Source organism: Delphinapterus leucas, chromosome 13 (genome assembly GCF_059928025.1).
Source record: "Delphinapterus leucas isolate spDelLeu-1000000601 "Yukka" chromosome 13, BTC_Dleu_Yukka2, whole genome shotgun sequence".
NCBI lineage: Eukaryota > Metazoa > Chordata > Mammalia > Artiodactyla > Monodontidae > Delphinapterus > Delphinapterus leucas.
This window is the reverse complement of record NC_143141.1, coordinates 78,577,879-78,722,057: the sequence shown is the minus strand read 5'-3', so window position 1 is coordinate 78,722,057 and position 144,179 is coordinate 78,577,879. Positions and strand designations below refer to the sequence as shown.

The following is a 144,179-nucleotide window of genomic DNA, read 5'->3' as shown; positions in this document are numbered from 1 at the left end:
TAATTCCCTAGAGATGGCCACTTCCCTCTTCCCAGCTTACAATCCCTTTCCCACTAAGACAAAACTACATAAACACCCTTGTGGACGTGGCTTTCAAGAGGTGAGCTTATCTCACCTGACCATGTCTCCTCTTGCTCTGAAACACAGAGAGATGTCCACAGCGTATTGGCTCCAAATGAAATGACCAAAATCTGTATTAGCTTCCTTTTGCTGCTGTAACAAATCACCACAGTGTGGTGACTTAAAACAGCCCGTGTTGGTTATCTTACGGAGTCTGTAGAAGGACACTGGGCTAGAATTAAGGTGTTGGAGGGCTGTGTTCCATTCCTGAGGCTCTAGAGGTGAATGAATTCCCCTGTGTTTTCCACCTTCTAGAGGCAGTCCTTCTTAGCCTCATGGCTCCATCATTGCCTCTCTCTGACCTGCCCACAAGGAAGCGACATCCTATTGGAAGCAGACAGGTAAGCCAAGAAATGCAGTCCTATATGGTAAGTGAGGAGTGGGTTGGGCAGGGAGCAGGGTGGGAGCGTACAAGGTGGGGAGGCTCCCCAGGGGATGGTACCCAAGCCAGCGCTTGGCTTCACTCCTCTACTAAGCTGTGGAAAAACTCGAAGGCAGGACTGAACCTAACTCATCCTCTTCCTTCTTTCGAAGCTGAGTTCACTGCTTTGTGCCTGGTAGACACCCAATAAATACCACCTGCAGTGAACTGGTTCCACTCTTTCAGAGTCATTTTTCTCTTTGGGGCCACAGTTTCGGAACTGTGATGTGATGGGAAATCAGGGACTGAGCCAGCATCCTGGGGCAGAGCCCTGGCCGAGGGTTTGAAGGATTTTCTTCATTACTATACATTTTCCTCCCATTGGAGGTGATTGAAGCTGGAAGCTCCACATCCAGTTGTGGGGCCTCACCAGGAATCTCCCCAGACATCAGGGAACCGGATTTGAGACCCTGCCCTTGGTTTCAAGACTTTAGAATCACTGTGGGGGGAGGGGGTTGATCAGTGAGGGATGGCTCATCCTTTGAATTTCTTCATAAAGTCACATGCTAGGAGCGAGGGGGATGAAACTGAGCAAGAGAAATACTTGGCAGGGTGTCAAGAAGGACTTTCTGGGCAGATCTATTGGCTGTGCCCCAGAGGGAGGGGCTGCTGCCAGAGTCGGGGGATGCCTGGGAGATTCTGGTCTCCAGTCAAAAAGTTCCCCTTGCAGTGCCTGCCCGGTAAGGCCCCTAGGCTGTGAGCATCTTCTGCCCTCTGGCCTCAGATTGTTCTCCTTCATTCTTACCTTCTTCTTCTTCACTCAGAGCTTCAGAATGGGGACCCCACACAGTTCTAGGACCCACAGGCTGCAGGGGAAGGCTGATCACAGGGATGTCTGAAGCAAGAAATCCTGGCAGAGCAGGCTAAGGACAAGGCTGAACTCTCAGGGAGATTCACACAGACCAAGTGAGGCTGAATGGAGAATCAAGGTTGCCTTGGTACTTCCCCTGGGCCATCATCTCCCTCCTAGATTGGAGAAGCTCAGCATCCTTAGCCCCTCCTAAGCTCTTGCCAGGACCTGGAATGTACAGGGGTGGCAATGCATTAGACTTTATCCTGCATTCTTTCGAGGGCCATTCTCCAGGCCACGCTTCAAACCAGGCCTGGCAACCAATTAGTGAAATCAACATAGTGGATGGAGACCCACTAGCATTAAGAAAAAAAAAAACACGTAGAATCAAGCACAGTTGAAAACATCCTAGTATATCTCAGGAATAAACGTATTACTCTGTGAAAATGTGTTTCAGTTTTGTGTATGGTATATAGTATACTAAATGTGGGTTGCAAAGTGCAATGTATTTCTTAATGCGGGTCAAGTAAAAATAGAGCATCTCAGGAATCGCTGGGGGATCCAGTGACCCCTGGCGGGAGAAGCTGCAGGTCTGACCAGGCAACTTCATTAACTGTAAATAAATGATGCATAAACCATCCAAAATGTTCCTTCCCGGAGACCTTGGGTAGGGGTGGGGGTGGGGTCAGTGGAGGAGCATTGGCTGGGAGTAGGGAGGCTGGGGTTCTGAACCTGGATCTGTCGAGTACTCCCTGTGAGCCATGGGTGCGTTGCTAACCCCTCTTCCAACCTCAGTTTTCTCCCCTCTCAAATGGGGAGGTTCCATTGTGTCTGCGTGAACTGCTGCCCTCTGGTGGTGAACTCTAAGATTGCTGATTGGCGTGGAGCTGTCCATATTCTAGGTGAGCCTCACCGCGAGGTGGAGTGTATAGAACCCCACACATGTGTTGAGTTCTCCGCAAAGGCCCCAGCTGCTCAAATACTCTGCCAGTTGAAATACTCCCATGCGATAGTGTAGAGTACAGATCTTTCACTCAAAGATCCGTTTGTCCATGAATATTGAATAACGTTCCAAAGTGTGTGAAGTTCAGCTATGGGAGACTTCAGGCCGTGAGATTAAGATAGCAGCCTTCACCAGCCTGGTCAGCTGCTGGCTTTTCAGTGTGGGAATTCATTGTGGGGTTGAAGGTCAACATTTCTGGGGTGGCAGCGTGAGGACCCTGAGTCCTAAGCTGGTGATGTATCTTCTTGACCTTTGCCCACAGCTGGCCGCCTTCCCTGCAGGCATCTTTACCAAACATCAGCTGCCAGGGCCAAGGGCCGAGGCTTCCTCCCAGGGGAAATACCAGGTAGCCAAAGGTGCCAAGGGATCCACCTGCTTTGGATCTCTTTGGACCTCTGCTTAGCTGTATGCCAGGCATCCAGATGCGCCTACTAGGCCTGAACGTATTTCTTGAAGCTGCTGAGAGCGGGATCAAACATTTAGAACATGGAGTTTGTCTTGCCACTTTCTTCAACCTCTTCTTTTTTTGATGGTATCAGCACCTATTTGCATCTCCAGTTAAGGCTCTAATTAAATTCCCTTTAGTCTTTGACCCAAACTCTTGCAAGAAAAGTGATTTTCCAAAAAATTTCTTACTTAAACAGCATGCTGCATTGTTCTGAGATTTATGTCTAGTGAACTAAAAGAGGACTGAATGTTCCTGGCATTGTCTCTGGATTTAAAAAGGTCAATTGCTGGCATGAGTAAGGCATCTTCAAATCCCCCAAAGCAAATATCTTGGATCATTGCATTCAACAGGTGCTTAATACTTGTTTGTGAAAAGGTTGGAGGAAAGAATGGGTGGAATCGCAGCAATGGCACTTCAGATGAAGCTTCTGAGCGCTGAAGCCACAGTGCAAACCCCACTGTTACACAACAGGACAGTGACCTGGGGCCAAGTCAGGGTGCTTTATCCACGAGGTTGAAAGACCCAAGCAAACATTCGACAAAATGGAGTTAAACACTTTTCAAAACAACCGTTTAGAGTATTAGACCACTGTCTTATGGGGGGTCTGAAGGGCCTGAAGTAGGAGTGTTTTATTTTTAAACAATTCACTTCCCCTCTGACTTCAGGAATCCCCAGGATGGCTTGGTTTTGAGGACATTACCGGTCAGCCGCAGCCAAGAAGTGATTAGCAAGTGCCTGCTCCACAGACACGGTCTGACTTCTGGGCTGAGTTCAAAGCAGAGTTCTTAGTTTAATAATAATACAGGATTAGCTTTCCTTTACAACTTCCCATGCTGGATCTATTTTGAAAAAAACACTGCAATGTCCATGGAACTTTGGGGGCACAGTGAAGACTTGGAGAAAACATTTAGTGCATATTTGCATTCTTGTTCACATCCTCTCATAATGAATCATGGAGAAAATAACCCCCCCTTAATTCTCTTGGTGGGAAATGGTGGTTATTTCCAATGGGAAGAACAAAGCAGGTCTTGAACTCCTCCCATCACCAATGTGCTGAAAGGTGGTTCCAGAGCTCACGAGTGATACAGGCTTGCGTTCACTGATTGCCATGTCATTTAAAGGAATCTGATTAAAAGTTCAGAAGAAATGCTAGAATTCTACAGAATAATTGTCCAAAGCTGTGGACAAGTGCTGATGGTAGCATGTGAGAAGATTTTAGCCCAGATGTGGGTGAATATTTTCATTTCAATAGCATTTATTTATTTATTTATTTTTAAAATTTATTTATTTATTTATGGCTGGGTTGGGTCTTCGTTTCTGTGCGAGGGCTTTCTCTAGTTGCGGCGAGCAGGGGCCACTCTTCATCGCGGTGCACGTGCCTCTCACTGTCGCGGCCTCTCTTGTTGTGGAGCACAAGCTCCAGATGCGCAGGCTCAGTAATTGTGGCACACGGGCCTAGTTGCTCCGCGGCATGTGGGATCTTCCCAGACCAGGGCTCGAACCTGTGTCCCCTGCATTGGCAGGTGGACTCTCAACCACTGTGCCACCAGGGAAGCCCGGCATATATTTATTTTAACACATATTTAAAAGATATATAACGAGCACACCTGTGAGTTCTTGACTATTTTAGGAAAAGACTAAAGAAGCTATTTAAGTGAAAACCAAAAAAGAAAGGAAAGCGTGTTAATTTAAAGAAAACTAATAATAGTGAAAATTGTGAGGCTGGTGCCTAAACAATGAAGTTTGCTGAACAGATTCAAAGCAAGCATTAAATTTTTGTAGTGTTACTAGAAGCAGTACGCAGATGCTGGAGTCTTGTTTGGAACAAATATTCAGGACTTGGGGGAAGGCTCAGGGACTGTGGATGTGCTTGGAAGGAAGCCTTAAGGGCACAGCCAGTCTTTTTGATTGTGGGGAACACTTGGCTCCAGGATCTTTCTAGAACGAATCTCTGTGAGTCCATCAGTGAAGACCCCCAGCAGGCAGTGACGTCTGCTCAGGAGAGCAGACCTTCTCTCAGACTGAGCCTGGATCTCAGAGGGAAGCTGATAGCTCCAAAAGCCTTCCCCTTTGCCCACCTGCCGGGGATGTCATTGCCTGGCCCTTGGAGAACCTTCCACCAGGGCTATCACACCTCACAGTGCATCAGAGTGGAGCCCAAACTAACAGGTGTACGTTCTACTCACCACCTGGGCATGCAGGCTGGCATGTGAGTCCACTGCATCTCCTTCAGGATAAAGACAACAAGGGGAATGGGCTCTTGTCTTTAATCACTTTTCTGAGTCTTTGCTGATAGGGGGGTGTCCTGGGCAGGGTGCTTAAGAGGACAACTTAACTGTCGAGGCGTCTTTTCTGTGGAACCTCAGTCGTGACTGGAGAATCCACTCCTGAGCCTGGCCCTGCTCGGGACCCTTGTTTTCTCAGAGAAGGAACTCAAAAAGTGCCCAGAGCTGGTGCTGGGGATGCCATTTGGTGGTCTGGGAGTTGCTGATTGCTTTCTCTGTCACAAAGCCTTTGATTTCCACCGGCTCATGTGTACACATGTGGGTATTCTTGGTGGCCTGACCATTGAGCATAATTAAAAGAAATGATTGGCTTTCTCTTGATGCAAACATCTGGTTTTACTTGAAACAAGATGACTTAGCTGTTTCAGAAACATTCTTGTAACCCTGGATTCACATTTTCTTCTTAAAATATATATTTTCTCTGTTAGGGCAGCATGTTAATGTAAACACTCCGTGTAACTGACAACCGACAGTTTCAGAGTGTGTGGGGCTCCAAGCACTGGAGGAACCGCAAGAATGATTGCGTTTTTGATTTGATCACTGGAAATCTGTTTCAACAGTCACTCTGATTTAAACAATTACTCTGATTTATACTCCAAACGCTGTAATTTGCAGAAAACGTAACCATGTGAGGACATTTTTCTAGAGTATGTCTTGGCAACTTTGTTTTGTTGTGATGTCATTCCTTCAGCTTCAAGGAAGTGCTAGGGAATCCAAGAAAGAAAACAGGGCCTTTTCTTTCTGATGGGCTTTCTGGCCACCAGGGGGAATATTCTCAAGTCTTACCACTCCCGGCCCCTGAGGCCAACTCTGCCGGGCTAAGAATGCCATCCAGGACAGAAGGAGACCCCAGGTTTCCTGAAGGTCAAAGAGTTAAGGAGCAGGAGTAGGGTGATTGGTTGTGTAGCCACTCCCACCATCTACGGTTAAGGAGGGCAGGTGGGAAACCTCTTCTTGCACCAAGTTCATTCTTCAAAGCCCAGGTTGGCAGAGCTAGAAGACGGACAGGAGGTTTAATCCCTTCATTGCCCGGAAAGGAAGATACAGAGAGGGAAAGAACACCACCCAGGTTCTAGAGCAAGTGTCAGAGCCAAGGGAAGAACCAGGTCCTTGGGTTTCTGATTCATTGCAAGATTGAATTGTAGGCATGGAATGGCAAGTTGGTTCCATTTTATGTATGGAGAATGTGTCTCAGTAAAATGAGAATACAGTTGTCATAAATCAAAAAAATTAAGCTGTCCATGTTTTGTAGGGTACAGCTTCAGAGAGCTAGTACTCAAAGTATTAGCTCTGTTTATCCATCCCACCCCGCACCCCGCCCGCAATACCACAGCCAACTACCGCAGCTGGTCAGTGCTGCTGGAGAAAGAGCCATGGAGGGCAATTCCCTGTGGCCTTCCTCCGCCTGCTGGCTTGGCGACAGCTCAACCGCCATAGGCACTGAAGGTGCTTGTTATATGAGGTAGCATCATGCCTATGGGGATGGCACCAAGACCCTTGATGGTGGTGGGGTGCCCAGCCTCTCTAACTGCATCTTCCTAGACCATCTGCTATGGATTAAATATTTTGTCTCCTCCAAATTCATGTTTTGAATCCTCAGTGTAATAGTATTTGGAGGTGGGGCCTTTGGGAGGTAATTAGGTTCAGATGAGGTCATGAGAGTAGGGCCCCCACAATGGGATTAGTGCCCTTATAAGAAGTTGAAGAGACCCGATGCCTATCTCCCTCCTCCCTCCATGCCACCCCTTCTCTCCTCCACATGAGGATATAGGAAGAAGGCAGCTGCTTGCAAACCAGGACCTTCACCAGAACCTGACGAGGCTGGCACCCTGATCTCAGACTTCCTGTTTCCAGAACTGTAAGAAATAAATTTCTGTTGTTTAAGCCACCCAGTTTATGGTATTTTGTTATAGCAGCCTGAGCTAGGACACCATCTGTCTCCAACCTAGCCCTAGCCCAAGAAGTAGACGGTTCTCTTTAAAGTTCATCTCCTTGATAGCTATAGGCTTAGTTTTTCAGTAACTCCTTAAAATCACTTATGTGGCTCTTACCACTGAGGAGCTGTGGGATATGACAAGTTCCATCTCCACCTAGAATCTGCTGTGTGATCAAGAAGGGGTCTGATCCTTGGCCATGCCCCAGTGTCCTCTCAGTTAAATGAGGGATCAGACCACCAAGTGCTGAAGTCTCTTCCAGCTCCACTACTCTTTGGATCTGTGACTCTATCATTTTGTTTATATGTTTTTCTTATTTAAACAGTGATACAGGCTAATGGTGGACAGTTTTTCCCACTTGAACAACATACTCTTTGAGGTGTGAAGTTCATCATGTGTGTCACCCCTCCCACAGAGCCTGGAATGGGGACCTTCAGCCAAAGGCATGCTCACAGCCTGCCACTCCTCTTGGGACTGTCCTGATGACACTACCAAAGACTGTTGTGTGCTTCTGAACTATGTTGGTGTATGTAGTTCTTGCTCGATGAATGGGAGCCTACAAATACTCAGTTCCTAGTACAAGAGTCAGAGCACAGCTGGATCTCAAAGATGGTTTGCTAAACAGCCCTGGATTGGCTATTTGACCAATATGTCCTGCAGTAATAAGTTTATCCATGCTAACCACACTGATGAAAGAAATTGTTCTTTCTTTATTTTCCTAAAACTGATCTGATATTCCACATGAGCTCCCACACACAGGGTGGTGAAAGAAGAAATAAAACTAAATTTTGGTCCAATTGAATAATTTCAAACTGATTCCAGCTCTCTTGTCTTCTCCTTTCTCTTACTCCATATGGCATTTGGGTGTGGGAAGAGGGAATACTATGTTCTCATATCCCTCAGGCGTTGATGATCCTCCAATTTCTGAGGCAGTGTCCTTTGGTCTGGTCACTGCTTGCCTTGCTGTCTTTGATGGCTGAGGTCAGCAGCTGGTAAGACGTGTGACTTTACTTCTCTATCCTCAGTTGCCCCGCTTGGCTGACTCAGGGTCTGCTGCATCCTACATCTAACTCTGACCTGAGAGGTTTCTGCAGTGGGTCATTATTCCGCCTGCCATGGTGACCCATGCAGACACTCTGGCTCCCAACGCAGTGGCCGTACAAACCCCCCTTGGAGGGCCTGTGGGAATGTCTGGGTCCCAGACACGCCACAAGGAAACTGAAAATGGCTCAGAAAAGGTAACTTAAGCTTGGTCTTCCCTTGGCTCTAGTACGCTTCACAATTAACTTTACTTTGGTGTGGTTGCTGCCATGTTGGTACAAGAATAGACTTTGAAGAGAAATTAACCCAGAGTCCCAACTGGGAACCAGGACAGAAGACCCTTCTGGCTTTCCCTCCGATTATTCAACATATTGGAGCCTCTTATCTCACTCCCTGTCTCTTCTGCTTGTTTCCCCTTCTCCTCCTAATCCCTCAGGACTGGGAGAGGTGAACTCCTAGCTTTTCCTTCCTCTGTATATTATCCTCTTCCTGAATCTGACAGCAAGTCCCATGGCCTGTATACACTATAGAAAAAAATTCCATAGTCTGAATTTCTTCAATTGCTATGTGAGTCACTCTCAAATTTACACTTATATTCTGCCTGAATCTCTATCTATCTGTCTGCCTGAATTGTTTTCTCAATCTTTACACTTGGATATTTAATAAGAAGCGCAACCTTAGCATAATCAACACCGTAACTGTTTGGCTGCCCTGTCCCCGTATCTGTCCCCTATTCCAAGCATTTTTAATTTTGGTGAATAGAACTGCCATCTACTCAGTTGCCCAGACCACAGATTTTAGAGTCATTTTTGACTCTTCTTTCTCTCACATTCCCACATCTAATCCATCAGAAAATCCCATTGGCTCTAACTTCAAAATAGATCTTGGACCCAAAACATTTCTCATCATCTCCATGGTTACCATCAGCATCTAAGCTACCACTTCTCCCACTTGGGCCATGGCTGCAGTCTCCTAACTGGGATTCCTTCTTCTACTTGTGTCCCCATAGAGCAGAGGTTATCTGGGGGTGATTTTGTCCCCCTGGGGGGACACTTTGCCATGTTTAGAAATACTTTTGGCTGTCTCTACTGGAAGGTGGGAGGGTGCTACTGGCATCTAGTGGAGAGAAGCCAGGATGCTGCTAGCAGTTCTGTAAGATACAGGACAGCTCCCCACAACCAAGAATTACCTGGGGGCTTCCCTGGTGGCGCAGTGGTTAAGAATCCACCTGCCAATGCAGGGGACACTGGTTTGAGCCCTGGTCCGGGAAGATCCCATGTGCCGCGGAGCAACTAAGCCCGTGTGCCACAACTACTGAGCCTGCGCACTAGAGCCCACGAGCCACAACCACTGGAGCCCACGCACCTAGAACCCATGCTCCGCAACAAGAGAAGCCACTGCAATGAGAGCCCGTGCACCGCAACGAAGAGTAGCCCCCGCTTGCTGCAACTAGGGAGAGCCCGCACGCAGCAACAAAGACCCAACACAGCCAAAAATAAATAAATAAATAAATTTATTAAAAAAAAAAAAAAGAAGTACCTGGCCCAATATTTCAGCAGTGGCAAGGTTGAAAAACCCTGCCAGCCTCCCAACGTAGTAGTCAGGGTGGTCTTTCTTAAGTATAAATTAAATTGTGTCACTCCTGTGCTTAAAACAGTGTGGCTTGCTAGTGTAATAAGAACAAAATTTAAATTATTTATTCTAGTTTCCAAGGCCCCATAGGACCTACCCTCTGTAGACCTCCCCTATTTCCTATTTCTCCATTCTGCTCATTTACAATCCTCCAGCAGCAATGATCCTTTGTCTTTCTCTCCAATTTCCTGAACACATTCCTGTCTCAGGGCCTTTGCACTTGCTGTTACTTCTGTGTTCTCTAGATTTTGCTTGGTTGCTATGTCATCACTCAGGTCTCAGGTTAAATGTCACCTCCTCAGTCAGTCTTTCCTGACTTCCCTGGGGACCACAGGCCCTCTACCCACCCCTGCAAAACAGACAGACACATCACATTACCCAATGTTATCTTCTTCTTAGTATTGATCAGTATTTACTATTGTATTATGTTAGTTTATTTGTGGTCTGTCCCCCCTAAGTTTCTTGAGGATGAGGCTATTTTTCTAGAATGGAGAGAGAAGGGCTCAGTAGATATTGTTGACTGCATGCCTGACTGATTGATTGTCAGTATATTGAATAGAACCTAAAGAGATTTAGAACATCTTTTCTCTCTAGTCAGTGCCTAGCTTTCAGGCCTATTGTCTTACTGTGAAATCGTATTTCAATAATATGAGCTGAATATTAACTCTTTTTCTATGCATTCCTGCTATACCATTACTAGCCACCCCCATACCACTCCATCCAACTAATATATACCTTAGCTGGTTAAGGACTAGGTCATGCTCAGGGGAATACAAAAGAGAAAAAAAGATTACTCTTCCAAATATAAACAAAGTGTTCAATCTATTATTAAAAAAACCTCCACTTCTTCTAGGAGGCAAACCCCGTCCCCCTCTTTCCTCCCAGTGGGTAACAGGACGGGCCCCAGCTGGTTGCCTGTTTGCTCTGGTCTTGGTAACTGAACGTCTTTCAGTTGCTCCCTTCCCTACAGCACAAACCTAAGGCTTTACCTAAAGCTTTATCCAGCATTTCCTAAGGCTATTTCTACGTTGGTGAAGAGAATGCGTTCCCTTGCACAGTAGGAGAGGAGGCTAAAATGCAGAAGTGCTGGATTCTCAGGAGCCGTTTCAAATACTAGACTCCCTTTTGCCAGTGTAGAAGCTGCCGAGATTTCACAGACACAGGAGGTGAGGTTGTGGGAGTGTGCCTTTTGTGCATGAGTGTGTATCATGTGCACAGATCTGCATGCATGCATCAGGTGTATATCTGTGCTTGCGACATCCCAGAGGTCACAAGATCAAAAATGGGAAAGGATATTAAGAGTAGTGGGAAGAGTGTATTCATGTTATTAATCTAGTGTTAGCCACAGGAATTAGTAGCGTTTGGCTAGATGACAGCTATTCACAGTTTTTCGTCATTTATTTGCAAATGACCTGGGTTCAAATCCATTTAGTAGTTTGATTTGGAAAAGTTACTTAATGCTTCAGATCCTCAGTTTTTTGATCTGTAAATTGTAGCTGATAATTCATTTATGATGGTCCAGAAAGTACCAAAGCTCAGTCTCCACCATAATAAGACATCTCTCTCCTGCCCTCCCCTTGGTGGCTAACAAACACATCTGCTGTTCTTGCCTGAAAGTTATGGCGTCTTTATTACCCAGATTGGGGGATGTGGGTGAGGGGAAAACATGGGGGCTTATAGGATGTCCACTGCAAAGGGCAGGGTGCTGCTGAAGAACTGGGGCCCAGCCAGAAAGGGGAAGGGGGAGCAGGAGATGGAGCCTGTGCTTGCTTAGTTGGGAGCCATCGTTTTCTTGCTCATTAGGGATGAGGGAAGAGAGAGGATTGGGGACATCTGTCAAGCATGTGAAACAGGTGGTAAGAGAAGGAACTAGGGAAAGACGATCTTTGAGAAGATTCTCTGTGTTAGGATGGTGATGCCACTTTCGTATTTCCTTGAGGGACTACAGTGCTGATTGAGTCGGTTCTTCTATCCCTTTGATGGCTCCACAGAGTTTCCTTTGAGTGTGGCATCATGCTGAGACAATTCTTTCAAAAGCAGAACCAGAAAACCAGACTTTATTCAAGTTAGAACCAATTTGCACTGTTGTTGTGAGGATTAAATGTGATTTTTGTGTGTAAGTCTTCAGCACAGGGTCTGGTAAATATTAAGCACTAAATAAAATGTAGCTCTAATTAACATGCTAATCACAGTCTTATCTCTCAAAGACTAACTAACTTGACTCTCAAGAGTTCGCAATCTCTTTTACGTAGCCCTTAAGACCGTTTGCCACTGTTTTACCTGTTGTGGATTTTCCCTTGGCGACTCCTACCCCCGGTTCTGTTGGCTCAGAGCTGCTTAAGAATCTAAGACTAACTTCTGAAGGTCACTTTAACATCCAGAGAAATGGGGCTCAGCTTGAAGGATGCCACATTCTTTTCCTTAGTGATAACTGGGTTTAGATCCTTTGGAAGTATCTTTGGGCAGCAAGGGAGTGACAATTGTAATGGGGAGTTGACGGGTTGGTTGGGTTCCCAGTCATAGGGCCGCTATAGCTTTGAGGGGTCCCAAGAACGCCAGCCAAAACCCCTTCCCGCTGCCCACTCACCTCACTCCTCCCCAGTACTGAACTCTAATAAGGCCCAAGCTTGCTCTGTGGCTCTGGGAGCGTGATTTAGTTCTTCCCAATCCCACACGCTCGGGGTCAGCAAGGCATAAGGCAGGTGTGGCCAACTTTTAAAGAGAAATCATGATGGCCCCAGGACCTACACAGTGTCTGACCCAGTGGAAGCACGCTTTACCATGTTGTGACCGGGAGGTGGAGAGGCTTTCTGCAGCCGTTGGCTACCTTTCTCCCCACTGCAGTCCTCGCTCTCTGCAACCCGCCTTTCACTTCAAGCCCCCCTTCAGGCGCCTGCTGCCTTGTTCTCACCTTGTTCCTTATGTGCTGCTCTCAACTGTCCATTCATCACCAGGGCAGGACGTCCATCTCTTTTCATCGGAAGCAGTTTCACAGGGGGGTGAAGAGTACAGACACAAGTGCCAGATGCTTAGAGTAGAATTCCAGCTTCACAACTTACAAACTGGTGACCCTGAGCTAGTTAATCTTTTCGTGTCTCAACGTCCTTATCTGTGAAACGGGGATACTGATAATGTCTGTCCTCTAGAGTTAGCACAAGCTTAAATGAGATGATATGTATTAACTCTGCCTGGCATGCAGTGATCACTGTGTAAGTTTTGTGGGGGTGATGATGGTGGTGATGGTCACGGTTACGATGCTGCTGGTGGTGGTGATGGAGGTTGTAGTGATGACGGCGATGGTGGCGGTGATGATGGGTACATCTGCTCACTGAAGCATCAACATAAACTCTTCCTCTGCCATTACAAAGGGCAAGTGATTATTCCTAGGCTGGCCTCATACCTGGGCAAGGATGACAGTCAACCTCTCATGTGATGTCAGCGGGCACAGAGGGTCCTGCCCTCCTCTCTGCTGCCTGACAGCTCCTCCCCTATTCTAGGGAGAGTAGATGTTAGCGGGAAGATTTCTGGGCAAGATTCCAGTAACTTCTCCCCCATCTGTTTCTGGCTATGCTTTTGGGGTGAGATTGAGCACACTGGCTCCTGATGTTATGTGGACTCAAGAGTATGAGCTCCTTGAGTCCAGGGCAGAGACTTGATGCTGTTTATCTCTGTATCCCCAATCCCAGTGAGTCCCGGAGTGGTGCTCTATATAGACTGCATGGATGGATGGATGGATGGGTGGATATGTAATGAAAGATGAACAATTAGCAATTTTTCAGGGCATTTGTTGGCCGCCTGCAAGGTGAATGATGTTTGGCCCCTCTCCCTGATATCTGCCCCCTGAGGGATGTCTCTGGGGACAGGAAAGGTTGAAAAGAGAACAAAAGGAGAATCTGGGAGGGGGCCATAGGGCCATGCTGGGCAATGGTCAGTATTCCATGACTGATTGGGCAGTGAATAGATCTGAAGAAATGAAAGTCTTCTTGGAGAATTATGATGCTGCTGACAAGTGCCTCCACGGATGCCCAGGTCTGCCCCTTGTCCAAAGAGACTCAGATGAGCAGGGTATGGGACCTGCCCTCAGGGGTTGCCCATTTTGGGGAGGAGTCTCATCATGAACATGTGAAAGGTAAAGGTTCATTCTAAGCTTTTGGCTCAGTTGAGGGTTATTTGATCATAAGAAACAAAAAACAAAAACTACTCAAATGAACTTAAGCAAAACAGGAGGATAAACAGTAAGCAGAGAGAGGGGCTGAAAGTACTGCCAGGCTTCACGGAGTCTGGAGAGTCTCCAGGTGGTGCTTGTCAGACTCTCTGTGTCTCGCTCTCTGAGACGACATTGTCTCTGATTCTTTCGGCTCCAGGCTCCTTCCCTGGATCTTCCTCTACAAGGCCCTTCATTTCTGTTCCTTCAGAATCTCAGCTTGCCCACGGCTTTGGATTGCCCTGACACACCTACTCTGGTCCAAACTATGCATGACCTTGAGAGCCTCAAACATTTTTACTGCAGTTTCTGCCTCTCTTAGTTCAAATTCTGGAGAGAAAGAAAAAGAGAGAGAAAGGTTCAGCCTGGCTGCTTCTCTCTCCTCCACCCCAGTCACTAGGCTCACAGTAGGGCTGTAACAAAACTCAGAGGAAAGGGGCGTGTGCAGTGGGGACATTTCAGCAGAGACAGACGCAAGATGCCACAAATGTACGTGGAATGAATGAGAGGTAGTCTCTGGAGTTGTGGCTGACTGGTGACATGTGGGAAGGACTCCAAGGTGACAAACCCATCCAGTGCTTAAGACTCTGTGCTCTCACTGCCGAGGGCCCGGGTTCAATCCCTGGTCAGGAAACTAAGAGCCCACAGGCTGTGCAGTGTGGCCAAAAAAAAAAAAGAGAGACAGAGAGAAGAGAGTTGGGCGTTAAGTAGGTTTGGTGCTGAGTCGTGGGGGGGTGATGGGAAAGTTGAGTTCAGATCCCCTGAGCTTGACACTTTTGTCATAGGCAGGTCAGTCGAGCTTCTGGAGGCACGGAAGATGCACACAATGCTCCTCTCTGGGGGGAGCTGACATACAAGGGCGGGTTCTCTAGGACCCACATCTGGGACAGTCTCCTGGGCTGCAGAGATGAAGCCCCTTCAGAGACGATGGTCACTCACTGTGGGGAGGGAGGGAATCAGGTCGCACGGTTTTCTCCAATCCTGCCCCAGGAAACTTGTCCCAAGCTCATTCCGAGGAGAGACTTTTGAACCGAGTTGGTTTGCTTCGGGGCCCCCACAAGAGCTCCACTCATTGAAGTCACCTGCACTTCGGCTGGAAGCTGGGCTACTCGTTGGGAAAGCCCTGGTTTCAAGGCCAGTTTGGAGGTGAGAGAATAACCACGAGGACAAAGTCCAAGGAGCATATTGGAGGAAAGAGCAAGGCAAATTCTAGAACCATAAAGGAGAGTGTGAGAGCCCCTGGGCCCCAGGAGAGGAGGGAGAGAGTCTTAGGGGCTTAAACCCCAGTGACTTTGCAGGATGGAAAGACAGGGTCAGAGGTCACCAGGAGTGTGCTGGAAGGCCTGGGTAGTCCCCAGGGGACTCAGAGGGAAAATCGAACCTATACCCTTGCAGGGACCGTCCAGGAGGAGCTCTGTCCTGTACTAAAAGGATCCAGTTTAACTCAGAAAACATGTCCAGGGCTGAACTGATAGCCTGAAAGAGAAAAGACCATCTTTCTCCCTCAGAGACTTCCACAATGGCACATCAAGAAGCGGCCTGACCCACCTTTTTGCCATCTGATTCAGGTGACAGGAACGAGGAGGGCGGGACAGGGGGCGGCCGTGCCCCTGGTCTGGAAGTTCTTGGGCGGCCTGCTCAGAAGCACCTGCGCAAGCCCCGGTCCCAGCCCCTCCCTGGCTCGGGCCACTCACCGGGGCCTGCCGATGCGGAGGAAGCTGTAAAGAAGGGGTGGCTGGTAGTTCCTGCTGGTGGTAATGGATATATCTGGAGGGTGAACGTGAGTCACTAACCGAGATCCATGACAAATTTCTGCATGTTATTATTTTATATTTGTATTTAAAAGTCGTCGTCCTGGGCTGTGACAGAGGGGTATGTTCAATATAGAATTTCTGCTTTGCCTGGAAAACTAGCTTTTGGCTGTGAAAGTGGCACATTGTCAATTGTCTGTATTTTGGCCTTCACACTGCGTTTCCTTCCCTGCTGTGAGGCAGTAACCGGGCACATACCTTCTCTCCGCCTGCCCCAGGCTCCTCAGAAAGGCTTCTGTCTCTCGACCAGAGCTGTGACCATTCTGTTGAGGGTGAGCCCTAGCACTCAAGCCCCTCTGCTTTCCGGGCCAGCCAGAGGCCCCACCGGCAGAATGAGGCCCCCAAACTTCCTGGAAGGAGAACAAAGGGGAGTTCTGATTTGTTGAGGATCTTAGAATCTCTGTGGCCCAAATAAATGCTTGTTGTCATGGTGACAAGCTTCAGCTGGGACCCTCTGGGCATGAGGTAGACAGTCCATAGGCGTGGCCTCTAGCCTTTAAGCTGACACTTAAAGCAATTAAGCTAGCACACGGTAGCAATTAAGATCACAGTTTTTGGAGTTAGGTTTTGGTTCAAATCCCTGCTGCATGACTTACTAGCTGTGTGTCTTCGGGCAATTCGTTTAACCCCACTGAGCCTCAGTTCCCTCATTGGTAAAATGGGAAAATATTAATAGTAATAATAATATAATAATAAACAACTTCAGAGGGTTGCAGTGAGGATTAAAGGCGAAAACACAGGCAAAATGCTTCTATTAGTGACCACTGCCTAGTATTTATTTGAAAAGCATCAGCTTTATTGGTGCTATGATTGCGCTCTGCCTGAGTTTTAAAGTCTGGTGTAGGCAGTGTATCAGGGCAGGAAAAGCTCACTGCATGCTTTAAGTAGCATCTGGGAAGAATCTGTCACGTTTTGGAGATGCCAGCCAAAGAACATCGTATTTCCAGCCAAGCACCGTGTTTGTCCAGCTACAGGGTGTCGCATATTTATCTGAGACAAAGTCACCCCAGCCCCATTTTTCATATTTACTTCTCAAGAAGTACAGCCAGAAGAGGAAATTAAGTTGTGGCTTGGTTGCAGCCCAAGATGCAGACATTTTCCTTTTTGATAGGTGCATCTGCCCTTCCAGAGGCCCCGCGAAACATTCAGGAACTGAGAATCACTTACGGTCATTGGAGGAATTGATATCATTTGAAAGAGGGCTGGGAATAATGCAAATGTCACGTGGTATCTGCTATGCACAGAATAGAAGGAACAAACCAATTAACTGATGGAATGTGGGGCGTCTAGGGGAACCGCAGGGGCTCTGAAAGGCCAAAGAAGAAAAGCAGCAAAGCAGGCCCCAGGTGGACAGGAGTCAGCTGCTGGTGCTAAGTCTGGGCAGAACTAAAGCCAGTCTAGTGGTTTTGACTGGCACTGGGGCAATCTCCCAAATTCTCAGTATCCTTATTTTCTTTCTAGGGTGGGCACATCTCTCTTTGAACTGGTAAGTTCCTACATCAGAGCCCAAACATCAAGCCCCGGTTCTGCCCTTTCTGGAATCTCGAGTTTCCCCTCACTTGTGGCTTTGCTTTCCTGCCGCTTTCTGTGGCAAGTGTGTCTGGATCTGCCTCTTCTGCTGACTTGCCAGCTCAGGCTGAAGACACCAAGTCATGCCCAGATTTGAATCTCTGCAGCAGGAGTAGGTTTTTAGTGGGTGCCTAGTACACCAAGGGAAGGATCTTGGGAAAGTGTACAATCATTGATTAGCAATGTCTGCTGTGGACAAGGGCACACACAGCATAGGCTGATCAGGGACTAGTGCCCAGTACGTGATTTAGAAATGTTTGTACAGCGAGTAGCCAAATGAGGAATGAATAGAACGGACAGGGCAAGTGTCTTCCTAAAGCTCCTAGGCAAGTTGTTGTAGAGTGTGGACTAGAAAGCTGTCTTTTGATTGGCAGCTCTGAATTCTTCTGTGGATCATTTGCTCTTGCCTATGGCTCAGAGCTTGGGGGCTGTGAGAAATCACCAACAAAAGTGGGAGAGAGAATCTGGTAAAGGCCAAAGCACTCTCTCCAGCTCCTGTTTGTTCTGGTCAGAGACAGATACATCTTGAGTCAGCCTAGGGAAGAGACCTCAGCTGAACAGAGATAGACCACACCAGGGGATACGTGGCTTCTGTATCACTCAAGCAGAATTTGATGCGAGTTTCAACTGGGGATTGCTAATCGCATGTATTCTCCATCTAGAAATCATTTGTTAATCAATGAATGCGCTTTTTTTTTGTATGTTGAATCACATCTGGAAATGATCTATCCCCATAAATTGATGTTCAGGAAGATGATTAAAAAATTCTGATTGTGCTCAAATGAGTATGGAAATGTCTAATAAGGAGCTGGGGTCTGGGATCACTGTGAGGCACATTCTTGAATCCTCATGGCCTGGATTTCACTCAAGGCAAAGGGACCAAAGGTAGGGTTAGGGAGGTGCTGGTTTAGTTGGTTTGCCAGTCTAGGGTGGGTGAGCACTCCCCTGCTGCCCTGCTCGCCCTTCACCCTTCTGGAGCCCAAGTTCCCATTGCTTGATTCTCAAACACATCACCAGCCTTGTATCCTGGGGTGGAGGGAAGGCCGGGAAGAGTGTGGGGTTGTCACAGTGTTGGCATCTCACAGACAGACCATGAGAATTGGACATGGGGATTACCATCCGTTTTCACTCTCAAAGAGGCAGTGGTGGTCAAAAGTCTTTTTGAGCCTAAAATCCCATATGACTCTCTCAAGCATTAGAATGAGCTGCCTCAGGGCTGGCTGGCCGGCCCCCTGCCTGGTAGAAGCCTGCACTGAGTGCGCTGGACCATGTCAACCAGTGCCCCTTCCTAAGGAGCACAATGCCCGCGTGCAGCTTGGGTTGCTGCCCTGGGGACTCTGCTGCATGCAGTGACTCAGGAAGCCTGCCGTGCACCCCGGAGTTGGGAGAGAGGGCCCTGAGTGGACCCTCCAACCTCACATCTCCCTGTTATCTTCTGCGTGAGTCTGAGATCCCGACTGCTTGCTTGGTTCCCAGGGCCGAGGAGAAGGGTTCTGGCCTCACCTGTCAGCCAGCACAGTAGCCCCAGCAATTAGCCTCTAATTGGGCTCCAGCTGCCTCAGCATCTTCTTCCAGGGAGGCAGTTCTCCAGGCCCCTCAGGAATTTTCTGCCTCTTGGCCTCCGTCTGAAGAAACTAAGGAAACTGAAGACTAGAAGGAGTTTCCCAAGATTTCATGGGAAGTTGGGGGCAGAACTAGGACTGGAAATAGAACTCCTGCCCATTTCCCAGTTCCATTATTTTCTGATACCCTTCTATGTGCCAGACAGGCATTTTTCTTAAGCTCCCCAGACATCTGATGAATTTGGTGGTGCCGTGACTTTTTCATCCTCCCGAAAGTTATTGCCCAGACACTGAAAGGCATAATTGAATAAAAAGCTAGAAGCTGGCAGAACCTGATATACAGAGAGCCAAGGCCACAGAAAGAGCCAGAGCCTACAGCCTCAGAAGAGAAAGGAAGTGATGCTCACGGCTCTTAGGAAATTGTGGAGCCCGAGGCCCTCAGCCCAGGTTTGCCTTTCGTCCTGCAGATTTCCTACGGGTCCACGTTCTTACTGGCCCCATGATGCCTGTCTTCATGGCTAAGGCTTTCTTTGTGTGGCACGAACATAACATGCTGAGAGGCTTAAGAGACAAACAGACAAAAACCAAACCAAGCCAAACCGTAACAACGTGGCTCTTGTCACTCATTAGAGAATATGGAGCCAGCGACCACCTTGTTCTGGGCATTGAGATCATAGTACGAAGTTCAGGCCTCCATCTAGCTGTCATTTCAATGGGCGCACATGTTTTGCAAACTCTTGATGTTATTGAGTGGGCTGAAGTTTTTTATATGGGTTTTCTGGGGTTGGAAGGTCATCTAGGGAATGGGAAATATTATTACCAAGGTGAGTCAAAGCAACATTTTGTTCTTGTCTTTTCTATCCTTGTTCTGCTCCGGAAGCTTGCAGTGAGGCTTCCTCCTGCTGGTCGTGCCTGAGGCGCTCTCGGGCAAGGTTGGGTGGCGAGGCCAGGGTAGAAGACCCCCACTCTGGGGAGGATTTGGGGGGTCTGAGAGTAGTTCCAGGTCTGGTCCACTCTCGTCCTGCATCCAGTGAGGAATATGCACAGTCAGCTTAACACCCGTGGCCTGGGCGACTCTCTGTGCATCCTTATCCTGGGCTGAGCATTTATGGCACATTTTGAGCTTTAATTTTGAAGGTTGGCTTGGAGCCAACAGTGGGACTTACCCTGAACCTCGAGGCTGTGTGTGAAATATCAGTCTCCTTGGGTGAGGGACAGCCGGTGTGCTGATGTGACCTCCTCCGTCCAGAGGGGCACAAGTACACGGGGAGGATGGAGGCGAGCAGTGGGGATGATTCAAGCCAACTCCTTGGAGGCAGGAGCGGTGCAGAAAACTGGCTCCCTCCCCTGACCCCTTCAGCTGGTGTTGACCTGGAGCCAGATGGCACAAGAGGTGATGGTGGTGGGGGAGGACACATGGGCATCCAGGAAGGGCTTTGAAACAGAGACCTTGCTTTCGTTGAGCTGATTCTGCGGAAGGCAAACACAAGCAGTGTGTTTAGGGGGTCATTACTCTGTGTCTGGTCTTGTGCTGGTGGTAAAGATGCTATGGTTGTGCTCCTTGCATGCAGGGAGGGGTGCAGGGCTCTTCCAGGCTATAGGCTGGGGGGTGGTCCCAATGGAGAGTGGCTTGGTCCAGTGGCAGCAGCTCTGGTGAGCGACTCCTCAAGCACAGAAATTTGGCTGAAAGTCCCTCCAAACAGTCCTGTTGGTCTTGGCAGTCAGGCTGTGTGCGTTCTATTCATCAGTGTCACCTCTGAAATTCCCAGGGGCCCCTCTACATGGAGTGAAACAGAGACAGCACGTGTGCAGCTGGAAGTGCGTTTCCGCAGCAGTCAGGGCCCCAGGCAGCCCTTGGATGGAGTTCTTGAGGCAGGAGGGGGTTTACTTCTGGGACATCTTACTCAAATGAGAGACACTCCCCGGAGAAACACAAGCCTGGGGCCGGTGCTGGGAGGGAGCGCTTTCTCCAGCAGAGATGCCAGCCTGCTCAGACACTCCAGGCCTTTCCTTGGAAGCTCAGCTGCTCTCCTGGCCATGAGAGATTAGACGTCTCTGGGAGCTACCCTGATAAAAGTCCGAGCTGGGAGGTTCTGAGACCCAAACAACGCACAGAACAGAAAGGGAGTTTGTGGCCCCAAGAGAAAGAGTCAGAGGCCAACAAATGACATGTTACTGCAGGATAGGGGACAGCTTTGCAGGCAGAGCTACCCAGGCAGGGTGGAGAGATTTGCGTTTGTTTGCTCTCTCCTAGAAAAGCAGCAGGCACACAGCAGGTGCTCAGTAACTGTTGAATGAAAGAGCACAGCCCATCTCCACTTCTGTGCCCTTCTCCCCACCCTTCGATACTGGCTGGAGTAGGAGGCAGGGAGGTGAGGGGTCCCAGACTTGTGCTCAGGCAGGGGGTGTGGGCTGACCTGCACAGGAGCTCATTTGAGGGCAAAGTGCTGCGACGTACTCTGGGGATTTCTACAACAGCTCCAGGAGCTGTACCCCATGGGGAGTAACAGGCCAAGCGAGGAACTCCCATGCCCCTGCCCCGTGGCCGGTGCCCAGCTGGGGCTCACCCAGAGCTGGCTGTGGACTTACCGGGAGCTCGGCGGCTGTGGGCAATCAGGCAATCAAACCTGCCTGCCTGTGATTGGGCTGTTTCTCTCCTATTTGAGCTGGTGTCTAACAAGCAGAGCACTGGTGTGTGCCGGGGACGCCAGGCTGGGTTGACAGAGACCTTGCTCTCAGCCCCCTTTCTCAAGGACCAGCCATCTGACCATGGCTGTGGAGCCCCTCTCTGCTTCCAGGTACCAGATGGCATAGCCCTGGCTTTCAAGGGAGCAGCTGAACGTACCGTGGAACAGGAAAGGGAGAATTTCAGAAGCAGAGGTGGGCAGCAGACCTGGGATGGTACGTCTCTAGCAGCTACAGGGGGGCACCAAGAGGGAGGATGCACTGGGGGGTATGTAAGTATGGGGGTGCATCTGTTCATTTGTGTGTGTATGGGTACGTGTGTACGGGTACGTGTGTACGGTCATGCAGATGTGTGTAGCCACGTGTGTGCGTGCCTGGTGTCTATATACAGGTGTTAAAAGATAAATTGAGGCATACTAAACATTTTAAGAGTTTATGGCGCAAAGTCGATTTGAACTGGGCAGTGCAAGAGGAGATAGGGCAAGTCTTTTGTGGAGAAGGGGCAGAAGCAAAGCGAGGACATTACTTGATTGGCTACAGCTGAAGGGGTTGCCTTATTTGGGAGCGCCTATTACTTGATTGGCTACAGCTGAAGGGGTTGCCTTATTTGGGAGCGCTTATTATTTGATTGGCTACAGCTGAAGGGGTTGCCTTATTTGGGAGCGCCTATTATTTGATTGGCTACAGCTGAAGGGGTTGCCTTATTTGGGAGCGCCTATTACTTGATTGGCTACAGCTGAAGGGGTTGCCTTATTTGGGAGCGCCTAGTTGGCTGCTTGTGACTGGTGGTTCTTAGGTTTCAATTTTGGTTTGCTTACATAGGCTACTGAGGCATTAGAACCACCTCAGTATGTTTAATTTTTAACAGGTATTTCTGTTTCTGCGTTCCTGTGTCCCACGTGCACAAATGCATAAGGCCCTGGTCGATGTAACATGTGTGCTTACATGCCTGTGTGTGTGCTTAGGTTACTGTCACCAAGGGCCCACACTCAGACTAGCACGGGCACTGACCAATCAGAATGACACTGTCAGTAACAGGGCAGCGGCTGGAGTGGGGGTAGGGTGGTCCAGCGGGTCCCATAGGAGGGCCTAGGGTGACGGGGGGGTGGGGCAGGAGGCAGGCATGTGCAGAGGTACTGACTGGTTCAGATATATTTCAGTATTTTAATAGCTGGTATGGCCTTCCTAGTGCATCAGTTCTGATGTCACCAAAAATAAACTTGGGTGAGTAACTAGGAAAATATATTTCAGCTCTGTTAGGTTTTCAACAAAGGGAGCTATAGGATCGGATTTACATGTTAGAAAGGGTCTGTTAATCCTCCTGTAAAACTGGGATGACCATACCCATCTTTATGTAAGGATGAGGTAAAGATGAAACGAGATAAACCCATGCAGTGTGCATGGGCGGGAAAGTTGTTAAAATTATTGGTGTTATCATTTGTATTATACAAATGGCACAGTATATGCTTCCAGGTATGGTTTTGGACATCACACAGGTCTGAATTTTAAGGCCAGTTTTCTGTGTATAAGTTGTAAAATTGAGGCTACTCAACCTCTGTGAGCCTCAGTTTCCCTGTCTGTGAAATAAAGACCACAGTGTGCTGCGATGGGATTGTTGTAATACTGTGAATACTGTCTCACACATAGCAGGTAATCTATAGATGAGTCCATTAATATTAATTCTGATGATGATGGTAAAAGAAGAGACACAGTCTAGCAGAACCTGAAGGCCTTTAGACATTACCTGGTTCTGCTGTGGTCTGGAGAAATGTGACATGGAACTGACCTCCTGAGGGGCCCACTGAGGCAGGAGAAGGCCAATGGGCCTTCAGCTGGGATGGCTTTCTTCACTTTGCTGAGTCCTGGGACTTAGTGACCTTGTGACCTGTGTGACCGCAGCTGACCTTGGGACTTTGCAAGACGTTGGTGCCACACATGCCTTTCATTACTTTTGATCAGCTTGTCAATTGTTGCTCATTGCTGACAACTCAGTCCCATTCTTCGTATGTGTGTTGTGTCAGCAGCCTCCCTGGAACCTGGGCTCCTAGTAACTTTGGAGCAAGGGGAGGAGCGGGGAGGGCATCATGGAGCCTCTTCTCTGCTGGACACAGCAGGAGCCTGGCTGGCTTACCCAGGTCAGGGCTGCCCTGGCCCCGTCACCTGAGAAACATCCTCTCCATGTTGTGAGGTTTGTGTAGATGCTGCCTTTAAGTTAGAGGCAGAAACTGAGTCAAGACAAGGCCTCCTAGTTCCCCAGGCACCAAGGTTACAGGAACTTATTGCTCCTTTTGGGGCTGGTGAAGGAGGTGGAGGCTGATGGCGCACAAGGTGTTCAGGTGGTTCTCAGGGAATAGTGGGTTTCAGAAGTCAGATCATGAGATACTGAAGATAGCAAGTACTTCTATGGCCTTCACATTGTGTCAGTCACCACTCTAAGCAACTGACACGTGTTAATGCCTATAATTTTCCCAAGAACGCTCTGAGGTAGGTACTATTATAATCCCCATTTTACATTTGAGGAAATGCAGATACAGAATAGCCCAGAGATCTCAGAAGCCCACAGCCCGGGCACGCGAGGGAACTGGAATTAGATCCAGGTGGCCAGGCCCTGGAGTCTGCTCTGCGTCCTCTGTTGGAGGATCGGATCGAAGGACAAGGCCCCTTCCTTCCCCAGAGTGAGATCTGGGCCGCGTGTTGGGAAACTGAAAGCATGGGCATTTCTTCGGCACAGGAAGCCCTGGAGCTCCGCGCAGGGCTGGGCGGCTTGGGAAGCGGCTTACTCTGCATTCCACGGCGGCCACGCGCGGTTGCCTGGAGAGCCTCTGGGGAGCATCATTAATCACGGCGTGGCCCCTCGTGGGGACTGGCCCCACCCGCCCTGCCCCTCCTCTCTCACTTGCCGAATTCTCACTGAGAAAGGGAGAGTGGCTTTCCCTTGAAGGGTGGGCTCCTGGCCTCCCACGGGTGTGTAGTTGGAACCACCTCTGCCCTAAAGTTGATCTTTAAGGTTTTTCTGTGTCCCTGCCAGGGGCTTGGGTCCACGAGGCCCAGTCGTGGGCTATGGATGGGATGAGATGTATGAAACCCAGGCCTGGCCCAGGGCACGCACAGGCCACACGGCCAGGAGCCGAGAGGGCAGGCTCACAAGAGCATCAGGGGCCCTGAGGGTTGGGGCACTGGGTCAGAGAAGGCTTCCCAGAGGACGGGGAATCTGGGAGCTTTGTGGCAAAGGGGTGAGCAGACAGGTATGGCCTGCTACTGGGAAAAGGGTGGGAGTGACAGGGGCTGCTGGCAAAGCCCTTGGGGCCACGTTTGTTGAGCCCTTTTCCTCCTGGATCAGGAGGGCTGAGACCCCTCTTGGTGCTGGGCCACAGGGCCCCATCATGCAGGCTCCGGTATTCACCCCTGTGTACTGGCCTCACCCCTCTGTGCGCCCCATGGGGCAGGGCCCAGAGCACATGGGCAGCACTTAGAGGAACAAAGGAACTAAGGACAAGTAACCGGGTGATTCCCCACCAGACCTTGGCACCCCAGCAGAGCCTGCCGGCAGCAGAAGCCCGGGCCAAGCCTGGAGGACGTAAGCATGGTCTTCCTTCACCTTAGCTGTATGCCTCTCTGGCCCGCCTGAGCCCTGGATTCGTGTATGGGGCAGCTGACCCTGAGGGTGCTGCGTTCTCCTCCAGGGTCCCACCCTCAGCCCAGGCACCTGGCCGGGGGCCCTGGGGAGCCCTCAGCGCCCTTCCCCCTTACACCCTGTCACCAGGCAGGACTGGGGGAGATGCCGGGCAGTGTCAGCAGGGGGCCTCAGCCCTGATCAGCTCCCCTTACTCATTGGTTTTGGGGGGCGGGGAACACCCTTGGCCCTACCTTGGTTTAGACTGACCTCAAAGCAAACACAGTGGCGTTTCTTGGGAGCCAGGCCACGGAAGTAAGAAGGCTTCTCCCTCATCGCCAAGGGAACACCACGGAAAATTCAGGGCAGGCCTCTCGCCGTCCTCTCCACATCTCTAGCAGAGGGGTCATCAGGAATTACATACCCTGAAGACCTTTAAGTTTGATTTTCTGTCTGTGGGCAGCTGGGAAAGCCTGTGGAGAGTGTGCCCACGGGCGATAGGCTCCTTCCTCCCCGCCCTGAGTAGGTCTCAGTCAAGCCCAATGACCCCGCCCCTGCCAGGCTGGTGACATGGGGAGCGGTGGCTTGATTCTCAGGGGTCGGTGGGCCTTGAAACGTAACCTCTCCCGGGGCCGTTTTATATTCTCACCTCCAGCTTTATGTTTCGTTCAGAACTGTTCCCATTATACTTTAGCACTTAATTCAACAGCCACAGAAAATATGCTCTTTTTACTTTTTTCATCTTTTTGACCTAAGATCATGTTGGTGCCAATTTCCTTTAAAATAATTCATTACCTGTAGGCCGCTGGTGTGAAATCCCAGCGGTAGCACCCACTGACCCTCTCTCTGTAATTCCTTGGCCTCCCCTCACTCACCCTCTCCTCGGGGAGCCTTGGCCTCTGTGTTTAGACACTAATGTTTTTTCTCACACATTCATTGTGCGGCTTTCCTTAATTTGGTGTCCCGCAGGGCAGCAGCGGGAGGCCACTCAAACATTATGTCAGTGATCTCAAAACTGAACCCCAGGGCTTTCTTCTGCCAGCGGCCCGAGCAGATGTGTGGCACACTTTATTAACTCAAGTACCCACGAGTTGAAAATTTCATTAGTTTGAGGGGAGGGCTAAGTCCCATCCAGAGACCTGGTCTGGACAGATTCTTTGTGTCAACCTGACCCCTAGCAAAACGGATTATTGTTCTAAGTGAGACAAGTGACCTAATGTTCTGCCTGTTACGCACACATGGTCTGTAACCTTTTAAAATATGAGTGTGGGAAAACAGCGCATTCTGCCACATCCCTGACCGCAAATTCCTGACAGGTGGCAGCCGGGCTCTTAGCAACGCCACCAGGAGCCTGGAATTATCCAGGGGCCACGGTGCTTCCCTTAGGGCAGGTACAGGCCGGGTCCGGAGAAGGGAAGGGGGAACCTTGGCCTCCAGTGCTCCTGAGACAGACCAGGGTGCGGCCTTAGCCTGGGGCACAGGACGGACCCCTCCTAAGCTCCCTCACCCTGGGTCCTGCTTTCCAGAAGCACTGGGGGAGCTCTGCCAGGGAGCACGGGAGACTAGCAGGGGAGCGCCGGTTGGTTTGCTGTGTAAGAGAGGTTCCTAAGGCTCCGTGCTGGGCGCTGGGCGCAGCCACGTCCCTGCACAAACCCATCTGCTCACCTGGGTCTCCCGCCCCCATGTAAGTGACCTCATGTTCTACCTGTTAGGTGTCCATGGTCTGTATCCTTCCAAAACCCGAGTGTGGGGGGCACAGCACCTCCTGCCTCCTCTCTGCCCACAGATTCCTGCCCAGTGGCAGCCGGGCCCTGGGGGAGAAAGGGCATGGTGAGTTCAGCATCTCCTGAGGTTCCCTAGCAAGGCCATGAGCTGGGGCCCACATGGACGTGGTGACCCTGCTATGGCCTGGTGTGGTGGAGGCAACGGTCTGTCGGTCCGGAGGAGAGGATGGATGAACAACCAGTCGGGCAGTGGGTACGGTCTCCATTTCATGATGTGGCTGGAGGGGGGAGGCAGATCTGACCACGGGGCCTGCAGAGAAGGAATTGAGCAAGGCTTGTACAGGCAGAGGAGTGGGCGAGGCCGGGGCCTGGGAAGGAAGGCCACAAGGTGTTGGTCTTGGTTGGAGTTTCAGAGGTTCTAAGAGGTGGCTGTGATCATCTACAGTGTGCTTGCCCTGGACTGTGTTTCTGGCTCAGAGACAGGGCAGTTCCTGGGCAGAGAGAGATATCCACGTGGAGTCCTCGGCAACCTTTCTGGTGGCACTGAGTTCTCCATTGGGGCCTGTCGAGGGCGTCCACCTGTTGACAATTTCAGCTTTGGTGGCTGCATGCCTGGAGACCTAGGACGCAGCCCCTAGGCCTGGGCTTGTCCCTCCCCAGAGGCTCTGTGACCTGGCCTCCCAGGGAGCTGGGGAGAGGGCGGCCGTGGCCCCTACCTTCTGACAGACACAAAGCAGAGCTGGTTGTAAAAACTTAATTAAATGAAATATTTTAACAAGAAATTCCAAGAACAGAATGCCCTGCTCGTAAGCAAGCCCTCACAGAAATAAAAGATGACGGGAAGCGTGTGTTCTGTCCGACAAGAGAAAGTTTCTGCGGGAATCAAGATGGTGCAGAGAAGCAGCCTTGCTGGGCAGGCCGGTGAGCCAGGCCCGTTCCTGGGTCAGAGCCGGCAGGGGAGGGCTCAGCCCTCCGGGAAAGCCTGCACCATCCTTCACCTCATCAACACACGTTACTCAGCATCTCCTTGTGTGCCAGGCAGTGGGCAGGCTGAGTGTGCCATGCCTTCAGCGGGCACCGGTGTTTCCATGCTCCTGTGAGAGGGATTTTTGTAAGATGCAGAAATGGAGGCTCAGGGAGGTTACGTGACCTCCCAGACTTAGGTCAGAGGTGCAGGTGAGGATGAGCTGGGACCAGAACCCAGACCACTTGACCCCCAAGTCCAGGCTACTTTCCACCCGACCTGCCCTTTCCACCACAGAGAAATTGCTGGCTGGCCGGAAGCGGGGCCGCTTCCAGGGCTGGGGTGCGCCGTCATTCCTCCTCTTGGGGGAGTCCAACCAAGCTCTGTCCCCACAGTGAGCTGAGGGGAGTGGGGGACCTCGTCCGTACTCTGAGAAGAGGGCCCCAGGCCGGTACTGCTGAGGTGTCACAGCGAGAGCAGCCTGTGTCAGGCCCAGAGGACGCATCATACGATGGAGACAGTGGGGCTGCATTGTGGGCAGACAGGTAGTCAAGACTTAGGGAGCTCAGGAGAGGGGGCCGGCGGAGCCCGCGCTCTAGGTGAGAGAGGAGGCTGGATCCGCTGATGGGCTCCCCAGGGTAACCTTGCCCTCATGTATGTGCCGGTGATGATGACATGGCAGGAAACACCTCCTGCCTCCGTGTCAGACTGGGGCCTCTGTGAGGAAGATGCACCATATGTACAAACCAAGTGACCGGCCTGATTTCTCAATTGGATTTTTCCTAGAATAGAAGTATTTCTGTAACAGTAGAAACAAATCCTCCCTGATGTAACCTGGTATATTTACTGCACACTGTCTTCCAGTGCCTTCCAGTGGCCTCAGTAGGACGTGGCTGGGTACCACCCTGATTGAAGAAAACTCCATAAAACTCTGAAAACTGTGAAGAACATTCATTTTAGGGAGAATGTTTCATAGGATAAGAGGAAACTGCTTTACGAGAATCTTCCCATCAGATTCTCTTATATTGTACATTTCAAATATTCTTTGGCAACATCAGCTACTGAAATGTTACTTTAAAGACACTTTACTTATTTCCCTTTATTTTCCCTTCATTATTTAATTTATTTATTTATGTGGCCGCGCCGTGCGGCGTGTGGGATCGAACCTGTGCCCCCTGAAGCGGAAATGCGGAGTCTTAACCACTGGATCGCCAGGGAAGTCCCTCAAATATTCTTTGATTTATCAAAGTGAACACTCACATTTTCTTGGACCTAGTAAATGTGTAAAGTGAGTCAGGGATGTGATTGGCTTAGAAATCACCTTCCAATGTAAGTGACTATTTTGCAGCAGAAAAATCGCCTGCAAATTCTATCCTCCACTCTCTCCTACCTGTTTCCTTCCCTTAGACACCAAAAGGGAATGCAGAGAATATTCTTTTTTTTTTTTAGAATTTTTTAAAAAAATTATTTATTTATTTTTGGCTGCGTTGGGTCTTCATTTCTGCGCACGGGCGTTCTCTAGTTGTGGTGAGTGGGGGCTACTCTTCATTACAGTGCGTGGGCCTCTCACTGCAGTGACCTCTCGTTGCGGAGCACGGGCTCCAGGTGCGTGGGCTTCAGTAGTTGCAGCATGCAGGCTCAGTAGTTGTGGCACGCAGGCTCAGTAGTTTTGGCTCGCGGGCTGTAGAGTGCAGGCTCAGTAGTTGTGGCGCACAGGCTTAGCGGCTCCGCGGCATGTGGGATCTTCCCAGATCAGGGCTCGAACCCGTGTCCCCTGCATTGGCAGGCGGATTCTTACCCACTGCGCCACCAGGGAAGCCCCCAGGGAAGCCCCCGCAGAGAATATTCTATCAGGAACCTGCATCCACAGGACCCACCTCTCACAACAAAACCAAAGCCTTGACTAAGTTTCCCCGTGCAAGGTTTTCATCTCACCCTCTTGGGAGAAGGCAGAAACACATGGGGGCCTCTCGTTACCTATCTACCTTGTCCCAGGAAAACTGCGTGAAGATTTTTCGATAAACAGATTCTTTTAAAAACATGGTAGGATGAATCACTGCCCCATTTTATTTGTGAAAGGTAGGAAAAAAGTATTTTAAAGCCAGCTGCAGTTGGAGCCTGCTGGCCTAAGAGGAAGGCAAAATGTTTCCTGGTAAGAAGGCTGCTTGTTTTGTCGAGGAAAATAGGTCGATGGGCGTTTGTTGGAAAACGGGAGGCCCCACTGCCTCCCCAGGAAGAGTCAAATCCTGCCATCCACAGTGACTGGAGTCTTCCTCTGTTGGGTGGGCAGGCAGGGTTTGGGGACCTGGGGAGAGTTGAAGGGGGAGGAGAAGAGAGCCCTATAGAGATGGGAGCAGTTGGCTCACAGGACAGCCATGGGTTAGGGGACCTCGGGGAGGGGGCATATGTGGGCTGGAGCTCAGTGGGTTGATTCTGATGTTAAAGAGGAGAGAGACCTTGGAGGCTGCATAATGTGGGCACATCCAGGCAGCCAACACTTGGTTGCATAATGAGATTTAGGTTTGTGTTCTGTGTATATGGATTTGCTCAAAGTGGGGCATGCCGTGGTCATACTGGACCCACAGGCTGTCAGTCCTGGGAGGACCATAGGAGGCAGGGTGACCTCTGCAGTGTCACAGAACCAGCCAGGTCTGCAGCAGAGATGGAGCCAGGCCTCCTGACTGCCGTGGAGGGACTCCTCCGAGTAGAGGCCCTGCTTACAGATGGAGACTGCCCCACTGGCCAGATGGAGGACTCCCGGGAGGTCAGATTTCCACTGGGGTTTCCCAGGAAACGGTGGCCCTGTGGGGAGCGTGGAGAAGCTGAGCGGCCGTCAGAGGAGGAGTGAGGAGTTGGGGTTGGTGTGTCCCATGTTTGGATTATTCCTGCCTCTGGTGTCACTGGGGAGTTGAGGCTTTACGTGCCTTCTGTCCTAGCCCCATGGCTTTGCCCCATACACAGACCTGAGGGGAGTTTGCATCTGTACCTGATACAGAATAAGACTCAGTCCTGCATGGCCTAGGAGACCTGTGAATGGGGAGGCGGGGTGCCAGGGCCGGGGAGGATAAAGCTGAGGTAAAAACACAGAATCTGGCCTGGTAGCAAGCACCCAGAGGGAAGGGAAGAAGGCAGTCCAAAGTATCAGGCTGCAGTCAGTGAAGGTGGCCTTCTGTTATCCATCACCTGGGGCGTTAAGAGCCCTGACCAGAGGTCAAGGTAATAAAGCAGGCAGACGAAGTGATCTAAGACATCAGAGAAACGACGTACAATGGGAAATGCCACTAAAAATGGACCAAATGAACTGGCCTGATTAATTAAAATGCACACCCAGTCATGTTGGAGCAGAGGAAGTAGTGGTGGCTGGGTGGAGGCTGGGAAGGCAGCAGGTAGGTTGGAAGGGGGTTGGAGTTAGGAGGAGGCCAGTTCTTACTGGGGGGAGTGGGTGTGTGGAGGGGCAGTTCCAGGGCGGGTGTGGAGGAAAGAAGAGACACTTCAGCTTCCCACCACCCTGAGCAGCCCCTGGCAGCTCAGCCTCCTTGGAGGACATGGATAGTCTCTCCCCAAAGAGCCAACAGCAGCCTTGTGGGTTTTCAGCCCCCTCCTTCTTCCATTCAAACCCTTCCGTGAGAGAAAAAGTCTAAAAGTACGACTTCAGTGCAATGGTCACTCAGGCAGTCAACGAACAGCCCACAGCAGGGCTGAGTGGGTTGTCTCAGAGGAGTTCACAGAAGGGAATCGTTGTTTCACCAAACTCAGGGGATACTCAAAAGAGGCTGGGACCTTCAAGCACCCAGCCACAAGGTGGAACGTAGAAGAAAACTGACAAAGTCTTAGTGGAAGCCCATTGCAATAGCCTGGTTGATTTCAGAATTTGGTCTGGGGCAGCAAAGAACATGGGTCAATGCCAGCATGTGGCCTGGGTGTGCATCATAGGTGACCAGAGAGGGTTTCAAGGACTAAGACCCATTATTTTCATATATATATATATATATATATATATATATATATATATTTTAAATCAAGTATAGTTGATTTACAATGTTGTATTGTTGTATTAGTTTCTGGTGTACAGCAAAGTGATTCAGATATATATACACACACACACACACATATATATCCTTTTTCATATTCTTTTCCATTGTGGTTTATTACAGGATATGGAATATAGTTCCCTGTTCTATATAATAGGACTTTGTTGTTTATTCATTCTATATATAATAGTTTGCATCTGCTAGTCCCAACCTCCTAATCCATCCTTCCCCTGTCCCCCTTCCCCCTTGACAACCACAGGTCTGTTCTTTACATCTGTGAGTCTGTTTCTGCTTCATGGACAAGTTCATTTGTGTCATATTTTAGACTCCACATAAAGGTGATATCACGTGGTACTTGTCTTTCTCTGACTTACTTTGCTTAGTGTGACAATCTCTAGGTCCATCCATGTTGCTGCAAATGGCATTATTTCATTCCTTTTTATGGCTGAGTAATATTCCATTGTATATATATACATATATATTGTATCTATACACTATATATATACATTGTGTATATATATATATACACACACACACCACGTTTTCTTTATCTGTCCGTCTGTCGACGGACGTTTAAGTTGTTTCCATGTCTTAGCTACTGTGTATAGTGCTGCTGTGAGCACAGAAGTGCATGTATCTTTTTGAATTATATTCTGGATATATGCCCAGGAGTGGGATTGCTGGATCATATGGTAACTCTGTTTTTAGTTTTTTGAGGAACCTCCATACTGTTCTCCATAGTGGCTGCACCAATTTACATGGCAAACCAACAGTGTAGGAGGGTTCCCTTTTCTCCACACCCTCTCCAGCATTTGTTATTTGTAGACTTTTTAATGATGGCCATTCCGACCGGTGTGAGGTGTAGCTCGTTGTGGGTTTGCTTTGCTTTTCTCTAATAATTAGCGATGTTGAGCATCTTTTCATGTGCCTACTGGCCACCTTTATGTAAGAGCCATTTTTTGCTGAGACTTGAAGGATTTTCCTAGGGAGAATTAAAAAGGATCAGTCATGGAGATAAGAAATAAGAAAGTTTAGATAGTGCAGAGGACCAAGACTAATTCAGTTTATCTGGAGTGCATGACTTTTGTGTTCCCATTTCGCAGATGTAGAAACTGAGGACTGAGAGGCAGAGTGACTCTCCCAGGACCCCACATCTAGTTTCCCTCTCTCCCTCCCTGCCCCCACTGTCCCCTGGGACCCTAGGGTTCCTGTGAGTCCTTCCCATCTGGGCCTCCCCCAGCCTCCCACTGCAGAGCCTTGTTTGTTTCTGTGTCCTGAATGCTTACGAGAGTGCCTGGCCTAGGGAAGGGGCTTAATGAATAGCTGCTGAAGATAGGAAATAATTTTCTTTTGAAAGAGGAGTTTGTCCATCCAAAAATCCCAGGTTGATGCCATAAAGAAAGGGAACCACAAATTAAATTAAGTACTTAATATTTGTCAGGCCCTTGCAGGTTTTCTTTTCTCTCTTTACATTTTTGAATAAAGTAAAAAATAATATATTTAAATTAATTAATAACATAATAAATGCCCCCAAACTCATCATCCAGCATGAGAGTGAAAGCATGACATAACTCACACCTACCTTTGTGTCCTCACCCGTTGTGACAGTTAATTTTATGTGTCACCTTGACTGAGCCAAGGGATACCCAGTAGCTGGTAAACATTATTTCTGGGTGTGTCTGTAAGGTCGCTTCCAGAAGAGATTAGCCCTTGAATTGGTAGACTGAGTAAAACAGATAGCAGTCACAATACTGGTGGGCACCAACCAATCTGTTGAGGCCTGGATAGAACAAAAGGCAGAGGAAGGGTGAATTTGCTCTTTCCTGAGCTGGGACGCCCATCTTCTCCTGCTCTCGGACGTTACTGCTCCTGGTTCTTGGGCCTTTGGACTCTGACCAGGGCTCACACAATTGGCCCCCAGATTCTCAGGCCTTCAAACCCAGACACCGCTGGCTTGCCTGGTTCTCCAGGTTGCAGATGGTAGATCGTGGGACTTCTTGGCCTCCATTTTCTAGACAATTCCTATAATAAATTTCCTGTTAAATCTGTTTCTGTGTGTGTGTATATATATATGTGTATATATATACACACACACACACATACACACACACACACACACACACAATTAATTCTGTTTCTCTGGAGAAGTCTAATACACCCATCCTTTCCCGTCTCCCTCCACCATATGTAACCTATTTTGAATCTTGAGTCTACCATTCCTTTCCTTTAAAACTATAATTCCAGAAAATAAATTGTTTGGTTTTAGTTGATTTTAACTTTATTAAAAGGGTATCATGCTGTGTTTAGTCTTCTGGGACTTACCTTCCTACTCCATTTATGTTGGTAAAATTCCTCTACATGGTTGTGTGTAATTGTAATTATACTTCATTCGCTTTAACTTCTGTCAATATGATACATTCAATTAATCCACTTTCTGTGTGCCAGGTACTTCAGATACATTATTTCATTTCACCTTCATTACAAGCCTATAATGTAAGAGGGAACCACCCTCTATTCCTGCTTAGAGTGCTTCAACCTATTCTTTCATTATTCCCATTTGAAAGGTGAAACTAGAAAAATCAAGTAACTTTCCTGAGGTTATATAACTCATGAATGGTGAAGCCTGAATTTGGCTCCAGAGCTTAGCCTTCTTTTGAGAAGAGGGAAGTAGTGGCTGCCCCAGCTCAGCAGAATTACAGGCAGAACTCTGCCATCTTTCTACTGTTCTCTCCGTGAACTTCCAAGGCATCATGTAATTCCAGGAGTGTTCTAATGACCTCAGCTCCGATCCATCTAGCCCAGCCCAGGTACAAGGCTCCTGGAGCTGTCCTGGACCTCACTGCTCTATAGGGGCCTAGGTGCCGACCTGAGTGGGACCTGCTTGATGGAAGGGAAGAGAAGGAGTGGAGAGTCCACCTGAGGGGCCAGGGAGAACTGGGGAGCTGGGCTGCTGACTGAACTGCCCTTTCCTCAGGCTGCTCTCTAGCTTACAGTCTGAACTGTGGATGCCTCTGCTCTCTGTGTGGTACTCATGCTGCACAGCTATGGCCCAGACACAGCTTAGAAGCAAGGGTGGGGACACAGGTCTACAGCTCACGGACCAGGCTACCTCCAAGGCCTGCGTTGTGTCTCTCACTTAAAACTGGGCCTCGGTGGTGCCAGTGGAGGGGTAAAGTTGACACAAAGGTCAGAGCTCAGTGCCTAGTGCCTGAGTATCACTGACCCAAAGCACTGCTCAGACTCGGAGGAGGCGTGAGCCAGTCTGTACAGGAGAAGGGCAGGGCCCTCTCCTCCTAGAAACGTGTGTACCTCCTACTCCACCAGCTTTTACGAGGCCCTGGAATGTTATTTGTTAGTGACCACCCAACCATCGCACCAACAAATGGAGTGCTTGAAGGGAGTGCAGCTGACCTCTTAATGTGAAACAGCAAGACAAGGAGATGAGCTAAGAGGTAGGGTCTGTTTCTGCACATTTATCTCTGGTTATTAGACACTTTTAGAGGGAACATCTGTTTGTCCACTCTGGCTCCCATGTTACAGGCCCCATTTGAGGGCCAGCTTGGCCCCTTCTCTGACTGAATGGGGACTAAGTCGTAAATTAGAGCCAGAAGAGGGACCTAGAATGAGAAGTCAGAGGGGGTTTTGCTCATCTCACCAATAAAGTGCAACTGGGTTCCCCAACGGACCAGCCGCCAGGTGAAAAGCAAAGAGAACTGAGGGGGCTCCAAATGCACCTGGTGGTGCCCACGCTCAGTGGACCCAACGATCCCAAGGTTTCTTCTGGGGACAGCACCACTAGTCTAAGGCAGGACCTGGGAGTCAAACCAAAGCACACAGCTTGATCACGCTTCCAGAGTTCCAGGGACCTGGGCTGGGCGCCATTATCTTATTTCTCCTTTGGTTTTAAACTTTGGATATCTGTTTTACGGGAGGAATAGCTGTGTTTATAGTATAGTACTTTCCGAGTCATCTCACAGTATGTTCTCAGGACATGTACATGTTGGCTCACTCTCAGGTCAATAGGCCAATTAATGGTACAAGAGGACAAACTTTGTTTTCTTGTTATGTTTCTAAAGGTACGTATAAAGACATAAAATCAATACAATTGGTTAAAATTCCCCTTAGTCCCCATTCCTTTGGATGTTGTTTTTCTAGCCCACATTTCCAATTTAATATTGGAGATACTTCTGCTTGCACATACCACTGCAACTTGAAACTTACCATGCGATCCCACACTCCCTTTCCAGCTGTCACTGATCATCTGTGAGTCCATGCCTTACATTAATAGTCTACCCTCAACACGTTTCTCCTGTTTCTAGTGATGCCCCATAGGTCTTCAAGTTACGCAGGTTCAAAATTTCGTAACTCTGAAGTCTGCTTTAGCCATTCTTCCTTGTTTTCAGGTCACTCCAGCAACCCCTCCAATTTTTGGTTCCGGTGAGTTTCCAAGGCAGCTCATTTCTAATAGCTTTTGTACCCATCCATCCCTTCTGTCCTAAACAATCAGCCCCCTGGCTCTGTCTTATGTCCTCATGATGCTTCTTGTATCCAACCGGTCCTCACCATCTGTAGCACCTATGACTTGGCTGAGATGCTCAGGATCTTTTACTTGGACCTTGGAACAGCCTCATACCCAGATTCATCTCATTACAATTCAATTCATCCTGCAACAGCTGCCATTATCAGTTTTCTTAAGTCACAACCCATAACACCCTCCTGTTCAAATACTTTCATTGGATGCCCTCTCCAGCCAAGAGAGTACCACCTTTCACTCCAGCTTTCAAGACCTCTGCTGCCTTTCCAATCCTGTCTCCCCTTGACTCTTCTGTGCTTTGGCCACCTTCAAACACACCCATCTATCTTTATTTGCTATTTTCTTCTTCTAGAATGTCATTTCTCCCTTATCTCTTATTAAAGTCTATGTAACTTCAAGATCCATTTCAATGGTCTCCATGAAAACTTCTTGATTCTTATCCTTTCCTGTTATAAAACCTTCATAGTACTTTGTTTATACCCATCACGAGACAACACATTCCACCTTTGATAAACAGATGGACAGACAGACATCCAGGAACTGTGTCTTGCTGATTTTTGTCTCCTCTGTAGAGCTTTTGTGCTTAGCACATAGAAGCATTTAATAAATGTTCACTAAACTGGCCAGTTCTCCTTGTCTCCATTCTCTCTCCTTGCCATAAACTTGTTTAAATAATCATCTAATAACACTTCATTTCTACACAACATTAAAGGTTACAAAACGCTTTCACATTATTATTTCAACTGATTTTCATGGGACAGCCTTTCAAGGCAGGTAGGATAGATATTATCCTCATTTTGTAGATAAGAAAACTGAAGCTCACAGAGGGGAAATAAGGTGCTCAAAGCTCCAAACAAGTAAGGAATGTAGCCACTAACTGAACCCAGAGAAGTATCCTGATATGTAGTGGAAAACCAAGGTAGAGGACAAGCAAAGTCCAAGCCCTGCCAAAGATCCCTTCTTCCAACTTTACTGAGCATGATAAAGATACTCTAAGCCAGCCAGGGGCACCTCGTATAAGGGATACCAGTCAGGGAACTGAACAGGTGGCACTGTGTGATTCTATGATCATTTTGAATTTGTGTTTGTTTTTTCCTCCTCTCATGACCCAGACACAGATATGGCCACGTGAGCACCAGGAAGCTTGGACTCCTCCTTTCCCTCCAAATTAAGCCATAATCCCAGGCCTCCTTTCAGTTTGAACACTCAGTAGATCCTTGCTGCTCACAGCTCGTCAGGGAAAGTCTCAGAGTTATGTCTGGAACCGCTCACGTGCTGCTGTGGGACCTGGGCCTAATTTCTCCCCTTATCTCGTGCTTGGAACTGACCCCTTATCTACCCTCTCATTCATTCACTCAACTATCTGTCCATCCATCTACCCATCCACTCATCCATCCATCCATCCATCCATCCATCTATTGATTCATTAGCCAAAAGACTTTCTTTGAGCACCAGATCCATACATATTCCACCTCCCTATGACTCTTTCTGGCTCCTCGGTTCTAGACAGAAGAATCCTGCTAAGGTACCAAGAGGCTAATGTGTTTTCTTTTCCAGGTAATGCTTGTGCATTTTAAGAGTGGCCTTTACCAAGGGAATTTGAAGGCTTTATGAAAGAATGCTGCAGCTTGAAGGTATCTGGGGATAAAAAGGGCCTTTTCCAAACAGGTCTCATGTAGGACTTGGGGTGGTCTCCAATTTCCTATTCCCCAAAGGTCACACCCTTCCTTTGTCCTCCAGTGCCACTGAAATGCAAGTTATCACTGACCTTCCCAATGACATTAGTGACAGCTGGGCTGCACAGCTTCTCTGCAGCCTTCCCTCACCAGAGCTCATCCTGGATGCTCTGACTGGATGTTGCCAGTGTTTAAAATCAGAGTTTGAGGTGAGTGGATGTAGTAGGGGAAACGCTTGGGTTTTGATTACACTTAGGATTACCGGATATTAAGTTTGGAGAAATAAAGAAATTCAAGAGCATTAATGTATGCTTGGTCCCAGAAATGTTAGGAACCCATGTCCCAAGTCTCCTCTCCTACCCTTACTTCCTCTGCCACGAATGGATCCTGGCCGAGCTGCAGGGAGCCTTCTGGGATCCCTACTGCCATGAAGCCCTTGCCGTTAGGACTTCTTTCTTAGCCATTCCTTTTCCACTGCTGGCAGGTGAGTCAAATAAAGGGCCTGATGGTTTATCTCAGAGCCTAGCAGAGCGCCTTGCCTGGCAAAAGCGGACTGGTTGGTGAGGAAGGTTGTGTGGCACATAATGAGATGCTCCTGTGGGTCAAATTATGTGAAAGCCTTTACAAATAGTTGTTCATTCTCACTTGGCAAATAGTCTCTGAGATCAGTTACTTTCTTCAAGGTGGCAAAGTGTTTCCCTCCCCAAATTCTCCTTTTCCCCTATCACTCAAAACAGTGTGTGTTCTAGAGGTTTTGAAATGCCAGACATTTGAATAAATTACCTCATTTCTCTATCTTTCAATATGAATGAGTCACATTGAGTGGTATGATACACAATAAAGAATTTATTTATTTGTTCTCGCTCTCCCAAAGTTTAGCAAAATAACTCAGATCCTGGTTTTCTTTAACTTGCAAAAAATGCCATTTCCCAGAGTTCAGAGACCTTCAGAGATCTGATGCCAGCTTCGATGCAGGTCCAGTTCATATGTGTTTCTGCTTGTAGTCAGCTACCTGCTACAGGGCTGGCTTGGTGGATGATTATATTAATACATACAGTTTGAATTTTTTCCCTACTATGTGGAAGTTTAATTGGAGCAGAAGAATAAATGAGAATTGCTATAAAAAATTAGAAGGTGATAGTAAACTCTCCTGGAGCAACCTTTATGTAGGGGCTCATGCCATTGACTGTGGCCAACTGTAGCTCTTTCAGTAGCTCCACGATATATCTCAGAAACATGTGGTAGTTTTGAGTGGACAGGTCAATCAGTCTTTTGGACTCAGCAATGAGTTTTTCATAGTAATCAGAGAGTTGGTGTGCAAAATCCTGTAGTTTATATGTGAACTGCTGGCGGTAATCAGAGATGATTTCCTTCACTGCAACAGCCCAGCTTTTAATTATTTCCTGAGCACTGGTAGAAAGCGCTGCAATCTTCTCTTTCCCTTTTCCATCTGCATCGGCAAGGATGCTCAGATATTCCTGGAAATCTTTCTGCACCAGTTGCTCAACCTGACTTGAGAGTTGGGAAGCAAAGCCAGCAGCACTGACAGTGTATTTGGAATGGAAGTCCTTAAGGACATCTACTAGGTTCTTGATCAGGTCGATGAACTTTTCTTCAAGTTCATAATATTTCACTGTCCAGCCAACCATACTTGGATCAAAATATTCTTTGCGAAGAGCCTGCACATACTGATGGAGCTGCTGTAACTCTTGAGAGGCTTCCTGAAGTTTGTTTTGAACAAGTTCATTAAACTCACCAAAGTTATGACCTAGGTTTTCTTTCAGGAGTCTAAAAACAAATGAAATGAATATGTCGAAGGTTGTGCTGATGTCGTGTTGGATATCATTAATGAGATCAGTAAATTTCTTCTCCTTCAAGCGTTTAAGGTCTTCTTCTATCTCTTGGAAAATGCTTTGTAGAAACCTCTTAAGATTACTTAGCATCTCTGTAGTCTTGACAGACTGGAGGTCACTAAGTGCCTTTTGGATCTCTTGTGATAAAGATTTCAACAGTTTTCCATACTCTGAGCCTATACCTGTTAGTTGATAGTACACTGAATCAAAGGGAAATTTATTCTTTAGGTCCTTGATTAATTCAGATTTCTCCATCAGGTCTTGGAAATAGGAAAACAGTATTTCTAACCCACTATGGATCTTTGAATGTACCTGGGACAGTAGCTTACCTACTTTCTTCAGGACCATAGTGTAGAGTTCGTCTTCAGTGTAGTTCCCGGCTCTTCCTGGGAGCTGGAATCTGGTGGACTTCAGGAAATCAATGAACGAGTCAATCACACGGTTGACTGTCACATTGTATTCCTGAGTAACTCCTATTAAGCTGTCAAACACCTTCTTCTGGAGTCTCTGGAAACCACTGTGGTCCTCCTGAGCCAACAGTTCCTGGTACAGACTCTTGGCCTTGTCCTTCCACTGCTGGTAGGTTCTAGTGGTGCCTCTGGCTATCCTTCGGAGCCCCACGTCCACCTCATCAATCTGCCTCACGGCCCCTTGATACACCTGCTCAGCGCTGTTCTGCAAACCTCTTCTCAGTTTTAAAGAAGCATCTCTCAGATCGAGTCCCGTGTACTCCTGGTGGTACTTGTTGACATAGTCATAAGAGGCCCCCATGGCCTTGGGCATATTGTCTTTGAGAGAGCTTAGCAATTCAGACACTGCTTCTTCTTCCCAGTTAGCTTTAATCTGAACTTCATCATCCGATTCTGGGGCCCTCATCTCAATTTTGACTATGTTGAGTGTTTTATCTGGAGAGGACTAAAACCAGCAAAAAAGGATGAAAAGAACATGTTTTCAATTATCTTGATTTCATAATATACTACACTAAAACTTCATTAGCAGTTAAAAGTAAAGATCAGAGGATCTTTCATATTCTGATGGGGATTTATCTTTCATATGTCAGTTCATGTGTTTGTCTTACGGTTAAACAAATACACTCTTGTTAATTCCCCTTTAACACATGCCCCAGAAAGGACAAAATTATGTAAGGCATCTACCCAGTAACATTTAACATTCAGGCCTTTCTAGGCCTGAAGATCAGAAGAGGACAAGGAGGAAAAGAACGGGGAGAAAATCACAGGGAAAGACTAATTCAGAGAAAGGAGAAGTAACAAAAAAGAAAAAAGTCCAGGGCCCACCGAGCAGAGACCTAGAAGCCCAATATCAGGGGCCATCCATCCTCTAAGCCTGTGATAAACTTTAGTGACAGAACCCAATTATTTTCTCTCCTCTACTAATGGCATCTTTGATTGGGCCCTGGCAGAGCTTGTAAAGTACGTGAGAGAAACCTGGCATATCTAACAATCCTACTGTGGGGAAGAATTTTGAAGCCTCAAATACTCCAAGAAGCCCCAGTCTGAAAAATGTACTCAGCATATGGCAGAGTTTTTCCATGATTTAGGTGATGAGGCAAAACTCTCATCTTTCTAGAACTGCCCAAATGTAATAAAATAATAGTGGTAATATGAGGTCATGTGTGCATCTAATACAATCAATAAAAGACTCCTAATATGTTCTGGAGAATAGCTCCTCAGAAGAGAAGTTCAACCCGCTCATTGCTTGTGTTTCACCTAGTTTGGGAAAGCCCCTAGGTAATACTTTGTATTACCTGCCCATATTCTCTGTTTGCTCTTGGGGTGTGTAACCCACTAGATGGGACTCACCTGAGGGCGGTAGTAGAGGTTCCATCTCAATAAGGTATCGTTAATGTTCTTCACGTCGATGACCAGAGTGCCTATGGCTGGGGAGGCTACTGAGGAGGAGTGGTGGTTCTCGCTTTCTTGGTAGCGCAGACGGACATCAGTTAATGTCGGGCTGGTGATGTTAATGTCGACCTTTCCATTCCAGTACCTGAAAGCAAAAGAAAGCAGATGGGCTGTCACGAAAGGGATGTGGAGATGGCAAACATCACAATGACTGGAAAAGAGATGAAAACAGAAGTTCCATACCCGAGTCCTTGATATCTGCCAACTTCTTCATACTCTGCACTGAAGTCATGGTGTGCAAATGATCCGTTAGTTTGACAAACTAACATGCCACCTTCAATTTTGTGCGTTCCCACAACTGTACAGGAGATTTTGTATTTCATTAGATTAGTAACTGCAGGATATACACATTTTCATTGTGAAAACAGAGAATTCCATCTTAACTGTCTTATATGTTTGAAACATACGGTCCTCATTTAAAAAAACAGGAGACCTTTTTAGTCCTAAAATGATTACAGAAAAATCTATTTTCTCTGAAACTATTCTTCTGCAACGTCAGTAGGTTTTCAAAAGGATGGTTTTCACATGTGGGGTATACATGTGTCTCCTTCCCGCCTCTTTTCAATTTTGCTATAGAGAGCAATTTGGCTTCGAGTCATATCTAAATACATAATTATTTATTCACAACTCGCACTGAAGAAATAAAGCGCGTGGGGAGGCAGGAAATTTCCTTACCGTTTAGGTCATATTCCAGGAACTGAATGGTGGAGCTGCATGTGGAATCCAGGAATGTTTCAACGTGATCTTCTTTATTTTTCAAACCAGCACTCCAAGTGGCATTATACAAGGGAGAGGCCACCTCGAAACGTGCAGTCAGTGTTCCAAAGGAAGGAATGAAAATTCCAGCAGGTACAGAGAACTTCATGGACGGAATCTCAACAGTCTGCTCAGGCATGGTGACTGTTGGCAACTCGAAGTCTGCAGTGTTGCTGGCCACCACATTTAGATCCAAAACAGCACTGCCAACTGAAATACTTTTTGGAAGGGTGAAGTGGGACACAGTTAACTGAGATGCAGGCACAGTTATCTCAAAAAAGGGAACTGAGGAGACTTCTGGTTTAGAATATTGTGCTAACACATCAACTTTGGGGAATTTCACTTTGGGTAGTGTTGGTATGTTGAGGGCAAATGGCAAAGTACTTAGCTTCTTGTAGATTTTTATTTCACTGAAGTCAAGTATGTAGGATGGAACCTGAAGATCTGTAAAGGGGACGTGGAATGTAGGTGTGACATGAACGGAATTTAGGTTATTTAGTTTCAGTCCAGGAATAATGAATTTATCAGCCAATTCTTGCACGGGGATAGAAACAGGATAGCCATTGGGGTTTTTGGTATATACAAGGGCAGTTGAAGCACGGAGATACTGTTTCCTATCGTTGGTGGTGGTTACATCCAGCTTTAGGAGGTCCCATATGCTCTTGTCATAAACTGGTAGGACAACATCTTTGAGGAACCATAGGTACCCTTCTAAGGAGCCTGCCATGTCAAGGCGTGCCTCTTCTTGGCCATTGGAAAGCTGTATGTTGTTCTGGAGAGACCCAGAATGAACCTGGACCTGACTTTTCCAGCTCATTTTCTGATTCTCAGTGTTAGCATTCAGGGACACTTCCTGGCCAAGGTAATTGATATTAAGGAGGGAATTGGGCTGACGTGCACGGACCTGAACAAGGGCTGATATTTCCCACAGGGAAAGTTCCAGGGTGGCTTTGCTTGTATGCTCTCCAGATGTTAAAAAGAGGCCCCCTAGCTGTAAATGGTTTTTCGTATTTTGTTCCCAGATGGCATATATGCGTTGGAGAGTGGTTTCTCCAGCAAAATTTTCTTTTACTTCAAGGTTCCAGATACCATCTACTTTGGAAGCTCCTAGCAGCTTCACAGAAGATCGAGTACCCTTGGAATTCAAGTAAGTGCTGGCCTCACTGGCAAGAGTTCCTGAATATTCCCTTGAAAGGATAAAAGCCTTGACACCTCCTTTGGTAGATGACTCAATGGAAAAGTAAGAGGTGAGACATTCTAAGCTGAGCTTGTGGTCAAACGCCCCTGTAGCAGTAGTGTACACATGGGGCCAACTGAAATCATAATTCAATTCAATGGATGAAGAGACAGTAGGTTTTGACTTGGTATTTCCATTAAGTTCTTGCTTGAAATTCATTCTCAAAAGTGGAATTTGGACTCTTGCAGTTGTTGTCATGGATGCATCCATGTTTTTCTTGGTGAAGCTAATAGTATTGTCATGATTGCCCTCCACGAGTTTGTTACTCAGAGACAAAGCTGTGGCTAACTTCAACCCTCTTTTCCTTGTCAAACTTGAGGTGCCCTCTAATTTGTACTGCAGTGCATCAATGACAGAAGAAGAGGAAGTAAGAAAATGAGCCACAATATCTGATTGGTTATAAAGACCAACATTGGTATTCAGTGTGATGACACTTGATTTAAAGGAAAAATCATAGGTAATATTGCCCATGGCTGGAATTAAAATTTTGTTTGTGGTACCCAATACCTTGAACTCTGGAAGAGAAAGCTCAAGAAGATTCCTAGGGACATGAAGGGTTGGCAGCTCTAGGAATGGCAGGACTAATGTGTATGAGGGCACGTAGGCGCCAGAACCCGGGATGGTGATGCTGGGGGTACTGATCTCTTTGGGGATCACATACCCGAATGTCAACATCTTCACTGTGAATGGAGACACTTCAATGTTGGTAACTGGAATAGTGTATCCAGGAATTTTATAGATCCTGGGTTGCTGGTTGAGGGATTTTTCAACCTTGTACTTATCAAATGTAATTTTTGCTTCATTGTAGGATTTGATAAAAAAATCTAATGCCTTGTTTCTGACTGTCTCGAAATGCCTGTTGAAGGAATTGATGTTACGATTGATAAATGCATAAAATACAGCCAGAGGAACTGGGATGGAATGCTTGTCTTTGTTTTTCTTATACTGAGCCTTTACACTTAAATCGAACGATTGCTTTGTTGTTTTCAAGAATTCCTTCAAGCCTGTCTTTTCCCATAAGGAGATATCTTTCACCTGGGGTGTTGTGAGGTTTGTATAAGGTAGAGTCATTTCAGGGATTGTTAAAGGAATGTTTAAAAAATCCAGGTTGGCTTCTCCATTTATCCCTATGTGGGCTTCGATGCTTTTCTCATTGTTTCCAGCAGAGAAATTTTGATTGTACTTATACTGATTGAACCTGGCACTTGCTTGCCAACTTGCTTGCTGGGCACTAGGACTCAGAAACAGTGCATAATTATTCAAAAAGTCTATCTTCCCTGTCAATTTTAATGGAAAACTAACTCTCAAGTTCCCTTCATTGTTTGTGGATGCGGTAAGTGCATGTGGCTGTGCTGAAAAGGAAAGAGAATTTTTCAAAGTTCCAATAACCTTTCCATTTAAATGCGCATCATGGTTGCCAGTTATCTCTGCCTTCCCTTCTCTAAGCAGTGCCATACCTTTAGCAGTTAGAACACTGCGGCCCAAGTACTGGCATTCAGCTTGTGACTGGATTTCAAATTTAGAAAAGTTGAGGAAGCGAGATTCATAAACTATATTTTGGTTTACTCTTAGGTGTTTGCTGTTGATCTTATTAGATAATCCAAAGGACGTGATGGGTCCTTCCACAGTAAAGTTACTTTGGGATTCATGTGTTCCCTCATCTGAGAATTTGTGGCGGGCCAATTTCCAGGACCCTGTTCCAGAAGAAGTCCATGCTAGGTGTCCAGCTTCCAACAGGGTCTTGATTTCACCGCGCAGGTCAGCCTGGCTGGAGAAGTCCAGTCTGGGGATGTTCAATTTGTGGAAGTACTTTGTGTTGCTGTCCAGGGCAAGCTGATGATTTATCTTGACGAGCACACCGTTACTAAGCTCCAGTGTATTTTTTTCTGTGTGTAAACCTGCCACTGTGTTTGATTTCCCCTCAATAGCATTTCCAACCAATAGCACTTCACTCTCATGCTCCATTTTCAGGTACTTGCTGGAGAACCTCATAGATTCCTTCAGAACCAGTGGATTAATCTTAGGGTCTGAAAGTTGTGCGTTTGCTTGAAAATCAAAATTGAGAACTTCTAATTTGGATTCTCCTTTGGCAGTGACAGAAGCCTCAATCTCTGCCTGGTTTGCTGAAGCAGTTACATTCTGAATGTCAGCATTTGCATCTAATATGAGAAGGGGAGATTGGATTTTCAAAATGCCATACAGCTTGCCAAAAGTAGGTACTTCAGTTGTGTGTGAGATGTGGGGAAGCTGGAATTCTGGTATGTGAAGGTCAGAAACTTGAAAATCTGTAACATTGAGATGTGGGATGACAAATTCTGGAATTGTGATTTCTGGTAAATGGAAGTCTGGCACAGGGATTCTAGCAAGAACCGTGTCCACCCCGCTCAGATCCCTCAGGTACACTTCCGGGACTGGCCACTGCAGCTCACTGTTCAGCATTTGGTCAATGGTTCTGATGATCTTTGTTTTTATTTCTACCAAGTCAACTGTAAAGGAAGGGATGTGGAAGGTATTGAGGACAGTAAATTCTGGCGTGGAAAACCTGGATGGGATTTTTATATCTTTCAACTTTTTGAAGTTGATCTGAACGGATGGAATCTTCAGATCTGTCAGGGGGACAATGAAGTCAGGAGTCTGATATGTAGCCTCCTGAAGGGCACGGAGACTGACTTCAAAGGCAGGTATGGTCCCAAAGGTGGTCTGGATTTTGGGAACAGTGAACCCTTGTTCTACTAATGTTTTCAGGTTTTTGGCCCAGTCTTGGAGAGAATACTGTTCTGCAAAGTCAGTAAGGTTCTTAGCAGCAAGATTCCACCAATCAGAAATGTAGGTGACAAGTGTGCTGTAAACCTGGCCAACTAGGAACAGGTATCGCTGGACTTCCTGCTGCATATCCATTTGATACACTCGGTCTCGTATATCTTCCAGGGTGTCTTGGAATCTGGCTTTCATGTGAACTACAGAAACCCGTAACCAATCAAAGAACAAGGTTACTTTGGTGGCCTTTAGGTTTTCCAGATGGACTGAGACTGTGGCCTTGACGTCCTCTGTGAACAGTTGTAGTGCTTTAGCTTTCTGTGGGAGTCCCAGAGCCCGAATTTCACCATTGATTCTCTGAGTCACCTCACGAATTTTGTTATTGGTTTCACCTACAAACTGGTGGTAATCAAATGACCTTAACTTCTTTACCAGCATGTCAAGGAATCTGTTTATTTCCTCAATGAATTGTTTAAAAGACAATGCTTCAAGCTGCTTGAGAGCATGGTCGGTAAACCCAATCAATTCCTCAACAAGATCTGCCATCTTGACTTGTTGTAGGACACTGCTTAGCTTCTGAACAGTCTCCTGCAGCTTGTATTGGTGGGCCAACTGCACTGACTTATCCATTAAAACCTGGATGTGGTGGTCTATTTTATATGTCTCAATGAACTCATGGACCATGACTCTGAAAGCATTGATTTCCTCAATTACTTCAAAATCTTCAAAAAGATGTGTAACACAGTATTTGACATGCTCAATAATTTCCTTTATTCTTTGAAATGAGACTGTAGTTCTCAACTGATCTAGAAGCACTCTGACATCAACAGCTTCAACCTGTTGTCTGACCTTTTCCGCAAGGTGCTGGATGTCTACATTCTGAATCTGCGCATGGAGCTGCTGCAATTTTTCTTGTATCTGGATTCTGATTTGATACTTAGTATCCATATTTTGAATCCAAGATGCAGTACTACCAATTTTGTTAAAATCAACATTTTCAATAAAAATATACAGATCACGGATTTCTTTTAGTACAGTTACACGGATATGATAATGTTCATCAAGGGTTTTCAATTTTTCAATGATTCGATCAATAATCTTAGCAATAGCTGCCTTAAAATCATGTAAATCATAATTATCTTTAATATACTGATCAAATTGTATCACATATGTTTGTAGCTGAGATAGTTTTCCATTAAGGTTGATTTTGGCATTGTCTAATGCGATCTGCAGATCATTTTCTGTAATTCTGTAATTTTCTGTGAAAGCAGTTAGTTTCTCCTTGGCACTCAAAACTCGTTTCTCCCAGTTGAATGCATTCAGATAATCATTAACTTGCTGTGGGAGTTTGTCCAAGGCTGCTATGTATTTCCTCACGCGTTCATCAATATTGATGTGTTTCAATTCTTTCTGTATAGCTTCCAGTGCACCTATAACTACCTCTCGAGTCTTCTCAAAATATTCTGGCAGGATTTTAAAGAATGGGAGGTTGATGGTGTGAACATCTTGGTTCTTATCATATTTTACAGAAGCAACAAGAGTGAATTCTTGGGGCTGGTCAACAGCATCCCTCAGCTCTAAAGCGTCAATTACACTGACGGGCTCACTGCGTAGAAGTGGCACTGTAGTAGGGGAGTCCAGCACAGTGAGGTCAGCCAGGGCTCGTCCACTGAGCTCCACACCAACTTTGTCTTTAGTGTTGTAAGCACTGAAGTCCTGGCTGTATTCATTTTGGTTCAACTGGGTCTTGAGTTTCCAGGTGCCTGTCTGCTCGGCCAGGGTGAGCAGGGCACTGATTTTATGATCAAGAGCAGTCCTGATGCTCCTCCTGGACACGAGATGGTGACTTGTGGATCCTCTGTAATCATGAGAAAAAGTAAAGGCCAAAGGTTCTGCTTTCAACAGGAATTTGCTATACAGCTGCCCAGTGTGTTGTCCCCAGAGAACCAGTTTCCCATTGCCATTTGTATGCGTGTCGACGGTCATTGTAAATGGGGCCACTGCAGAGTGGAAAACATTGTTGAAATGCAGGGAGTCCGAATTGTAGTTTGTACTGATGTCAACGGTTGAAGCGAGCCCGGCGATGTTAGTGTTGAGCCGATGGCTAAACTCTGCCCCCTGCACCTTAGCTACGGTGTCTGCTTTATAACTTGCTGATAAGTCAGCATAAGAAACAGTGTAGATGTGCTTTAGTTCATTATTTTGGTAGGCTCCTTTTATGGTTCCACCCACATTCAGCTTCAGAGGTTCAAGCCGTAATTTTCCGTTGTTGGTCATATCCAGAGCACTGAATTTCAAGTCGTTGTTTAAAGTAGTTACCAGGGAATAGGGCTGTAACTGTAGATTAAAATTTTGCTTATAAAACTTGTCAGAGCTATAAATGTTGTCAAGTTTGGAAGAGAAGTCCAGTGATAACCCTGCAACGTTCAGATTGTTTGTGTAGTCAAGTTTCATTTCAGCGTATGAGCCCATCATGTCATTTGAAAGCTTGAGTCCTTCCTGGTTGATTCTGAAGTTGAAAATGTTTTTGCTGTCGACCCCCAGAATCATGGCCTGATAAGCACTTCCCAGTGACACCTCTGTGAGGGTAGCTCTTCCATCTAGACTGAATTTTGCATGGTGTTCCCGGAAGCGGCCATTTGTTGTTAATTTCAGGGATGCCCCAGAGAGGCCAAGCGCGGCATTGAGTTCATTCTCCAGCATTAGGGGACTATACTTCAGGTTGGTCGTTGCACTGGTAGACATTCCATCGTGGGCAATCCTTAGTGTTGCCTTGTGAGCACCACTATTAATTCTGTCAGTGCCCAAGATGTCAGCATTTAACTCAAGACCACGGGAGTTTAGTGATCCAGAAAGCAGGGTGAAGAACTTCAGTGACTTGTAATCAGCCTGATACTCAGAACGTAGCAATGCACTTTGCTTAGAGAAGGTCAGATCCATCTTGTTCGAAGTGGCAAAGTCCTCATACTTCCCATTGGTGTCAGATTTCAGAGTCAGCTCGTAGTTCTCGTACTTCAGGGAAGCGGTATTTTTCATAAGGCCACCTTGCAGATCCAAGGTGGAGGTAATAGAGACTGTTCCATCTTCATATCTTCCTGTTATCTGGTTGGTGCCCTGGAGGTAGGAGGAGTTAAACCTCATGTCGGATTCTCCACTTAGCTGGCCAGTGGTAGGATCCCTCTGATAAGACAGGCCATATACACCTTTAGCATAGAACGAAGAGGCTCTGAACTGCCCATCAATCGTGACCTCTTTGACATACAAATGCTGTTTCTTTTTTGAGTCTAAATGGACTGAAGCAGATATCTGTGGTCCCCAGGCACTCGATGCATCGAATGTCAGAAAACCTTTTGAGGCTGGATCGTTTCCAGTTTTCTCTACGTGACTGAATTTGACATGTGAATCCAGGAATTTGTGGTGTAGAGACCCATCACCTGAAAACGTGAGTGTATTCCTGTGGTCATACGTTGTTTTTGCAGATCCTAGCATAAAAATCAAAACACATTGGTTAAATGAAGTCATGCACTTCCACAACAATTTCTGTGTTGAAAGTCTTTCAATAAGGAAGTCCCATCGGTCTGGGTCAGTTGCGCAACAGTCTCCTCCATTTATAACATGAGCACAAAATCTGATAGCAAAAGGCATTCCTCCTGGAGGCCTTCCCTGACCACCACAGACCTTGCTGGGTTCCCTTGTCCTCCACTGTACCTTACACACACTATACCCTGTCACAGCACCTCTCACACTGAATTCTAATTGCCAGTTTATCTGTTTTCTCTGTTACTGCCTAGTAGAATACTTGATACATAGGTGTTTAATAAATATTTCCGAAGGAAGGAAGGGAGGGAGGAAGGAAGGTAGGAAGGAAAAAGAATAGGGTTCCAAGTAGCAAGAACAATGTCTGCAAGAAAGCCCAAGTTTTTCCCTTCCCAGAGGAGGCTAGCCCATTGGAACCGGCAGCAAATTCGCTCTGTGAACCTCCCCTTGGGCAGGGCTCACCTTGCACATGGTAGGAGAGCAGGTCGACCACGGCGTCTGCCTTCACATGGCACTGAGCCTGGAGGCTCAAGGGGTCTGTGCTGGTGTTGCCGCCAGTATAGGAGGCGGACCAGTTGTACAAGTTACTGTAGGTATTTGTGGAGAGGTCTAGAACACCCAAGAGAGGCACCCGCAGTTGATACAACTTGGGGATTGTAAAAGTGGGGACTTGGAACTCTTGAGATGGCAGGTGGAATCCCACAGGCTGGAAGTTGAGGGCCGGTGTCCGAATAGTCTCTAACATCTTTAGATCTTTGGAGGATTTGCCACCAAAAGGCAACGGGATCTCAATGTTCACACTGTTCTTGTTCAGGGTGTATTTGATCCGACCGTCACTGAAATGAAGAGCAAAGACAATGTCCCCACAGTCAAGACAGCAAGCCCTCGAAGTTCTCTGCCACCTGAGCTTCTAAGCAATAGTGCATGTGTCTCATTTCCAATCCTGCACTGCACTGTTCCTCCTGCTGCTCCCGGGGCCTGGTGTCCCTTGGCTTTAACCTCTACCTACAAACAAACACTCACATCCGTTCAAATCCCTCCCAAGAGCTGTGTCCTTATTTCTACCATCCCATCTAAGTCACAGTCAATTTCTCTTGTTCTTATAGTGACACAGTCGCTTCCACCTATCTCAAAGATCTTTTCATAATCTGCTTATATAACTAGCACTTATTTGTTCAGTTGTCAGTGTCTACACAGTGTCTTCCTGTGGGGGGAAGGATTACACCTTATCCAGTTTTGATTTTCTCACTGCACCTAATCTAATCTAGTACTGCACACGGGATACTTGATACGTATCTGCTCAACTGAATTGAGGCATCTTGACATGTGGAAAGAGCACAGGCATGGGCATCAGTAATCTTGAGTTATAATGTTAGTATCAGCAATCAGTGGGAGCTATGCTAGTGAATTCGCCTTTCTGAGTCTCAGTGATGTTATCTGTGTGGTGGGGGTGATAGTACCGTTTCTGCTGATCTCACAGAACTGGTCTTGGATAGGAAATGAGAAAAAATACCTAAAAGCACTTTGCAATCTTTTCAGTACTATGCACATACAATGGACTATTTTGACAACTCACAAGAGGAAAGTAGGATGGTAGAGTGTAAGTGTAGTAAACAAATAACTATTCATTGCATTACTCCGTCAAGGACTGGATGCTGCCTATCCAGATCCCAACATTCATGATAAGATCCCATGCTTGATAAGGCCCCATCCATTTCTAAGGTCCTGTGGTCCTGCCTTTTCAGCACAGCACAGACAAGACTGTCGGTTGGAAACACTAGGAGTGAAGGAAGAGGTTCCTGGGTCCTCTGAAGCTGCCACTTTTTTTCTCTTATCTTCATATTTTGTCCATATGACTGTTTTGGTGGATTTTAGCCCTTTCACACACTTATCTGGTCTATTAAACTTTGCTGCCCAGACACAGACCGTGGAAAGGCCCATGTGACACAGGCCACTTGTTTTCTAAACCCTGAAGATAACACAGAGAACAGTCAATCCAGAACAGACTGTAGTCTTTTCAGCTCATGCTCTGAGTTTAAAATTTTCATGACAGAAATCAAAGCATCACATGTAATTCTGTAAGTACAGAAGGGGACCGAGCATTTTCCAATCTGACTTCCCCATAAGGATGATGCTATTTTGCTAAAGTGACATATGCTCTCAGAATGTGCCTCATTCCATGCCCAATGGCTGTTCTGACCCTGTGAGCTCAACAGCAAGCCTGTAGCCAACAAGTCTGCCAGCCACTCTTGAATTCTTCACGATTATGAGTATATCCTGATCCTGAGCATAAGGCGAGTTCACTTATAGCAGAGGAAAAGTGAATGGCTTTCAAATTCAGTTTTAAAACTAAGTGAATAAAACATCTTAGGGTGAAAGTACCAGAATCTCCTAATTGCTTTCTTAGGTTTTTTTTTTTTTTGACTGGGTTGGCATTCACATTCTGACCTCATATTTAATAATGCAAAAATGCCACAATGTTTATGTGACAGTTACTAATCTCCTTAAAATGCTTACCTTGTTTCCCTTAAAAATGTAAATTTAAAAGAAGTCTAAATCATGCTAAGTAAAATCTTCCGTTTACTTTTCATGGTTCAAGAAATTTTTCTGGTTCCTCTTTTTACCTTTTTAAGAAGAGGTTTTCTGGGATGTGGAAGTCTGGCAATTCCATTTTCTGGAGGTACAACTCTTGTAGGCCACTGAGATGATCTTGTAAATTCTGGGCATAAGGAAGATTCCTCGATGCCTCCTGAAGCCACGTACTTGTTGCCTACAAAATAATAGAAGTTTTAAAAGCAATGGGCATGGATGGGCATCAAACACAATTAACATCAGGTGATATTCCATATTTGGCAGCTCGATCATTAAGCAGGACGGTATACTCAAAGTTAAAAAATAAATCATAAAAATTATGAATTTTGGTTGTCAGTAATTAATCTCTTCCTGTATTTTATAAAAGGAATAAGTAGCACAGTCAAACCCCTAGTCAGTGTCCTGAAGCTCCCTGTGATATCTTGGGTAACTCTTCTGCTTAGCAGAATCATTTGGTATTTGAAGACATAGCCTTGTGTAACTGGGTAACTATGCATACGTGAGTGCTTCTTTTTCTCCCCAGGAATTCCCTGGGGGTAGGAAGCATGCCTTATCCATCTTTGGATACTCTTTCACCTAACTCAGAGCTGACTATGTAATTAGCACTTATAAACGTGTATTTATTGACTGGCTGATGTGTACTTACAACTACTAATTTGGAACCCATGTGCCGGAAAGTCATGTTTGTTTGAGGAACTCTGTGATCCAGGAGACTACTGGCATACATATGCAAACTTTTAGGATAATCAGAGAGATCCACAGGGAAACTGGAAGCTGCTTTTTTGGTATCCACGTTGGTGCCTGTGTTCCATTCAAATTCAATCTTCTCTTCGTCTGAAAACACACACGTGAAATAGTTGTCAGTAGTGCCAGGTCGGCTCCCACCTGTGGCTGTCGACACTGCCATCGAGTACACCGCGCTCTTGGAAGTGCTCACGTGGGGAAGGCGTGCTTACCGTAACGCCACGCCACCTTCTTGGAAACTGCTGAGCCGTAAGCTGTGGCAGACGAGTCCATCTGCAGGAGCAGTTTTGAGGGAGACCACTGGGTGAGGATCTCACTTCTGGCTTCTGCTTGCAAATGGGGTATGGAGAGGACACCTTTGATTTTGCCTTCTTCCCTCCTGTCATAACTATTGAAAAAGAAAAAGTTGACATCAGTGACTCCATTCATTCCAAAGAGATAGGCAGGGTTCAATGCAAGTTCCACTTGTGGCGATGAAAACGAGATACATGAATCGCTCAGAGAAATGACCAGAGATTGAACTCCTTAACTTCTAAAGCTAACTCACTACAGATTCAGGACACTCCAGGGAGGTATGGGAGAGAGAAGGTTTTCGAAAACTGTTTGAATCCTGCTCTACCATTTACTAGCTCTACTGCCTTGGCCGAATTATTTAACCCCTCCGAGCTACCATTTCCTTATCTATAAAACAGGGAAACTCATACCTATCTGCGGTTTATTATGAGAGCTGAGATAATTTCTTTAAAGTACCCAGTATAGTGCCTGATGAATAGTAAGTACCCAATGAACGGTAGGCAGATCCAACTGGACACGTGCAGAGGGTCACAGTGTTGAGGGCTCTGTCTGCCCCTTAAAGTGCAGACCCCTTGGTCAGCTTTCAAGCTGAAAAGGAAGAAAGGAAAGAGCCACGAAGGCCCACAGCTCAAGTCAGACCCCGCCTTGAGCCCTCCTTACCTCATATGGCCGGTGAGGGTGACCTCAGTGATTTTCTTATTCTGAATGTCAAGGGTGAGCTTGTAAGACTTTTCTTCCTCAGCAGATTCATCATGAACTCTGAGGACTGTCCCAAGGTCAACATCAAAATCTGGAATCTGGATTTCACTGGACAAAGTCTTACTCTGCCGGTTATATGTGAACATCATAGTAGCCTCGGTCTGCTTCACACCTGGAAGAGTGTACAAGACAATCAGGATGTCTATTCAGAAGACGTGTTTAGGAAGGAAAGAGAGAGAAAAAGGCAGAGAAACCTCAAGTACTTAATGTGCTCAAATGAGGACACAGTTCAGGATTTTACCTTAAATTTTTAACTCAGTGGTACTTGCACATTTGTTCAATCTAAGTATTTATTGATTGCTTATCACGTGCTAGGCACTGCTCTTGGCACTGGAAGCCCCTGCCCTCATGGAACTGACATTCTAATGGGAGGGGTACAGACAATAAGCAAGTACATTATTTATGTCAGGTGGCAATACATGTTTGTTAAGAAGAAAAGTAAAACTGGATAAGGTGATAAAGGAGAGAAAGGGATAGAACAGGTGCTATTTCACGTGTGGTGGTCAGAGAAGTTCTGACAAGAGGATATGTGGGCAGAGACCTGAATGAAGAGAGAGGCTGAGCCGTGCTGCATTCTGCAGGGAGAGCCTTCCAGGCAGAGGGAATCAGAAAGGCAAACGTTCGGATATGAGAAAAACTCAGCGTGTTCAGGGACCAGTAAGGGCTCGGGGTCCTTCTGTGTCAGGCACACGTGACATCTCTGTATGATCGTCTGCCTACGACACCCTTCCTGGTTCGCTGCCACCCTGCCCTGCCTTTCCCTCTCCCCGGCTCCTCCTTTCTTTGTCACAAGATTTCCAGGTTTCCTTCAATTCACGGGTCAATACCCATTTAATATCTCTTGTAAAATCATTACTTGACACTTTTCTTCAGTATGTGCCCCCTGTGTGCGCCCCCCCCTTTCCTGCGGGTTTTGTTTTCCTTGTTGAATTTTGTGACATATTATTCCTACATAAAAAATCTTACAAAGTGAACATTTAAAACCTGCGCCTCCATCTCAGGATGTGGCAGCCCTGTTCTTCAGCTGCTCAGGCCAAAAACATCGAGTCGTCCTGATTGCCTTTTTTCTCTCAGCCTGAACATCTACTGTATCAGCAGATTGTTGTCTGCCCAGTCTTCAAAACATGGCCGAGTCCAACCGCCTTTGCCATCACCACTCCAACCCAAAACACCACCATCTCTGGCCTGGATTACTCTGACGGCCTACATACTAGTTTCTCTGCTCTTGTCCCCCTCAAGTCTTTCTTCAACATAAACATAAATCAAACAGTAGCTTCTTCAAAAATGAACAAATAGGACATAATCAAACTTATAACCACAGCAAAGGAAACCATAAACAAAACGGAAAGACAACCTACAGACTGGGAGAAAATATTTGCAAACGATGCGGCCAACAACGGCTTAATTTCCAAACATACAAACAGTTTATACGGCTCAATATCAAAAAAAGCAACCCAATCAAAAAATGGGCAGAAGAACTAAACAGACATACAGATGGCAAACAAGCATGTGAAAAGATGCTCAGCACCGCTAATTATTAGAGAAACACGAATCAAAACTACAATGAGGTATCACCTCACACCAGTCAGAATGGCCGTGATCAAAAAGTCTGAAAGTAACAAATGCTGGAGAGGGTGTGGAGAAAAGGGAACCCTCCTGCACTGTTGGTGGGAATGTAAATTGGTGCAGCCACTATGGAGAACAGTATGGAGGTTTCCTAAAAAACTAAAAAGAGACTTACCATACGATGTAGCAATCCCACTCCTGGGCATATATCCACATTAGACAAAAACTCTAATTTGAAAAGATACGTGAACCCTAATGTTCACAGCAACACTATCTGTAATAGTCAAGACATGGAAGAAACGTTACATGTCCATCAACAGATGAATGGATAAAGAAGATCTGGTATATACATACAACGAAATACCACTCAGCCACAAAAAAGAATGAAACACCGCTATCTGTAGCAACATGGACGGACCTAGAGATCATTGCACTAAGTGAAGTAAGTCAGAGAAAGACAAATATCATATGCTATCACTGACATGTGGAATCTAAAAAAAATACAAACGAACTTATTGACAAAACAGACTCACAGACATAGAAAACAAACTTATGGTTACTAAAGGGGAAAGGGGGTGGGTGGGTAAATTAGAAGTTTGAGATGAACAGATACACAGTACTATATATAAGAGATAAACAAGGATCTACTGTATAGCACAGGAAACTATAGTCAGTATCTTGTAATAATCTATAATGGAAAAGAATCTGAAAAAGAATATATGTACAACTGAATCACTTTGCTGTACACCTGAAAGTAACACAACATTTTAAATCAAGCATACTTCAATTAAAAAAAAAAAAAAGTAGCTTCTTACTTCACTCATCGTAAAAGCTAACATCCTTACACAGCCTAGAAGACTATCCTTCCCTCACAACCACCTACCTCTCTGACTTCATCTACCATTTTCCTCCCTGATCTCCCTGCTTCAGCCACACTGGCTTCCTTCCTTTTCCTCAAACACAGTAGCCATGCACCTGCCTCAGGGCCTCTGCACCAGCTCGCCCCTCAGCCTGTAACGCTCTTTCCACATGGCTTATCCCCTTCCCTCCTTCATGCTCTTTCCACATGGCTTATCCCCTTCCCTCCTTCACGTCTCTTTTTTATGCTCCCTTTACCAGTGAGGGTTTCCCTTATCATTCCAAATGGCACTGGCTTCCCCCATCCTTCCTCCTTGCTGCCACTCCTGACATTCCCTAGACCCCTCTGTGCTCTGTTCTTCTCCCCAGCACTAATCTGACTTTCTGAATATTTACTTGTTTGGTTGTTTACTATAAACTCCACAAGGATGCGGACTTTCTCTCCATTGTTTACTATTCTAGCCTCAGCTCTCAGAACAGGCCTGACACTTATCTGGCACTCAGTAAATATTTGTTAAATACATTAAATTAAATATATTCTGCTTGTGAGTCCTGGACCTGAGACCAAGGGCAGAGATAGAGGGGCCCTTTTCTGGGCACTTGCCTTTTGCCTGAGTTACGAACTTCAGCATGTCCACCAAAGCTTCACCATCTCTCTGGAGTTCGTAGAATGCCCTGGCAGAATACTGCTCTACTTCTCCTGTTGGCTTCAGTTCCAGTTCAAATCTAAAGATGTTACAATGCGTGTGATGCGGAATGTTAGAGCTTTCATGATGATGACAACGTCCCCAAAACAAGTCAGCCTCAACTGCAACAAAAATCTGGTCCTTATTTAACATTGTCTCTTGTCCTTAACTAATGACGATCTTTACGATCCCTTTCAGTCCCTCCGAAAGCCCAAGGCAAGGGCAGATCCCAGGGTGCCTGGGGTTTTTGGACAAGCAGGAGTTGGTTGGTTGTGTCAGCAAAGCTGAGAACAAGGATAAGACTTGTCCTGTAACTCTTATTTTATTTTATTTTATATTTTGGCCGCACTGTGCAGCATGTGGGATCTTAGTTCCCCGACCAGGGATCGAACCTGTGACCCCTGCAGTGGAAGCGTGGAGGCTTAACCTCTGGACCACCAGGGAAGTCCCTTGTTGTTTATTTTTTGAGCGAAGACCTCCCTTAGGGGTCATGACGCCTCACCTTCCAGCACCGCCCCACTCCTACCCACCTATGAAGACGCCCACCCTAGACTCAAAGGTTAGGTAGGTACCCTTCAGGTGTGTTGGGCAAAGGACAACTGTTCTAAATAACCAAAGGACAGTGCAAATTCCTGAGGCTGGTGACGTGACATCTACAACACACAGCGTTTTTTCTTGGCCCTGCTCGGTTGCCATAAGGTAGGAGGTAAGCACGTGCTGGGTGGGGACACTGAGACGTCTCTGACCTGCTGTCCCCAGTCAGCGGGTAGTAGGAAGAAGAGTCTGTGGAGCTGGCGTTGGAATAAGCGACCGTGGTGCAGTAGTTCAGGCCAATAAAGAAAGGCTTGCAAGTTGACCAGGACTGCCTGTTCTCAACGAGAGGTGGGATCACTTCTGTTTTGGTGGTAGACACCAGATGCAATGTGTTACTGGTGAAGGAAGAAAAAACCTGAGTTATCTTCAAGTCACGGACCGAAATGAACATCACTGATTCTCCCAGCACAAACGCCCCCTTATCCTGCCCTCTGTCTCCCCTCTGTCCACACCCACCTCAGATTCTTTGATTTGCTCAGAAACAAAGAATAGTAAGAAGAACATCAACAAGGCTAACAATCACGGTGACTCTTATGTTTCCCGAAACAACTTGCACTAAGACACTGCACTAAGTTCATCACATTTGTTATCTGTAATTTCCACAACAGTGGGCATTAAGAGTCTCCTTTTACAGAGGAAAGAGGCTCAGAGGGGTCAGTAACAATCACTGGGATCTGACCTCAGGGCTGCCCCTTCCTCCCTGAAGTGTGGATAAGAGGTGTCCTGCTTCTCTTTCATCTGAAATCTCTCTCTACTAGCTTCTTTCCACCAGCATTAAACGCGCTCAAGTCTCTTCTCCCACTGTGTGTGTACACACACACACACACACACACACACCCCTTTCCTTCCCTTCTAGCCCCCTCGTCTCCCTCACAGTCAAGAAATTTGTCTGCCTTTGCAGTCTCCACTTTCTTTCAACACCCGTCTCACTGAACAGGGATCTGACTTTCACCCCCATGGTGCTTCCGGAATTGCCTTCATCAGCAGCTCCAATCAGCTCCAAAGGACATTTTGAGGCTTTGTCTTCCTTGATCTCTTGGAAGTATTCAGTGGAGTTGCTCACTTATGGCCAGATTAAGACTTTTGAGTCCGAACCCCCTGAAAAGATTACGGTATCCTCCTCCCAAGTATGCACTTAAAAAATTAGTAAGTGCCAGAAAGTTCAACAATGTCCTGATTTCATCCAAGGATGAAAGGATCTTTGATATATCGTGTTCTTTTCTCAGTATTGTTTCCTCATCTTAGGGGGTGCCCTAAGACCAACGTTTGCTGGTGGGCTGGGACCCTACGTGCCAGTGTTGGCCTGTCTACGGGGTGATCCACCCCGTGGCCACTCCTGGGCTTCTGGGCCCCTTTAGGGCTTTGGTCACCCCTTCTCACTCGTTGCTGCTTATTCCTCTCCCCTTCTCGTGTGTCTGTTCTGCCTGTTTCTGCCCCAGTCCCTCATGCCTCACTCTATACTAATCACTGTTGGACTTCAACCGCCGCTATGTGCCAGTGATGCCCAGATCTGTATTCAGAGCTCAGACCTTTTCACTGAGCTCAGACCCACTGGTCCGCTGACACCTGGGTGTTCTCGTCGGCTGGCTCACAGGACTTCCAGTGCAGCGTATTGAAAATAGAATTTGTCATTGTCCCCCACACCAGCCGCTCTTCCTCTTTAGTCCTTATTTCAGTGAAGGGCACCCCTGACTCCTCTTGCCTCTTTCTCCGTGCCCCCCCCCCCACGCCCACCATGTTCAGTCAGTCAATCACCAAGTACTTGTGTTTCTACCTCCTAAGGATTTCTGGGGTTGGGTCACTCGTCTGTCAACCTGGCCCTTGTCGGGTGTGGCCACTATCGTCTCCCTCCTGTATGTGATTGGAACAGGCTCCTGACTGGTCTCCCTGTTGCCAGTCACGCCTCCTTTCCACCCATTTCCCGCTCTGGAGTCAGAGTTTTCTAAAGCACCGACCTTAGTTTACTTATGCTCCCACTTGAAACACTTTTGCCTTCAGAAGAGCCCAATCTCCCTAAGACGGCTCACAAGGCTGACCCTTGCCAGCCTCTCACTTCCTCTCTCCCCGTGTTCCCCGTGTACTTGACCTCATGGAATTTCTTGTAGTTCCCAAACCGTATCATTTTTCCTTCAGGCCATTTCATGTGCTTTTCTCTTTGCCTGGGAACACTCATTCCTTTCTCTTCTGTCTGCATAACTCCGACACAGCTTCCAGGGATCAGCTCGAGTGTGGCTTTCTTCAGAAGGTTTTCCCTAACTGCCACAGGCTCCGTGATACGTAATTTCATGGTCCTCTCCTGCTTCCTCTAACCGAGCCCTCACTTGATAGTCACTGCTTGCCTCACTGTATTTGAATGGACAAATTAATGTGTCCAAAATATGGAAACTAAGGTAAATCAATGTTTGAAGATTTCATTGAAAATGGAGCTCTCGATAGGAGGCAGCATCCCATCATCAGGAGAGTAGGGCTTCCATGCTTTATGCACTGAACTAGCCACTGCAAATCAGTATGTCCTTTGGTGGTTTTCCTGGGAAAAATACCCATTTCCCAAAGATGACTTCTCTATAGCTAGTGCTTCTTCATTCTCAAAACAAACAACAAGAAAACACAACCTAACAGCAACTAATTAGTCAGTAGGTCTTAAGTCTCATCTTAATAAAATGTGAAAAGTCGAGGAAACTGTAATTACATACTGAGTCTAGGCCAGGTTAAAAATAGGTAATCCAGTACCTTCTCTCTCTCCAGCCACCACCGCCCCCAGATCCACTGGGGCCTGAATTATCTCAATCAGCTGTCTAGCCTGGCCAAACCCTGTAGTCATAATTCCTTCTTTCAAACTGGCTCATCAGATCTAACTGAAAGAATTACCTGCCACTGAACAGCCTGACTGGCCTCTTAGGAGAAGGAACGATGAATTCCAGCTGCCCAGCTTTCAGGGCTACTCTCGCCTCCAGGCCTGTCTCATGGAAGAAGTTGGTGTTCATCTGGACCCCACTCCTAGCAAAGTCCGGAATGATGATGCCCATACTTGTCACAAACTCCACAGACACAGATGGCTTTGTCACCAGTTCTGCCTGTATCTGTAAGTCACAAAACAACCTATTCAGCTTTGTTAAATAACCTCAGTCCCCTGCAGTCAGATCAACCATCCTTCCCACCCCTGGGCAAATATCTCTGGATGGCTCACACCAGAGGAAACGTTACTGAGATTCGTTTGTAGGAGGAAAAGCCAAGTTCTCAGTCGTCCAGGGCCAGACTGATACCCAGGAACAGCAAAGTGCCCAAGTTAACTTGAAGCATAACAAGACACAAGGACGGCAGAAACAGCTGAGTTCTCATGCTACTGCTGTGCCCCAGCAGAACTAGCAAGGTGGTGCATCCTAGTGGAAGCCTAACGTCTGTCGTAAAAGTTAATGAGGTGATTCCAATGGTGATGCACTTCGTCTTGAACCGGAAACACATTTTTTAACTTGCACAAGACACCCACCCTGGAGGAAAAGAACAACCTACGGAAGGAAAAAGTGGACGGAGTCTTACACTGGCTACTTCCAGTTTCACTCCAGCCTTGATTCCAGGAGTGATGACTCCAGAGGAGGACACCTGCAGTTGTAATCCAAGTCCGGTGGGGAGTTCAAAGGCATTGTCCATGAAGATGTAGTGAAGAAACAGGTCGCCCTTTGAACCTTTCCTTACGAGCTCTTTAATCTGTAGATCCGACAGGGGAGACGAAAAGTACGCCTCATCAAAGTGGGCTTTGTGAAATGCGACCTCCCCCCACCATTAGACAATGGTTATGCTTCTTTATCCAGAAAGGAAGGGACCAGCATATTTTAATTAGCTGAATAGTTTAATAAGTAAAGATGAATGATTATTGATTTCAACAAATTGGGACACAAAAAATTGCCCTGTGTAAATATCATGTTGTTTTCAACTGGTGATTTAGAAGGCATTTCAGAATATTTCTGAAATGAGAAATTTCAGATCTCTGAGATTTATGAGATCTCAGGGTTCTCTGAGATTTATGAACTTTAAATATCACTGCATAGCACGGCGTAATTCTGATTTCTGGAGTCTAAACGTAAACGAGGGTTTAACTTGCAGCACAATATATGATGGTAAAACCGATTTTTAAAAACTGATGAGCTGGGACTTCCCTGGTGGTCCAGTGGCTAAGACTCCGTGCTCCCAATGCAGGGGGCCTGGGTTCGATCCCTGGTCAGGGAACTAGATCCACATGCTGCAACAAAGAGTGTGCATGCTGCAACTAAAAGATCCCGCACGCCACAGTGAAGATCCCGCAGGCCGCAACTAAGACCCAGCACAGCCAAATAAATAAATAAATATTTTAAAAAATAATAATAAAAAAAACAAAACTGATGAGCTATTTAGATGATGTACATATAAGTATGTATTGTTCTTTGTTCTTTATAACACACCTGCAAAATAACTTGAGATCTCTTTTATTAAAGCCACATTATTATTCATTATATCCTAGGGAGTATACTTGGATATTTTCTCCCTTTTTAATAAATTAATAATTATAAAACACTATAGGGACTTCCCTGGTGGTCCAGTGGTAGAGAATCTACCTGATAATGCAGGGGACGTGGGTTCAATCCCTGGTCAGGGAACTAAGATCCCATATGCCGCGGGGCAACTAAGCCCGCGCACCACGACTACTAAGCTCACGCACCTCAACTAGAGAGCCTGCGTGCCGCAAACTACAGAGCCCATGCGCTCTGGGACCCACACGCCACAACTACAGAGCCCACGTGCTCTGGAGCCTACACGCCACAACTAGAGAGAAGCCTGCGCGCGGCAACGAAGAGCCCGCGTGCCACAACTAAGACCTGACGCAGCCAAAAAAAAAAAAAAAAAAATCTTAAAAAAAAAACAACCCTATAGTTCATATTTAGATAGTGGATTACAGTTTTCCACATATGTTGTTTCATAATCACTGCATCATTTCAATATTAAAAGGAACCTGTAGCATAGGTAGAGGGAGACACACTTAACATTGTTTTCCAGATGAGCCAATGAACGCTGTTAAAAGATACATCTAACATGATGAATAGCTTAATTTCTAAATGTTATCAATTCCTTAGGATCCAAGAATCTTCTTCACTGAAATTCAAGACAAACCTGCCTCTCTGAAGGAAGTACAAGCACTTTCTCTGGTTTGTGTGGCTGGGGTCTTAAGGGAGCCTGGGAGACCTAAAAGGAGCCCAGGCTAATCCCGTCACCCTATGCCGGGGCCTGGCCCACTTACCATCTGAGGGACCCCCTGCAGGGTACGGACACCGCTCAGCAGCAGCCTCCCCAGGAGCTGGAGGTCCTGGAGCTTGACAAAGCCAAGCTCTTCGCCCAAGATGTGGAGGTAGGCTCTGGCTTCTGGGAAGTCTTTGGATTTCAAATCTTTGATCAGCTTCTCAGCGTTGAGCATAATTCCGTTGACCATGTCCTGGGATTTTAACAGCAAAATGTCTAGTGAGGTGTGAGTGTTGTCAAACAAACACCCATAGATTTAGATGTGGGACCTACCTGCTGCAGCCGGGATGGGCCTAAACACAAATGCTCAAGGCGGGGGCACAGGGCAGACACTGAAATCAGGCTCCCACCTTTTATCAGAAGGTAGATACTAGCTCCTCCAGACTGAGACGAAGACGCTCGGGGACAACGGCGCTTCCACTCTGTTCTTAACTTGAAGGATGTAGCCATAGTAAGGGACGCTCTCCAGGACGCCAGGATCCCAACGGCTCCCCAAGATTAGAAGACCCTCTGTCTGCCAACCCCTCCCCTGCTTACTCCCTCTCTCCTTTGACGAGGCAAAAACACTAGGGGTTTCTTGGGAACGCATAGCTGCTACATACATTGGCCAAAAGCTTGAAAAACACCTGGTCTAGGTAAGTTCTTAGAGATAAGAATTCCGTAGACTGATGCTTAGGCATTGAGGAAGAAAAGAGTGATTGATTGAAAGGCTCCAAACAGATCAAAGACCCTCAGCCTCAAGTGGAGGTAAGTAAATTAGAAGACAGAGGTGGGACCATTTGCGAGCATGGAGGAGTAAATTATGGCCCTGCTTCTCAAACTGAAAATGTGCACACCAGTTCCTTGGGGGTCTCGTTATAATGCAGGTTCTGATTCAGCGGAGCCCAGTAGGGCCTGAGAACCTGCATTTCTAACAAGCTCTGATGTGATGCCAATGATGACCACACTTTGGGTAGCAAAAAGCTAAAGCATAAGAAGCTCCAGATCATACAATCTATTTTCTCCTCCTTAAGTGGAGGCTTATGCTAGCTTCAAAGAGGATTGTGCTCCCATAAGCTAGTGTACTGGTGTCGGTGAGAGCCAAAGACAGTAGTTATTAAAAATGAAAATATGAAGATAAAGAGTATAATACTATCTTCTTCTAGAGTAATCAACTTAAGAGTCAGGCACTTTGCTTCGCTTTTTACATGCTTCGGTTCATCTAGTCTTTAAATATCCTCATGAAGGGTACGGATTATTATCAGCAATCTGGGGATGTGGAAACAGACATAACATCAAGCAACTTGCCCAGGTATGCAGAGCTTGAAGAGAGTGAGGTTAGATTTCAAACCCATGCCCCAGAGTTCACACTATTATGAACTCTAATTATGTTAGAGAGGCCTCTAATGAGTCTGGATGCGGGTAGACTGAATCTCCAGGAGGCCCGTACCTACAGAGGATACTGGCTCTTACCCTCACTGGACTGGTTAATAATAGCCATAGTTGTCACTTCAGTTAGATAGTACCTTGGTGACTTCCAGGCTTAGACAAGAATGTCTTCGCATTGAAACCCAAAGCTTTCATTGAGAGGATACTTAACAGGAACATACCTGCTCACGTTTGTCATCTTTGTTGTAGCCAAAGTGATCCACCAAGACCTTGGAGACATGATCAGGAACTTGACCATCAACCCAGTACAAAGCCTTGTTGACACTGTCTGGGAAAAATCCTTGCTTCCCAAAAAGAGCTTCCAATGTTGGCTCAAAGCCTTTTCCTTGCAGACCAATCTGAGAAAGAAAATCAGGCAAGAAAATGCCATCATGTTTCTCTGTTGTCTGTCAGCCTTCCATTCCCCTCTTTATGCCCAATTCATTAAACAAGTATTCGGTGACAACTACAGGGCAGGAGCTGAGCTTAGCACTCCATGTGAGTTGTCTTATTTAAATCTCACCAGAATCTTGACAGGCAGAACTTATCACTTGCCTGTTTTCTGGAAGAGGCAGCTAAGATTCAGAGAGCAGTTAAACCAAAGATTCAGAGTTGGGAGTGGACTTGGGGTTTGAACCAGAGCCGTCTGACTGTGCAGCCCATGCACTTCCGTGGATTTGGGGTCTAAGGGCTTCTCTGAGACATCTGCATTTCCATTCATATAAGGAGTCATGCTTCAGATGGCCCCTAGTGGGGAGGCAGGAAGGCAAGGGAGGAGGGAAAGAAGTGATGGCACCGCTGCCTGATGATTCTTGTTCCTCTGTAGCTGGCTCACGGCTCCCTTGATTTGACTTTATGATGTAGAACAGAATGGCCTAGAAAATGTAAGACTCTGCTTCAATCTCACACATACCTCAAAGAGGTCAGCTGGAGCAAATCCAAAGACTGAGAGGGTCATTTTCAGCATGATTTCTTTAGGAAGGTAATTACTTGGATCAAATATAAGATTCCCTTCGATTCTGCCTGAGACTGGGTCAAGTGATGGAAGAGAAATAGATTTGGAAAGGTGATAGTTCCGGGAAAACTTTTTGAAGTCCATGACAGTTGGAAGTTGAGATGTTTTCAGAGCTTCTTCCACTAACTTTTTCAACCTAGATGAAGAGGAGGATATCGTGAGCCGACACACATCACGTTACTCTTCCACCCCCAAGTAAATATGGATTTCCAATCGCTACCAAACTATTTGGGTTTCATTTGCCCCAAGAGCTTGGCTCAGATCTGCCACCCTTTCACCCAGATGTTTGTTCCAGAAGAAAGAACAATGTATGAAGGGCAGGCAGCGGCTAAATCAGAATCGAGGTTTGGAATTTCAGGCCCCTGTGGCAGATGGGGACGACTTCACTCACTCCTGGACATACAGATCTTCTGAGTTTAAGATGTTGGCGATGTGGGAAGCCACAAAGTTCTTCACTTGCTCATTCTTTTCCCGTGTGAGGAGTTGGGTGATTTTGTTAATATCTGACTGGGAAGGGCCGCCCATCAGCATGAGATAGGCAGCCAGTCGCTTATCCCCCGGAGAGGTGTCATCGAGGAAAGTCTGAAGTAGGACTTCCCGGACCTGTAGCCCAAAGAGGAGACTGTTATCATTGTCAGAACACAGAACATGCCTGGTCTTATTATGCGCAAGTTGAATCTCTCTCTAAGAATCCTTCAAACGCTGGTACTGAACCTTCTTGCCTGTGTTCCCCCCAGAGCAACCAGCTGAAGGAAGTGTTCTCAGAAGACACCTATCAGATGCATGTTGAATTCAACTGCATTAAAATACACAAGTTATGGCCAAGTTACAACTTGTCGGAGATCTGCCACTAACTGAAGATAAAGTTGTTTTAACATAAATTATCTCAATATGAGGATAAAGGTGGGAAGGGACAGTGAGAATTTGGTGCTAATAAGTAAGTCAGGTTGTCTGCAAAGCTCTGGAGCCACTGCCACGTTCTGGGGCCAGTTTGACTATCCTAGTCTAGGGAAACTGGGGAAAAATCAGACACGTTTTCCCAAGATGGGAACGATGGTCAATCTGGCGGGAGGACAGCATATAGTGAACAGCTCACACTCGGCCTGCTGGAGTAGCAACAAGCTCAAATATTTCTCTCAGGTCCACCTTACCGCTAGGCAGTCACCAGGTGTGTTGAAAGTTGCAATTAAAAAGCAGTAGAATAAGGTCACTAGAATGATGAGATTTAGAATCTCATTCCAAATCCTTGTCAGTCTGAATAAACTTTTCACTTTCAGTCCTCTTCTGTGGCCTTTACCTCGTCTCTAAGCTCCATTTTCCGCAGGGCCTGGATGGCAGCCTTCTGAATCGGCAGTGACGGCTGTCTACTTTTGACGCATTTCAGGACTGAAGATGGGAGTTTTGGGGTTAGTTGCTCCATGGTTCTACCAATATTTCCAATGACCTGCATTGAAAAGAAACAAGAGGGAATCAGGGCACAGAAGAAGTGAGGGGTGTACAGGAAAACTGCATTTCATACAAAAAACTGAAAATACCCTCAGAATCAAGTAGATGTGATCTTCGTTCCCAGTGCAGTCATTGCGAATCTGTTCCGACAGGTAATCAGCAATTTCCAGCAGGTCCTGTGTCCCCGTAGGGTTTGTCTTATGATAGCTACAGAATAAGAGGTAGGATTCAGCCAGCATAGCCAGATTTATCTTAAAATATACACTTATATTTGCTGATTTCTTATTTCAAGTCATTACTCTCAAAATGAGCAGTAGAAAAACAAAAGAGTAAGCATCATAATTTGAAGGTGGAGGGAGGGTACAAACTTAATACAGAGAAGCGGGGTCTTCCTTAGCTCCTACGAGGAGAACCAGTGTAAAACTCACTTGTTGATCACGTGACTCAGAGCATAAAATGTGGCCCGGCTCTGCTGCTCCTTTGCCATGTTAAAGATTGTTCGCAGCCTCTCGGCAGAGGGCTTTGGGATCAAGGCCACCAGGTAGGTCACAACATCTATCAGAAGGGGGTTGGCTTTCTCACTTTTCAGCCACTGGAGGATGTGAGTGTAACACTGGGGCTGTCCGCATTGAATCAAGGCTTGTAAAGTGATGGGGCTGAGAAGAAAAGGGCAGAGAGAGTTATAAACATCACCTTCTAGGCAGCTAAAATATCCTTGGCCCATGGTGTTCCCTCTGTCAGGAATGCCCTTATTCCCCTTATTCACACAATCCAAATCCAACCATCTTCCAAAATCTAACTCAGATCCCTAGAACCAGAAAGCCTTCCCTATAAGCATTATCCACCGGAGAAGCACCACGGAGCAAAGCCTGAAGAAGGACCCCCTGGACTCAACATCCAGAAAGGTCTGTCATCCTTTGGTCAGAACACAGAACATGCCAGGCAAACACTCATCCAGTCTTCAGTCCCTTCTCTGGTCTTCACGGCACTAACAGTGAGTGCATTGGAGTAAAGAGAAGGCACGGTATTATTTTGTTTGCCTGAGTTCTCTCTCCTCTAGCCTATAGGCTTCCAGAGAGCACAGACTTCTTTTTCTCTCAAACACTCCAGGGTACCCATTATAGAACTAGGAATTAGAAGATACACATCAAAATGTGGGAAATATTTTCCTCCTGTCTTAATACACAAATATGTATCTACCTTGGATGCAATGTGTGTATGTGTGTTTTGCCCATGGAACTCTAGACACCTTAGCCGATACTTCTCTATCCAGTAAACGTTAACTGACTGACTAATTGATTAACTGGGTTGAAATTTCAGTGGTCCCTGAGATTCTCTGTTTGGCCGAGGTCTCGGCCAGCTACTACAGGTGTATAATCTATGAAAGATTGAGCTGCGACCATTCAAGAAATACCTGGACACCTCGATCAGCTTCGGCAAGAGGGATGTGACTGCCTCATTGCTGAGGGCTCGCAGCTCAGTCACCAGTTTATGGAAGAGGTTAGCTCTCTGGGCGTTCTGCTCGGAGACATGCAGTTTCTGCAGCTCCTGGAGGGTCTTCACGATGGCCTCGGCCTGCTTTGGAGGTGATGTGGACTTGGTGCTCTCAAAGGCAAGACCCACCGCCTCGGCACCTGGAAGGAGGAATGTGTCAGAGGGATTCTGGCTTACCTCTGCTTCTCACCCTCATATTTCTACTGGAAACTGGAGATCAAGGAGGGGTCAGCAAAGGGGAAAAGAAAAGAAAACTATCCAGTACTGTACTTGATGCCCATTACGTATCTATCTGGCTCCGTGCTAGGGGTCTGACTTCAGTATTTTCATTGACTCATCACACTCTCCCTGAGGGTAGTAGTATTCCTCAATTTAAAGATAAGGGGGGACTTCCCTGGTGGCGCAGTGGTTAAGAATCCACCCGCCAGTGCAGGGGACAGGGGTTCGAGCCCTGGTCCGGGAAGATCCCACGTGCCGTGGAGCAACTGAGCCCGTGCGCCTAGAGCCCGTGAGCCACAACTGCTGAGCCAGCGTGCTGCAACTACGGAAGCCCGCACGCCTAGAGCCCAAGCTCCACAACAAGAGAAGCAGCCACCTCAGTGAGAAGCCCGCACACCGCAACGAAGACCCAATGCAGCCAAAAATAAATAAATAGAATAAATAAACTTATAAAAAATAAAAAAAATAAAGATAAGGGAACCAAGACCCAGAAGCGAGCCACTCACCTTGCCCAAGACCTTTCTGGGTGTGAGAGGCAGAGCTGGAACTGAATCCAGGCTTCTGTGACTCTGGTATCGGATAACCTTTCTGCCTAAAAGACCTGGTGAGGAGGCGCTGCTGCTGATGTGGCAACAGCTGAAGCTGACTCACTGCTGCTCGCCCACCCTTTCTTCCAGCGGGATCTAATGGCAGTTTGTGGGGGAGGGGAAGATGCTTTTGTGTCCCCTCCATCACCCTGCTCTCACCTGTGCCAGGGAGGCAGGTGAATCAGCACGGACATACGGTGCAGTGGAAGGAGTCCACTTAGATTAGAGTAGACCTGGAGGCCTATTTTTTACCACCTCTAATAGTCTGTGACTGTGAACACATCACTAAGCCTCTCTCTGGGTCCCTCTCCCCTCTGATGGGTACAAAAGCACACGTTGCTACCACCTGACATCACAGGTTGCTGAGAACGACGAGGTAAGACATACGACAGCTTCACGTACAAGACACATGCAGGGCTGGGGTTGGACTAGAGGTCTCTATAGTTCCTTTCAGCTCTAAGACTGATCCCTGACCCTGAGGGTCTCTCTCATTGCCCCACCCTGTCCAGGCCCCAGGCCTTATCATGGGGCGTATGAGGTTGTCAGATCTACCAAAGGTTGACTTAGGAAACCAGGTTCCTACTTACAAAAACCCAGGTAGCTTTGGGGAACTCGCTTTCCTTTATCCCATTGCCACCTGACATTCTGAAGTGAATGTGCTTTCTCAGTAGAACGGCCAGAACACTGGAGCCCATGACCTCATCACCAGCAGACATTTCATCGGGCCCAGCAAGGAGCTAAGCCTTGGTTGGTACATCATGGGCAGATTTCCCAGCCCTGGCAACCAGGTGCACATAAAGTCTTACCTTCATCAAAGAAGCGGCTGTTGATCTTAGGTGTGTCTTCAAGTTTCAAAGTCTGTGTAACCTGTGCCATCATCCCGTACTTATTCCTAGTAACAAAGGAGGCACATCATGTCATCAATGGCCGGCTCCCCAGACCATTCTGTTCTTTTCACGTTGAATGTTTCCCCCACCTCTGCTTCTACCCAAATTCTGCTCACCTTTCAACCCATAGTTATAGCCAACTGTCCTTCACAGGTGTAGAGAACAAACATATAGATACCAAGGGGGGAGGGGGTCGGATGAACTGGGGCATTGGGTTTGACATATATACACTACTATGTATAAAATAGATAACTAATGAGAACCTACTGTATAGCACAGGGAACTCTACTCAGTGCCCTGTGGTGACCTAAATGGAAAGGAAATCCAAAAAAGAGGGGATATATGTATACGTACAGCTGATTCACTTTGCTGTACGGCAGAAACTAACACAACATTGTAAAGCAACTATACTCCAATTTAAAAAAAAAGCCAACTGTCCTTGATCCCCCTGGTGAACAGTACCACCTCCTTCTGGTCATGTTGGCTGTCCTTCCACCAGAAGGACATATGTACCTTACACCCTCCACCATTCTGGAGCGCCCAGAGGGAATGGACTAACATGGTGCTTTGAAATTCCTTTGCACCTCCCACAGCACAGTGCCAAGACTACAGCAGTTACTCCATATCATTAGTTGACTGATCACTTTTCAGAATGGATTTGGATACACAAGTCTCTACACCAATTCCCAAATCTTCTGCAAAGCCTTTATAACCAGGGCAGGCTGTAATGATCCCCAGTTTTCCCTGACCTATAGCCCTTAAAGTCTGGGTCTCAGCTATCTTTTGTTGGTTCCAAATTATTTTGCATGCCTAAGACTTTCCTACCAAATTGCCTGTTAGCTTGAGACAGGAGGACAGGGATGGGCTCTGCTTTGTACCTCTTCACAACCCCCTCCCAGGCACAGCCTAGCTTGCAAGAGGGCACCTGAGAAGCATTCAGCTCCTACTGGCTCCATAAATAATGAATCAAGGCTGCAGAGGGTGACCTACTTATAGGAGAAAGGCAGGAACAGGTGTTGCTCCTTGCAGATGGCTTCTGTCACGTGCTTCCTCTTAGGGTCCAGGGTGTACTGGCAGGACTGGCTGCTGCCAATCAGCGTTGACAAGGGGCGGGCCTGTGAATGAGATCGGGGAGAAGCATTTTCATCAGTCCCTGGGGCTTGAACCTGAGTCTCCTGCCATAGGTATTTACCTTCTGGGAAGAAGGTGGGGGAATGCGGGTTCTGTACCACTAGATAAATTAATCAGTTAGAGAAGAGAGCTTGGTACTTGACATTTTGACAAGGGGATGCAACAACTTGGCAGATCCAAAGCTGAGTCAAGCTATAGACTCTTCTTATTCTACCCCAGTGGACCTATGATCCTGCACAAAGTATATATAACCTGGTATCCTACACACGCCTGTCCATCCCACCAAACATAAACACTTCACAGCTGCTATTGCTCCTTATGTTTTCTTTGCCTAGAAGTTTTTCTTTGAGATCCCTTATAGCGCTAACATTCCATCATTTTAATAATAAAGAGGCTGCTGCCAGGGTGAATAGCAATGCTGATGTGAAACTCACCATGCCTTTGATCAAAGCAAGGGGGCTAACTCCCGTGCTAATGGGCTGGAAGTGATCACAATTCTCCAGGTTTCTTTCAATGGATATTTCTGTTGCCACATTTCCCTTCCTTGTTTTAACGGTAACGTCACTGGAGCAGTTTCCATACACGGTGTCCTATGGGAGCAAAAGATACAATTGGTGTATTCAACACGGGGAAACATCTTTAGGTTCTTGGGGTGGGGCTGGGAAAGGAGCCAGGGAGAAAAGGCGGATGCAACGTGGCTTTGGGAGAAAGCTTCATCCTCTTTGACAGAGCGTGGGTATTGCTGGTTCCAAGGGCGGCCAGAGCTGGAGTGAGAAAACCACTTACAGGTGATCCTGGTTCTGAGGCATACCCGCCTGCCCTCCTAGGACCTCGCCAATGCTGGTTTTATATTCTGTGCTCGCAGAGCATTTTCTCTGCTGTTCATTTATGGCTCGCATTCCAATCTGCCTTGTGTTATACGTGTCTTGGTTCTCACCCCAGGCCCTGAGAACTCCCTGAGGAGAGGCCTCTGCAGGATGCAGCAGTGAGTTCTCTGCGAGTAGCACAGGATGGAACTCAGAACATAGTAAGGGCTCAAAAGTGTTAGTGGGACTGAAGTAAATTGAATTCTCTCTCTGATCAAAACCTGAAATTCTTAAAAGAGGCTGGCAAGTAGATTCAATTATTTTCTGTGTTTAAAACACACAGAGGCTATACCTTGTGGAAACAGAACAAAATCAAACAAAGGAGTAGGGTGGTTGGGACTCCCCAGAAACTGCTATAAAATTAGACCCAACCTGCTCAGGCTGCGTGGGCTGAGCCCTCAGTGAGCCCAGAGGCTGGGGCAAGCCCTGGGCACTGTGCTTCACACCAATATCGGGCCTCCCGTGTAACTAGCCATGCAGCTGAGTCAACGATCCACCTGATGTATAAGTGGGACCCGGCTCCAATATGTGAAGATGCCTTCAAAGGGCCACTGTTATCAGCTTTCTAAATTCTCACCAGAAATAACACTTGTTTAGCCTCTTCTGTATCCGGGGGAAGCAGGAGGGCAGAAATGATGCCCCTCTTGATGTTCAGGATGTGTTTAGGCTCTTCTTTCTCTGGGTAAAGTAAAACTTGCTTCCCTTCAGGAACAGCCAGCCTGAGATCGTACCTGTCCCAGAGAGAGTGTGGTCACTCAGTGTCCTTTCTCCACCATGAACCTGATGGACATAAGCTGGGTGGCTTTGTAGCCTCCTTTTTACTTATTTTCTTTTTACATTTTTTCTTCATACATATCAACACATATATATTGTTTTTCAAGAGCATACAAATATGTGTATGCTTTTGGTATTCTTTCATTTCTTTTCCTTCTTTGATTGGCTCACTCATCCTCTCACTCTTCTTTGCCCACAGCGGGTCTCTGCAGTCACACTCCCCCACAGGACAACCTACTGGGCATCCCCCATTTGTACCTCCACACCCAGGCAATCCCGTACAGAAGCGTGCGAGTGAAAACACCTGCAGAGAAAGAGTTTGTCGTTCCTTGTTTTATCCAAATGGGATGGTATTATGCATACTTGTCTTTATCTTGCTTTTCTCATTTAATTATACTCCATGAAAATCCTTCTGAGTCATTTGGTAGTGCTCTAACAGATTCTTTTTAAAAAGTTGTATAACATTCCATTCTGTGGTTATATATACTTTATTCATAGTCCCCTGTTTGATGGCATTCACTTTCTCTTCCTAGATTTTTTATTTTTTTATTTTTTGCCACACGAACAACACTGAAATAAACATTTTTATGCATCTATTGTCACACCTTACTACTTTTCATGGGCTAGAGTCCCAGCATTTGAAATTGCTGTGTCAAATGCTACAAGTATTTTTAATTGTAGTAGATATTGACTAATGGCACTCATTCTCACCATCAGTGCACGAGGGTACACTTTTCCTCATAGGCTTGTTAGCAACAAGTGATATAGCTGTTTTCAATTTCTGTAGTCTTAATGGGTATAAGGTGATAAATATCTCATTGTTACATTAATTGCATTTCCTGACCACTGGCGAATTGGAGCTTCTTTCCATACATTTGTTGGACATTCATTCACTCTTTTATATGATCTCAGGCTATGTCTAAAGCCTGGGTCAACTCTGATCTCAGGGACCTTTCTTTGGGGACTTCCTTAGGGGGTTTCACATGGCCTGGCAGCACCTGCTCTAGTTAAGTCAGAGAGTAAAGAAAAGAAGACCAGGCATGTTTCCCACAGCTGTCCATCCTCTCAGAAAATTGCAGACACTGATGCAGGCTCACAGGAAAGCCTTGAGGTGGCCAAAAGCAGGAGTCCTTTTTTTCAGGAGGGTAAGGACCAAAAAAGAACTGTGACTCCCTTCTGTCACTGTACCCCACTCCCTCAGATGCATCTAAGTCTTGTATAAAATAAGATGTATTGGTAAGAGACAGAAGCATCAAGGCCTACTCTGGCTTCCGAGTCTAATGTTTAACAAACTGAAAGAAGGGCACGGTGGGGCGGGGGTGGGGGGGAGTTTCCGATGTTACCAAATCAACAAATCCATGACTGTCTGTATTTGCACACACTCAGGACACTACAAACTGTGATCCGGAGATGAGGCAGGGATGATCAAAAAATCTAACAGGGCTTCCCCGGTGGCGCAGAGTCCGCCTGCCGATGCAGGGGACACGGGTTCGTGCCCTAGTGCACGAAGATCCCACATGCCTCGGAGCGGCTGGGCCCGTGAGCCATGGCCGCTGAGCCTGCGCGTCCGGAGCCTGTGCTCCGCAACAGGAGAGGCCACAACAGTGAGAGGCCTGCGTACCGCAAAAAAAATAAATAAATAAATAATAAAAAAAAAATCGAACAACCAGTACAACGTGAACACTGATCAGTCAGAAGTGATGCCAGTCATAAACAAGAGGAATGGCCTGGTCAGTGTGCGCTGGCAAAATGCCAGCCCTGGAGGGAGATCAGCTCAGGCCTCAGCTCTCCCTGGGCCCCTTGAAGCTGGTGCCCTCTGCTGAGCAGGCCCTGCACTGCCATGTTTGGCCACAGCAAGTCCTGCCGGGACCCTGTCTGAAGACTACGAGGCGTAGTCTTGTTTCATTCTTTAAACGTGAGTTCACTTGTTTAAACAAACCATCTCAGCTTTACTGTCTCAAGGAGTTTTAAAACGTGAGCTCTTTTAGAACCACATTTAAATGATAATTAGGGGAACTTCAGTAGGGGAGGGTAAATACTGCTTCCCTCTTTTGAATTGTTGTGAAAACTCAGCAATTCCCTGATCCATGGCGAATACAGAATACCAATACTTATACTCACATACGTGCCCAACATAAACACACACATTCATGCCTCAGTGGACACACACCCACACGCTCATGCACAACACGTGCAGCGGTACTCAGAGCTCAGAAATGTAAATGCACAGGCCCACGTCTTACTTGGACATGGCGGCAGCAAACTCCTCAGAGTTCTTGGCCTTCTTCAGCAAGGCCTTGCCCTCAGGGTTGAAGCCATACACCTCTTTCAGGGTGCAGAGGCTCGTCTTCAGGATGAAGTTGCAGAGTTGGGGGACCTCCAGCTCAACCTGACAACAGAGGGTAACATCACATTAAGACTCTCCATCAAGAACACCAGATCCCCCCTCAGCCCAGGGCTTTCTGGCCTTTTCCACGTCCTAGGGTACCATGCTTCTGAAGTTTTCCCCTATGCATGCAAAGGATGGTATCTTTTTATTGGTTCTAAATGTACTCCCTTTAAAGACGTACAACTGGCTAGAAGAAAGGCAGCCTAGGAGTGAGGGTTTGGAAGAAAACCAGGAGGCAGGAGGAGGGCTATCATTGCTTTCAACAGCGAATGTTTCCTTAATATAAATAGAAAAACCAAAAATCTAAGACCACTGTACCTATCAGGGCCTATTCAGAGCTTTGCATGCAGCTGTAGTTTAAACAGATCCCTAGTTGTTATCCAGCACTGTTTAAAGGACTTTCTGCAGTGCTGGAAATGTTCTATATTCTCACTGTCCAACATGGGGGCTGCTAGGTATAGGTGCCTATTGGGCATGTGAAATGTGGCTAGTGTGACTAAGAATCTGAATTTTTACTTTCATTCAATTTAAATAGCCACACGTGGCTAATGGCTACCTTATCTGACAGCACAGACGCTGGGACCCTAGAAAGAAGAGGGTGGCCCAGCCTGACTTCTCTTTCCCACACGAACCCCGATAGTGGCCCTTAGATCTGTTCCACAGGAACATGGATAGGAGTACAGTCATTCTCAACAATAAGTAGTAGCAGACACTATTTGACTTAGATGATAAAAACCGCTCTCCAGAATGCTTTCCTGGGATGCTCACCTCCCTTGGCTCACCCGCTGGACATCTCTCAACATATTAAATCTTCTGGTCTGCAATCCTGATATTCTAGATCACATATTCTAATTACATCTTGGAAGCTAATGGGAAAATAAACCTGGTGGGTAAAATTTTTTTTTCTGTGGCAGACAACTTCTCAGCAAAGTGGCTGACTTTCAAACTGAGGGCCAGTCCAGCACTTGGAGATTACGACAGTCCTGGCACAAGCTGGTTTGCTCAGCCCCGGGCTCCAGGGTCCTCCAGTGGCCCTCCATCTCCCCTCATACCTTGCAGTTGATCTTGGTGGAACTTCTTGAATCAGCAGTCCCGGGGACTCCACTGGAACTCTCAGCCTCATAGTTGTACACATATTTCCTGAGGTGCTTGAATCGCGTTGCATCTTCTGCAATGAGGAGAAGTCAGTCAGCTACATAGCAGAAATAACTCGCCCGAGGACAGTCAATCCTGGGCAGAGAGGGGTAGTGGCAAAGATAATAAAAAATGGTAATTAAACTCAAATTATTTTTAATTGATTTTGGCTTATACTTAATTTTCCTTTATAGATTTAGCTTCTGCATTATGATTTTGCTGAGGCTAATATTTAAATTAGCTGGTAATCCTTGAATATATAATCTGAGACACAAGGCAGGGAGTGTCAAGTAATGAGGCTCAGAAAGTCTATAAGAAAGACTCCCTGGAAAATTAAGAGTTGACAGCATAAAAGCAAATATCTCTCATTGCCTTTTCAGCTTGAAAATACCATAATTCTGTGGCTCTTTTTTGATTCTACCAAACATCTGAGGCTAAGTTCACTAAGCGTTAAGGGTATCCGGCTGATTTAAGAAACACCCAAAAAGGAATTTCCGGAGGTTTCCACAGGGCGCGAGAGGCATTTTCTGAACAATTTGAGAAAAAGAACATTTGGGTTCTGAGCCCAGATGCAGTGATGCCAGACGCCCACGAGATGGCAGTGCTGCTCCATCAGAGGGCAGCCTCCGGCTCTTGGGAGAACACAGGGTACCACTGCAAGGCCAGCTCCTTTGACCCCTAGGGGTCAGGTAAATACAAAGGGGTGGGCATCTGGATTTCTGCACAAAGGTTAAAGTCAGCATTTCCTCACCTTCCTGCGCTTCAAATTAATGATTAGCCGCTGACAAACAGGACAGATGTCTCTTTAAAGTGTCTATGGACCAACAGTTGGCAGTCCCTTCCCCACCCTACCCCCAGGCTGAACTTTTAGGACCAATGGGAAGGGTGGGTAGAAGAGAGCGGAGACCCCTTGGAGGGGGTCAGAGGCTCAAGGAACTGGCTTCTTGGGCTCAGAGCAGGGTACGCCAATCACAGCATCACAGCACTTAAGTGGCCTGAGGTGCAGGGGGATGGGTGGGGGATGGGTGGGGGGGGACCCTTCCTTGCCCCACCGGGAAATGCCTTACTTGGGCAGCTCGGGCTGACATTTTCCAGCACGGTGTCTCCTGTAAGAAAGGGAGAACGACAACTGTGGGTGTTCCCGTCCTTCCAGATGGGTCCTAGCGTCTGACGGGGACGACAACTGTAGAGGACTTTCAGTGTCTTGGAGGGAAGCAGGTTTTGAAGAACCCAATCCCCAGCCCCACCCATTACCTGAGTCTGGAGGAGCCACCCAGCTGGTCCTGTGCCCCTGTCCCCCGACCCTGTGGCCGTCCTCCCTCTGACCCAGGCCCAAGCTGCCCCAGCCCCCCACCCCCGGCCTGGCGCCCCAGCGGCCGGGGCGCCTCACTCACCGGCCCGGGCGCTGGCGGCAAGCAGCAGCAGCAGCAGCGGCAGCAGCGCAGGCCTCGGGGGGCCCATGGCCGACCTGAACGGCGGCTCCCTCCCGTCCGCTGGCTGGGCCTGGCCTCCACGCTGCTCGCTGGCTCCTTAGGGACCGGCGCCCACAGGCAGCAGCTCCGCACCCGCACCCGCACCCGCACCCGCCTTGGGAATGCGGGGCCGGCGCCCGAGCCCGATTTATACGAGGCCGCCCGCGCAGGGCTGCAGCTGAAAGAGCGCCGGGCAAATTGCAAAAGGTCCAAAGGGCAGCGTCCCGGGCCTGTTTGCTTTTCCGCCCCAGGCCCTGCTCTGAGCCCCGACGAGGGGGCTCAGCCTGGACTCAGCCAGGGCCACTGGGGCCTTGCCTCTCGCCTCTCCTGTCCCTGGGGTCTCAGGGCCCCAGGCCAGTGGGCTCAGCACCCGAAGCGCCTGACCTGAGCTAGGGGTGCCTCTGGGAGATGCAAGCACAGGAGCCAATCTCACCCCTGCTCCCTGAGCTTTGTAACCACTGGGGAGCCAGTCCTTCACAGCGTCTTGGTGGAGACATTTTCCTACCCCTTCCTCCCCCTTTAGTGGACTCTGAGTTTGCATGGGGGCCTGTAACCCAGGTCAGTACCTGTGGCTCTGGGTCACATGCCCTGGATTCAGCCCATCTGGAGGGAGCAAACAGCAAGGGGAAGGAGGGAGGTCTGGTGAGGGACTGACCCCCACTCGACCTGAGGGACCACGTCTCAGTCAAAGCAGAAATCCAGCAGCCTAAATCGTCTAGTTTGAAACCCCAGTAAGGTGGGGCCTTTGGAAAAGACCAGCCTCCCCCGTCTTCCCCCCAGCAGCCCAATTTCTTCTTCAGAAATTGAGGAGAGGAGGCTTTTCCCTACGTGAACTGCTTCTGGGTTTCCTCACGGATGGGGGAGGCCAGCGAGGAGAAGTACAGTAGTGGGTGGATGCATAATGTTCCTCCTAAACATCCCGGAAACGTCTCCATGAATCCTTCCCTTCTTTTCTAGGTACTGTCCATTTCCCACAGGAAACTTTTGCCAAGGCACAGTATAGATATTTCAGCAACACTGACTTACTGACCCAGAAATGATTATAAAGGGTGAATGATGGGACAGTGCTGTGATGGGATGGACAAATATCTGGGACTGGCCATGTCCACAAGGCACCTCCAATCCGGTTGGGGAGACAAAGTGTGTAGACAGGAAACTGCTGGTGAGCAATGAAGGCAGGCTGAAAGCAATGCTAAACTGTGTGGGGTATAACTGCTGGAGGAGAGCAAAGGGAGGCGTGGGAGACGGGGGTCCTGGAGCAATGAAGAGGGGCTGTGGACTGACGGGGACATGAAGCACCGGAGGCAGAAGTCAGTATTTGTTGTTACAATCTGTTATTTATGAGACGTATCCAGATGTAACAAACTACCTGTGAAGTCATTTAAATCTTCTGGTGCCAAATGTGATGGTCAGAAAGGTCAGTTCTGAGATAGTAACAGTGTATAAACCCCCCATTACCTTAGCCGAGACTTGCAGGAGGATGTTCGTCTTGTTACTGGCACTTGGGTCGCCACACTTCTCCTCAATTCATGTATTTTCCTTAGCCAGGAACTCCCTGTGGGCAGCTAAACTCCCTTCAGTGATGAGCTGCAAGGTATATTAATATTGTTAAAAGTGGATATTACAGAGGTTTCAACCCAAGGCTGCTCATACCTACACCACTGAATTCAGAAAGGTCTGGAAAAAGTAACTGCCCCCAAACCCCATTTCTCTGAACACTATTTGAACTATTTTACGTGGATTGTCTTTCCACAGGAGGAGCTGCTGTTAGTATATCAGGAAATGGTCATGCTCCCATGCATGTGGGTAAAAATATTTAGGTATAAAGAAACTGAAACGAGATGGTTAACTTCAATTTATAAGCACAAGGCCAGGATTTCTCTGTTGGATGACAGATGAAGCCACTGTCCTATAGCCTGTCAGTAGAGAACATTAAATAAGACTTGGGGATGTAATGTACAGCATGATGAACATAGTTCATAGCACTATTTTGTGTATTTGCAAGTTGCTAAGAGAGTAGATCTTAGAAGTCTTTATCACAAGAAAAGAAAAAATTGTGCGGGGGCATGTATAGTGTCAGATGTTGGCATTGTGATCATTTCACAACATACACAAATACTGAATTATTATGATGTAAAAAAGTAGAGAACATCATTTTTATGATTTGGGAATCAGAAAATGAATCTGCTAACTTGGATGCAGGGAAAACTTGTGGGTTGCTTAGATGCCCCTGAGCTGACTGTCACCATATCTAAATGGAGACTTGGAAGCATCGGGCTCAGCTTCTCTTTCTTCCCCTGATTTTCTCTGAAAGGTCACCCTAGTGCTGGGTAGCAGCCAGCAGTATTCATCCTCTGACAAGGTCAGGTACAGAAGCACCACAGAGGAAGTGTTGGATCGTTGAGTTGACTTGGGTACACTTACAGAAATACTGTAAGGATTAGTGCGTAGACTATTCTTACATTACTAAATCCACTTAGATCTTTTGTCAAAAGCTATTTTAAAATATAGCATTATTTGTGAACACAGATATCACCCTTCATCTCTTTGCCTTTAAGAAGAACATTTCTCAGTTCCCTCTCCTAAACACATTCAAAGTTTCAAAGGACAGTGACCTGTCTTCACAGAGACATCAAATGGTGTCAGGAGTCAGGAAATCTACTAGTATAAGGTATTCATTGAATAGAGAAAACCCAGGTCGAGCGAGGTCAGCTGATGTAAAGGAAAGCAGTATGAGTGTTAGACTCAAGAAGACCTGGGATTGTGTCCTAGCTGGGTTTCTTGTGGGGCTTGTAACCTTGGGTGACTTCACTTTCCTAAGCCTCTGTTTAGCCATCCCTAAAACCGGATTAAAAATAGCAACCTTCCTCATAGGAATTTTTGTGAGAATTAAGTGAAACAATTATGTAAATAACTGCATTGATAGCACGATGCCTGGCAAAAAAGACAATGAATGATAAATTATCATTTATTATGTGTGTGTGTTGGAGTGGAAGTATATTTAGAGGGTAGCTATTGAGCTAGCTAACCACAATGGATATAGAGACAGAGATTGACAGAACAAAAACAGGAAATCGCATTAGGGAAAGAGAGCAGAAACAAGACAGGGCATCCTTGAGGGATGCGCATAGGGGAGACAGAACATCCATTTGTCTCTGATGATTCCTAACTTTTCTGGGGATGTGAAATCACTGTCCTTTCTGGGGGTGAATGGAGGCCTTACTACAGCAAGCAGACTAGTGACTCTAGCAGAGACACGTGCTGATATCACAAAGATTAATCTCAGCTAGTGGCTATGACTTGACAGTCTGTGAATGCAAAGTCCCATAAGGTGAACCCTCAGTCTGAGTAATCACAAAGCTCTGCGTACCCATTAGAAAGTCACCTGGTTAATGGAATTTCAAGGAATTAGATAATGCCAAGGATTCCAGTTAACAGCCTCTAGAAGTGAAACTACGCATTGTTTATCTGCAGGTGACCAGAAGGGTCCTGGTCAAGTTCAGGGACCTATGGAGACTATTAAAAGCCCCTCAGCAGCCCAATATCCTGAGTTAGTGTAGTTCATATACTGAAATAGGTGTTCAATATATATTTGCCGAATACAAACGAATCTACGCCATTCAGTTACACCCCACTGCTTCCAGGATATTTATGTACAGTGACCATGACGCTAAATAAATCTTTACAGTCACATAAAACAAGGAGATACAATCTGATGCAAATTATTCCCAGCTGTACCATTCAAATAACTCATCTGGCAAATAGGGACCAGTGCTGACAATGACTAATTAGCCTATCTCTTTTCTGCCTATGACAGCATTATAATTGCACATGATGCCCAGAAGCTGGAAAGTAAACTTCAAGAATTGTAGATGGAGCCATGCCCAGCGTGGTCTGTGCATGCTAATAACAAGTGCACACACACATATATACAAAAACATACACAAATGATAAATGTCAGGGGAAAAGAAGTGCATTGAGGTGAGTGGTACAAGTGAAAGATGGTGGGATGGGCCCAGTGTCAACCAGATGAAGACATTACTGATGGATGATTAACCTCCGGTGAGGAAGCAGAAAGAAACTTTCCTACTTTGTTATTCTGCTATACAAGAGATAAGGTCAGAATGTTGAGCAGCGGTTCTTACCGGGGAGAAAAGTCCGAAGTCAGCACCGTTCAGCGTGCAGTCAGGTTCTATGTGTGTGCAGCTATCACTTCCTTGACCATGAAGGTCTCATCCCTCCACCCTGCCAGGGCCTGCTCCAGCCCCACCTCCTTCGAGGAGCCTTCCTCTGGCTCTAGTCCAGTAAGACCTCATGGCGTCTGACCCTGGTCTCTTATCAGTCAGTTTCTTCACAGGGCAAGTGATCCTGAAGGGCCTTCATACAGACCTGCTGTTGCCCTGAACTTACATTTCTCTCTGGTGATATTATCTAACTTTTCATGTGTTTACATGTTAACTTGCCAACCAGAGAGATAAGCTTGGAGGATGAGAACTGAGCGTCGTTTTCACCTTTGTATTCCCCTTCCCTCTCCCTCACCAGCACCTCGCACTAGGCAAGGCAGATGGTAGCAAAGGAGTAAACGCTGTGATTATAATGTGAGATGGTCCTTGTGAGACAGGTGTTTTTCATACCTGCAACTCAGTTTTACCCTCAGGTGCCGCTGCGTATGCTTATATCTTAATTTAGACTGCATGGTGAACCTGAATCAGCACGAGAGAGTCAGGATCTCGGAGCCGGGATCATGGGACAGTCTCAGACTCTGAGTATGGTCCCTCACCTGTGTGATGAGTGGACAGGACTAGGTGACCTTTTTTTTTTTTTGCGGTACGCGGGCCTCTCACTGTTGTGGCCTCTCCCGTTGCGGACCACAGGCTCTGGACGCGCAGGCTCAGCGGCCATGGCTCACGGGCCCAGCCGCTCCGCGGCATGTGGGACCTTCCCGGACCGGGACACGAACCCGCGTCCCCTGCATTGGCAGGCGGACTCTCAACCACTGCGCCACCAGGGAAGCCCTAGGTGACCTTTTAAACCCATTGCAGCTCTGACTACCTTGATTCTGTGAAGACTCTGGAACTTAAAGAAAACAACACATAAATTATCCTGTACTGGGACCTCACTGTGATGAGGAGCTGTGGCTAAGGATTTGGAATCACTGAGCGGGATGGATTTCTAGAAGGCCACCTACCTCAAAGACCTGCACTCATAGTACTGTGCAAGGAATATAACCCTTCACCCATTTTAAACAGATTTCCAAATAAAGAGAGGCCATGCCCTCCTGGGGATACTGGGGACTCTCGGGAAGTTCTCCCTCATGTCTAACTTCAGGCTTCATCCTTGCCTTGCCTTGCCTTCCTTAGGTATATCTTAGCTTTTCCTTTGAAAGACTTTTTGCTGGTTTTGGTTGGCTGCTCTTCGCTGATTTTTTTTTTTCCTAAGTTTTCTTTGTCTTCTCATGGACTGAGGCTCAGAATGCGCTAGCCTCGAAGGGCTGACTGGCGCTGGTGATAAACAGATGGCTGGCTGGCTAGATGAGCCTCGCCATCCCCACGTGACTACTGATTCTCTTCAGGTATTTAGGAAGCCTCTGAGCACTTTGTCTTCGGAGAGCTTACAGGGGAGGAGAAGGGCCTGAATACACAACACAGCTAATAAAAAAATGAAAAGATAAAGCATCCAGAGTGGGGTCTGCACAGCCAGACTTCAGTGGTCTGATGTGGGTCTCAGAGGTCCTGGAGGAGGTGGGACTTGAGTGGATCTTGGGTGGGTGATGGGCAGGATTTGGGTAACTGGACTGGGTGGCACCACTGAAAGGGCAACGGCAGGGAGCTGACACTGTTTGACACGCCTGACAGTCTGTAACCCAGCCAGCCAGCTGAGTCCATGGAAAAGGCTGGGGAAAAGCAGGATGGGGATCGGCAGGGAGCACACCTTGCTGTGCTCAGGACAGAGAGCGTGCTGGCTAATTCAGTCTTTGATTTAACTGTGAGTTACTGTGTAAACTGCACATTAGACATTTGGCATTAAATATGGAACATATGGCATTGAAACTCTAGCTAGTATAGAAGGCTATGATTATTGGGCTGGATTCTCCTTGTCCAGAGCTGTGAAGGGAAATGGAGGAACAGGGATTCCCAGAGTGTCAGACAAACAGAAGGTCTTTTAAAAAATAATTAATTAGGGCTTCCCTGGTGGCGCAGTGGCTGAGAGTCCGCCTGCCGATGCAGCGGACACGGGTTCGTGCCCCGGTCTGGGAAGATCCCACATGCCGCGGAGCGGCTGGGCCCGTGAGCCATGCATGGCCACTGAGCCTGTGCGTCCGGAGCCTGTGCTCCGCAATGGGAGAGGCCACAACAGTGAGAGGCCCGTGTACCACAAAAAAAAAAAAAAAAAAAAAAAATTAATTAATTGGCTGCATTGGGTCTTTGTTGCCGCACGCAGGCTTTCTCGGTAGCCTTTCTTGTTGCAGAGCACAAGCTCTAGAGTGCAGCCTCAGTAGTTGTGGCTCACGGGCTTAGTTGTTCCGCGGCATGTGGGATCTTCCCGGACCAGGGATTGAACCCATATCCCTGCATTGGCAGGTGGATTCTCAACCACTGTGCTACCAGGGAAGTCCCATACTGAGGGTCTTAGAGGCAGACTCTAGACAATATTCTTACTTTATAGACAGAGAAACTGAGGTCTCGACAGCCTGAGGTTCTTTCTTGTTCTTGTTGTTTTTCCCAAACACGGGCAAATGCAGGGCAAGAACTTGGGTCCCCTAGTTTATAATTTAGAATATTCATTATACTCCAATTGCACTAAATCTATGTTGACTACATAAAATTGCTTGGAGATTGCTTTACTGAAAATGAATCTTTGACATCAGTGTATTTCCTTATAATCTATTGCTCATTAAAAGTGAAAAACTTAATTGATTTTTTTGTGGGTTTGTATTCAGAATAAACATTGTTATGTTACTAATTACATAGAATCACAGAGATTCAGGGTTTCAAAGGGCCATTAAAGTCACTGCATCCAACTCATCTCCTAATACGGGGATCTCATCAGACTGAGAATAGCTGGGCACCCATTAGCAAGCTGCCTAAATGGTGGAATTTTGTGAAATTACATGATGCTCTAGTCAGCACAGCAATTAAAAGTCCCTAAAAGGGACATTCCTCTAGCCTGTTTATCTGCAGAGGACCAGATGGATCCTGTGTATGGACAGCAATGCCTTGTGGTCATATCTCAGGTTTATTCTATTTCTGTCCTCTGTCCAGGTCAGACCATCCATCACAGTGAAAGCTGTGAAAGGTGCCAGTTTGGGGATGGAAGTTTCTGATACTGTCTTTACCTGTATTTTGAAGTCAAGAGCAAATAACTGCCCGATTGGCTGATGTTATTTTCATCTGTACATCCTTTCTTTCCTATTAGCATGGGGGGAGGAGTCAGGCCATCCCCAGAACCCAATCTGGTTTGGTGTCTTGGTATTCGAAGCAGAAAGTGGGTAGAAACGTGCTGTTTAGTATCTCTGTCTTCTTTTTAATAGTGGCACTTAGCTTTTAATAGTTATTTAAAAGAATAATGGCCATGTTCAGCTGTTTTGAGATCTACCTTGGAAAAGGACTTCTTTTTTATCAGCTTTATTGAGATAAAATTCATACCATAAAATACACCCATTTCAAGTATATAATTCAATGTTTTTTCGTGTGTTCAGAGAATTGTACAACCATTACCACAACCGACTTTTAGAAAAATTTTAACACCTCAAAAAGAAATCCTGTGCCAATTAGCCAGCACCCCCTAAATTCCCCATTCCCTCATCCCTAGGCAGCCACAAATTGCCTATTCTAGACATTTCATATAACGGGATCATACAATGTGTGGTCTTTTGTGACAGGTTTTTTTTTTACCCAGCATAACATTTTCAAGGGTCACCCAGGCTGTAGCATTTCATTCTTTTTTATTGCCAAATAATATTCCATTGTTTGGATTTACCAGCTTATTTATCTGTTCATCAACTAATGGACATTTGTGTTGCTTCCACTTAGTGGCTATTATAAATAATGCTGCTATGAACATTTGTGTACAAGTTCTTGTGAGGACATATGTTTTCATTTCTCCTAAGTATATGCCCTAAGAGTAAAATTGCTGGGTCATATGGTAATTCTATGTTTAATCATTTGGGGAACAGCCAGACTTTTCCAAAGTGCCTGCACCATTTTATGTTCCCATCAGTAGTGCAATCTCTCTGTATCCTGGCCAACACTTGTTATTGTATGTTTTTTTGATTACAGCCATCCTAGTGGGTGTGAAGCAGTATCTCACTGTGGTTTTGATCGGCACTTCCATGATGGCTAGGATATCGAGCATAGTTTTGTGCTCTTACTGGAAATTTGTATATCTCCTTTGGAGAAATGTCTATTCAAATCCTTTGGGTTTTAAACTTTTTGAGTTATTTTGACGTTTTATTATTAAGTTGTAAGAGTTCTTTACATATTGTAGATACAAGCCTTTTATTATATATAGGATTTGCAAATATTTTCTCTCATTCTGTGGGTTGTCTTTCCACTTTTTTGATGATGTCCTTTTTTTTTTTTTAAAGGTTGAGCCTTCTTTTAATTTATTTATTTTTATTTTTTTGGCTGTGTTGGGTCTTCGTTTCTGTGCGAGGGCTTTCTCTAGTTGTGGCAAGCGGGGCCAGTCTTCATCGCGGTGCACAGGCCTCTCACTGTCGTGGCCTCTCTTGTTGCGGAGCACAGGCTCCAGACGCACAGGCTCAGCAGTTGTGGCTCACGGGCCCAGTCGCTCCACAGCATGTGGGATCTTCCCAGACCAGGGCTCGAACCCATGTCCCCTGCATTAGCAGGCAGACTCTCAACCACTGCGCCACCAGGGAAGCCCAGTGATGTCCTTTGAAGTACATTTTTAATTTTTTTCCTCGTTATTTATTTATTTTTAACATCTTTATTGGAGTATAATTGCTTTACAATGGTGTGTGAGTTTCTGCTTTATAACAAAGTGTATCAGCTATACATATACATATATCCCCACATCTCCTTTGATAAAGTCTGCTTTGTTTACTTATTTTTGTTACGTGTTCTTTTGGTGTCATATCTAAGAGACACTGCCTAAAACAAGGTCAAGAAAATTTACTTCTATATTTTCTTCAAGGAGGTGTATAGTATTAGGTGCTATATTTATGTCTGATCTATTTAGAGTTAAATTTTGTACATAGAAGTTACCGTCTAAGCCTTGCTTTTGGACATTTCTAGGTTCTGTGAGCCTGTACCTGACTCTGAGTAACCTCTCCCACCTCTCTGCTAATAGGGCGTGACCTGTTCCTGACGAGGATGATGTCAGTCCCCTTGCTCAGTGAGCAGATCGTCCGTTATTGGGTGCTGCTCCTCCCTGGTGCTTTCCAGGCAGTGACCAGTCACCAGTGACTGAGAGCCACAGTCACCGAGCGCACAGGCCCTGAGGCCTTGTCTTCTCAGAAGGAAAAATGATGTGTTTGGTCTCTGAAGCTAAAATCCCAAGCTCCTTTTCAAGTCCATGATACTCTGATAACCATGCTTCCTTTTTCCTTCAGAAAGTGTCCAGTGGTTAGAGAAATGAGGCTTTTCTGTACCCAAACCAGCTCACATGTTTTACAAGGAAATATACAGAACCAGAAACAAACAAACAAATAAATAAATAGAATAAAGTGACATCAAACACATTGGAATGGTTGCTTTGGGGAGGAAGGGGAGAAGATCAGGAGTTGGAGGGCAGGGATGGGGAGTTAGGATGGAAAATAAACAAATAAATCAACAAACTGAGACAGGGGCCCTTGCAGACCTGTACCAGTGTGCCAGGTGCTGAGGAGGGGGGATAGTCATGTCTCCTCCTGAGTGGTAACAGAACAACAGTCCTATCATTATAAATGTTAAAAAACATTAACATTTATCAAGAACTCAAAATGTACTAATCATTGTTACAGTTCACTTTCATAAATTATCTGATTTAATATTCAAAAGATAAAACCTGCAAAATAGGTATTTTTAACCCTCGTTCCTACAAATAAGGAAGCAAGGGCTAAAGTCTACATAAGTTATGCAATGTCTTCCTTGTGATCCCTAGAAGAGGCAACTATGAATGTATAAGAGGATCAAATGAGCAACATAAGGTTCATCTCAGTGACCCCGGGCACATATACTTAAGTTGCCCTTTATCTGGGGAAATAAGCTAGTGTCTTATTAACAAGAGCTGCAATTGCATGTTGCTTTAAGGTTTGTTAAAGGCTTTGGTATTCACTATTTCTTTTCATCTTTCTAATAACCCTGTGAGTTTTATATTAGATATCACAGGTGAGGAACCTGAGGCTCCCTGGAGTTAAATGACTTTCTGAGATCACCTGGCATGTAACTAGCTGAGCTAGAACTCAAAATCAGGTGTTCTGATTTCATATCCCAAGGAGTTCATACTCCACCATCCTGAATCTTAATGAGAGGATTAGGGAACCCAGGACTTTTTATGGAATTTGGTAGAGAGATAAGGCATGGGGGTTCTGAGCCGTAGCTGGCTCCCAGAGAGGACACTCAGAGAGGCAACATAGAAATACTGCAGCAAACCACTGCCAGAGAAGGAGATGGGGCTTGGCGGCATTTCCGAGGGGCTGCCTTTGATAACATCCTGATGTCTGATGAAATGTACTTAGGGAAGAAGCAAAGACGTGGTGAAACACCTGTGGTCGCTGCTCCTTGGTTGTGTTAATGTAAATACTGTTTATTGCAATTGTCCCCTTCTAAATGCCTTCATGCATTTTTTTTAAAAATTTTATTTATTAATTTATTTATTTATGGCTGTGTTGACTCTTCGTTTCTGTGCGAGGGCTTTCTCCAGTTGTGGCAAGCGGGGGCCACTCCTCGTCGCGGTGCGCGGGCCTCTCACTATCGCAGCCTCTCCCGTTGCGGAGCACAGGCTCCAGACGCGCAGGCTCAGTAATTGTGGCTCACGGGGCCAGCCGCTCCGCGGCATGTGGGATCCTCCCAGACCAGGGCTCGAACCCGTGTCCCCTGCATCGGCAGGCAGACTCTCAACCACTGCGCCACCAGGGAAGCCCCATGCATTTTTATTAAGTAGGTAAACAAGACGCTGGCTCAGACACCTCAGTTCTTTTTCCATACTTATCTTGCACATAATGGCCTTGCACGATTATTCCTATGGATTAACACTCTGGAATGTGAGACACTGTTATCACATCCAGAAAATATCTCTGAGAATGAGTCAGTATGAATTGATATGTCTGTCTTCTTATTCCGGACCAGTTCTTGGGACTGGAGCCCCTGGCAGAACACTGGCTGACCCACAGGCAAAGCTAAAGGCCATCTATGTAACTTAATTTGGACAAGTCCAATATAAAATGGTAAACTGAGGCAATTAATTCAAATCAATATATTCCTCTAGACTCTTACACCTTTTTTACCTGGACTTCTTAGTTGAATACGGTGATGGATGTCTGAATTATCCAGATAATTACTTCATTCTCACTTCATTAATAACAGAACTGTGTCTCCTTGTTAGAGGGCAGAGGAGCTATGTGCACTCTTACTGCTCACAGAAGCTAGAACCTTCCTCAAAGGAGGGAGGTACAGGGGTGGAAGAGTCAGATAACACGAGCAGCTTCCAAGGCCATCCCATGGATGAGCGCACCACCACCTTTATGGCAGAGCAGCAGCTGCCCTGCTTTCACCCCCTAATAAACCCCTCCCTAAAATCCTCCCACGGAGGCAGAGGAAACACTTCCTTACGGGACCTCCTTCCCCTCCCACTCTCTCCCTTACTTTGCCCCTTCTCACTCCTGCTCTCACTCCCTCAGCGAACTCTCTCTCCTGCCCTGGTCACCAAACCTCAGCCCTAATCTCCATTTTCTCTATTAAGGTTGTCTGTCCTATTCTTCCTCCTCTTTCATGTGTGCTTTATCATTGCCACCATTTTAGTACCTCATTATCTCTGAATTGATTTATATTTTGAGTTACTTTATGGACTGAGATGCTGGCATATAAGTGAATATGCTGTAATGACTCCCAATATAGCCTGGGTATTAGTTTGCTCGGGCTACCATAACAAAGTACCACAGACTGGGTGACTTAAAACAACAGAAATTAATTTTCTCACAACTCTGGAGGCTAGAAGTCCAAGACCAAGGTGCTGGCAAGGTTGGTTTCTTTTGAGGCCTCTCTCCTTGGCTTGTGGACAGCCACCTCCTCTTCCCTGTGTCTTCACATGGTTTTCCCTCTGTGCCTGTCTGTGTCCTAATTTCCTCTTCTTATTTATAAGGACACCAGTCCTAGTGGATTAGGGTTCACCCTAATGGTCTCATTTTACTTAATAACCCCTTGAAGAGCCCTATCTCCAAATACAGTCATGTTCTGAGATACTGGAAGTTAGGACTTCAAAGTATGCTTTAGTCTGCTCAGATTGCTATAGCAAAATACCATAGACTGAGGGGCTTAAACAATAGAAATAAATTTTCTCACAGTCTGGAAGCTGGAAGTGTGAGATCAGAGTGCCCACGCGGTCAGGTTCTGGTGAGAGCTTTCTTCCTGGATTGCAGATGGCTACCTACTCCCTGTGTCCTCACATGGCAGGGGAGTGGGAGTAGGAGATAGTGGGGGAGACAGAAAGAGCAAAACAACGAGAGCGAGAGTGAGAGCGAAAGAGAGAAGGGGGTAGCTCTTTGGTGTCTCTTCTTATAAGGGAACTAATCCCATCATGAAGGCCCTACTACCTTCATGACCTTGTCTAAACCTAATTACCTCCAAAAGCCCTATTTCCAAATACTATCACAATGGGGATTAGGGCTTCAACATATGAATTTGGGGTGAACACAATTTTGTTCATAGCAACATATGAATTTTGGGGGGATACACTTGAGTCCGTAATAGTCTGAATGGGTTCTGTAAACAGAAGTACATGATTTCCTTACAATTGACAGTGATATGGACTCCCCTTGTGACTCCTGAGAAGGACTCTGGAAAGCTTCAAGAAGACCCTGTTAGCTGAGTAGCCGACTAGGGACTATGGTCCACATGGTCTTGGAACTACCTCACTGAGTTAACGGCTTCCTCAGAGTCCTGAGATGGCTTTTGGCTATGTGATTACTGCAGTAGAAGGATATCGCTGGATAACAATGCCTCTAGAACACACCTTTGGGCAGCCAGGAAATCCTGTGGTAATTCCAAGGGTAGGACAAATCCAGAAAACAATTGGTCTGAGAAGTTTAGACAGTCTACCAACAGCAGCAAAATAACTCAGAAGGAGAGTAATAGAGCTTATTGACTTCCGTTCTTTAGGGGCTATTTTTCTCCTAGCAGAATAAACTCATCTCTAGGGGATTAAAGACAGACTCCCAGAGAACTATGGAGTCCCTTGTACCTGTGGGCCAGCAATCCCCTTAGCTCAGGAGCAGTGCAGCCAGCGACCTTGGTCTGATTAGGTAGGGCAGATTAATGCTTTAATACTGTGAATGCTTTGGGTGGAGAACGGAGAAATAAAAGCATCTCTTGCAAGGAAAAAATAGGTGCAAAAATCTACAAATTAGAAAAGACTCATTTACATGAAATACCAGGCTTCTCAAAAAAATGCTGGAAGAAATATTTATGAGATTTTTAAAGTGACACCATTAACATCAACCAGCCTGTGAAGAAAGGCACAGTAATAGCATATTTGGTTAACATGACAAAAATAAGGCAAAAATAACATTATATTATTTAGTTGAGTAGCTTGACTGAACCCAAAGGAAATTTGATTTCCTTATGGTCGGAGAATGTACTCTGTATGATTTCAATTATTTTAAATTTGTTGAGGCTTGTTTATGTCCCAGAATATGGTCTATATCGGTGAATGTTTCAATGATCATTTGAAAAAATGTGTATTCTACTGAGTTGGCTGTAGTTTTCTATAAATGTTAATTAGATCCTGTTGGTTGATGAGTTCTTCTATATTCTTGCTGATTTTGTTTATTGGTTCTATGAGCTGCTGAGAGTGGGGTGTTGAAGCACCTGACTATAAATGAAGCTGGGACTCAAAAACAAAAAGAATAAGGCTTCCTCCTATCAGTCAGTCAGTAAATCAATTAATCAGCAAAAGAGCATTTATTGATTATTTTTCAGCACTCTCAATCCTATACTGGGTGGTGAAAGAAAGAAGATATGGATCTAGTTAAGAAAACTGGGTATTTACGTCATGTATGAAATCAGTTTGTATGGGCTCATGATGAAATATTTGTAACTTCCCTTTATAAAGATCTTTATGTGTTCAATTAATTCATCCTGTTACCCAGACTTTGTTCTAGATAACTAACAACAAGGAAGCTGGGCTTCCAGGTTGGATTATCTACTGAGCAACTTTTTCTTGTAGAACAAGCTGATTCCAGCAGACCCAGAAACCTACCATTTTTTTCAGAGCTGGGGACCCGATGCTTCCTTTGCTCATGTATCTCTTCTTTTTAGGAAGTGCATTAGCAGAATGGTTAAGAGCACACATTCTGAAGCCAGAGGTCTGGGCTTACACTACAGCTCTGTCACTTATGGGTTATGTGATTTGGGGGCATGTTATTTAATCTCTTGTGCCTCTGTTTCCTTATCTGTAAAAAGGGGATCATAATACATAATAGACTGTTCCTACCTGATAAGGTTCTACGATTATTAAATGAGTTAATACCGATAAGGTACTGGGCACAGTTCTTGTGCATGGTAAATAGTCCATAAATATCAGTTAATGTCATCGGTCTGTCAATATATCCTTTCACATTCAGTTCCCTTTCTTCTCCCAAATGTCTGTGATCTACTGATGTGCACATGTAACGTCTACTTCAGATATTTTCCCAAGATGAATAAAAAGTTTTTCGGCTAGTTTACGCTCTTATAGAGGAAGTAAGACCTACAAGAACAGCCAGACTGTAAGACCAAATATTATTGCCCTAGAAGAGGTGCAGCAGCTGCGGTCACAGGAGGTGGTTACGGGAGATGAAGTGCTATGATGAACGATCCAAACCTTTGAGGAATTTTGCAATAAGTTCCTTAGGATGCCAGCTGAATGGTCAACTGACTTTTTTGTGATACTTATGTTTTACTAAATATATCCATGGTATTTTCTCTATTAGGTGGGATTTATCTTTTCATTTGAAGTAGCAACACTTAACTTCTCATTTTGCAAAATGAGTTTCAGCTTCTTATTTGGTACTTTTACACTTTTAGTGGAGATTCTCAGAAATCTGGAAACTCTCAAATTATTTTGGGGTAGGCAGTTCCTTCATCTAGCTTTAACGTTTATGAAAAACAAGTAATTCTTTTCCCACACAACTTGTAAAAATATCATCGTAAGTATCATTATAAAGTTTGTAACACAATTAAAATATCCATGGTTAGGCTGAAAGTTGAGTTGCCTTAGAATCTTCTGAACAGGGTGGGAGTGGATGGGCTGCCCAGGTCTCTGGTCTCCAGTAAGGGGTGGAAAGTAAACCCTCTCACTGAAGTCTGATAAGGGATATTCTTATGTTGAAGAATTCAGAATTGGGATTCATAATTTTGTGATTTGTTACGTAGAGAGATATTCTCCAAAATTTTAGTTTCATGAAAGGTTAATACTAGAGGATAAAATGCCTCTAACTCTCCACTAATCTAATCGGTTGTTCCAAAGCTGCTTAAGGCTGTGACTCTCCCAGATACATCCATGAAGAAAAAAAGAAAAGAAAAACGGACTTTCAGACCTTGCCCAAGTCTCTGCGTCTCTAAGGATCTTCTTGTTACCTCATCCCCAAATCACAGGAGTTTAACTAAATAATCTTATTCTATGGTTATTTATTCCCTCTGCTCTCATCCTCTGTAATTTTACGTTAATTATTTTTTGTAAGTCACTACCTTTTCAAACCCACACGACTACATCATTTGAAAAATGTCCATTACAGGGACTCATTTCAACCTACATATATGCTTTTTGACTTGTATTTGTTGACTGCCAAGGCTTTTGTAAGATAGGCTAAAGGTTCTAGACTCCCTATAAAACAGAGAAGATTCAGTGAGGGATTTTACATATAGATACGGATCCAGCAGAAACAAGAACATTTAAAGAATGAATAGGGAAAAAGAAACAGAGAAAAAAGAGCTCAGAGGAGTAAGAAGAGACACAGAAGAGAGCAGTGGTGCCTGCCCCTGCCTGCTCACACCCTACGCAGGTAAATGTGGGCACTGCAGGCTCAGGTGCAGGCTCTGCTTCATCTGGCCCAGCGCTCACGTGACCTGCCCAGGAGGCACCTCATCCCCACTAGTCGATCAAGTTAGAAGTGGGTCTTGCTGTCCCGGTTCCACTGTGCCCCTGGAACCCATGCCCTAAGCTACACCTCTGTGTCAGAGCAGCAGTGTGGCACAGTGGTGAAGCGTGTGGCATTCAAGGCTAGCTTGCCCAGTCTGAGCCATACCCTGGCACTTTATCAGTTGTATGACCTTAAACAAGTCACTTGAGTTTCTTATGCTTTGGTTTCCTTACTATGAAAATGGTGATAACCACAGCCCTACCTTATAAGGTTGCTGTTGTTATAAGGATTAAATGTATTAATATAGGTAAACACCATCTGACAAAAGTAGGCAGCAGTATGATACAAATACTAGCTTTATATATTGTTACAATTATTATGTGTGCCAAAACCACGGTTTGCACTGGACCTCCACTTACTGGAAACTACACAGCGGATGCCCTGCCTAGCCCTTGCCAGTCCCTCTTCTGTTGCCCTCTCTGTTGCTTCAACCAGGATGGAATTTCTCTGGAAATAAAATACTAGCACCTATTAAAACACTAGCGTCTATTAGTTTGAACCATGTATGACATGCCATTTTTGTAGGTCACAAATAACTGAACACTGAAAATTTCATGTGGTTTGACCTGAAATAAGCAGCATTCTTGGCATAAAATCTGTTTGTCAGACAACCACCACTTAACATTGTGAATTACGATCCTGACCTTTCTGGAGACTGGCTCTAGATCCCTGTCAGCCCCTCAAGTCCCGGCACTGCCTGCTCCTGGCTCCTCAATGCGCCCCCCCCACCCCCCATTATCCCGGGACTGAGGCCCTAGAAAGCTCCTCACCTTCCATGTTATGACAAGTGGCCTCACAGAAGTTAAGAGAAGTGAGGATGTTAAGAAGGGTCCAAGGCTTCAAAGAGAGGTCCAATGGGACCAAAGGATGGAAGATGCCCATTGGTTGTGGAAATTAGGAAATTATTTGAAATCTTGTTTTTCGGAAAAAGTGTGAGGCCTAAAGCCAGATCACAGCAAGTTGGGAAGTAAATGGGAGAGAAAAAGGAGGAGACTCTTTTGAAAAGTTTGGTTATAGGGAAAAAAGGGTGATCTGAAGAGAAGAGCACAGAGAAGAATTTATTTTGGCAAGATGGAAACACAGATATGCTTTGAGGTTATGAAGGAGAAAGTCGATGGTATAAAAAGAATAATTGATGGAGTATTTTCCCAAAAGAGTTGGGAAATGAGGGGGAAGGGGATGTGGTAAAGGTTGAAAATGGATATCTCAGTGGGGAAAAGAAACTGAGAATAGGATGATAAACTCTCTCTCAAGGAGAGTTGAGTGTCTAATGGAAGTGGGAAATAATGTTTGAAATGACCCTGAGAACTCAGTGGGAATTTTCTCCAGCAGAGATACACAGCCTTGAAACACAGATACTGGACAGCCAGAGTAAGCCAGGATTTGGGATTGACTGAGGGATGTGAAGAAGAACAAAAAAGTCAGGTAACCAAGGGGGGTAGGGTAGTCTTTGGAGGGATTCCCTATGAGCCGGAATCTAGAGATGAGAGGGCATAAAGATAGTGAAGCACGGACAGATTAGAAAGGGGTGAAGGGATTGAAGATCTTGATGAGGGTAAAAAGAGAGCTTACTGGAAATTAGGGTCAGATGTTGGCTTTCTGAGTTTTAAGATTTCAGAAGGGGCTTCCCTGGTGGCGCAGTGGTTGAGAATCCGCCTGCCGATGCAGGGGACGTGGGTTCGTCCTCCGGTACGGGAGGATCCCACATGCCGCGGAGCGGCTGGGCCCGTGAGCCATGGCCACTGGGCCTGCCCGTCCGGAGCCTGTGCTCCGCAACGGGAGAGGCCACAGCAGTGAGAAGCCCGCATACAGCAAAAAAAAAAAAAAAAAAAAGATTTCAGAAGGAGAATCATTCTGGGGTTCTGGAGGGAGAGACGGTTTGGAGTGTGACCATGGATGTGGGTTGCTGGAATATAGGTGAAAGTCATTGGAGCTGAGGCGATTACAGAACTTTGAGTCTAGAGTATGGGTGAGTCACTGATTTAGAAACCAACATTATTAAAAAGTCGGCAGGAAATGAAAAAAGAAACTTGTCCTGTCTTTATTCATTCATCCTGCATTTATTCAACAAATATGGATCAACATGTATTTGTCTCAGTTTTAAGAAAGTCCAAATAACTTTATATTCCTATTTTAGTGTACCACACAGTTTTTCCCTGGGATCTATTCTGGGGTGATCCAAGTAAAAAAAGAGACAGCCTACGTGGCAATCTCTAAGGCTTTTACTTACGTAACTTTCAACAAGTTTTGAGATAATTGCATATTCACATGCAGTTGTAAGAAATAATACAGAGAGGTCTTGTATAGCCTTCACCTGGATTCCCCCAATAGGAACGTTTTTTAAAACTACAGCACAATATCACAACCAGGAAAATGACACTGGTCCAACCCGCTGATGTACAGCTGTCACCAGTTTTGCACGCTGTTGTGTGTGGTGTGTGTGCAGATAGTTCTGTGCAAGTTTATTACATACGTAGATTTGTGTGAGCGCTCCCCGCAGGCAAGACACAAATCTGTTCCCTCACAGACTCCTTTGCACCCTTTAATCACTGCAACCACTTCCAGCTCAGTCCCCCCCTCCTTAACCCTTGGCAACCACTAATCTGTTCTCCATTTCTATAATTCTGTCATTTCAAGAATGTTATATAAATGGAATTAGACAGTATACACACTTTTGAGATTGTTTCTTTTTTCACCCCTCATAATTAGCTACAGATCTATAGAAATTGTGTGTATCAATAATTTTCCCTTTTTATGGCTGCGTAGTATTCCATGGTGAAGATTTATCAGAGTATGTTTAACCACTCACCCTTCACAGGACATCTGGGTGGTTTCCAGGTTTTGGGTTATTAAGAAAAAAACTGCTATAAGCACTGTGTATGGGTTTTTGCGGGAACATAAGTTTTCATTTCCCTGAGACAAATGTCCAAGAGGATGCTGGAGTAAATATTATACTGGTGCCTTGAGAGCCTGCAGAGAAGTGTTTGACCTTCTTCCCCGGGCAAGCAATACATTTGCCTGTCTGGCTTTGCTTGTGGTGCATTAAGAAAGCAGCAGGGTTGGCCTCAAAGAGTTTCCTTCCAATCCTGTGATTTGTACATTCCTGGATTTGTTCACATGTTGCAGGTAACAGACTAATTGCTTCACCTGTGTTGTTATCTTCTTCCGCTTTTAGAGGTTCTTTTTTCTTTTTTTCTTTTAAATATTTATTTGGCTGCGCTGGGTCAGAATTATTCCACGTGTCGTGCCCTCTCTCTCTTATCTCCAGACTCTGCTCCATCAGCAACATGGTTGTTCCAAGCTTTGGAATCAGGCATCCTGTGCCCATCCTGCTTTGAAACTCATCGATTGACCTAACAGTAGGCAAACTGTTTAACCTCTTAGACTCAGTATTCTCATCTTTAAAAGGGTGATAAGAACTATCTTATTATTTCACAGACTCTGGGATTAGACTTTTGGTTCAATTTTGACTTTGCTGTTTTGTAACTGTATGCCTGGAGCTATACATTACTTCTCTGTCCTTCAATTTTCTCATCTGCAAAATGGGGGTGATAATACCAGTTACCTCATAAGAGTTGTTATGAGGATTAAATGAGGTAATACATGTAAAGCGTCCATATCCTACACTGGAACATAGGAAGCACTCAATAAATGTTAAATATTATTGTTACCATCTCAGAATTATTCTGAGAATTAACCAATAATGCATATCTATAATGATTAAAACTGCGTATAAAACATGCTCTGTTGTTTGCATATATAAAACTTGTCAACTCCCGACTATCTTAAAAAATGTTTTTTGATACTGAATCACTAACTACCACCCTCTATTCCTCCTTGATTTTCCCACAGCTTTTCCAAAATGCAGTTCACATATACATTGCCTCCATTTTCTCACTTCCAATTCACGTCTCAGCTCAACGCAATCTGGTGGAGACCCTCTCCACCACTAAAACCCATGAAAACTGCTTTATTAAGGGTGCCAAAACTTATTTAACACATCCAGTGTCAGCATCTCAATCATTATTCTGCTTGACTTAACTTCAGCTTTCCATACTGATACGTGTTGCCTCTTTCTTGAAGTCCTATTCTCCTGATGAGTTTCATGTCATTACAATCTGCTAGTTCTCCTCCTATCCTGCGTATAATCTTTGCAACCTACTTTACCCAACTATTGCTTTATCTGTTCTTTAAGTGTCTGTCTTCTCTTGGGCTCTGTTCTTATTACTCTCTATCTCACCTATCCTGTGGCTTCAACCTCTATCTATATGCTGATGGCTTCTCATTTGTATTTTCAGCCCAGTTTTCTTATTTGGGATCCTCACCTAAATATATAATTGCCATCCAATTGGATGTCCTGCAGGCATCTCAAATACAACATATCCAAAAATGAATACACTACCTCACCCATCCTTGAATCTAAGTCTCTTCACCATGTACATTCCCTATTTTAGTAAACGGTGTCCTCCGTGTGTGCAAACCAGAACCCTGGGAGTCATTAGAGCCTCCTCCCTCTTCACAAAACCTAGTCAAGTCTACTTTCTAAATATCTCCATCACTTGTTTCTCCTGCCATTCTCTGCTGCCACTGATCTGGACATGTCTTGCCTGTACTACTGTAATAGCCTTCTTGCACCCTAGTTACAGCCACACAATTCAACATGTAGCTCCCTGAATATTTCAAGGTCTTTCATTTCTCTGAGTCCTTGAAGATGCCATTCTCTCTGCTTGGAATGTTCTCCTCCCATTAGTTTGACAAACAAACTTAAAGTCCTCCTGTAGCCTTCCCTGATGTCTCCAACAAATTTAGTTGCTGCTCTTAATGCTATCTGTGTGCTTTGTATATATTCCCATTATAGTAATATCTGATTGTACTGTAATTGAACATTTGTCCGCCCATCTCTTCATTACTCTGTGCATTTTAAGGGCAGAGGTCCTGTGTTTTCATTTTTGTCATCTCAATGCCCGGCACATCAAAACATCTCCACTTGGATATCCCACAAACCTTTCAAACACGACATGTTTGTTGAATGAATGAATTAGTTGAACACATATTTTTCACCTTCTGTATCTTAAGTGTGGGCATTTTCATCACCTTTGGTGGCACATATTTAATCGTATGTCTTGATTAATGGAGATTCATAACCTATTAGTTCTTATCTATCATTAACAACTTGTTCCCTTCTCAAGCCTCAGTTTCCTACACAGTGTGACAAATAAGACTTTTAAACCTCCAATGAAGTTTCCATTGTTCATGGAAAGATCATTGTTTGAATTAAAGCACACTGTTAATAGGAATGCTTCCTAGATGCACAGTTGGATTTGAACAGGACATTGGTATTTCAAGAAGTTTCCTTTTTACCTGGCATGCATTTTAAAAGATTAAGAAAGATAATTTCTACTGCACAACCATTTGCAAAAGTTCACAAACCTCAAAACATTTAGTGAATAAACAAGGAAAAAAACTCAACTCACATTGTCTTAGTGCAATAGATGGTTTTTAGCAATTTCTACTATCTGTTTGGTCAGAGCGAGAAAATATTCCTCCTTTGTGTCATGTGAAATTCCTTCTAGCTCTACACTTTATAAAACACTGTTCTACTCTGAGCAAAAGAACAGAGCCTACTTTTTAATTCTTTTCGTATGATTTGTATTTAATGAGATATAACTTCCACTCTAGTAAAATTCTTTGGGGTTTAGAAAAATGAAGTGGTTTAGAATTGAAAATATAAATGCTCTGGTACATGGACCACTGGCTCACTTCTTCAGCAAAAGAACCTATCAATTCATACCAATGAAACATAAAGCTGTGAAGGGAAGAATATATTTCTCACTTCTCAGCTATCTGAAAAATGTCACTGGGCCAACTTTAATCATCTTTCCCATTACCATTTAAATGTATTTTTGAAATACAGCATCATAAACTAAATGGATATTTAAAAATTGTCATGTTAGATTTCCACTGGTCATAAAGCTGCTTGATATTATTTTCTATTATTTCAGCAGCCAACTAGAGCTTATTTTATGCAACTCTCTAAAATCAACATTACATAACTAAAGTCCCATGGTATAGTTAACTGTTAACTTTCCTACTTTTCATTATTCCATCAGTAATGACTCAGTTATGATAGAAACAGTTATTGATTTATCAACAGACTAAAGAATGAATAGAGGATAACTTACATATTCTACAGCCTGAATTTTTCACTTGTTCTCAGACCACTGCTTTTAAAAGTGAATGAATTAATTTTGCTGATATTATCTGTAGGAAATGTAATACTTAAATAATTAGGTATCTTCATACAAAGAGAAAGAAGCAATTCCAGTTTAGGTATGGGATTAACCTTCTTTGAACTCAGGAAAGCTACAGGCTGTGAAATTAGGCCACAGTTAATCTTCTGATAAAAACACCTTGATTTAGATTACACAATTGTGTAAAAGTTATTTAGTCATTTAGAGGACATCAGGTAAACTTTTTTCTCAGATATTCAGCAATAAAGACAGGAATGCCTCTCCCACAAGAGAAGAGAAGAGAAATCCCAATTTCAAAGAATAAATTTTAGATTTGCTTAGATTCAAAATTTTAAAAATTAGACTGTATATACACAATGTGGTCAATAACAATTAGCAAATGGGACTGTGAATTGCAAGAAGCCAACTCAATAAGAAACTTCATGGCCTAGCTGGATACAACAGAGTCAACACAGTCTATTCTCTCCATATTTTCAACAGCAGCAATCAGAGGGACAGAATCCACCATGGGGCAATCTATACCCTTCACGCTGATGACGGAAACAGTGGGATTGGCTGTATTGCATAACAAATCGACTCTCTTCAATTTACTTGCTTTTGAACATGCTGCTACAGTAGGATAGAAACAAATGCTTGCACAAATGGTATAGGGATTAGTGACATACGACACTACATTTTAAGGAGTTGAGGGTCAGCCTTTAGATTTGGTCAAAGCGCTTCTGACTGATCTTCTAAGGGTCCACATTCCCACTGAGGCAGTAAGACCCTGACCACTTACTAAGTAAATGCTGGGGCAGTAAATCAGATAGAAGTCAGCTTCTCTTACTCAAAAGGCCTTTTCTCTCCTTTTCATCCAGGGTTATGGAACTACTCTTCTTAATATAAGAATATCTAAAAATTATACTTGAGAAAACTGATCGTTCTTAAAAATTTTGGGGCCACAGAACCCTGCCCTTTGATGATCTAACAAGAGCTAGCATCCTCTTACTATAAATATCTACAAATGACCAGCGAGTTCTGCACAGAATTTCAAGACATTGTGAAGCCCCTGGAATCCATCCATGGCCCCCAACAACTCCTTAGTTAAGCTGCTTAATGCGACAACTAACCATGTTCATACTTCATCCGTCTCTATATCTTTAAACTTCCCAGCACAGTGACCAGCCTGGAGTAGGATTTCAGAGTCTTTGGGAATGAACAATTTACCAGGGGTTGGAGTTGGTGCTCTCAGCCACAGGGAGCTCCAGAGCACCGGTAGGAAACCTCCGAGAAACTCAGTGCACTAGTGCCAGCATCTCCAGAGGTCTAGTCCCACCCTGCCTCCCCACTCCCGGCCCACTGCAGCCACTGGGTGTTCAGGAGAGAGGATTTCAAGAAGGCTGGGCAGCACGGTGAGTGCTGGGTGTCGGGGACACCCACATGCCGGCAGTAGCAACCCCAACCTGAACACACTGGGCAAGTCATGAGTGTGTGGTCACTGCTGTTAGTATGACCTGGGTTTTTGGTTCTTTGGCCCATGATATTAGATGCTAGAATAACACTATCCTTCAATAAATAGTGCAGTTAACTGCTCCTGTGTCATCAAGAAATCCTGGAGGGAGCCACACAATGAGTGCACTGAGTCACAGGTCCAGAACCAATTGTCTTGACAGGGAAAATGTGTGTTATGGAAAGAATGCAGCAAATGGCTTCAAATGTAGTCCATGCTCCAGCCTTAGAATCGGGTTTTCCTCAGGGTGTTGCCGTGTGTGTGTGTGTGTGTGTGTGTGTGTGTGTGTGTGTGTGTGTGTATGTGTGTGAGAGAGAGAGATGTTTGTGTGTGTGTGTGTGTGTGTGTGTGTGTGAGAGAGAGAGAGAGAGAGAGTGAATGAGTGAGAGAGAGAGAGAGAGAGAGACAGACAGACAGGGGACAGAGAAGGAAGTCCCAAAGCTGTGGGCTCAATCTGTGCTTCCAGGGGTATTTCGAGGCTATAACCTTCCTAAAGTACATGTGACCTGCGACATGACTTTAACTCCTGATCCTGAGGCTTTGGCATTGTCCCAGAGGCCTGCTGTGCCTTAACGGTGCCTTAATAGTGGAACCACACGAAGTCGTGCAGGGCAGGATTTATCACTGATAGCTCATCAGTGCAGAGATCAAGTTTCTGTGAGAACGCCCTGGTGGCAAAGGTTCACTTCAAGCGCAGTAGCTCAAGAATACAAATGTGGCAAGTCTCAGATTACAGGTTGTTCTGCTGCCTGTCTCTTGCCTTTCCTGGCCTATAGTTGCTGTGCATAGTGACTGGCCAGGGTTAGGGCAGAGGGAAGATGATGCAAGGGGAGAGAAAGCCAGACTTTGCTTGTTGAGAGCTGGTAGCTGGCGTCCGCCAGGCAGGCAGGAGCTCATGGGCACAGAAGACTGGCCAAGATGTCGACCCTATTTGCATGGTGCCCCCCCATAAGTCCCTGTCTCTAGGGTTTGCTCTAAGTGGACTTACCAGAAATCTTACCGAAAATCTCAGTTCCACCCCCATCCTGTGACATTCTGTTACTGAAGAGTAATTATTACCTGGTGTGACATTTGAATATTCTCAATATTCTCTAGTTACTTTTGGTCATTCTCCTTTCCTGATTAGGTCCTGGAGAGTAAGATGTCTGTAGGCACCGCCCCATGGGGCTGAGCAGGTGTAGAAATCAAGAAATACTGGCTTTATTGGAGTATACTCCAATAAAGATGTTAAAAAAAATAAAATAAAATACAATGGAATATTAACATTTAAAATAAAAAACAGAGAAGCTTTAGGGGAAAAAAAAAGAAATACTGGCTTGAGTGGGTTAAGAATCTAACTATTGAATTATTAAAGAAGAAACAAGGCTGAGTCCAAATAATTTTATAAACATTCGAGTGGAGAGGGCATGCAGTCTCCTCAGCATTTTTCAAACTTTCTGAAAGTGACCTATAGTAAGAAATTACCTTCCCATTATAACACAGTACACGCACACACACACGAGACAAAAGTTACCTGAAACTTACCCTTACTACATGTGATATACTCTGATTTTTTCTATTCTGTTCTATTTCATTAAAAAAAAAAAGAAAAAAGAAGAAAACTGGTCTCCACCCATTAAACAGATTTTATGATCCACCAATGGGTGCCAACTTGTTGTTTGCAAACCACTGGCTACCTCATGAGATTATATTAAGCCTGACAAAGAACCCTGTTCTGCTTTGCACTCTTCACTAAAAACCATAAAAGTATTTTCTATTCATACATAATTTACAAACATTTCTTAAATAGGTTTCACTGTGTTTCACAGCTAACAAGTGGTGGAATTTAGATCCACAGCCAGTCTTAAGATTCCAAATCGAGGGCTATTTCCGTTTTATCATGCTGTATTCATGGTCTGATTTGTGCCTGTCTAGCCTCCCCAACTTGGAAGTGCCCAAAGGACCAGGAATGTACCTAACACCATGCTGGCTGCCCCAGAGGTGCTCAATGGTAAACAGGTTGGTTAAAAGTCATGTTCTGCTTTTGACACTGTATTCTGGACATTTTTGTGCCAAAACCTTTTATAATGCTTTATAATCATACCTTGTAAAAGGTATGATTATATTTCACGGATAGTATCATATCTATGATACTCTATGTGTCAATGGGTTGCACTGGAAAAGTTTCCCAAGCTTGCAGGGCTTTTTCTCAGTGAACAGGTAGGAGGGGATGAGAGAGGGACACTGTTTGTTTCCTACCTGTGCTTGAGCTTTCCCCAGCGTTCAAAGAGAAAATTCCAGAAAGGCCAATAAAAGCACCAGATAGGAAAGTCTTTGTTTCTGCTGGTTTTCCCAAACAGCTGGTTTTCCTCAGGCTGTAATTTGTAGGCTTAGCTTCTACCAGACCCCGAACCCCTGATAAATGGTAAACTATCAAGAATATGCCCCAATTTTCTGCTACTTTGGGGCTTTCCAGCTAAAATCCAATGTCCTTAGGGAAACACAAACATAACATCTGTCCTAAGGTATATACATATGTGTAGGGGGAGGCATAAGAACTGTTAAGACTGAACATTCACTAAATAATCGTCTGTTGAATGAATGCATGAATATGGATGAAAAAATCAAAGTGTGAACATATGCTATACATAGGTGGATATTCAGGATTTTTTACATGTTCTCATATAAAACTCGTTTCCTCAATGTCCTAGGAGCAGGAAATGTGAGAATAACAGTCCTGGGGGTATCTGGAAAGGAAAGGATGGGGGAGAAAAGAGTTGAGAGGAGAAAAGGGAAGGTAGGAATGGGAAAAAAGAATGTGAGGAAAACGTGGCTGGAATTGCAGGAAGAAGGCCCAGCAACACTGAATGTTGATCACATCTTTGTTAGTTCTAGAATCATCTTTATCTTACTTGCTACTCTGTATACTTTGTTGGACTCAAAGTACACATTTCATATGATGGAAAGTTCCCTTGTTTACTTATTCTTCCTGATCCAGCTTTAAAAGGCTGTCTAACCATCTCAATATGTTTCTTATAGCTGATATACTTGTGAGCTGAGGTAAGGAGTGGGAGAAAGCAGCGTCAAGGTGGCTTCCTAAATCCAGTTCATGCGAAAGAAACCCTTCCTAATATTAAATCAAGTGGAACCCTCTCAGTAGGAGAAAAATAGGTGATGTTGCAATGACAAGACTCACCTTTCAACCTCATGATTGATAACGTTTGGGGGAAAGAACGATATTCTGTTCAAAAGTCAGGTCAAAAGCTTATCCACACATTGATTTCTCAATACAGGATCCGTAATATCAAATAAAACAAAATCCCTTGTCCCAAATGAAGTCATTAGCAAATATCTCTTTGCTCTCCTGGGAATTCTGTTCTCTCACAACATCCTTCTGAATTATCACTTTGCATTGAGTTTAGAGTTTAATCTTTCAAATGAAGTATATGACCACAGAAGAAGCCAGTGGTTCTGAGGGCAGAAGGGAAGGCTGGTACTAACCTGGTGCCTGGGAGAAACATTAAGATCAAGAGCACAGCTATGGGAGCCAGACTGCTTCGATCTGAAATTGGTTCTGCCACAAGCTACGTAAGTTATACAACCTTTCTATACCTCATATGTGAAAGTGAAGTGAAGTAGTTTTATTTCATAGGAATAAATAAGTTAATACAGGTGATGCAATTAAAACAGCACCTGAATATAGCAGGCATTCATTAAGTCCTAGGTATTAATAGGATATAAAAAAATAAATATTCATTTGCTAAATTCTCAATTTATTTTGGTAGGTTTTTTCCTCATTTTAATAAGGGCCAGTGGTTTTAAGAATCTTGGAATGATAGATCTGAAAGGAATGTTTATTTTAGAGAAATGTAAAAAGCCCAGAGCATCGAGCTCTTCAAGGCCACACAGCTACCTAGCAGTATATTCAGGACTAGAAACCAGACTTCCTGATTCTAAACCATTCTCCACTGTACACACTCTTTCTGTGGAGGAGGATGTCCAGGACCAAGAAAGTTCTATCAGAACAATAACAGCCAGAAATGCCGTACCTCCTTCAAGGGCTCCCTTGTCAATCTAACGACAATCTTAAGCTGGTTCATTCATTCTTTCATTCACTCACTCACTCACTCACGCATCGCTGAGGTAAGCTATTCATGGAAGGTACAGAAAAGTAAAACACGGTCTTTGTCCTTAAAAGACTTCAATTGAAATTGGAGCAATAAAATAGGCAGAAATAAAATGATACAATAATATAACATTTATATAATATGAAAAGTATTAGAGAGGTTAGTCATCTTTGGTTATATAACCAATCAGAAGTCCAGTAAAAGAGTTTATGTAAGTTAGTACATTTATGAATGACTAAAATAAATGAAGCCAAGCAGGTCTACTATGAGCTGGGCCGTGTTTAATGTTTGCTGTAGCTGTAGGTGCCAGAGGCTTCAAATCTCTATAGTGCCTTTGTTTTTGTCTCCCCTCCTGTCCAGGGGATACCCTAATAAGCCCTCCTTAGGTAGAGTCTGTATTTTGCAGCCATTTCAGCTGTAATCCACTGCTGTATTAGAGCCCTGTTTGTGTGGTGGTGAGGTGTCTGGGCGGGAAAGCATTCTATAGTTTTATAGTTAAATCTCAGGGTTTTAGTGTGCTTGGGGTCCCTGGTATGCGACCTTCACAAGTGTTTCATAGACCCCCACCCTGTTAGGGGCTGGAGGCAGGGCTGTGTACTTCTCCCAAGCTAAATAAGGCTCTGGAAAAATCTTTCCCCTGGAGAGTAGGGCTTTGTTATGGAAAACACTCTAGATTTATTTCAAAAGAAGAAAACTTCTCCACCACCTGTCAGAGCCATGAGGTTATCTTTCTTGGTTCTTCACTGTGAGGACCTGGTGGGTTTCCTGGAGGTAAAGCCCATGAAAGCGTCAGTGACCCCTAAGGTCACAGACTCCAGGACTCTCTCACTCTCATACTAGTCCACACTCAGCTCCAGCAATTTGTCAAAATTATCGCAAAACTGTTCCTATCAATGTAGGGCTCCAGTGATTTCCACTCCAGGTAAGCAGACCTCAATGACTCTCTGACTCTACTGTCTGTCCAGATTTTGGGGTGGTTGTTTGCCCTGCTACCTCAGCTTCATGAGTCCAAGAAAAGTCACTGATTGTTAGGGTTCTTTCCCCCACTTTTTTTGGGTAAGATTGTGAGTGTTTTACATGTAGGGCTGAAACCTAAAGATCCAACTTCATTTTTTACATTTGGATATGATGTTATACAAGCACCATTTGTTGAAAAGACTATTCTTTCCTCATTGAGTCTTTTGGCATCCTCGTCACAAATCCTTTGACCATAAATGTGGGAGTTTATTTCTGGACTTTCAATTCTGTTCTCAATCGATCCATATGTCTACTTTTATGCCCATATGACACTGTCTTGATTACAGTAGCTTTGTAGTAAGTTTTCAAATTGGGAAGTGTGAGTCCTCCAAATCCATTATTCTTTTTCAAGATTGTTTTGGTTATTCCAGCTCTCTTGCATTTCCATATGAATTTTAGAATTAGCTTATCATTTTGTGCAAAGAACCCACCTAGGATTTTGAAATAAATTGCACTGAATCTTTAGATCAATTTGGAAAGTTTTGCTATCTTAACAATATTGTCTTCTGGTTCTTAAATATGGGATGTCTTTCCATTTATGTAGGTCTTCCTTCTCTCAATGATTTTAGGTGTACAAATATTACACTTTTGTTACATTTATTCCTGAATATTTTATTCTTTTAATGCTATTATAATTGGAATTGTTTTTTCTAAGTTTCATTTTTGGATTGTTCATTGCCAGGGTATTAAGATAATTGACTTTTGCATGTTGACTTCATATCCTGCAAACCTTGCTGACCTTGTTCATTAGTTCTTATGATGTTGGAGTATTTCTTTTAGGATGATCAATTATAATTTCTCTATAGTCCAGTGAAACTGGGATTAAACATGCCCATAAGACTTATCAATTAGAACCACTGTTATACTAAGAAAGCACACTCTTAATAAGATGGTGATGATAAACAGTAGTTAGAATGAGTCATGCAGTCCAGAGGGCTTGTATTTATTATGCGCCTGATATGAGCATGTTTACAGGCTGAAGAGAAGGAGCAAGTGGGAAGAGTTTATTTGGAAAAAGAAGGAGATGACTGACACAGAGAGTGTCAAAGAAGTCAGAAGGGGGTGGACTTAAGGTTGACCTTGTTTTCTTAGACTTTGAGATATGATATGAATGAGAATATCGGCTAGAATTTACATTAAAACTGCTGAATAAAAGCAAGACACTGATAGAGAGTATGCTTGATGATTTCAATTTCTCCATGACATAGGTGCTCAGGTGATCTCCTGGGGGAATGGTCTGAGGGAGAATGGCGAAGGTCTGGGACAACTGTTCAGGAGCTTGGAGAGCAGTCTGACCAAGGGCAGATGAAAGGGTTAATAGGTGTTAAGGGACCAACTGAGGCTAAATTACAAAAATGGTTGTCAGGTTGATTTGTAGGATTTCTCTAGTCATGTGTGTACAGGAATAAAGATAATAGTAAGCAGTAATGTTGTACTGATCTTGGGCTGGAGATTTACTGTCCAGGTGCTGTTGTGGTGAAGGTATGCTAACAAAAACACATCAAAGATACTGGTAAAAAAAAATAACTAAGACAACCAATCATGTTATAACAGTTTACGTTGGCAAGGAAGCCTTAGAGAGTCCTCACAGACTGGGAAAAAAATTATGGGGTCAAAGAACTGGAGGTCTCTCTGAAGTTGAAAGTAGTTATAGTGGGAGTGAAGGCACAGGAGAAGTAAAAGGATAAGACGTTAAGACTCATAGAGGGATAGTGCAGAGCAGAATTTTGGATGTGGTGCAGTTCCAGGTGATGATAAGATTCTAGATGTGACTTGGCTAAAGTCGAGTGGATGTGAAAGCCACTGGAATTAAGAAAGTCCGAGTGTACATTTCTGGATGGCTCATCTACATGACCTTGGTGTCACCCAGAATTATGACAGTAACTGGGGTAGAAAGAAAGATCCAGGTCCTGTATTTGCCAGTTAACGAAGGGGAGTATCTGGGAAGTTGGTAGATGACAGTAATAAAGTGAGGCAGAGGTTGGTAAACCCATCTTACCTTAGGGAATCAAGAGCTTGCACTGAACATACGCGAGGGTTACAACGCTCTCCGAAATCATAGTGGCTCATTCTGGGATGGTTCTTAAGGTGGGGAAGCATCCTGAGGGGATATTTGGGATGAAGCAGGGAGGCAGCCCATATCTGTATTAGAAAACTCAGCCTGGTTGTTCCAATACAACCATCAGGAGGTGTTATTTCCCACTGTTCTTCTCTTCCCAGTGAGAACTGCTGCTTTAAGGGTGGCTACAGAAATCTAGGAAGAATTCCTGAGGAGCACATGGCTTCTATCCTATTCATACTCCTGTGCTTGCTACTTATGACTATATATAGACATGAATCTAGATTTCTGACAGATCTTTCCAAGGAAAAACACTCATATTTTTCATAATTTTGTTTCTTTTGATATGAAATAGTATAAATGCATACATTCATTTTTATAACAGGTGTTATTTACAGTGAAATGAACAGACCTTAAATGCACAGTTTGGTGAGTTTTGACAAATGCATAAGCCCTCACCTTTATCAGGCTATAGAATATTTCCATTACTCTAGAAAGTTCCCTGGTGACCCTTCCCACTCAATTACTGCCCTACTTGATGCAACACAGTGCTGATTTCTATCATCATAGATTAGTTTGTCTATTTTAGAACTTCATTTTAATGGAAACACAGTTGGCATTCTTTTGTGTCTGGCTTCTTTTGCTCATCATAACAAGGTTTAAAGTTAGAATTTGGGTATTAAAGCAAGTCATTCTAATAGAAAATTCTCATGATTACCAAAGGTGACTGAATTCAGACCAGAATGAAGGCAGATGTGTAAAAGAATCATGGTGTATTTCCACCTCCTGGATAGTTTGCCAAGAAAGCCAAGACATATTTAGTTATGCACTGCAGGAACTATCCTGTGGCCAAAGCTCACTTGGCTTTGTGTCCCCATCACCCCTTCCCCTTCCTGAACTCTTTACTGTCTTTGAAATAAATCAGTGAGGAAAGGGTTCCTTTCCATACCTTGAAGAGGGATAGAAAACCTGCTCTGTACTTGGTAGGATGATCCTGCTCCTGCCTCAGGGCTTAAAAAGAAAACCCTGAAATATGTTCTCCAAGTTAAAAATGAAATTTCAGCTTAAACATGAAATCCTGGAATAGATTTCTTAGTATCTGTTTCAACAGAAACCACAGTCTGAGTTAAGTATATTTTCCTTCCTCAAAATTGTGCCTAGGTATGTGGAGGGTCTGTGGACTGAATGTTTGTGTCTCTCCAAATTCATAAGTTGGAGCCCTAACACCCCAATTCAATGGTATTTGGAGGTGAGGCTTTTTGAAGGTAATTAGCCTTAGATGAGGTCAGGAGGGTGGGGCCCCCATGATGGGGTTAGTGACCTTATAAGAAGAGATACCAAAGAGCACCTCCTTCCCCTGGACACACAAAGAAGAGGTCATGTGAGCACACAGTGAGATGTTGGCTGCCTACAAGCCAGGAGAAGAGGCTTTATAATGAAGCTACCTTGCTGGCACCTTTATCTGGGGCTTCCCAGGCTCCAGAACTGTGAGAAATAAATTTGTTTAAACCACCCAGTCTATGGTATTTTTTTATGGCAGCCCAAGATGATTAAAACAGGAGGTAATATTTATTAAGTACTAACTATATGCTAGGCATTATGTCACATTTACTCTTTGAAACAAAACTAGGAGGTAGGCATTAGTATCTTCACTTTTCCAGGGAGGAAAAGAAAACTCAGCATCACACAGCTACTAAGTGATGGTAGATATTATGAAATTGCCCCCTACTCCAAGGATGCCGCATCAATTTATTCTCTCATTAACAATCCCCATATACCTACTAACCTTGATTAATAATCACGAAGCCTTTAAAATCCTTCATAGCTCTGTCTTACTAGGTCTTGATCTCATTACTCCCTTTTTTGAGCTAATGGTTGAAAATGGGGATAGCTTCTAAAACTGGTAAAATATTGGCTTTGATGCTTCCTTATCAACATATACACCCTACATGAAGACTCTTGGGGAAACAGAAGGTTGCTGGGTACTGGTACAGACGGGTAACGGTGCCTTGGAAAGCAAAGATATGAAAAACAACATTTAGGAGACAGCTGCAGAGAGGAAGACTGTAGTTTTACCCTGTTTTATTGTCTACCTTATTCTAAGGGGTTTCTGAGCTCATAGGTGAGATCAGGGGAGCTGAAATTGCTTTGGAATTTAGTTATGTGTCCCTAATACACTGTAAATTTTGACTGAAGTCTGCCTACTGGGTGAGAAACTTAGTGTATTTAGAGCCCCACAAAATAGGGGCCTCAAAACACACACACGAAATAAAAATACAGCTGAAGGAAAGCTGAAGCTAGGACACCCCCCCCCCCAAATCATCCTTTCCCTCTTGCTTTCCCAGTAAGGAAAGTAGTAGTATCAGCCTGAGGCAGTGGGTATCATCATAATGCTGAAGGCTGTCTTGGATGGGTAGCTTCCACTAAGATAGATAAAATATCAAGTTTACACAACTGGGAAGTGGCCAAGCCAGCATCTGAACCTGGTCTTTTTTTTTTTTCCCCCAATTTTCTTGAGTCATAACTGACAAATAAAATTGTAAGATATTTAAAGTGTACAACATGATGATTTGATACAGGTATACATTGTAAAAGAATTTCCACATAGTTAATTAACACATCCATCACCTCACATATTTTGATATGTTAAAATCTATCTATCTATCTATCTATCTATATCTGGTAAGAACATTTAAATTCTACTCTCTTAGCAAATTTTAATTATACAGTATAGTGTTGTCAACTACAGTAACCATGTTGTACATTAATTAGATCCTTATTCATTTTATAGCTGAAAGTTTGTACCCTTGTACCAAGGTCTACTTATCCCCCCCCCCGCAGCCCCTGGTAACCCCTTTTCTACTTTCTTTTTCTATGAATTTGACTTTTTTTTAAGATTCCATTTGTGATACCATGCAGTATTTGTCTTTCTCTAACTTATTTCACTTAGTATTATGCCCTCAAGTTCCATTCATGTTGCTACAAAAGGCAGGATTTCCCTTTTTCATGGCGGGATAATATTCCAGTTCATATATATATCCCACACCTTCTTTATCCATTCATCTGCTGATGAACACTTAGGCTGTTTCCATATATTTGCTATTGTGAATAATGCTGCAAAGAACATGGGGGTGCAGATATCTCTTGGATATCCTATTTTCATTTTCTTTGGATATATAGCCAGAAGTAGGATTGTTGGGTCACATGGTAGTTCTATTTTTAATTTTTGAAGAATCCCCATACTGTTTTCCATAGTGGCTGCACAATTTACATTCCCATCAAGAGTGCACAAGGATTCCCGTTTCTACATATCCTTACCAACCTTAACTCTTGTCTTTATGAGGATAGGAGAGCCATTCTAACAATTGTGAGATGATTTATTGTAGTTTTGATTTGCATTTCACTGTTGATTACAGATGTTGAGCACCTTTTCATGTATCTGTTGACCATTTGTATAACTTCTTTGGAAAAACGTCTATTCAGTTCCTCTGCCCATTTTAAAATCAGATCATTTGTTTTTGCTTTTAAGTTGTATGAGTTATTTAAATATTTTGGATATTAACCCTTTATCAGATATATGATTTGAAAATATTTTCTCTCATTTCATAGGTTGCCTTTTCATTTTGTTGACTGTTTCCTTTGCTGTGAAGAAGCTTTTTAGTTTGATGCAGTCCCACTTTTTAATTTTTGCTTTTGTTGCCTTTTCTTGTTGCCTGACATTTTCACTATTCTGGATAAATGTGCTTTGCTGACAAGTGAGTCAAAAGTCTGGCAACTGGTCTTCCCTGGTGGTGCAGTGGTTGAGGGTCTGCCTGCCGATGCAGGGGACGTGGGTTCGTGCCGCGGTCTGGGAGGGTCCCGCATGACGCGGGGCGGCTGGGCCCGTGGGCTGTGGCTGCTGAGCCTGCGCGTCCGGAGCCTGTGCTCCGTGACGGGAGGGGCCGCAGCGGTGAGAGGCCCGCGTACCGCACACACACAAAAAAAGTTTGGTAACCTAATTATAGACTTTCTGGTGTGTGTGTGTGTGTGTGTGTGTGTGAGAGAGGGAGAGGGAGGGAGGGAGGGAGGGAGGGAGGGAGAGAGAGAGAGAGAGAGAAAGAGAGAGAGAGAGAGAGAAATGCACAGTGGGCAACATTTCCCTGATGGAACATGCTCAGCAAAGACAGCCAGAAAATTTCTGTCTAGTCTATCAAGCAATGTTTAGTTAAAATTTTCTGTTTGAAAGCATAAGCAATCAAGTTAGGCTAGTTTAAGTTACAAAGGAGAACTTTCTGGAAGAATACAGAGCAAACTTAAATAATTAGTCCTTAGGAATTTTGGGATCTCAATGGCAAGAATGTATAGACTTTTTGTTTAACATTCTACTACTAATACAATTCAACTACAAATTCCCAATCTCTGTGACTCTTAAGAGAGAGAATTAGATTGCACTAGCTGGATCAGGCATATGATCTGCACTGTGTCTCTAGTCTTCACCTTCTACTTCCAGATGTTCTTTTCAGTCACAGACGTCAGAGTGATTAGTGATCATCTAATTCAACTCCATTTTTCAGATGATGAAACATGAGGGAAGTAAAGCCACAGTCAGTAGCAGAGGCAAGGATACTGCAGTGTAAATCAAGAGACTCCAAGCCATATTTCCACTTCTGTCCCTTTTCACCCCCATTTCCTTAGACATCACTTTTGTCTTGACTTTTATTACCTCAGATCCAACACATTACAAGAGACTCCTAAGGATCTCTTAAGACTGTCCTTAAGGATGTCCTCAGCCTGATTGATACTGAATCAATATATGAGACCTCACCAAAACAATTATGATTGTGCTATTCTTTTGATTCAACTCAAAATCTCCAATGGTTACCCACTGTCTATCGGCCAAACCCCTCATTATGAATGCTAGTTTGTGTGCCTGGGAAAAGTTCATAGGAAACTGGAGGGAGTTAACACCTATCCTTCTCAAACTACTCCAAAAATGCAGGGGAAGGCACACTTCTGAACTCAATGAGGTCACCATCATCCTGATACCAAAACCAGACAAAAATACCACACACAAAAAAGAAAATTACAGGCCAATATCACAATATCAATGAACATAGATGCAAAAATCCTCAACAAAATACTAGTAAGCCAGCTTTAACAATACAGTAAAAGGATCATATACCATGACCTAGTGAGATTTGTCCTAGGGATATTTTTCAATATCCACAAATCAATCAATGTGATAGACCACGTTAACAAACTGAAGAATAAAAACCATATGATCATCTCAATAGATGCAGAAAAAGCTTTTGATAAAATTCAACATCCATTTATGATAAAAAATCTCCAGAAACTGGGCATAGAGGGAGCATACCTCAATATAATGAAGGCCATAAATGACAAACCCACAGCTAACATCATACTCAACAGTGAAAAGCTGAAAGCATTCCCTCTAAGATCAGGAACAAGACAAGGATGCCCACTCTCACCACTTTTATTCAGCATGGTTTTGGAAGTACTAACCACAGCAATCAGAGAATAAAAAAAATAAAAGGAATCCAAATTGGAAAGGAAGAAGTAAAACTGTTACTATTTGCCGATGACATATCATTACACATAGAAAATCCTAAAGATGCCATCAGAAAACTACTAGAGCTCATCAGTGAACTTGGTAAAGTAGCAGGATACATAATTAATATAAAGAAATCTGTTGCAGTTTTATACACTAACAATGAAGTATCAGAAAGAGAAATTAAGGAAATAATCCCATTTACCATCACATAAAAAAGAATATGATACCTAGGAATAAACCTGCCTAAGGAGGCAAAAGACTTGTACTCTGAAGACTATAAGATGCTGATGAAGGAAATCAAAGTTGACACAAATAGCTGGAGAGATATACTGTGTTCTTGGATTGGAACAATCAATACTGTTAAAATGACCATACTGCCCAAGGCAATCTACAGATTCAGTGCAATCCCTATCAATTTACCAATGACATTTCTCACAGAACTAGAAAAAAAAATTCTAAAATTTGTATGGAAACACAAAAGACCTCAAATAACCAAAACAATCTTGAGAAAGAAGAATGGAGCTGGAGGAATCATGCCCTCTGGCTTCAGACTATACTATAAAGCTACTGTAATCAAACCAGTATGGTACCAGCACAAAACCAGTTCACACAGATCCATGATCAAGATAGAAAGCCCAGAAATAAACCCACACACTTATGGTCAATTAATTTATGACAAAGGAGGCTAGAATATACAATGGAGAAAAGACAGTCTGTCCAATAAGTGATGCTGGGAAAACTGGACAGTTACCTGTAAAAGAAAGAAATTAGAAAAATTTCTAATACCACATACAAAAATAAACTCAAAATGTTAAATACCTAAATGTAAGACCGAATACTATAAAACTCCTAGAGGAAAATGTAGGCAGAACACTCTTTGACATAAATCGCAGCAATATTTTCTTATATCTGCCTCTTAGAGTAATGGAAACAAAAGCAAAAATAAACAAATAGGACCTATTTAAACTTTAAAGCTTTTGCACAGCAAAGGAAACCATTAACAAAATGAAAAGACAACCTATGGAATGGGAGAAAATATTTGCAAATGATGCGAACAACAAGGGCTTAATTTCCAAAATACACAAACAGCTTATACAGCTCAATATCAAAAAAAAGCAAAAAACCCAATCAAAAAATGGGCAGAAGCCCTAAATAGACATGTCTCCAAAGAGGACATACAGATGGAGAACAGGCACATGAAAAGATGCTCAACACCACTAATTATTAGAGAAATGCAGATCAAAACTACAATGAGGTAGCACCTCACATCGGTCATAATGGCCATCATCATAGCAGCACTACGTACAATAGCCAAGACATGGAAACAACCTAAATGTCCGTCAACAGATGAATGGATAAAGATGTGCTATACACACACACACACACACACACACACACACACACACACACACACACACTGGAATATTACTCAGCCATAAAAAAGGATGAAATAATGCCATCTGCAACAACATGGATGGACCTAGAGATTATCATACCAAGTGAAATAAGGCAGAGAAAGATAAACATCATATGATATCACTTTTATATGGAATCTAAAAATTATACAAATGAACTTATTTATAAAACAGAAATAGACTCACAGACATAGAAAACAAACTCCTGGTTACCAAAGGGGAAAGGGGGGAGGAGGAATAAATTAGGAGTTTGGGATTAACAGATACACACTACTGTATACAAAATAGATAAACAACAAGAACCTACTGCATAGAACAGGGAACTATATTCAGTATCATGTATCAATAGTAACCTATAATGGAAAATAACTTGAAAAAGAATACACACACACACGTACACACACACAACTGGATCACTTTGCTATATACCTGAATCTAACAAAACATTAAAGATTAATTACTTTAATTAAAAAAAGAAATTTGAGGGCTTCCCTGGTGGTGCAGTGGTTAAGAATCCGCCTGACAATGCAGGGGACACGGGTTTGAGCCCTGGTCCAGGAAGATCCCACATGCCGCAAAGCAACTGAGCCTGTGTACCACAACTACGGAGCCTGCGCTCCAGAGTCCGTGAGCCACAACTACTGAACCCACATGCCACAACTACTGAAGCCCACACGCCACAACTACTGAAGCCTGTGCGCCTAGAGCCCGTGCTCCGCAACAAGAGAAGCCACTGTAACGAGAAGCCCGCGCACCACAATGAAGAGTAGTCCCCGCTCTCCACAACTAGAGAAAAGCCCATGCACAGCAATGAAGACCCAATGCAGTCAAAAATAAAATAAAATAAAAAAAAGAAAGAAATTGGAGGGATTCTTGGGACCTAATTTCTCTGAAAATAAGATTAACAGGTTAATTAAACACCAGATGATCTCTGAGGTCCCACCCAAGCCAAACTTTTCAAGACCCTAAACCATATGGTTTCAAATTACCTTCCAAGCCTCATCTTCTCTAACTCAGTATAAACTAGTCTTTATTCTTTCATATGTTCATATATTTTCACTATTAGAAATACATTTTTATATCACCTCAGAAAAAGTAAAATTCAACACTTAGGAGCTCAAGAGCAATGAAATATTTTTCTTCTCTTCAAATGAATTTACTAATTCAGCTCTTCATGTTCCAGAAATTGTCACTGATTTGGTAATTTGTTGAAAACATTTATATACAAATATTCCACTAAAACATAACATCTACAGACACCAAGAAGTTTATTCAGCCAAATATGTAATCTTAGAATAAAATACTCTTAATACACACAAATGAGTAAGACATAAGAATATAATAAAATAGCATTTATGCTGGAGGGGTTTGATGATATATGCCCCTAGAGACAAAATTTCATTAGAATTACCTTCTCTCCACCTTCTTTTATTTCAAAGACTTTTTGTACAGCACATTGCTTTTATGTGGGGGATTTATCACTAAAATTAACTTTTTTACAATCTTAATTACTTTATTATTTCTTTTTCCAAAACCATTTGAAATACTGGAATAAAATCAGTCATTGCCAAGTTTTATGAAAATATATATCAAATTCTAAACTCTCCTAGACTCTTCTCAATGGTGTTACCCTAGAGAGCTGCTTTCTCTATAGTCATTCTTTTCAACACCAACATTTTTATTCACTTTGTCGTTTTAAAGAAAATCTTTCTAAAAGGAGGACATCTTCCTCAGAGAATAATGAACAGGGCTCAGTATTTTCTTTATGATTAAAGGTTATCCTGAACCTTTTCCTTTTATTTCAGAGTGATTTATTGAGCATACGTTGAACAAATTGCTGGAGGTGCTACTACACTCACTCTGTGTAGGACCTAAGTACAAGAAGACATGCTCAGGGCACATTTAGGATGGCGGGACACAAGTGGGTTGCTGGCCTGGAGATGGAAAAGTGTTGTAAACGCATCATAACTGAAGTGTCTTCATGTTTTTTCATTTTTGTTCCACACATACCCTTCAAAATAATGCTAAATCTCCCACTTATGTCCCTCTTTATTCATTACCAGATGTTCATTCTCTTTTCACCCTCAAAAACAAATCTACAAGATAAACGGGCTAATGGTATCCTTCTCATATGATGGGCAAAAAAAAAAATCTAGGCCATAAGGCTACGTGCTTGCCTGGACCCTGCAATATGTAGCTAGCTGGAGGGAGGATATATTTTCTTCTAACTCGTAGCTTAACTCCTTGGTTTCTTTCATAATTTTGTCCAATCTTCCCACAAAGTAGGAGAGGACTCAGTAGTTCTGAGTAGGGATGGAACTATGGTGAAAAGTAATGCATCTACAATGAAATCTATCAGTTTCCTTCAAAAAATGAGTTTGCAAATCTGGACACAGATGGGGTTGCTGGAGCACAGAACTCTGACTTTCAGCCCTGAAATCCACTTTCCCCTAAGTGGTTTCTTCCTGCCCTGTTATACAAGCCCAAGCAGGTATCCAGACTACTTTCTTATTTCTCCACAGCACAGGTGAGAAATGCTTTTTCCAATTTTTAAAAAAATTATTTATTTTTATTTTTGGCTGCATTGGGTCTTCGTTGCTGCGCATGGGCTTTCTCTAGTTGCGGCAAGCAGGGGCTACTCTTCGCTGCGGTGCGCGGGCTTCTCATTGCAGTGGTTTCTCTTGTTGTGGAGCACAGGTTCTAGGCACGCAGGCTTCAGTAGCTGTGGCACGTGGGGCTCAGTAGTTGTGGCTTGCGGGCTCTAGAGTACAGGCTCAGTAGTTGTGGCGCACAGGCTTAGCTGCTCTGCAGCATGTGGGATCTTCCCGGACCAGGGCTCGAACCGGTGTTCCCTGCATTGGCAGGCAGATTCTTAACCACTGCACAACCAGGGAAGCCCCAATTTTTTTTTTAACATTGATTCATTTATTTAGATTTTCTACTCTATCTTAGGTCAACTTTAATCATTTGTATTGTAGGAAATGTATCCATTTCATCTATGTTTTCAGGTGGATTAGTACAAAGTTGTTATAGTATTCTCATAATTTTCTTTTATCTTTCACATATTTGTGTCTATGACCTTTCATTCATTCCTCATGTTGTTTTGTGATCTCTTTTTGTTCCTTGGTCAATCTTGCCAAGGGTTTTATTTTATTCAGTTAACAACAAAAATAAAAAATGGGGAAATTCTGTGGGGCTGATAAACTCCATCCATTCAATATATATGTATTATGCACTCTATGCCAGGCACTGATCTATGGCTAAATGTTGCTGATTGGTGGGGTGACCACATGACCCAATTTATGCCTATTTTCAGCTGTAATAATTAACAACACTCTCTTACTCTCTTTTACTAAGTGTCCAAGACTGTAAAATAAGTTACATGATCAACCCACTGATGGTTCAAATAAAATTAAAGTTGAAATATACAAATGGTGGTCTTTACAAGATATGTTTTGGTGAAGTGCTGAAGACAGAAGCCTGATTAGGTTTCTTTTTTCTTCTTCTTCTTCTTCTTTTTTTTTTTTAATGGAGAACGACTGGAGACAGTGAGAATATGCAAGTATTTTGAAGAATTCTGCTACAGGAGACAGGAGAAATGAGGTAAGAGGAAGAGGAAGTGGACTTAACTATTTGCTATTTCATCCGTTTCTGCTTTAATTATTTTTATTTCTTCTTTCTATGGGCTTGTTTGGGTTGTTTATTTCCTAGCTTCTTAGGTTAGTGTGTAATACTTTTGAAGCCATGAAAAAACATATAAGTTCTGATATGGAGTGCTTTCATTTTCATGAATTTATAAATAATTTAAAACTACAATTTTGACATTCTCTTTAACCAATAAATTATTTAGAAGTGACAAAATATCTAGATGCCTGGATTAACTTTTTAAAAAATTAAAAAAAATTTTAATATACTGGGGTTGGTTAAGTGGTCTATATATCTCTATATTTCATTTTTTTCCCTAACTGTAATTTCTTTGTGACATTCTATAGGACCAATTTTTGTAAATGTTAACTAAGTAAATGAACAAGTTGCATATTCTCTATTGGATGTGAATTCTATTCATATATATTAGCATGAACTTATTAATTACATTATTTAAATATTCTATATTTTTATTCATAGTCCATCATAGTGGGATACTTTAACATACCTCTATGATGTGGATTTTCTAATTTCCAGCTGTGATTTTATCAATTTTTCTTGTATTTCCAAATGATGTTAGGGGCATTTAAGTTTATGATTATTATTGCTTCTTGGTGAATTATTTAATCATGTGAAATGTCCTTTATGAAACTTTTAATGTTTTTGACTTTCAATTCTATCTTGTCTGGGTTTGATGGTGCTTTGCCACCTTTCTGTTAGTACTTGCTAGGGATATGTTTTCAAATTTTGAGTTATCACAGTTTTGGCTTTCTCTAGTAACCTGCACATAGCTGGATTATTAAAAATCCAAAATGTTTTACCTTTTATGAAACAAACATATGCAATTCATATTTACTGTTACATTTGATACACTTAGACCTATTCCTGCCGCCTTATTTTGTGTTTTCAATTTACCATCCTTTTTCTCACGCTTGCGTTTCTTCTTCCCAGCCTTTTCATGGATTAGTGGAATTTTCTTTGTTCCTCTTTTCATTTACTGGTTTGAAAATCATACATATTCTATTTTTATCTTTCTAGTAGTTACGCTTAAACTTTTATCATAAGTGGTTAGATTTATATTTTTCTAATAGTGTCTGAAGTTAGTCGCTACCCACTGGTTCCTTTTGATGAATCTTAGAATGCTTTTATTTTCCTAAATTCTTCATCAGCACCCTCGCCTCCATCTTCCCACAACCTATGCTGACATAATCTGAAATCTTGGCACAGTATTGTTTTTTAAAAATAATTTTATAATCATATCTATAGAATGGCTTTATTACTTTTTTTGCTAACTACTGCAGTTCATTGTTAAGTTCCGGATTGACTCTTTTGGGGGGTATATTCTCTAGTAGTTCTTTCAGCTTTCACAGAGAATCTGCTGGGTTGTTAAAATTTGAATTCTTGGATATTTGAAAGAATCTTATTTCATTCTCACATTTCAATGATATCATGGCTGAACACAGAAATTTAGATTTGAACTTCTTTTCCTTTACCAAACTAAAAATATCGTCCAATGTCTTTTTTCATCCAACATTGTTGATGACATCTAATGCCAAATCTGATTAGAATTACTTTGAACAGTCTTCTTCTCAACCTCTCTGGAGGCTGCAGCAGTTTGTCTTTATCCTTAGAGCTTTTAGCATATTGACTACATTGACTAATGAAAGTTCTGAACTTTGATTACTTTTGTACATTGCCTTTTATTTTTGTTGTGTGTTTATCCTACTCTGTAGTTGGTGGACTATTTCAATCTGAGGATTTATACGTTTCTTCAACTATAAGAAATTCCATCCTATTATTTCTTCAGATTTTACCTCTCTTCTATTCTCATTATTCTCTATTGGGTAGATCCTACGACTTGCAGAACTTTCTTCCATGTCTTAAGTTTTTACCTTTTTCTCGCCTTGTACTTCATCCCTAGGCTGTCTTCCAGATATCTAATTTCTTTTTTAGCTATGCCTATTCTTCTATCTACTGCATTTTTAATTTCAATAATTATATTTTTTACTTCCAAGGTTTGTCTTTAGTTTGTTTTATAACAGACAGTTCCTGATTCATTATTGCGACATCATCCTATATCTGAAGACACTAATCACACTTGTTTTAAAGTCCTTTTCTTATCGCTCTATTAACTTTTGCATAGTTGTAATTCTGCTGGGTTGTTACCTATTTTTCACGGTGGCTGCATGCCAGATGTTGGTGATTTTTGACTGTGGGCTCATCTTTGTAGTTTGGATCCCCTGCTGGATCCTTTATACTTGTAGTCTTTCAGCCAGCCTTGGGGGAGGTGGAGAAATAGCTACTGAGGTTTGTGCTCCCCACTGTTTTCAGTGAGAATGAGGAAAAGGTGGGATGTATTCTGGATGGAATTTCTTAGAGGCTGGTATTCTGGGCTCAGTCATTATCTCTGGGCATTGTCAAGCCCTGCCTCTCCTTCAGCATGGCTCCTGCCCAAAGACAGATCCAAATGGATGGAGAGGAGGGTGGGATGCACACGACACACTGTGGGTACCCCAACTCATTTTCCTGTCATTTGCATTGAACCACTCTTTTCTACTCCTGGCTTCTTCCACCTGTAGGCAGGAGGAATTCCTGGTGATTCTCCCATGTTCTGTGGTAGTACTTTCCAAAGGGATCCAGCACAAATTTCAGGCTGCGATTACCCTCTTCAAACTTATCCTTTGTTCTTTTTTTTTTTTTTAATGTATTTATTTATTTATTTATGGCTGTGTTGGGTCTTCGTTTCTGTGCATGGGCTTTCTCTAGTTGTGGCAAGCGGGGGTCACTCTTCATCGTGGTACGCAAGCCTCTCACTATCGCGGCCTCTGTTGTTGCAGGGCACAGGCTCCAGATGCGCAGGCTCAGTAATTGTGGCTCACGGGCACAGTTGCTCCGCGGCATGTGGGATCTCCCCAGACCAGGGCTCGAACCCGTGTCCCTTGCATTGGCAGGCAGATTCTCAAACACTGCACCACCAGGGAAGCCCTATCCTTTGTTCTTTTACTCTCAGGAGTTTCTCATAATTTTCATTAGCCCAAATTTTCTCTTTGAATTTACAGAACAAGGTATATATTCCCATACTCAAAAAAGAAATCCAAGGCTTAGAGTAGAAGGATAGATGGGATTGGGGAAGGAGAGAACATTGCTGTGTGCAATTAGTTTCCCATCTGGAAGGCAAAAGCCTCCATTTTTACTTTGGGTTGTTTGTCTTTTTCTTATTGATTATTAGAGATATTAAGCAACTTTTAGCTATGTTATAAATATTTGTTACATAAGCCTTTTAATTTTGTTTAAGGTACCTTCTGAGATACAGAAATTTTACATTTTTATGAGGTCAAATCTGTCCATTTTTTACTTTAAGATTTCTGGATGTTGTGTTATGCTCAAGAGGTCTTCCTAATCCATAATTAAAACCTATTTTACTATACAGCACCTTTTAATATTTCATCATTCAGTCTTTTGTGATTAGATATTTCATGTTTAGATACAGATCCAACAGGATTTTAATTTTGTGTTTGGTCTGAGGTTTGATTTGTATCCTATTCTCCCCTTTCCAAGTGGAACTTTTTATTGCTGTTCTCCTTTTCTGCTCCACTAACTTGTGCTGGTGTGTGGACGAGCAGGAGCAGTTATCATTTTTTAGTTCACAGGTCACCAAACCATAAAGAACTACACAATTGATTTGAAGTATTTGATGGACTGGACTGCACAGCAGTCAGAGTTCTTAAACTTTGAGATGAATGCAGTAACTGCATAAGATTTGGGGTCATCTCTCTTGGGGAGGAGATGAGTGTGAAGAAGGGTATGTAGATACAGGTAGCCAGAGAAGCTGACTGGGGCAGAGAGCACTAACTGTCCACAGAAACCACTTTCTAGTTTTCCCTTTGAGCGCACAGCTAGAATCCATTTCCCTGCCTCCCTCACACTTGGGTACAGCCATGGGACTAAGTTCTCCCCAGGGTAATGTGAACAGTACATATGCCAGGCCCATGAGAAACTCACACTTGTACTCCTCCATCCTCCTTTTCAAGGCTGGATATAGAGGATGAGGTTCTAGGAGATGGGGCCAAAAGATGCAAGGATTCTGAGTACCTGAAAGACTGTGTGTAGGGCTTGCTAACCAGAAACACTCACCTTGGACTATTACATAAGTGAGAAATAAGCTTCTTTGGTATTTGCCCAAACTAAGGAGATTTAGGTTTCTACTAGATATGCCGTATCCAGTTAGGGAAGTTTCCTTCTATTCCTATTTTACTAAGAGACTTTCTTGTTTTAATCAGGAATGGGTGTTAAATTTTACTAAAACATTTTTGACATCTATCAAGGGTATCATAGAAATCTTATCCTTAAATCTCAAAATGTAATAAATGACAATTGATACATTAAAACTCTCCAAATTCTTGATTGGCTTATAGTTTTCTTTTTTCCTCCTATCTTTGTCCACTTTTTTTTTTTTTTTTTTGCGGGCCGCTCACTGTTGTGGCCTCTCCCGTTGCGGAGCACAGGCTCCGGACACGCAGGCTCAGTGGCCATGGCTCATGGGCCTAGCCGCTCTGCGGCATGTGGGATCTTCCTGGACCGGGGTACGAACCCGTGTCCCCTGCATTGGCAGGCAGACTCTCAACCACTGCGCCACCAGGGAAGCCCTATCTTTGTCCACTTTTGACACTGAGTTTATACCAGATACAAATTGACAAGCTTTTCAGCTTTTTCTTTGGTCTTGAACAACTTATGTATCATGAGTCATTGGGGCCTGGTGTCCTTTTGAGAAATACGGTTCTAACTTCCTCTACGGTTACTGGTCTACTCAATTACTTAAAAGTGAAACATCTTTCCATTTTTCTGGGAAACATCTTTCCATTTTTCTGGAGTTTTCTGGGCCATAATTTTTCTAACTTATATCAAGTAAGTGAGTAAGCAACCAAGGCAAGCCCACATTCCTCTACAATATGTGTGGTATTCTTGATGTACAATTTTACCCATGTAAATATTTTAGAATTTTAGTCTTACTGTGAATAAAAAGGAACCTGAATCCTTAGAGATAATCTATTTCTTTTTTTAATACTAATTGGAAAAATGTACACATTGAACTTATCTATATTAAAACTTTTGAATTCTAAAATTATCACAAATACGAGAACTTAAGCAATTAAAACTGGCACACTTCTGTCTTTAAATGTTTTAGTGTCTATATGTGAGAAAGACATATCTTATTAATATGACATGGTGATTTATGTTTCTTGATTATCTGTATCTTTGGAATTAGCTGCTGAATAGAAACTTAATATGACCATAAAATAACCATTATATGATTCGCTACAGAGATTTAAAGATGCATGTTATTTTGTTTTTTCCTAATCATCTTATTATTAAAACCGAAGTTACATATTTTTATGCACAGTGAATTCATTCATTAGGAGGCTATCTAATATCACCTCTGGTCTATATTATCACAGTTCAGAACAGGGACTTCGGTGCCAACTTTTATTGGCTTTGTGACATTTGGCAAGTATCTTAACCTCTCTGTGCTCCAGCTTCCTCAAATGTAAAGTGAGGATAACTATGCTACCTACCTGATAGGATTTTCCCAAGGGTTAAGAGTTCAAAATGTAAAGTTATTAGAATATTCCTGGGGAAAATATTAGTACCGTGAAAGTTAGCTATTTTTATTATAATCTAGAAGCAATCACAGGTATCTCTACTGAAAACTTTTCTGCTGGTTTTCTTCTCATTATTAGAGTGCCCTTTATGTTTAAGGGACATTATAAAAATTGCCATAATCTTATCTTAAACCTAGTGATGTAGGTATTATTATGCTCCATATGAGAAACTAAGAAAAATGAAATAACTTTTCAAATTCACAAGGTGCTAAGTGGCAGAACTGGGATCCGAATCCAGGTCTGTCTGACACCAAAGTCTTGCTCTTTCCATTACATTACTCAGCCTGATGCCCCCATTCTCTGTAAAATCCACTACAATCACCTCTTTCTGCTATCACCAAACCAGAGCAAAATTTTTTTTTCTGGTAGACTGCAAAGACTGTACTTACAGCAACAATGTAGTACCTCTGTACTGGCATTAAACTGTAGGTATATGATGACATTAATGATTAACTCCTGATTCCCTTAGCTTAACCCAGATAATGTGTCAATCAATACTCAGCCTTTTGGTTTACTCTATGCCACGCCTCTCATTTTCCAGTTTCAAATAGGCATTTAAGAATGCCTATCTGTACTTCAGGCAACACTAAAAGCTACAGTAATCAAAACAGCATGGTACTGGCACAAAAACAGACATATAGATCAATGCAACAGAACAGAGAGACCAGAAATAAACCCACACACCTAACGTCAGTTAATCTTCAACAAAGGCAGCAAGAATATACAATAGAGAAAAGACAGTCTCTTCAACAAGTGGTGCTGAGAAAGCTGGAAAGCTACATGTAAATCAATGAAATTAGAACACTCCCTCACACCATACACAAAAATAAACTCAAAATGGTTTAAAGACCTAAATATAAGACATTACATCATAAAACTCCTAGAAGAAAACATATAGGCAAAACATTCTCGGACATAAATCATACCAATATTTTCTTAGATCAGTCTCTCAAGGCAAAAGAAACAAAAGCAAAAACAAACAAGTGGGACCTAAGCAAACTTACGAGCTTTCTCACAGCAAAGGAAACTACCGACAAAATGAAAATACATTTTATGGAATGGGAGAACATGCTTGCAAACGATGCAACCAATGAGGGGTTAATATACAAAACATACGAACAGCTCATATAACTCAATATCAAAAAACAAACAACCCAATCAAAAAATGGGCATATAAGTCCTAAATAGACATTTCTCCAAAGAAGACATACAGATGGCCAACAGCCACATGAAAAGATGCCCCACATCACTAATTATTAGAGAAATGCAAATCAAAACCACAATGAGGTATCACCTTACACTGGTCAGAACGGCCATCATCAAAAAGTCTACAAATAATAAATTCTGGAGAAGGTGCGGAGAAAAGGAAACCCTCCTACACTGTTGGAGGAACTATAAGATGGTGCAGCTACTATGGAGAACAGTATGGAGCTTCCTTAAAAAACTAAAAATAGAGCTACCGCATGATCCAGCAATCCCACTCCTGGGCATATATCTGGAAAAGATGAAAACTCTATTTCGAAAAGATACACGTACCCCAACGTTCATAGCAGTACTATTTACAATAGCCAAGACATGGAAACAACGTAAGTGCCCATAAACAGATGATTGGTTTAAGAAGATATGATATATACATATACAATGGAATATTACTCAGCCATAAAAGGAATGAAATATTGCCATTTGCAGCAACATGGATGGACTTAGAGATTATCATAATAAGTAAGTCAGAGAAAGACATATACATATATATTGCTTTTATGTGGACTCTAAAAATTAATACAAAAATGAATCTGCATACAAAACAGAAACAGACTTACAGACATAGAAAACTTACGGTTATCAAAGGGGAAAGGGATGAGTGATGGACAACTTAGGAGTATGGAATTAACAGATAGAAACTGCTATACATAAAACAGATAAGCAATAAGGATTTGCTATATAGCACAGGGAACTATATTCGCTATCTTATAAAAACCTATAATGGAAAATAACCTGAAAAAATATATAACTTTGAATCACTTTGCTGTACACCTGAAATTAACACAATATTGTAAATCAACTATCATTCAATTAAAAAAAATAATGCTGAATGCCTGTCTCTAGTTCTCTGGGCAGTCTCTTGGAATGAAGGTGCTACACAATATAAAATGCCAACGAATCAGTTATTGCACCGGATTCCTGGCGTTCAAATTGGAATGGGAGGAAAATGGCTGCTTTCTGAGGTGCAGACAAGAGGGCTAGTTGCTGGGAAGATGCTTCCTAAGCCTGGAAATAAAGTTTTGACTGTGCTCATTCAAAGGCCTATGTCCAGTCGAGGTCTGCATATCCATGGAGTCAGCCTTCTCTAGTCACTCCGATCCAGCATGCTCACTACTGCCTCCTTGCACCTCTTGAGAAGCTTCGAATCACAGAGTGGTGCCTATTAGTCTGGACTGTTTTATGTATTGTCCAGTTTTTCTAACAAAATGGTAACTTCCATATGTTTTCTTTTATATTCATATCCCCCATATCCTTTGCCAAGTGGGGACCATGTAGTGACCATTATCTTCTTTTTTACATTGTGATAAAATATACATGACATAAACTTCACCATTTTCACCATTTTTAAGTGTACAGTTCTGTGGCATTAAGCACATTCATATTGCTGTGCAACTATCACCACCATCCATCTCCAGAAATGTTTCATCATCCCAAACTGAAACTCTGTACCCATTAAACCATAACTTCCTCTCCTCCCCTCCTCCCTAACCCCTGGCAATAACCATTTGACTTTCTGTTTCTATGAGTCTGACTAGCCTTATATAACTGGAATTGATCATACAATCTTTGTTCTTTTGTGTCTGGCTTATTTCACTTAGCATCACGTTGTCAAGGTTCTTCCATGTTGTAGTGTGTGTCAGAACTTCATTTCTTTTTTAGACTGAATGATATTCCATTGTATGTATATACCACATTTTGCCTGTTCATTCATCCATGGATGGACATTTGGGTTGTTTCTTCATTTTGGCTATTGTGAATAGTGCTGCTATGAATGCTTGTATTAAAATATCTGTTTGAATCCTTCTCAAATTTTTGGGGTATATACCCAGTAGTAGAATTGGATCATATAGTAGTAGTAGTTGGATCATATGGTATTTCTCTGTGTGTGTGTGTGTGTGTGTATGTGTGTTTTGAGGAACCACTCTACTACTTTCCACAGTACTGCACTGTTTTACATTCCAATGAGCAATGAACGAGGGTTCCAATTTCTCTACATCCTCCCAACACTTATTTTACCATTATTCTTCCTACTTAATCCTCATAACAAATGAAAAATTTTACTGTATCTGGCATCTGTATTACACTTCACAGTTGACAATTTTTTTTTGCATATATTACTCCTTTAAACCATTATAATAATCTTCGGTTTAAGTGTTACATTTTTATTACGAAAGAAGAAACTGAAGCTTAAGGGTGTTACATTACTTGTCCAAGACCACAGAGCTAATAAATGGAAAAGTCAAATACATAACTTTACTCCTGACTCTTTTCTTATTGGGAAAATTAAACAGTCAACGTTCTTTGAGATTCTCCCTTGCATGCTCTGTTCACTCTGAATCACAGCATTGAGAAGTTTCCAGGAAAGGATACTTGCTGTTTTCCCACATCTCCTAAGGTATCCAAAAAAAAAAAAAAGGCTTAAATAAGTAGCAGGGGTGATTTAGGTTAGATATTAACTGGGTGGCTGACGCTGGTGAGACATTGGCAAAGATTACCAAAGGATACTTTGAGATAATTCCCGTCTTGAAAAGTGCTATGGGTTGGATTCCATCCCGGTAGATGCCTGAGGGTGCAGGGAGTAATTCGATGAATGCTTGTTAATTATTCGAAAGCAGGGGACAAATTGGATGACTTCACAGAGTTTCTTCCATTCTCTGATTCTAATAACAAAAATTCTACTGAATGGATTTGTACTACTCAAGAAAGTTGTTCTCCGGTTTTGGGGAATGGGTCTTTTTTTCTTGACCCCCTCATCTTTAATCTCTGGAGAAGGCCTCACTCAGTTCCATTTCATACCCTCAGAGTTAACCAAGGCCTTGGGGGAGAGGTCAGAGTTGACCTAACTCACCTGGGGTCCTGAGCTACATCCTGGGCAGTTAGCTTTCTATAACACTGTCGATCTGATTTCACTTTGCTCTCCAGGGAGATCTGAAGGAGTTGCAATTTTGGCCTGAGATGCAAGGGGACAGCTTCAATTTTCAACCTTTATGGGTCGTCACTGCTGAAGCATAAAGAAGGGACAAGGTAGCTGGCTGAAGACAGTTAGCCTAGAAGAAAGATACCTAGTAGGGAAAATAAAATTATCTGGGTATTTGTCTAGATGCTGCCGCAGTCATCTATCTGTCTTAGAGCAGCAGTCTGTAGGGTATTTAGACATCCATGTGATTTTACTCATGGTTGAAACTCCCTTCCCTCTCTGACAGAATTGTAAATTGTACACCTTTTAATGACCCTATAAGCAAGACTAATTCTGCTTCCCTGATGTGCTTAATATTTATGCGTTTTAGTTTCCTCTTTATTCAAAAGAAAGAGTCAAAACTTCCCACCTCACAGTTGTTAGAGAGAGAAGTAATGAAGCTTTCTGAAAGGTAGCATGCATTCCAAGTACTTTAAAGACCCTTTCAGGAGAATGTTGAAATTAAGGAAAAACTATTGTAGAAGTCATTTAACAAAATGCTTCCTAAAAAATTAAGGTAATGCACCATATGCAAACAAAAGTGGTAATCAGTTAATAAGTAATGTGCATTTGAAACTCAAAAAGATAAAAATAAGAAGAAAATTATTATTTTTTTAAAAAGCAAAAGTACTGCCTCTCACCCACATCCTCTTTCTTTCCTTTCCTATTCTTTGAAGCCCCCTTGCTGGTGGCCCTTACTTCCTACACTTTATTTATTTATTTATTTATTTTTGCTGTGTTGGGTCTTCGTTTCTGTGCGAGGGCTTTCTCTAGTTGCGGCAAGCGGGGGCCACTCTTCATCGCGGTGCACGGGCCTCTCACTATTGCGGCCTCTCTTGTTGTGGAGCACAGGCTCCAGACGTGCAGGCTCAGTAGTTGTGGCTCACGGGCTGAGTTGCTCCGCAGCATGTGGGATCTTCCCAGACCAGGGCTCGAACCCGTGTCCCCTGCATAGGCAGGCAGATTCTCAACCACTGCGCCACCAGGGAAGCCCCACTTCCTACACTTTAATTGACAAGCGAAGAACTGGGTTTAGAGGGGCAGTCACTGCAGCACTGCTTTAATAAACAGCCCAGCTTTTTCAAAAGGCCAGCACTGTTGATCTGAGTAGAGGTCACACTGCTCCTGCCTAGCGCAGGACATTTAGTTTTTAGAACCACAGACCAGAGAATGCAGAACCGGGGAGGGTACTCAGTGATGAGCCCATCCAACCAACCCTGTAATTGTTCAGATAACAGAACTGAAGCCAGGACAGGTGCTGATTTTTTTTTCTCTGTTACATTTCAGAGCTGGAAATTGAAGAATGCAATGAAAAGCGAGGTAAAAAAAAGGCAAGGGTATATACCCATTTATCTCATACCCAGGGGGTGCTTATTTGCAAGTAGGCCTGCCTTCAGATGGTCCACTGGGTCTGCAGAGTTTACAGAACTAAAGATCCCTCCAAAGCAGGCATCGTCTCAACAAATGCATGGAGTTAAGGCCAAGAGAACTTAGCTTAGCGCTTACCTGATCCTCATTCTGGCAGAACTCCCTTCTAAGCCCAGATCACTTCACATAAGATTAGAAACTGCCCTCCAAAGATCTGCCTCTTTACCTCTTCAGGGCAGCTGGAGGCTTCTGTTGGCAGCTCTAATCAGTCCAAGATCAGCACTAATCCACAAACCTCAATCACTCTGTTTTCAACTCCTCGAGATTGCTTTCTCTCAAATTTAATTGTCTGAATTTTAGCGTCTGTGATAAGAACTCAGGGGTAATATCACACACCTCCAGAATCCTTCCACTGATTACGGACTGTGCCCAGCAAGTGACAAAAGTAGGATTTAGGCAATTAGGAGTGCAGGATTTTCTCGGCCTCGCCAGGATCTTCAGAGAATGTCATGCTGTGCACACTCTCATGGAGCTGGCTTGATTTTGCAATTTTTTACAGCCTATTGTAATATACGGCCTATCTTGAAGCAGGTCCCTGTCCAAGCATGCTTTGATGTTTTATGAAATAAGTGGCAAAATCCAGGATTTAAACATCAAAAGTAGAACTCCACATTTCTCTGTTTTATTCTGTAAGATTTAATGTGTCAATTATATCTTTAATCACAAAAGAGCATGGTGAACAAAATGTGCTGTTGTGGGATTATGAAAATGTCTTAATGATTTTATATAATTTAAAATCTTTCTACCAAGAAAATTTATTATATTTATAAGTCATGTGTTTTAAAGACGCCCTCCAGGTGTCGTGGGGCTTGTTGGGCCTCCGAGAGGCTTTGTGACACTGGATCGTAGGCACCCCCTCAGCCCCACCAAGGTGGGAAACACTGACTTCCAGGTTTTTGGCTACCTTCAGGTTTTATGATTCCATGAAAGCGCTAAGCTCGTCATCATTAAAAATGGATCACTAGGGCCTGGGTGATGGTTTTGATATTATAATAGTTTTACTGTTTTAAAACCCCAGATTTGGGACTTCCCTGGTGGCACAGTGGGTAAGAATCTGCCTGCCAATGCAGGGGACACGGGTTCGAGCCCTGGTCCGGGAAGATCCCACATGCCGCGGAGCAACTGAGCCAGTGCACCGCAACTTCTGAGCCTGTGCTCTAGAGCCCGTGAGCCACAACTACTGAGCCCGTGTGCCACAACTACTGAAGCCTGCATGCCTAGAGCCTGTGCTCCACAACGAGAGAAGCCAGCGCGATGAGAAGCCTGTGCACCGCAACGAAGAGTAGACCCCCGCTCGCTGCAACTAGGGAAAGCCCGGGCGCAGCAACGAAGACCCAACACATCCAAAAATAGATTAAAAGAAAAAAAAAAAAACAGATTTGGAGCTGGAATGCTTCAAGAAATCTCTACTTGAGGAGCTGAAGACACGACAGGTGGTCCTCCAGGAGGGGTGGGGACTGGCAGTACGTTATTGTTACTCACACACCTGTGAGTTCTGCTTCTTTGGTGTTTTCGTCAGCGTGACTAACTAAAATGCTCTTTGTTCTTTGTTCCAGAGTCAGAGAAATCCCTGCCACGTGGCACACAGATGTACAACTCTGGGCAAAGGTTTCCACAAATACCATTTCTTCACTCCAAAGTCCATCTATGTGTATTTCCTGAAATACAGAATGCTGCATGTCTGTCTGCTGGTCTCTTATCCTAGGAGCCTCAGCAGCAGAGGCAGAAGGAGCTCCTATAACTCTGGAGATAAAAGACTGGCTCACACAGGCTGATGCTGCTTAGGGGCACTCATGGACTTTATTTACTGTTCTTTATTCAAACGTACATAGTGTCTGCACTGACAGAGGCAGCCCAGAAAAGAGAAACTGTGTCTATTGTAACTTTTACTTAAGTGGTGTAAATGAAAAGATCATCACCCAAAGATTTGGTGAGATTTCCATTCAGAGAAAGAGAATGAGTTCAAACAAACAAAAGAAGACAAGATCTGGGATTAGGTTTGATGGTCTGAAACATACAAGGAAGAAAATAAAATTTCTGATTCCATATCTGGGAGAAAAATCAGAATTTTCAATGGCTATATGACCCTGCCCCCACCCACCCCTCCCATGAAGAGAGGCAATAGGGAGGTGCTTGAATTCTTTCAGGTCCTATGGTTGCCACTGAGTAATTTGTTTCTTAAGCGTCTCACATAAACATGGCTGAAATAACAGATAAAGCTCATGTGGGTGCCCAACTGGGGGGAGCGCATTTCTAATGTCCAAAGGCCATGTGACAATGCCATCTGAAAAACATGTGACTTGAAGCCAATGCAATGACACTAAACCCACTCTAGTGAGCAATTCTGTAAAAGGCATCCATCTCGGAGCCCAGCCATTAGTGAAACTCAGTATTGTACAACAATCTGACTTACCCCAAGGTCTTACGGCAGAGTCCTGGTATGGTGTCAACCTTTGAATCACCTAATCTGTGAAGGAGCCAGCTGGCTTACAGAACTCCTGAAATTGAAACGCTACCAGAGATGGGAAAGTATGCCTGCCTTAGTAACTCTAATAAGAGGCTCTCGAAAACTGAAAACCACACAATGGCCAACAATGTTTTAGTTTCTGAGAAGTTCCTTGTCTAGTGGGGAAAGCAGATAAAAAAAAATAAAAAAGCTTAGAAAATAATTCAAGTGTAATAGTAAGGGTAGGTCCAGGGTGCTGTCAGAACACAGAAGGACACCTCATCCAGACAGATGGTAAGGGCCAGGGAAGGCTGTCACTCTGTCTAGTTATAAGAAATTCAGAGTACATTTGATACGTCTTGTCTTGAAGATGACACTTGTCCTCCAAGTGAATCAGACTCTCCCCAGAACCGTGCCAGAGGACTTAGCTCTTCTCATAAAAGCTGTATGTATTTATTCATCTGCATCCTTGGTGAACGCAAGAAAGGTCAGAAATGTGTCAATGTTTAGACATAGGCCAGTGCTACTGCTTTTTAACCTATGGTCCACAGCCTTGTCAACCGAGTTACTGAATTAATATTCCTCCCTACATGCTTTTCTTTAAAAATCCTGTTCTTGGGCTTCCCTGGTGGCACAGTGGTTGAGAGTCCGCCTGCCAATGCAGGGGTCACGGGTTCGTGCCCCGGTCCAGGAGGATCCCACATGCCGCGGAGCGTCTGGGCCCGTAAGCCATGGCCGCTGAGCCTGCGCGTCCAGAGCCTGTGCTCCGCAACGGGAGAGGCCACAGCAGTGAGAGGCCCGTGTAGCCCCCCCCCCCCAAAAAAAAAATCCTGTTCTTTCATGTCTTCCAATCTGAGTGCCTATTTCTCTTTACATGATTTTTAACAAATCTCTACCTAACCACTTAGACAAACTATTTAACTTCATGTGACCTTATTTATTCTGGAAAATAAAAGCATAATTGCCTTAGACAAAATTTTTTTTAGTTTACATTATGCAAGACTTCATCTCACTTGATATTTGCTATTTTCCCTTCCCCATTCTTCTGCATACTTCCAGGAGGTCTCCTGAATAGTCCGTGCCCAAGCAGCATAAGCCTAGGAGTTATTTTCAGTATCAGGTCTGTCTATATAACTAAATACCTAGAAACGTTTCTATTTCCTGTAAAGTCATCTGAGTGAGGTGAGCTGAAAATTGGAGAATGGGCTCTATCTGGGCTGCCTGGAGAGCTCAAGGCCCTAAAAGTGAATGTTGTCTTCTAGCTGTCTCACAAAGCTGTTTATCATTCCTGGCTTTACATCCAGGACAGGGTCTGACCAGCCTGAATCGTGACAAAATTAGGCTGCATATTGGAAACTTCGTATCCTTTTCTCTTTTCTCACTGGCAATATTCATGTGTCCACTATTCCTCTGGACTAGAGAGGCCAAACCAGCTCAGGAATGACAAAGGCTGGGCCCTTTCAGTTGCAGGCTGGGGTTACACCACGGGTGTCCTCCAGATGCACTCTCTGTCTTACAGTGGGTCTCTAAGAGTGGAATGATTTGTTGTTCAGTAAGGGCCATACTTAAGGATTTTACCCTGAGTTTGGACACAATGCAGGGTCACGTTAATTACCTTGGAAATGAGAGTGGTGGTAGCCAGTGGAGAGACTATTTTGGAATAAGACAGTAACGTTATCCAAAGCCACTTCCAGTTCTAATATAAATATGCACCAATTGATAGAACATGCAGATTTTTCTCATTAGATCTGCTAATGTAGTTAAATGGACAGAGTTTTTAACAGCTCTGTTGAGATATAACTCGCATACCATACAATTCACCCAATTAAAGCATACAATTCAACAGTTTTTAGAACAGTCACATAATTGTATAGCCATCACCACAATCTAATTTTAGAATATTTTCATCACACCAAAAAGAAATCCTATTATCCATTAACCATCAACATCCAATGTCCCCATTTCCCTCCCAGGCCTAAGCAACCACTAATCTACTGTCTGTCTCTATAGATTTGCCTATTATAGACATTTCATATAAATAGAATCATATAATATATGGTATTTCGTGACTGGCTTCTTTCATTTATCATAATGTTTTCAAGGTTCCTCCTGTTGTGGCATCTAACAGGGCTTCATTGTTTGTTATTGACAAAAAATATTCCATCGTATGAATACACCACTCTTTGTTTTATTGATTCATCAGTCGTTGACATTTGGATTATTTCTACTTTTTGGCTATTATGAACAATGAGATTATGCCTCATTATTTACAATAGCGAAGACATGGAAACAATCTAAGTGTCTATCAACAGATGACTAGATGAAGAAGATGTGGCATATATACATACAGTGGAATATCATTTAGCCATAAAAAAGGAGGAAATCCTACCAATGTGACAACATGGATGGACCTTGAGGGCATCATGCTAAGTGAAATAAGGCAGACAAATACCATACAATCTAACTTATATGTAGAATCTAAAACAAACAAACAAGCAAACTCATAGAAAAAGAGATCAGATTTGTGGTTACCAGAGGTGGGGTTGCGTGGACTGGATAAAGGGAGTCAAAAGGTACAAACTTCCAGTTATAAGATAAGTAAGTTCTAGGGATGTAACGTACAACATGACTATAGTTAACACTGCTACATGGTATGTATAAAAGTTAAGAGAGTAAATCCTAAGAGTTCTCATCACAAGGAAAAAAAATTTTTTTTTCTCTTTATCTTTTTTTTTTTTTGGTATCTATATGAGATGATGGATGTTACCTAAATTATTGTGGTAATCATTTCACAATGTAAGTCAAATCATTATGCTGTGTACCTTAAACTTATATAATGCAGTATGTTAATTATATCTCAGTAAAACTGGAAAAAATGAAGCTATGAACATTCACGTTCAAGTGTTTGCATGGACGTATATTTTCACCTCTCTTGGGTATATATCTAGGAGTCGAATTGCTGGGTCATATGGTAACTCTACGTTTAACCTGTTAGGAATTGAGAAAACCAGACAACAATGGGAATTTTTCCTAAGAAAATGTTAAGGACTGGCAATAAAAGGAGATCAAGGTTGGAACTGAAAGGGGCTATCCTCAGCCAGACTGCTCTAAGTCTGATAATCTGGGTATCAAAGGTAGTAACAAAACATATTTCCTAGGCAACACAGAAAGCAAAACTGCAAGTAAACTTTCCAGTAGGCCTACCATCCCAAGATTTTTTCTGATTCAGACAGGAAGGTAGGTAGATTTTCTATTCTTGTAAATTATTTCTACATGACATGTCTCAGAAGTACTTCAGGAGGAATTGTGTAGATTTCACTGTCTAGAGTCAGATCTGGATCTTATAAAGTTGTGCTGTCAAGTATGATGGCCATTAGTTACGTGTTATTAGTTAAATTGGATTTTGCAATTAAGTTAATTAAAATAAAATAACATTTAAAATTTAGGTCCTCAGTTGTACTAGCCACACTGCAAGGGTTCAAGAGCCACATGGGACTCGTGGCTACTGTATTGGGCATTTCCCTCACTGCATAAAGTTCTATCAACAGGATTGCTGTAAAGCACAGGTTCTCAAATGGTGGTGATTTAATACCACCCTCCACCCTCCCAACCCGCCCCCCCCCCCCACCGCCTCCCTCAGCTCCCCTCAAGAAATCTGGCAATGTCTGGAGACATTTTGTTTTTTTCAACTTGGGGAAGGGAAGGTGCTACTGTATCTAGTGGGTAGAGGCAGGGATGCTGCTGAACATTCAGTGATGTGCAGGGCAGTCTCCACAATGATTAGTTACCCCAGAACATCAAAAGTTCCAAGGTTGAGAAACCCTGTTCTAAAGCAATGATGTCCAAACCTGGCTAGCTTTTTATCAAAAAATCAAAAGAATCACCTGGTCAGCTTTGTAAAAATTCTATGCCTGAGTCCCATCCCTAAGATTCTGATTAAGGAAGGCTGAAGAGAATCGAGGAACCTGCGTTGTTCAATAACTTTCCAAGAGATTCTTATGGTTGGCAAGATTAAGAACTATTGTGTGAAAGCAGACTGACTCTTGGCTCTTAATTCAGAGGAAAATCACCTGGTAAACATTAGCAGTGCGTCCAGAATAGAGTAATGGCTCCAAGGCTGTTACCTCTTCTGTTTAATTTCTCCAATTACCTATTTCTCAATTAATGGGGTCATTAAGCACTCAAGACCTGCATTAATGTCCCTCCTCTTTAAAAAAAAATTCTTTCATTCTGCATAAATCCAGTTTGCAAATGATTACCTCTTGTTAATTATTGTACACTTCCTATTTACAAACAGAACAAATGACCTGGAAAATATTTGGCAGCTCTCTATGTTCACTGGTGTTTGATGAGAAACAGCTGAGCAAACAAGCATGCCAGCCCTGTAGGTAGTATGGCACAGCATATTATTATCCATTCCTTTGCTACCAACTAAATACATGGAAGTAAAATTCATTTTAAGTGCTTTAAAGTTGCATACTTTAAGGTCAATATAATTCTTCTGAACTTAGAAAAGTGTAAAAATGTATTAATTTTAGCTTTAAGGCATTTTTTTCCTTTCCATTTGTCATCACTCTGTACTAAATTACAAAAAGGGAACAGTCCCTGATCTTAAGAAACGTAAAAGGTAGTAGTGGAAAATGCGACATAAACACAAGTATCTGTAAAAAAAAAAAAAAAAAAAGATGTTAAATTATTTTGAGAGGGTACAAATTTGAGAGGAAGAGATCCTGAGAGATCTGGGAAATTTTCATGGAAGTAGCAGCATATTCACTCATTCACTAAATATTAGCTGGAGCTACCTCATGCTAGGTCCACCATATTAGGAACTGGGGCTAAGTAGGTGCAATCCCTTTATTCACAGAATTTCATTTCCTGGAGACTAATCAGTCAGTCGACAATTTATTGCGTGCCCATGGCCAGCCAAGCATACAGACCAGCAATGGTGATTCAAAGTGATCAGTGTTAACATAGGGGAAGGACATGGTGTAATTAATTACTGGCTGGATTCCTAACACACTGAATCCTCCTTTCTGAGCACTGACATTTCTCTGACTTCATTTGCAAGGCCAGTATCATAGGGCAGGCACTCACCCTTGGCAATAATTTAACCATGACATTGAATTCAGGAGCAGTTATTTAGTAAAACGTTGCAATCATCTAGTGGGTCACTAGTGTTAACTCTGGCATCCTCCAAGGAATCAGTTAACAACTGTAACTAAGAAACCACTGACATGATCCTCGGTCTAATACCTTTGAGGAAGTTGTGTTATAGAACTAATAGGTATTGACTGTTGTCTGTAAATCTGGTAGCTACGTCATGTGTGAGATTATTCAGGAATATGATCACTATACAGCACACTTTGTTGGGTGATGTTTACAGCATGACTGACTTAATCCAACCTCAAAATAATTTTAAATTATAAAACATTTCAAACATATCAAAAGTATAGAAAATAATATAACAGGCACCTACAGGTACTCCCCATAACACCTAAAAGATAATAATATTTTTCTTTTTTTGCCTTCAGTTCCATCTCTGTCATTTTCTCTGGGACACAAATGAAATAAAACACTAAAGATATAGCTAAAATCCCCTTTGCACCCATCCCCCACCCCCCACCCAATTCCTTTAGGCTTCTTTTCTCCCAGGGAAAACTAGTGTCTTAAAGTTGATAAATTAGCATTCTAATTCTTATGAGAATTCTAATTCTAAATAAGAATTAAAAATAAAAATTTTAATTAAAAAATAAAACTTAAATTACAGATTCTTTTCTATGTATGCATGCATAAAGAATACAGATTGTTTAACATTTACACAAATGTACAATATTGTACATATCCTTTTGAAGCTTATTCTAATTCAAAGTTATGTTTTCAAGATTTTTAGGTATATGTAGATTCAGGTCATTCATTTTCACTACTGGACAGAAGTACATTCATTCAACCTTATTTGTAGTTCAGGTCTCTTTTCCCCATAATATTTTATATTTGCCTTTCCTTTTTCTTTCTCGATCAGTCCTGCAAGAGGTTGGCTCATAATATTCATTTTTTCAAAGACAGGAATTTATCTTTTATTTTATTTGCAGACAACATGATACTATACATAGAAAATCCTAAAGATGCTACCAGAAAACTACTACAGCTCATCAATGAATTTGGTAAAGTTGCAGGATATAAAATTAATATACAGAAATCTGTTGCATTTCTATACACTAAAAATGAATGAGAAATTAAGGACATAATCCCATTTACCATCGCATCAAAAAGAATAAAATACCTAGGAATAAACCTACCTAAGGAGGTAAAAGACCTATACTTGGAAAACTGTAAGGCACTGATGAAACTGAAGATGACACAAACAGATGCAAAGATGCACTGTGCTCTTGGACTGGAAGAATTAATATTATTAAAATGATCATACTACCCCAGGTAATCTACAGACTTCAGACAATACTACAAAGCTACAGTAATCAAAACAGTGTGGTACTGGCACAGACACATAGATCAATGGAACAGAACAGAAATCCCAGAAATAAACCCACACACTTATGGTCAATTAATCTACAACAAAGGGGGCAAGAATATACAATGGAGAAAAGACGGTCTTTTGAATACGTGGTGCTGTGAAAACTGGACAGCTACTTGTAAAAGAGTGAAATTAGAACATTCTCTAACACCATATACAAAAATACACTCAAAATGGATTAAAGACCTAAATGTAAGACTGGATACTGTAAAACTCCCAGAGGGAAACATAGAACACTCTGATAAAAATCACAGCAATACTTCTTTGGATCTGTCTCCTAAAGCAAAGGAAATTAAAGCAAAAATAAACAAATGGGACCTAATTAAACTTAAAAGTTTTTGCACAGCTAAGGAAACCGTCAACAAAACAAAAAGACAACCTACTGAACGGGAGAAGATATTTGCAAATGATGTGACTGATAAGGGGTTAATATCCAACATATATAAATAGCTCATACAACTCAAAATCAAAAAAAACAAAAAACAAAAAACAAAACAAGCCACCCAACCAAAAAATGGGTAGAAGAACTGAACAGACATTTTTCCAAAGAGGAAGTGGAGATGGCCAACAAGCACATGAAAAGATGCTCAGCATCACTAGTTGAGCATCTTTATCTCCTCAGACCTGTCAGAATGGCTATCATCAAAAAGAACACCAATAACAAATGTTGGTGAGGCAATGGAGGAAAGGAAACCCTCTTACACTATTGGTGGGGATGTAAATTAGTGCAGCCACTGTAAAAAACAATAGGGAGATTTTTCCAAAAACTAAAATTAGAACTACCATATGACCCAGCAATTCTATTCTTAGGTGTATATCTGAAAAAAACAAAAACACTAGTAATTCAAAAGATACATGCACCCCAATGTTCACAGCAGCACTGTTTACAATTACTAAGGTATGGAAGCAACTGAAGTGTCCATCAACAGAGTAACCGATAAAGAAGATGTAATGTATATAATGGAATACTACTCAGACATAAAAAAGAATGAAATTTTGCTATTTGTAGCCACATGGATGGACTTTGGAGGGCATTATGCTAAGCGAAATAAGTCAGACAGAAAGACAAATACTGAATGATACCACATGGGGATTCTAAAAAAATACAACAAACTAGTGAATATTACAAAAGTAGACTCACAGATATAGAGAACAAACTAGTGGTTACCTGTGTGGGGGGGTGGCGGGGAGGGATAATATAGGGGTGAGAGAGTGGGAGGTACTAACTATTGGGTGTAAGACAGGCTCAACCACGTACTGTACAACACGGGAAACTGTGCCAATATTATATAATAACTGTAACTGGAAAGTAATCTTTAAAAATGTATAAAAAATTAAAAAAAATTAAAATTAAAAAAGATAATTCTTTTAATAGATTTTAATTTCATTCTTACCTATGCCCCTCTTCTTTTATGTTTACACTGCCAACAGTTCTAATTCTACATAATCATTAAATTTGTTTAGTTTCCACTTTTATTTTGAGGAATCTTCAATTACTTCACAGATATAGCATCAGCAATTATTTAAATTTATGCTAATTGCTTAATTAGAAGAGATTCGTTTCCTTCTCATTCTTCTGATCACAAATTCTGTTGGCTAAAGCAAATCAAACCATAAGGCCAGCCCAAATTTAAAGGGAAGGGAAATAAACTCCTCCATTCAGTTGTAAGATCTGCAGAGTCATTTTGCATTTTAACCCTTTTGGTACCTACCCACCCTCAGAAAATCAATGAAATCAATAGTGTGTCTTAAAATTGATGGTGTCTTAGAAGTGAGTTTGCTACATATACAGTAATGTCATCTTAGCTCAAGATGTGGCACATATATACAATGGAATATTACTCAGCCATAAAAAGAAACGAAATTGAGCTATTTGTAATGAGGTGGATAGACCTAGAGTCTGTCATACAGAGTGAAGTAAGTCAGAAAGAGAAAGACAAATACCGTATGCTAACACATATATATGGAATTTAAGGAAAAAAATGTCATGAAGAACGTAGGGGTAAGACAGGAATAAAGGCACAGACCTACTAGAGAGCGGACTTGAGGATATGGGGAGGGGGAAGGGTGAGCTGTGACAAAGCGAGAGAGAGGCATATACACTACCAAACGTAAGGTAGATAGCTAGTGGGAAGCAGCCGCATAGCACAGGGAGATCAGCTCAGTGCTTTGTGACCGCCTGGAGGGGTGGGATAGGGAGGGTGGGAGGGAGGGAGGGAGACGCAAGAAGGAAGAGATATGGGAACATATGTATAACTGATTCACTTTGTTATAAAGCAGAAACTAACACACCATTGTAAAGCAATTTTACCCCAATAAAGATGTTAAAACAAACAAACAAAACATCATGCTCTGTCCTCTGTAATCAGGTCCCTGCTGCCCTTAGGCTGTGTCTCTGAACATGCTTCTCAATTTACCACCACATATCACTGATTTGAGTTCTCTGTGCATTTCATGTTATTTTTCTCTTCTTTGCCTTGGTCTATATTATCCTGACATGCCACCATGTCCTCTGTCTCCGCCTGGCCAACTCCTCCTCATCCTTAAAGTCTTAATTCAGTGTCACCTCCTGGAGTTTAGGAGGAGAAAAAGAATTGGAGTTTTCAGGAAATATGATGAAAAGGGACTTGAAGGCTATGAGGATGGAGCTGGATGCCAGAATGAAGGAGAGCTGTGCTGGCAAATGGCAAAGGGCCGGGTGGAAAGGAAAGGAAGCTAGGGCTGTGATGGCAGGATGAAGCCTGGGTTTTGGAGAAGGAACAGGACAGGGAGCTCCGAAGGAGGTTGGGGAGAAGAAGAATGTGGGCTTATGCGGGAAGTCTTAGCCTTCTAGTTGTCCAGGAGGATGCCACGCTGAACCAGGATCGTGTTTCTGGGACCTGAGAGCAGATATAAGGAAATGGGAGCAAATGGTGCTCTTCTATTTAGTACTTAAAATTGTCTAGTGTAACGTAGCTTGTGATACGTATACCATTTTGGGAAAACATTTCAACAATATCGTGTTTAACAGCCACAAAGTAATCCGCTGTATGATCTGAATTCCTTATTGTTGAACCTTTACGTTGTTTCTAGTTCACATTACTATAAGCAAAGCTGTATGGAATGTCCCTGTAGCTAGATTTTTGCTCATAGCCACAATAATTTTTTTAAGAGACATGACTAGGGGTGGGAGAGTGGTTCTGGGAAAGGGGAATGCCAGGGCAAAGGATATAAACACTTTTAAAGCTTTGGATATGTAGTTTTTGAATCGCTCCAGTTAACACTTCTACCACAAGTATATGACAGTACCTGCTCCCCAACGCCCTCACTAACACTGTGTATTTGAAAAAAAAAAAGAGGTCAGGTTTAACTGCATCTTAAGTAGAAAAGATATCTTACCTTAGGAAGCGACAGAATGACTGCAGCTGTACAGGCACCAAGTGAGATCACAAACAAGTTTGTGCTGCCTCCTGGTGGCACCTAACAAACCAGCATGACAGAAAACCCAGTTAACCTGAAAGGAGACCATCAGAACAAGTTGTCAGAGTTAATTTATTTAACGCTGAAGTTCTAGAAAGTGGGTAGCAGAAACACAGAAAAAATGGACCTAACTTTAGGATACAGGAGGATATGGGAAAAACTAGGGGAAAAATATTCTTACCCACAGTATAGCACATGGCATGACATGCATGATATACTCAGAGATGATTTACTAAACTTAATGATAACAAAAGAAAATTAATGTTCAAATGGTG

General features: G+C 43.8%; 1 protein-coding gene across 1 annotated transcript; it reads right to left on the bottom strand.

The window, feature by feature from the left end:
• Window positions 1-38,554: 38,554 nt before the first annotated feature.
• Window positions 38,555-78,349, bottom strand: APOB (apolipoprotein B). Its single transcript, XM_022574358.2, has 29 exons — window positions 78,214-78,349; window positions 77,887-77,925; window positions 76,738-76,853; window positions 75,540-75,685; window positions 73,100-73,253; window positions 72,091-72,246; window positions 71,516-71,640; window positions 70,445-70,530; window positions 68,753-68,972; window positions 67,767-67,994; window positions 67,428-67,545; window positions 67,190-67,336; window positions 66,284-66,495; window positions 65,791-66,028; window positions 65,060-65,236; window positions 63,472-63,663; window positions 61,740-61,907; window positions 61,071-61,282; window positions 58,355-58,537; window positions 57,527-57,648; window positions 54,400-54,610; window positions 53,658-53,833; window positions 53,348-53,535; window positions 52,734-52,879; window positions 50,572-50,945; window positions 42,498-50,054; window positions 42,006-42,120; window positions 41,721-41,907; window positions 38,555-40,815 (listed from the first exon to the last, which is right to left on the bottom strand). Exons 1-29 carry the CDS (start codon window positions 78,278-78,280, stop codon window positions 39,175-39,177), a joined length of 13,701 nt encoding a protein of 4,566 aa, XP_022430066.2. The 5' UTR covers window positions 78,281-78,349; the 3' UTR covers window positions 38,555-39,174.
• Window positions 78,350-144,179: the final 65,830 nt, after the last annotated feature.

Excerpts from the sequence above, each read along its gene's own strand:
- APOB (XM_022574358.2), bottom strand. The coding sequence starts at position 78,280 with ATGGGCCCCCCGAGGCCTGCGCTGCTGCCGCTGCTGCTGCTGCTGCTT. Across the intron at positions 66,496-67,189 it reads AAATGGAGCTTAGAGACGAG|GTCCGGGAAGTCCTACTTCA; the intron begins GTAAAGGCCACA and ends TTTGGGCTACAG. Across the intron at positions 52,880-53,347 it reads TGGGTTCCAAATTAGTAGTT|GCAACAAGTACGTGGCTTCA; the intron begins GTAAGTACACAT and ends ATTATTTTGTAG.